At 47.9% G+C, this 141,205-nt stretch overlaps 4 protein-coding genes and 1 long non-coding RNA gene across 10 annotated transcripts in view; 2 read left to right on the top strand and 3 right to left on the bottom strand.

Moving 5' to 3' along the window:
* The window catches only part of PPP1R16B (protein phosphatase 1 regulatory subunit 16B), a 65,169-nt gene extending 23,625 nt beyond the window's left edge, over positions 1-41,544 (bottom strand). Inside the window, exons 1-3 of one of the 3 annotated variants that reach the window (XM_059862508.1) lie at positions 41,416-41,538; positions 32,719-32,841; positions 21,375-21,777 (exon numbers count right to left, since the gene is read on the bottom strand). In XM_059862508.1, coding sequence (XP_059718491.1) covers positions 21,375-21,621 — 247 coding nt within the window. In that variant the 5' untranslated portion in view covers positions 21,622-21,777; positions 32,719-32,841; positions 41,416-41,538. Of the gene's footprint in view, positions 1-21,374; positions 21,778-24,574; positions 24,747-32,718; positions 32,842-41,415 lie in introns of those variants that run through there. The other 2 variants (XM_059862509.1, XM_059862510.1) reach the window with 2 other exon arrangements.
* A 15,582-nt stretch (positions 41,545-57,126) lies between these two features.
* LOC132335877 (uncharacterized) lies at positions 57,127-59,758 on the bottom strand. Its single transcript, XR_009488759.1, has 2 exons — positions 57,975-59,758; positions 57,127-57,590 (listed from the first exon to the last, which is right to left on the bottom strand). It is a non-coding gene; the product is annotated as an uncharacterized LOC132335877 (long non-coding RNA).
* A 5,650-nt stretch (positions 59,759-65,408) lies between these two features.
* Positions 65,409-75,006, bottom strand: ACTR5 (actin related protein 5). Its single transcript, XM_059862545.1, has 9 exons — positions 74,613-75,006; positions 73,673-73,902; positions 72,631-72,800; positions 71,044-71,261; positions 70,547-70,729; positions 68,454-68,576; positions 67,787-67,926; positions 66,793-66,925; positions 65,409-66,331 (listed from the first exon to the last, which is right to left on the bottom strand). The coding sequence occupies exons 1-9, from the start codon at positions 74,994-74,996 to the stop codon at positions 66,086-66,088; spliced, it is 1,827 nt and encodes a 608-aa protein (XP_059718528.1). The 5' UTR covers positions 74,997-75,006; the 3' UTR covers positions 65,409-66,085.
* Positions 75,007-78,411: 3,405 nt separating this feature from the next.
* On the top strand, positions 78,412-81,967 carry ADIG (adipogenin). Its single transcript, XM_059862526.1, has 3 exons — positions 78,412-78,619; positions 79,902-80,191; positions 81,418-81,967. The coding sequence occupies exons 1-3, from the start codon at positions 78,493-78,495 to the stop codon at positions 81,664-81,666; spliced, it is 666 nt and encodes a 221-aa protein (XP_059718509.1). The 5' UTR covers positions 78,412-78,492; the 3' UTR covers positions 81,667-81,967.
* A 968-nt stretch (positions 81,968-82,935) lies between these two features.
* On the top strand, positions 82,936-121,370 carry ARHGAP40 (Rho GTPase activating protein 40). Of its 4 annotated transcripts, none has more exons than XM_059862515.1 (15): positions 82,936-83,086; positions 104,485-104,687; positions 109,589-109,809; positions 111,841-111,916; positions 112,664-112,815; positions 113,392-113,557; positions 113,883-113,974; positions 114,088-114,165; positions 114,396-114,555; positions 115,215-115,297; positions 116,044-116,250; positions 116,509-116,649; positions 117,512-117,672; positions 118,444-118,499; positions 118,848-121,370. In XM_059862515.1, the coding sequence occupies exons 2-15, from the start codon at positions 104,507-104,509 to the stop codon at positions 118,952-118,954; spliced, it is 1,881 nt and encodes a 626-aa protein (XP_059718498.1). In that variant the 5' UTR covers positions 82,936-83,086; positions 104,485-104,506; the 3' UTR covers positions 118,955-121,370. The 4 variants fall into 4 exon arrangements, with proteins under 4 accessions (XP_059718498.1, XP_059718496.1, XP_059718495.1 ...); XM_059862513.1 differs by lacking the exon at positions 82,936-83,086 and adding an exon at positions 94,938-95,348 and having other exon boundaries at positions 104,488-104,687; XM_059862512.1 differs by lacking the exon at positions 82,936-83,086 and adding an exon at positions 94,938-95,348 and having other exon boundaries at positions 112,667-112,815.
* Positions 121,371-141,205: the final 19,835 nt, after the last annotated feature.

The raw sequence follows: 141,205 nt of genomic DNA, 5'->3' as shown, positions 1-141,205 counted from the left end.
ACACCTCAGCCCAAGTTAGACCAAGGCTCTGGAGGCTCAGGGACCTTTCTTTGCCAAGGTGACAGTGACAGTCCATGGCACAGCTGTGACACTGCCCTGGAGCCCAGGTCCCAGCTCTGCCCCTTAAGCACAAGAAAACTCTACTCTCCCCCATCCTTTCTGCTGTTCAGAACTGGACAAAGCAGCTGAAACCTCAGTGCTAACAGCAATTTTTTATCCCTACTCTCACATGCCCAACTCCAAGTTTGCAATTTTTAAGGGCTGATCAAATCTCACTATTCCCCCAGAGTTTCCAACAACTTCTCTCTGAACCTTCATTTCAGCACCTGTCACACAGACAAATCACAGAGCCCACAATTTATTCCTTGTGTTAACAAAGCAGTGCACTCAGATTTGCTCTCCAGGTCAAACACCTCCAATCCCAAAGCAATCCCCAAAGTCCAGCGTCCCTTGGTTACCAACAAACTCTTCTCAGGGAAGTCAGCTTTATCTGTGAGCACCACCACCAGAGGCATTCAACACTGCAGGGAAACCAGCTCATACATGTGAGAGTGGAATCAAAAGTTAGCACCTGAGCTTGGCAGAAATGCAGATTTTCCACAGCTACAGTGGTGCTTGCAATAAATGAGGCAGAGACTGCAGAAAAGCCTTCAAATTTGGTCAAAACAAGCAGGCACACAGCCATGCAGCCTGGTCTATAACCTGCCTATGAGTGCTGTGCTCACCTTGTTTTACTAATTATCTCATCTGTTCCATCACACAAAGTTGAAAACTCACTCAAACAACTTCTGCCACAAGCTCCACATGATTTCTGCTTGCCACCACTTGGAGAAGGAGAAGATGAGCGTTCCCAGGCAGGGTGATGCAGCTCTGTGACTGCTGGAAGGTCCATGGGAGGCAGCTCCTGAGCTTGACAGGTCACTCAGACCTTAGAAAGGCACAAAAAAGCCCAAGTGGCTGTCCTCACCCACCCCTGCCCTGTCACAGACACCAAAGGGCAGCCTGATGTGAACTCAGGACAGCTTTTGCTGCCAGCTCTCCTCTGCTGAGCTTGCAGCACTTTGATGCAGAGAAGAAAGGAAGTGAGCACAGGGCTGGCAGCACTTTCCTTTTTCACCTCACTTTCAAAAGCCATCTCCATCAGCTTCCATCTTTCATCTGCACAATACAGCCTGAACTCAGCAAACCCCTTCAGATCAGTGATGGGCAGAGAGAGAAAAGCTCTCCCTTTCCTGGCAGCACAACAAAGATGCTCCCTCGAGCAAGGAGAGGTCTGGGGTCCAAACCTGCAGCAGCTCAGAGTGGAGCTCTGAGCTCAGGACTCTACCAGCCTTTGGGGCAGCCTGAGAGCCTTTCACTCAACATGAAGAGAAAAAGAAGTGAAAGTCTCCTCCAGAAAGTGCTTTGTCTTAGTGCTTCAGGCCAGGTCACTGATGTGAGATGAGCACTCCAGTCTCTATGCACACACTGATTTATTTATTCTTAATTCATTGCTTTGTGTTTACATGCTGAGCTTATTACAATTCTATGTATTATGCATTATCTGAATATATTGTTGTAATATATATTAATAAAGCACAGTTCAAACCACCAAATTAAAAAATACGTCATTCCTGCAGCTCCTACACAGGTTTAAAGCACCCCACTTACCAGAGCAGTATCTCTGAACACTGAAGCCACAGCTCCTTGATGCTGGGAACAAGGAGATACAGGCAACAGCAGGGAGCAGAGAGAGCACAATATACCCCCCTTAGAATCTTAGAATTGCTAAGGTTGGAAAAGACTTTCAAGATCATCAAGTCCAACCACCTGTTGACTTCTCTGCCTTCATCCCTGTGAGAGGACTCTTATCCTGGGATAAAAGACAAGTCTCCAGTCAGAACTGCAAGTGAAATGTCTCCCCCAGCCTCTGCAGTGAGAGGCAGCTCAGAGGAGTTCTAGTTTTCCTTTCTGCACCAGTGGAGAACAGCTTCAGTTTGTCAAAGTATATCACATTTCCCAATAAAATGGCAGTTTGCAAAATAATTAACAGCCATTAAAATTCCCCATTAAGTTTTGCCACTAGCAACAGCAGGACCATTCTCCTCCCAGCAGCAGTGAAAACCCTGCTTATTTCTGTAGTAAACCCAGTGCTGTTAATGAGCCATTTTATCCCATCCTGTTTGTTTCTGAAAGCTCCCTCACCAGCAGATCCCTCTTATCAGGGAGTTTTTCATTACATATTTAACACTACAAGATCCTGAGTGCCATGGACCACCTTTGAGCTGTCACAGAGCAGGAATGGTGACATCCATCTTCTGGGCATGAATGGCAGACTGCTCTGAGCTCACTGCTCCCCTTACACCGAGGAGTAAAGGGGGAGTAAAGGAGCCTCCTTACTCTCTCCTGCCATGCTGCTTGAGGAGAACAGACTACATGATCAAATTAACTAAAATAACCCCAGTTTTGAACATGAAAGCAAGAGGAAATCCGGGCTCCAGCTTTGCACCATCCCCCATCAATTCTGCAGTTTAATATTTTGACTTGAACATTTACAGGAACAACAAAATGCTTTAGTAGCTCAACCCACCTGGGTAAGTTCATTAAAGTAATTAATGCTGAAGTGGCTGCTTACAGCTCTGCTGACAGCACTAATTACAGGCTGCAGAGGTGGATCCCAGTGACAGCAAAGGAGCTGGCATGGGGATGGGCAGATGTGCAGCCCTGTGCCATCCCAGGGCTGGACCCAGCACTCCCTGGATCCTCCTGCTCCTAACCCCAAAATTCAGCATCCCCAGCACTGAGTGTAACTGAGCAACTCCTGCAGCTTCTGCTGTTTCTCTGCAGGCCAACACCCAGCAGAAGAGACCTGGAGCATCCTCCTAAACAAAACACCTTTTTGAGAGCAAGCCCTTCATGAACAGGAGTAGGGCTGGCTAGCCAAGGGGACAGGGCCCTTACAGAGGAGAGCAATCCAAGCAATCCAAGTGTTCTGCTTCCTGGAGACATCACAGACCATTCAATCTCCTGTGAAATGAAGTGGGAGGGTTTACTCTCCCTCACTAAACCAGGGGTAGAACACTCCTCACACAAGAAGCCCTGTCCTGAAGGCATGGGCAGAGACCCCCACCTGCTCAGTGTGACTCGTGCCACGAGCACCTGTGTCTGTTTTGGGAGATGCAGGAGATCTGATCCTCATTGCTGGATCTGTGACCAAGCACAAGATCCCTCCCCAGCTGTTTTTGCTTCACCTTTGTCTGGAAAAAACCCAGGCTTAGAGAAAATGATTATTTTTCCAGTCAGTTGTTTGTAAGAAATGCTTTTGATACATTTCCCACATTTCACGGGCTGAGGCAATCCCACTCCAAGCCTCCATCAGCACCCAATTAGTGCTACAACAGAGGAATCCTGTTTCCCTCTGTTCATCTGATCACACAGAATCATTCCCAGGGAAAGGAGCCCACCCCACCAGGAGCATCCAGCGAGGCTGGATCTCACAAGCAGCTGCAGCCAGTACAGTTGTATAATGGAAACCTGACCCACAAACCCTGAACCAAATTCTGCTTGTCCCCCTTTGAGAAGTGAGCACGTGAAGGCTGCACACATCTTCTGCCCTGGCTGCTGCCACCTCCCAGAGCTGTGATCCCAGCTTGGCTCCACATCCCAGCAGGACTGCTGCCTCTCCTCCATCCAGCACAGCTGGCAGGAAGAGGACTGTCAGAGTTCAGGCCATCCCTCTGGCTGTCCTGGGTTGCCAGGACCCCTGCCAGGGGGCTCAGAGACCCTGGCACAGAGCCCAGGACACTTGTGACTTTGATTATGGCCCATGGAGCAAGTTACCAACCTTATAGGAAGATCTGCAAGCAGTGAAAGTCTAAGCAGAATAATCAGTTTGTCATGGGGTGAAAAATAGATTTTTGGGGTTTTTAGAATGGGGGTTCAGGGGGCAAGATGGAGGAATCTGGGCATGTCCAGCCTTCCTCCTTCTTCTTCTTGGCCTCCATCTTCTGGGTGATGTTGGCATTCTGGACTGGTTTAGAGTAGAAGCTCACTGTCTAACACAGGTGATGGGGACTGGGAAGTTATGGTAAATAATGTACACGTAGTTTTTAGTATAAAAAGATAACACTGCCCTGGGGGCAGGCAGAGTGCCTCTGTCTGACCTGCTGAACGGACCTCGGCAGGCCAGAGAAAGAATTTTATAGATAAGAAACAATAAACAACCTTGAGAACGAGAACTGAAGACCTCTGACTCCTCCTTTGACAGCCAGGCTGGGAAAAGAGACTTTCCAACACATCTGGGGGTCACTGTGAGCAGCAGAAGCCCTAAGAGAGGGCCACCAGCAAAAAGTGAGTTAAAAATAAGCCCTGGTTGCATAAATTGCATCATCTGTGCCTCCTACAACTCAGGGATGGACGTGGTTTGGTGGCCAAGCTCTCCACCCACCACCACCCACCCCGGGCTGAAGGACACACAAAGGAGCAGCTGGTGCTGCCTCTGCCACCAAGCAGGGCAGCAGCAAGGGACATTCCCCAGCACACACCCCCTCCTGGAGCTCACAGCCTGCTCTGGGACAGAACTGCTGAGTGGTGATCAAGGTGACAACCAGGTGACACAGAGAGGTTTTGGGACAGACAGCATTAACCTCTTAGCTGCTGGAGCCTTGCTCACCAGTGCAAGCCCAGCTCCTCAGGAGGGCTCCTTCTCTTCACAGCCCCAATAACCAGATTGGTTTGGGGTGTTTTGTGCCTGTGATACACAGCAGCACCAAAGGCATTAAGAAGAAGAATATATTGCACCAGACAGTCTAAGAAATAACTCACCCATAAAAGCAGAGATGAAAGCTCAGCACATGCAGGCAAATCCCAGCAGCTGGGAACTGCAGAGTCACCCTGGGAAGGGGACAAGAGGCAAGGCAAAGCCATCTCCTCCTCCACCCCAGCACCAGCCAGGACAGCCCAGGTGGGAATATGGACACACCTGAGCCCCAGAGCAGCTCTGCAAGGTGCACAAACCTTGCCTTGGGTTTCTGTTCTGCAGTAAAATTCCAAAAAGCATTAGAAGGAGGCTCTTCAAAGGACTGTGGAAGGAGCAGGAGCTCTCATAAGGAGGTCCTTACACTGTCAGCAGTTTTGAGATGCTTTGCAACCATCTGACCCCTCCTTCCCCATGCAGCATATTTAACATTTAAATCAAGGAGTTTCTTCAGAGAGTGGACTGGATTTGAATGACAAGGCTTCCCAGCTGGAAATCCTTTCTTTTCCCACAGTCTTGCTGAAAATAAGGAGAAATGTGCACATTGCCAGCAGTGATGGACAGGGGCCAGGCTGTGCTGACCCACTGACCAGTCCTGCTTGGCCACACTCCTGGGCCAGTCCCACGTGCCCATGGACACAGGGCACAGCACCTCCCCTCACAGGGGACACTGCCCCCTCACAAGAGGAACAGCTGGATAAAAGCTGCCCTCTTGGACTCATCCCAAGAGAAAAACCAGCCCAGTCTGCAGTCAGGAAGGGGCTACATGAGCCAGTGGGGAAGATGCTGCTTCACCCCCTCCTGCCTTTCCCAGTAGCAGTTTGAGTGTGCCCCAGACACCAGGAGCACAGAGAGAGAGGTTTTAGCCATCACATGTAAGCCCACTGGATAACAACTCTCTAAACACCTGATTTACTTAAGGACTGTAGCAGCAGCCTCCCAAAACTGGGTGATTCCAGAAGTACTCAGGGCTTTGCTGCTGCTCCCATTTGCAGCCAAGCCCCAGAGCAAGGCAGGAACGCTGAGATTTCCCCCAGCTGCTCTTATCTTGTCTCACAGGATTGGAAAGTGGGGCCTATTGAGAGCACACAAACAAGCCATGGCATTCACTGAACTCGGCTGTAAATCACTGCAGGGACAGGCTCTTCATGCAGGAGTGACAAGGAAGATGTGTCTGCAATGGTTTTATGGCACATCAGCACAGAAAATGGTTTTGTGTCCCTAAAATGTCACAAATTTTAATCCTGAGCTAATTTTTCCCTCTCTTCTATGCTGCATCATACATCACCACCATCAAGAGAGCAGAACTCTCAAAAATCAGATTTCCTGAAGCTAGAGTACAAGAAAATTATGTTTTCTACAGCAAATCAGTTCAACAGAGGCTCAATAAAACATGATTGATAATTAGTGTTTTCTTTTTGGCAGCTAGTAGCAACTGTCTTCTCCTTAAGCCTAGTGCACTTGCCAATTTAAAACTAATCTGTCCAAAAATGAAACAAAACATCTGCCAAAAAAAATCCCAGTGAATACTGGTTAAGATTTACGAAGTTCCACAGCAGAGTGTCACCTGCTACAGCATCAGACAACTCATCAGTAATTAGGGTAGAGCTGAGACAGCCTTGTGGAAAGAGCCATCAGGCAAATGGAAAATGGATGGGAATAGCTAAATCAGTTTAGATTTCCTTAACAGAGGTAGATCAAAAGAAAACTAACCCGATTAGGAGGGAGAGAGACACTGATCCAGATTCATGGAGCAAAGCAGAACAGCTATAAAGTGATATTTATGCCTGTTTTTCTTTCTAGGGCTGCACAAAGCATCAGCATGTACCAGTAGATCTGGCCCAGATTTATGGGCTAAGGGTAGACCCTGTTAAACCAGGACAGCTTCTCTTCTCCAGTTTACTTTCCCAGTTAAGCAACTGTCCAAAAAAAGGAAAAAAAAATTAAAATAGGCCATAAAAAAAAAAGCCATCCAAATTCAATTAAATGGAGTGGGTGACAGTGACAGTCAGTGCCTGCTGGCAGTGCCATTCTCCCTGCTCAGGGCACCTTGTCCTGCTTGCAGCAGGGCAGGGAGGATTGCCAGAGCCCAGCTTTGGGCACAGCCCATGTCAGACAGCCCAGCCCTGGTGCCAGCACTGCCTGTGGCCAGGCAAAGGTCCCTGAGGATGACAGGGTGGCTCCGTGGCCCCTGACACCAGGCAGGGCACCTCAGTGCTGCTGGTGGGATGCTGCAGCAGTGGATATTGCAGAATAGAACACACACAATCCCCCAGGAGCACTGTGCTGCCTTCCCAAGAAAGGCTGACACAGACCCTGCTCCCTGCACCAGCCACCTCCTCCTGCAGCAAACCTGTGCTGCACAGAGCTGCCACCACTGCTGGTCAGGGCTCATCTCAGCTGAAGGCAGCTGCTCAGTGACTTTGGGCTCCTCATTAGCCACCCTCAGCAGCCTGAGCCATCCCAGCACAGCCACAGCCTCCCCCTCAGCCCTTGCAGCAAGAGCCACCCTCTGCCAGGGTAAAAAGCTCCATGGAGCCACTCCTGCTGTCCCCACACCCCACGGGAAGGACTCACTGCCCAGAGATAAGGACAGCACAAAAGCTCCCTGCCACCAGCAGGCTCAGAGAAGGCCACCCTGGCAGTGTCCCCACATGCTCTTGGCAGCCCTGCTGCTTTCCAGAGCTGTGAGAGTCCCAGGGGATGTGTGAGCACAGGTACACAGCATTTTTCCAAAGCAAGTACACTGCCAAGCCTGGGACACTTTGGCTCAGGTTAAACATCCGTGCCCCCCAGGCAGTGTTTTACAGCATTGCTCTACACCACATATGTGCCCAACCTAAAGAGGGTTTTGTGGCTGAGGAGGCTGTGCCAGAGCCAGGGCAGGCTGCAGCACTCCCCCTGCTCTGACATGACACCTCCAGCTCCTCCATAAGCACTTCCCCAGCAAACCCTCTCACAGCTCAGTGCCTCATCCTGCTGGCTTCCACCCCAGCTGAGCAGAATTCAGACACCCCAACAAGAGCAATGGGATGCCCAAAATAAAAGAGCCCAAAGTCCTCTCATATTTTAGTGAGAGATTGAGGTATTTGCTGGGTCCCCAGGATGAAGGAGTTGAGAATCTGACTCCATGTTCTTAGAAGGCTATTATATTATTTTATTATACTATATTATATAAAAGAATGCTAGTTTTTATACTAAAAACTATACTAAAGAAAGAGAAGGACACAGACAGAAGGCTACAAAGAATGATAATGAAAACTCGTGACTGACTCCTCAGAGCCTGACACAGCTGGCTGTGATTGGTCATTAAGTAAAAACAATTCACATGAAACCAATCAAACAATGACCAGTTGGTAAACAATCTCCAGCCACATTCCAAAGCAGCAAAACACAGGAGAAGCAATCAGATAATTACTGTTTTCATTTCTCTCTCAGGCTTCTCAGCTTCCCAGGAGAAGAAATCCTGGAGAAAGGATTTTTCAGAAAACATGACAGAGACAAGAGATAAACAGGGCTGAGACCCTGCACGAGTCCCCCCTGCCTCCACACTCCTGCATGTGTGATGTCACCTGGCACCTCCCAAGGAGCTGATACTGACTGGATGTCTGTAGGATCTAACCTAAAAGCTGTTGTGGGACAGGACAGAAACACTTTGCCCACTGCAGTGCCAGCAAACACCCTTCTTGTGCCCTCCAGTCCCAGGATCTCAGGTGACCAAGCTGCTCTTGTCACGTCCCAGTCACAGCCAGGGCTGGGCTCCTCACCCCACAGCTCAGCCTGCTGGGTTTGCAGAGCCTCTCTGGCTGTGGCACCTCGGGGTGCTGCATGCAGAGCTCCCAGAGGGAACAGCAGAGACAGGACAGCTGGCAAACCAGGCCACAGCCAGGAGCAGCATGGGACAAGGAGCAGCTTTAAACAGATTTGAGCAGCTCAGTGGGCAGGTAAACAGGATCCCCACTTCTTTCCTGTTCCACAGCTGGAAAACCCACAGGCCCTTCCTGCAGGAAGGGAAGGAGGAGGGTGGGGAGCCCACAGCACTGGGGTCAGCTTCCAAAACTGGGAACTGGCTGTCCCAGGGAACCACTCCTGCCCATGGCACACACAGGATGTTTCCAGTGCTGCTGGGAACTCCTGGCTCTGATCAGGGTGATCCCTGAGGACTCAAAATGCCATGTCAGTATATTTTACTACCACAGGGCAGTGATTAATGGGGTGGTCTGTACAGCAGCATCCAGCAGGAAGGAGCTGAGTGGACTCTGGGTCCTATGGAGCTTTAGGCTGCTTGCACCAGCCCTGTTCCAGCCTGGCTGGCAGCTGATGGTGCCCATGGCAGAGTCACCTGCACACAGCTTCTGTCCTGTCCTGGGTTACACCTGCACCTCTCTGGACACATCCACGTTTTGAGTAGGTGGGGAAGACTGTGGCACCTTCAGAGCATTTCCATGTGGAGCAGCAAGGGTTGGAGGTGAGGAGCTGCCACTTGCATGGCTCTGGTTGCAGTGATGAGGGCTGAGACACCATGGCTTGGTGTATTCATGGTCTTTTTAATTATCTGATCTGGAGGATTCCCTGTGTCAACTGACCCAACCAAACTGATTGCAAAAAAGGCAGAATACCCAAATATCTTCAGAGGTCTGTGCCAAAATGCTCAGGGATCCCCAGGAGGTCCCCAGTCAGTGGTAGCTGAAGGTGCTCCCATGAGAGCACCCAGGACAGCTGGGTGAGCAAGGTGTTTGTGGGAGCTTAGAACCACAGGAGAATGACACGAGGTGACCACACCTCTGGCTCAGCACCATTGCCCTGCTCTGGGCACAGCCCCTTCCACCTCCACCTGCAATCCAGGCTGTCAATCCCACCCCAGAGGAGAAAAATCAGCCAACAAATATTGCCCTTGAGCTACAAGACAAGTCTCTGGATGTAAGCAAAGCAAGAAATATTTCCAGTTCCCTTGTTCCCCACAGGGTAACTGACAGATCAGTGCTGCAAACATTCCCATTGCTGAACACATGGCAAATCCTACAGCACTGATTGAGACAGTGCAATGATGAGCCAAGCCTTGAATTAGTGCTACAGGTCCAGTGCTGACCTGTACTCAGATGAACCTTTCCTGCCTCTGAAGAGTGGTGGAAAATTGCCACAAATGAGAATAATTTGGGTCAGGGGACAGAGCAGCAGCTTTTTCATAGCTATTTCACAACTGCATGATTGAAGTTATGGGAAATAAATTTCCTATGAAAGCACAGGGAATCCTGCTTAGGTGCCTTTTCAGATGAAATTTTAAAACCCATTTGCCCTTCTAATAAAAGCAAAATGGACTTCCAGCAGCTGTCCATGACCCACTGCCACCTCCCAAACCAGAGCTGCTGTGGTTTTGGCACAGCATGCAGCAGCAGGTTGCAAGCTGGCTGGTTGCAGCCTAGACTGGAACTTCCTATCACACTCAAGCCTTGCATCAGCTTCAGGAGGAAAGAAACCCCTGTGCTAACAACCCTGACAGGCAGGAGGATGTCACTGCAGATCCATGGGGACTGTCCTCCTTCACTGGAGCTCTGGCTCTTTCTAACTCCTGCTATTTCAGGCTGTTACACCAACATTTTAATTAAAACAAGAGGCCCATTTAAGCTTCCGTGGAGCCCTGCTCTAGCCTTGCTAATTAATGACAAACTGACAGATCTGAGATGATCAAATAAACCAGGTCTGAAAAGTTTGAGGGGCACAGGATGAGTCTGAGCTCTAAGTAGGCTGAAGCCTGCTCTCTGTGGGAGCACTGTGTGCTGTCCAGCCCCAGGTTCCTGAGGGAGGTCCTGCTCTCTGTGGAGCTGATGGGATCTCCAGAGGGTGAATCACAGCACCCCAGGGCAGACCTCACCACACAAGATTCAGGCAGACAGGGGAAGTTCTCTCCAGGTCCCTAACCCAAATGTTAGGGCTGTTCTTCACTGCAGGCTCCCTGCTCCTCTCCAGCCCCAAGAGGCTGAGCTGGGATGGATTTCCAGCTGAATTCCTTCTCCCAAGTGACTGGGCAAACCACAAACACCCTGCAGCAATGAAACCTTGGTGCTCTGTTTCTGTGCAAGGACTTTACTTTTCATTCCACATTATTGAATAGGGTAAAATTTTGCTGTCATTGATAAGGATGGGTTTGACACAGAGAATCCTTCAGATCAGGTACTATAAAAGACCACAAATACACCAAGCCATGGTGTCTCAGCCCTCATCACTGCAACCAGAGCCATGCAAGTGGCAGCTCCTCACCTCCAACCCTTGCTGCTCCACATGGAAATGCTTTGAAGGTGCCACAAAGGACAGGACAGAAGCTGAGTGCAGGTAACTCTGCCATGGACACCATCAGCTGCCATAGGCTGGAACAGGGCTGGTGCAAGCGAGGAGAAGGTGTGACAGAGCCTTAGAGGTTAATTCCTGCTCTAGTCTCCCCTTTTTTTAGAGCTGAACTCTATAGCAGTAGCCCTTAGGACAAAAAACAAGAGAGTGTTGTTTTGTTTGGTGGGTGGGTTGCTTGGGGTTTTATTATGGAGGAGGATTGTGGTTAACATTTATTTTTACTAATGGGATTTCTCTTGTCAGCCCAGGTAAGGGCAAACCAAGATAAATGAGACTTTGGAGGTTTCCCACTGCATTCAGAGCTTGATGCTCTCACACTCAAGGCAGGGACCTTTATGCTCTTTGAAAGCAAAGCCCAGCACAGCAGCCCAAATCACCAGGGAAATGTGAATTAAGGCCTGGCTTGAAAACCTTGGTCAAACTGAGAAATGCTGTGAACTGTTATAAAAAGGTATTCAGAGCAGGAGAACCACCCCAGAGTAACTAGAGCCCATTTCCCACAGGAGTGGCACTTGCAGCCAGCCTACCTCACACTGTCCAGGGAATCCAGAGGCCAAATGCAGCCACAAGCAGCTGCAAATTGCAGGGACCTCAGTGGAAACTGCATCCACGGGCTCAGAGCTGCACATGGGCTCTTGTTCCCCGAATTAAAAGGGAGTGCAAGGTGCTTGATTGCATCTTGGCTCTTGATTACAAATGCACCAGCAGCCAGAATTAAACAGTTTGCTTCCTGGCCTATTTAGCATCCTTTAGTGCTGGGGTAGAGGGTGGGCAAGGCTTAGGGGATGTTTTTATATACCAGCATCTGATTTTTTTAATTCTTTTTTTTTTCTTTTTGCTCAAGACACTCTCAGCAAATGGTAGCATTTCCCAAAGATCTGGCCAAGCTCCAGAGGAAAAAACAAGCAGTGGAAGTGTCTGTAGAAGCATCTCTGCACTAGGCTATAAGGCTCTGCCTGAACCAGCTGCCATAGCAACTGCTATTGAGGAAAGAATTAGAGCATTCTTCATGGAAGTAGGAAAACTCCCAGTCAATAAGTGTAAGGATGAGATGCAAAGAAAAAAAGAAAAAACAAACAAACAAACAAACAAAAAACCAAAAAAAACCCCACAAAACAAAAAAAAAAAAGAAAACAAGAAAAAGAGGATAAATATAAGCAAGTAGGAAAAATATGCACAACTGAATGAGAAGCAGGGCTCCTTGCACAGGTAGATGTGCTCTGGTGTTGTGGAGATGCCTATAAATACACTAAGATACCTAACTCCACCCTCATTAGCAAGCATTTTAGATACAGTTGATCCTGCCTTGGGGCAGGAGGTGGATTACATGACCTCCTGAGGCCCTCTCAACCTCTATTTTCCATGATTCTAGGAGGGAGAAATCTACACCAGCTGAGCTGAGCTGGCCTCGCTCCAGAAAGGCAGGAATTTAAATCTGGAAAAAAAATAGATTTAATCCACTTTTCAAGTTCTCCTTGACCAGGAGAAAGGGGCAGAAAACAGAGCTTGCAACCACAGCTAAGAGGCAAAGAAATGCATTTTCAGCTGTACCAGGGGTACAGCAGCAACATCAGGTTTCACCCTGCAGGAAGGATTCACCCCCAAAAGTATTCATTTCCCCACCAAGACTCATTTGCAAAGAACAATCAGATAGGTGGCTGCAGACCTGTGGTTTTGGTTGTGGACTGCTGTACAAAATGCACTTGAAAAGAGAATGATGCTGCAAAAAGCCAGCGAGCTCAGAGGAGCAATCAGGCTCATGTCCCACATCCCTTGGCTTAGACCCCACAGCACAGCCCCAGAGCAGGACAGAGCCTTGGCTCTCAGAGCTCACAGCCAAGCACAGAAAGCACAAAATTCCCCTCTGGGTTCTGCTACTTACTACACAGAAGACACCAGAGTCCCCAGTGGAGCTGCTGTTTATGCTCTCTGATCCCTCACTACTGGAGTGGGACAAAATATCAGAATAAGTCATGTGAGACTCCATTTTCTTCATGTGGAAAAGCCTATTCTTTAGTCACACAACTCATTTTATACTCTTTTTACAGAACTCATGTGCAACTGTAATTGGTTAATAGTTTTCTTGCCAATTACCCTATTGGTTAGTAAAAGGTATTTTACTTGTCCATCAAATCTCTCTGTTCTTAAATTGTTTACATATTTCCTTCACTGATTTTAGTGGGACAGATTTAATGTTTATGTAGGTGCTAGCTGTTTTTATGTAGGTGCTAGCTGTTTTTCACCCAGGAATAGATTGCTATGTTAACAAACTGTTCACACCAAGATTGTTTTCACATGGGGACTTGAAAAGTACTGGCTGCACTTAAAAGAAATGACAGGCCAGCCATCAATCTAACAGAGCAGGCCTGATCTTATGAAGCCTTTCTTTGATAATTTTTCTACCTGACTGCAACAACAAAACACACCATGAATTGGAGCACAGGAAACAACACTCACCTGGAAGGCAGCCAGGCAGCAAGAAACACTCTGCCTGCAAGAAAAGCCCCCATGTGCCATCTCCTGGGGCAAGGACCTGGCTGGGCTGTAGTGCCAGCCCTTCCAGCTGTTATCCCAGTGAGCAGGAGCCAGATGTGCTGCTCCCAGTGCTCCATCCCATTGGTCTCCCTCGTGCACATGGCAGGCAGTAGTCCTCTCAGGAGGAAACACAAGGACAGCCAAGCTGGGGAGTTACAGGCTAGCAAGAGCCACTTGTTGGGGAGGATGAAACAGGAAAGCCTTATAGATATGATTGCCTGGCAAAAGATTTTGAGAATATGGAAATATGAGCGAGATTGAAATGAAAGCAGCTTTGAGATCCCTCAATTACTGAACACCTGGAAAACAATGGCATGGCCAGCTGAAGGCAATCCCCTTTTGATCAAACAACACCCTCTGCTTTCAGGCAGGTCCCAGGCTCAGAGCAGACCCTGCTGGCTTGGCAGAAGGGCCCAAAGAAGAGTTTTTAGGGTTTAAAATGTAACACAGTGCGGTGATGCAATGATTCTTACAGGCTGTATGTAAATGCTGTAGGATTTGTATCTTGTATTAGATTGGTTGGTGAGAATTAGAATATTCAGCCCAGGAGAAGATTTATGGCATTGTAACAGGAACCTTGCTCTCTTACGCTCTTATCCTCTTTTACTCTTCCTCGCTCTCTCATTTTCTCTTCTCTTGCTTCTCTCTCTTTCCCACTTTGTTCACCCTTCCCTCTTTGGGGCTGCTCTGAGCTGTGGCTGGCAGCTCCCAGCAGGTCCCTGCCCCCAGGCCCTTTGCAATAAACCCCGAGTTCCTGACCTGCCTTCAGAGATCTCTCGTGTCCGTCTGTTCCAACCCTCCTACCCCCGACACTCCTGCAGCCACTGACAGATCAGCAAGTGGTGGCAGACTTGGAAGTCCTGGCTTGGACATTTGGCAGCCCTGCAGACCCCAGGAAACCAGCAGGCATGCAGGGCTGCCTCCACGTCACAGGAAGCAGAGCAGCCTGGACAGGGAAGGGTTAAAGGGCACTGATTTAGCTCCTGTAGGCAGGGACACCTCCAGGCACCTGGCTGAATGAAGGTCCCATTGACAATCTGCCTTGGGCTCACTAAAGTCTGACATTCCTGTCCTGAGCTCTCCTGTGGTATTTTCGGGGTCTCCCGTGGCAGGAAGGAAATGATTGAATCTGACTCCATGTTCTCAGAAGGCTGATTTATTATTTTATGATCTATATTACATTAAAGAATGCTATACTAAACTATGCTAAAGAATAGAGAAAGGATACTTACAGAAGGCTACAAAGAATGATAATGAAAACTTGTGACTCTCTCTAGAGTCAGACACAGCCTGACCCTGATTGGTCATTAAGTGAAAACAATTCACATGAAACCAATCAAACAATCTCCTGTTGGATAAAGAATCTCCAAACACATTCCAAAGCAGCAAAACACAGGAGAAGCAAATCAGATAAATATTGTTTTCCTTTTTCTCTGAGGCTTCTCAGCTTCCCAGGAGAGGAATCCTGGGCCAGGGGATTTTTCAGAAAAAGTGAATGTGACACTCTCCCTGCCGTGGTTTGGCCGGGCAGGGCTGGAGAGCAGATGGTGACCTGACATATCCTACCTGCTGCACCTTGCAGCACCACCTGAGCAGGTCCAGCCTCTCCTCCCTGTTATTTTAGGCTATGAAACAGAAAGATGTGGATATTGGATTTTTTAAGGTAAAAAAGAGGGAAGTTCAATTTTGGCTTTAATATTTATAGATTTTTAAAAGTGACAGTGGATTGGAGGGCGACAGTGTCACCTCTCCATTGACACTGGACAAACTAACAGTCTATTAAATTTTATTTAAAAATGCAAAACAATAAGTTATTTACATAAAGTGTATGAGAAAGTTTGTTACAAAAAATATAAACATCAAAAGACTTAAAAAAACCTTCAAAAATCAAAACAACACCTTCCTATTGCCCAGATCTCCTCGGGAGGCACAACACTCCTCACACATGGCCACATCAACACCACCACCAACATCAAAAACCAAGGAAATGTCCAGTTTGTATTTAGGGGCACATGCAACCAAGGAGACTCCGAGTTTCTCCTCCAAAACACACTTCAGCCAAATGCTGGAAGATGATTAAGTAGTTTAAGCTACCTCTTGTAAGAAACAAAATCTGAACAGCAATTGGCCAATCCCTGTTTGATTAAAAACACCTTAAACCCAAACAGAATTCTTACAGCAGCTTGAATCCAATGTTTCTTCATTACCCTGTAATCCTATTACAAAATACACCAGAAATATTTTCAGTGGTATCAGAAATGGTGGGAGGCAGCACACCTGTAAAAGCCAGAAAATGAAATGATGTGGAAATGACCAACTTTTGAGAAATAAAAGAAGTATTTCTGATCAAACTTTTTGTTTGATTGTCAAATGAATTGGTGAAGTTGAATCCAGATTTGGGGAGGGAGGGCCTCATCCCAGGAAAACCTTAGGTGGACTTTCAGTGTTAATTTGGAGACAGGAAAGTTGGCATTTGGAGCTCTTATAATTTCCCCACTTGATTGAATTTCAGAGAGTAGGGAGAAAAAAATTTAAAAATATTTACTTGTTATGACAACAGAGAAAGTTGCTGATTCAATATTGCTCATGCTCCCAGATGCCTCTAGTTAGCTGCCATATGCAAATCACCCCACATTGGCATCACATCCAAATTGCATGAAAAAGCCAAGTTCAAATGTGGCCAAATACGTGAATCTGCTTTTGGAAGACATACCAACCCCCATTAACAAAATTAACAAAATTCATCATTGCCAAGGGCTCCCACATGCAGCTTCCTAAAGAGGACAGCTCTCATTTCCACACCCAGTGAGTTTAAAATTCAAGAAATGCCTTTGTTATTAAAAAGAAACTTTTCATTTCTGACTCAAACCACTCCCAAATGCCCAGATAGACACTCAGACTGATGGTGATAAGAGATCTTTTCTTTTTAGAGCCCTTCAAAGGACACAAAACCCAGGGGGAAAACCTTCTCAGACAGATAAATGCACTTACTCACAGACCTGGCCACGGGAACCCCACGAAAAAAAGCTTCAGGAGATTAATAATGTGGGTGGAAAATTAAGGCACCTCATAAAGGGTTTGAAGTAACAAGGGAACAGATCACATCAGCTTGGAAAGGTTAAAGAAAGCAATTTATAGACACTAATTAGGGCCTCTTTTAAAAGTGCCTTTGCAAATGACAAGGTTGGGTTTATTCCAGAGGTGCAAAGGGAGCGTGGTCGGGGATGCTCCCAGAAGGTGCACAAACCATGCTGGGCACCATGGCACAGGAACAGGAGATTTGGGATGGCACAGAGGGAAGCAGGGGGATGTGTTGATAGGAATAAGTTGTTTCTCCCCAGGGAAATCTTCCCCACACAGTGAGCTCCAAGCTAATGCTCTTTGCTCTGTCGCTGTTCTGCCGAATGCCAAGTCCAAGGTCACCAAAGCTGAGTTTTCCTTCACTTTCAGGCTCACCAGCCAGAGGATCTGCACAGTTAAACTCCTGCAGAAGTGCTGCTTTATGCAACACTGGCTCTGATAAGGTTTTGCTTGCAGGATGAAGTGCCAGGAGGTGGGAGCTGCAGGACTCTGCAGCGATGTCAGGGCCAGCGGGTGCCCGTGGGAGGCAGCTCTCACCCAAGAGCAGGAGAAACCAGGGCACCTCTGGTGCTGCTGGAAGGTGAATCAATCCTTGGGTTGACGACTCCTTGAAGGAGCCCAGCTCACCCTCAAGCCAACGCCAACACCTGCAGTTTGTGTCATTCAAGCAGGAGCTCCCACCACAAACAGCTCAGGTGTGCACAGGGAGCTCCAGACAGCAAATGCCACATGTTTGTACAAGCAGCCACTTTACCCACCTCTGGGATCTGGTTTTTTTTCAGTTTACAGAACAGCAGCTCATCTCCCCATGCTCTGGGGCTACTTTTAGAAAAGCTCAGTGATGCAGAAAGACCTGGACATGACAGCCCCGGCTGCTTTTGGGGCCGAGGTGCTGCCCTGGGAATGGCAGGACCAGCCTCCTCTCCGTGGTTTCAGTCCATCACCTCACACAACAGCCTCAAAGGGCCACAGCCCTCAGCAATTTCTCCTCTTCTCAAATCCTTTGCCATCACTAGAGTAGCTCATAAAGCATTCCTTTGTTGCATTATAAAGCAACTCTGCAGCCATCGGAGCAGCCCAGAGGCTGCACCCAGCACCACAGCCCCTGGAAGCTCTGTGTGGGCTGGGGGTCCTCCCTCTGCACCGTCCCTTTGAAACCAGCAGGGACTGAGCCCAGAGCTGGGTGAGGACTGCAGCATGTTTCCCAGTCAAATGGAGATGGTGTGGGCTGCCCCTCCCCAGCACTGCCATTCGCAGGTCTGGTCTGGCAGCTGGGAGTGCTCTGGGCTCCCACCTCAGACTCACCCAGCAGCTGTCTGGAGCTACCCCAGCTCACCAAACTGAAGGTCCAGGCAGTCCCCTGCAGCCCAGGGGCACTGGTGGCCTCAGTCTGGGGTCCCTCACTGCCTGTCACCTTGCTGTCCCCAGCCTGGCTGCCTGCTCACATCTGTCACCAGCGTGTTTGCAGTGTGCTCCCGGCCCCTCTTCTGCCAGCAGACATCCAAGGGAGCTTTTAATAGCAGCTTGTTTGTAACCCTGGGATGTTTTGACAGATCTGTTGCAGAAGATGAGAGGAACAGGCAGACAGGAGCCACCAGCCCTTCACAGCTCCTGCCCACGCTGATGGGCTGCAGGAGCCCCTGCCTTCAGCCCTGCTTGGCCACCACACTGAGACCATGGAGCCACAGAACACGTGAGGCTGGAAAAGCCCTCCAGGATCAGAGCCCAGCCACTCTCCCAGCACTGCCAAGGCCACCACTAAGCCACGGCCCCAGGTGCCACAGGGATGCATCTCTGGAATCCCTCCAGGGATGGCTGCTCAACCACTGCACTGGGCAGCCTGTGCCAGGGCTGGACAACCCTTTGGGTGAAGAAATCTTTCCTAATTACCAATCTAAACCTACCCTGGGGTGCAACTTGAGGGCATTTCCTCTTGCCTTTCACACGTCATCTGGCACACAGCAGCTCTCTCAACTACACCAGGGCAAGAGGCAGGCAAAGGGCAGTGAAAGCAGCATGTCCAGGAGCCCTGAAGAGCAGGGCTGGGTTCTGCACCCCCAGCTCCATCCTACAGCACTCAACCACCACCTCAGGAGGTGTCATACACACCACAGCCTCAGACACCATGTGGACAAAGAGCCAACCCCGCACCCAACCCCAGTTCCTCCTCCCTGATTCCATTGCACAGCACCCACCACCATCCCCTGTGCCACTTTGGGGCTGGGAATGACAAAAATGAGCAGAGAAGTCACAAGGGATGGAAAAGGCACAGCCACCCAGAGGTGCCACGTGCCAGCTGCGCCCCCAGCTCCAACCCTCCTCACTCTGACTTATCAACTCCTTCATCATTTCTATTTCACCTCCCCCTCCACATCCCACATGGAAACAAAAGATGATTCATATATCAAAATAATCACCTGGGACCTCCAAAAGCCCACAGGTTTCCACACTTTCTTGATAAAGAATTTTGCCAGTTTGGCACCTGGGTTTGACTCTGTCCCCTCTTTCCTTTATATGGTCCCACACCACAGAGGGGGCAGAGCTGGCACAGGACCTGCCCACACACTACTTTTAGGACTTACATTAATTGAGAACAAAACAAGATCATGTGGAAACTTGAGGCATCTGAAAAATGCAGCTACTTGGGAAGCACCTGTGCCCTGGGAGTACTGTCCCTTGTCCTCTCATAGGTGAGAAAATTGATTTTCTGTCAGCAGGGAAGGGGCTGTGCAACATTTGGGTTTTATCACCAGCATCACATTGGAAAGAGCAGCTGCTGGTTCAAGCCCACAACCTGGGCTTGCCCCAGGAAGAGGTGAACAGGATTATGGTGCCAAAAGAGACCTGCAGTGATGGATTTTCCCTCACAGGAGGAAAAGAGTGAAGCTGGGAGCTGGAAGATCAAGTCTGCAGCTTCAGCAGTGAAGAATCCATGTCCACATGTGCTGCAAGAGCACTTGCACAGGACCCTGCCACCAGAACATTGGTGTCACAGCCTGAACACTGGCCAGCCCTGCCTGCTCGTGACCCTCAGGGAACACAGCCACCCTTCAGCAGGGCCCGGACCTCAAACACCTCCATCATTCCTGCCTCCCTCACAAAATGACAGAGCATCTGTAGGACAGACAGTGAGGAGCTTTCCTCCTTCCAAAGGGCCCAGATCCCAAACCAGAGAGAGCTGAAAGCAAACCTGCAGGGCTGGGCCTCTTGCAGACCCATCACACCCAGGCACTGTGCTGAGCAGAGGCACCAGCACCAAAAGGAAGAAGACAGAACTCTCATCATCTGTCCCAGGGCTGTGACCCGTCCCTGGCAGCTGAACAGCTGGCTGTGAAACCCAAACCACAACCTGCCAATACCTGCCAGCACAGGCAGAGGTGATCCAAGTCCCAAACCTGTCCCTCAGGCACTGCCAGCAGCCACAGCTGGCTTCACTGTTGGAGCCCTCCTAGAAGAACACAGCAGCTCAGAGTGAGAAACACAACACGGGGCCACTGAGGCAGAGGGCTATGAAACCTCTAAAGCAAGGAAGGGACAAATAAAAGCCAGCATTTCCAGGGCATTATCTCAGGTCTGCTGTCCCAGGGAGGTCACAAATGAACCAGAGCCACGGCAGGGCTTGGCAAATGCAGTGACAATGCCCAGGCAGGGTCACCACTGTCCATGCTCTGTTTCCAAGCAGGAGCAAAACACACAAGGACAAGTTACAGGGTAGGAAAGGCTTGCTCAGAAACAGGGACGTGGCTTTGGGGAGATTCTTCACCAGACAAGACGAGGTCCTTGCCTTCCACCCACGGACCAGGTAAGGATACACTGCCTCTTGTAGAGGGTGCTGGAAACTAGAGCAGCATTTTCTGGCAGAGATGCTCAGCTGGCCAGCTTTCCTAAGCACCCTCCTCTGCCACGCCAAGGGATCAGGGAGAGCACACCGATTTTGCTGCCTTGCAGAGCACCAACCCCAAAGGCTGCTCCAGCTCTCCTGCAAGAGATATTTTCACTCCTCTGCAGAGAAGCACTCTCTGGCTCCCCAGAGCTCACAGGCTTTCCCCCGTGCTGTGCTGAGGCTAATGGTTATTGACTTTTAGACATATTTTTTCCTCCTCCCTTCAGATTTTGTAGCAGAAGCACTTTCATCCACTTTGAAATGGTGCAATTAAACCAATTTGGGAACGATTTGCAGGTCTGTTCTTCAGGAAGAACCAAGCAAAGCTGTGCTTCCCAGCATTTTGGGAAAAAATTCATCCACTCAGGTAGCTCTGAATGCATGCCCTCGAGCAAGGAAAGTGAAGATATTCACACTGACACGTAAATCCCTGTGACAGACTCCTCTAAAACCACAGAGAGGCACACCCAGAAGGCAAGGAAGTGTTTCACACCTCCTGTAAGTAGGAAGTGTGAGAAGGAAAGAGATGAAAACTGCCTTCCTTCACCCAAACCTCAGTCACAACTCCTGCCCCATCCTGGCACTCCCACACCCACTCCTGATGCCATCCAAGGTAACGCTGGGACCTGGGGCACCTCGGGGCTGTGTCAGGGATGGCAATGCTTTAGAGCCCAACACCACACCAAGGGCAGGCCAGGGATGGCAGCACAGATGCCTCTGCACACCACAGATGCCTTCCCACCACATGGAGCTGACGGGCAGCCAGACAGAAGCTGCCAGGCACCAGTGCCATACCTTCCTCCACGTCATTCCTCAGGGAAGCCTCCAGCAGAGCAACGCTGGCCTCGAAAGACACTTTCTTTCTGTTCACAGCATTTCTCTTCTTTTCATGCTTCCTCTTCTTGTGCTGCATCTCCTTCTCATACTGGGCCCACTTCTTCAGCTGCTGAGCCCTGCGTTTCTGGGCTGCCCGCAGCCTCTCCAGCGTGGGCACCTTGTCCAGCAGCTGCAGCTCGGTCAGCAGGTCCACGTGGGCATCCATGGCTCCTGCCCAGACAGGGGAGGGGAAGGATGGCCCAGGGGCAAGGGATGGCCCAGCACAGCTCCTCTGGATGGCAGCCCCCTGCTGCTATTCCAGCATCCTGAGGCCGAGCTGGGGAGGGCCCATGGCAGAGTCGGGTGGGAAGGTGGTGGGAGCCTGAAAGGAGGAGAAAAGCAGGAGAGATCAGGTGTCATAGAGCAGTGAGTTCAGCCTGCTGGAAAACACAACAGGAAACACCTACCACCTCAAAAGGCAGCTGACTTAACTGTGCTTTAATTGCTCTGATTGCTTTAATTGTTCTTACCAGCCTTGGTGATTTCCCCCTGCTCAGCTGGCCAGCTTTCCTAAGCACCCTCCTCTGCCACACCAAGGGATCAGGGAGAGCACACCAATTTTGCAACCTAGCAGAGCACCAACCCCAAAGGCTGCTCCAGCTCTCCTGCAAGAGATATTTTTACTCCAAACATCCCAGCAAACCCCCCTTGATTAAGCAGAAGTTCCACTGTGCATTCATGTCTATTGCTCACATTAAGTGAAAATAAAGTCTTACTGAGCAAAGACCTTCCACATGTTGGATACCATTTGTCAGAGAGCTTGGGAGCAGTTTGAGTACTGAGACTCCCATCCATCCTTCCCTGGGCTGGTCCTCTGTAACAGACACATTTTATGAAAAATCCTTTTGCTAGGATTTTTTCTCCTGAGAAGCTGAGAGGCCTCAGAAATGAAATGTAAACAATAATTATCTGCTGCTGTGGAATGCAACAGGTGCATCTTTGATTGGTCTCATGTGGATTGTTTTTAATTAGTGGCCAATCACAGTCCACCTGTCTCAGACTCTCTGGTCAGTCATAAGATTTTATTATCATTCCTTCTTTTTCCTTGCTAGCCTTCTGACAAAATCCTTTCTTCTATTCTTTTAGTATAGTTTTAATATATCATTAATATAATTAATATAATATAAATCATAAAATAATAAATCAGCCTTCTGAAACATGGAAACAGGATTCTCATCTCTTCCCTCGTCCTGGGACCCCTGAGAACACCACCACATTTGGTGACCCTGAGTGAAGACAAATTCCACATTTGATGGCCCCCAGAGGAACACAACCACAGTCCTCCTCCCCACCCCTGTTCCAGGTGTCCCCACCCCACAGTCCTGCCCCAATGCACACCAGCAGCCACCTCCCTGGGGCATTTCAGTCTGAGCAGCCAGGCACAGGTCAGAGGGGACCAGGCTGCAGTGCCCTGGGCAGTCACAGACACCAGACAGGGCCATTCCAGCACAACAAGCCAGAAGCCAGAGGCTGGACATACCTGGGGCCACCTGTCAGGTGCCACGAGGCCAAGCAGGTTTGCCCAGACAAACTCCAGCCACCAGGAGCATCATCTGTGCTGCTCTGCCCAATCCATCCAGCCCCAGCTGAGGGCAGATGGATAGACCTGGCCCTTAATAACCCTTAAACAACCTCAGCTCTTAAAAACACAGGGGTTGTCTTCATTTCTCTCTTCCCTCAGGTTTTCTCCTCACCACACACTAAATCACTCTGGTTTTGCTGTCCACAAGCAATGAGAGCAGTGAAGTTCACAGCTCCTGACCCTTGGTGTGACCACAAGAGGAACCTCTGAGCAGGGCTACCCACAGTGACCAACCAGTCACCTGCTGCACAGGAGGAGGAAACACAGGCCAGATCTCAGGAGATGTCCATTTGAAATAAAGCTGAAATCACACGCAAATTGAATTTATCCTTTCCAATCAAACCTGTGCAAAGCACAATGAATGGCTCATGCAAAATCCAGGTAAGCAGCAAATAATCAGGAATGAGATGAGAGCTTGTGTGGTCCAGCCAGCTCAGAGGGGACAAAGGAAAAAGAAAAATCAAGTTTTGATGGAAAGGGCAACTGAGAAACTGAAGTACTGGCATCTGAGAAAGCCTTAATGAGACAGATGAAGCTCAACCCTGCTGCTGCAAAAGAGAGGAAGCAACAGCCTTGTAAGCACTGGATGCAGAGATTCTACAGGAAAGGGAACAGAGGAGAGGCAGCTGCACCCAGCTGAGAGCCACGGTGAGGGCACCCAACCTCACCCAGCTGAGAGCCATGGTGAGGGCACCAAACCTCACCCAGCTGAGAGCCATGGTGGGGACACCAAACCTCACCCAGCTGAGAGCCACGGTGAGGGCACCAAACCTCACCCAGCTGCCATGGTGAGGACACCCAACCTCACCCAGCTGCCATGGTGAGGGCACCCAACCTCACCCAGCTGAGAGCCACGGTGAGGGCACCAAACCTCACCCAGCTGAGAGCCACGGTGAGGGCACCAAACCTCACCCAGCTGAGAGCCATGGTGGGGGGGCACCAAACCTCACCCAGCTGAGAGCCATGGTGGGGGGGCACCAAACCTCACCCAGCTGAGAGCCACGGTGGGGGCACCCAACCTCACCCAGCTGAGAGCCACGGTGGGGGGGCACCAAACCTCACCCAGCTGAGAGCCACGGTGAGGACACCCACCTCACCAAGCTGAGAGCCACGGTGAGGACACCAAACCTCACCCAGCTGAGAGCCACGGTGAGGACACCCACCTCACCAAGCTGAGAGCCATGGTGAGGGCACCAAACCTCACCCAGCTGAGAGCCACGGTGGGGGCACCAAACCTCACCCAGCTGAGAGCCATGATGAGGACACCCAACCTCACCCAGCTGCCACGGTGAGGGCACCCAACCTCACCCAGCTGAGAGCCATGGTGAGGGCACCCAACCTCACCCATGCAGGGGAGGCAGGAAAAGCCCCAGCTCATCCCTACCAGAGGGTGAAGCAGCCCTCAGAGGAGACTCTGAGGGGCTGCAGGGCAGTGTCCACAGCACACAGCACATCCAGCACATCCCAAGGAATCCTGGCTGAGGCATCCACACCTACTAAACACTGCTCCAGACCTTCCACAGGGCTTTGACCTTACCTATAAATATCTGGGCAGACTGAGAGCGAGACAGGCCATTTCCTCCAACAGATAATTGGTCTGGGAACTGAAAACAAACAAACTCAGCCAGAGCACACAGGCAGGTCCAGGCAGCTGCTTTATCCAGCAAATGGCCAAGGACAGCTTCAGCAGCACCTGCAAACCTTATTCTGAAGGCTTCAGGATAGACCTGAACAGGAAAAAAAAAAATCCTGCTTAATCCCACAAGAATTTAAGAATGCAAAAAATTGCTTCAGTTCCACACAGGAACAAACCCAAATTCTTGCAATGTTTTTCATAAGGGAGCTACTAACTCAGAATTCAAACTCAATTCACTTGCTTGAGATGGAAAATACCACCTTGTGGCTTTAGCACAGCACTGGAAAGCAAGGGAAGGGTGGCACGGCTCCTCCACAGCACTCACAGCTCCCCCTGACCCCTGCCCACAGGCTGGGGCTCACCACAGTCCCCAGAAACCCCCCTGAAAATGCATGAATGCACTTCCCAAGAAGCTTCTCTTCTGGGACAGACATTTCCCCACGCAGGCACTCAGCTGGAAAGCTCTTCAGCACCTCTGGTGAACTCAGCTCCTGCCCCTGGCAAGCATTCCTGGGCAGTATCTTTGCTGGCAATCTCAGCCTCTGCTGCAGCAGCACAGCCTGCAGATCTGAAGGCCCAGTTACAATACCTCGAAGGAGGGGAGATAAGGGCAGGAAATGCCTCCCAGAATACTGCACAGGCACTCCCACCTCGCTCCTTTTCCAGGCCACTTCTGCCATTGTTTGCTCAAAGATGAACAAATATTTTCCAAAACATACCTGGAGTAGAAACGAGGACCTCATTCTGCAGGATTGTTAAAGCAGGAAACTTTATTTCAGCATTTCACAAGACAGGCTGGAAGTTTTCTTGTGGGTTTAGGACTGCACCTTGGAAAGTGCAATTTATGAGTAAAGGACAAGTGTGGCTGGGCCTGTCCATGTTTCAGCTTTCCTGCATGCACCTCATCCTCTCACAACAGAAGAAATGGGAGATTCAGGTGGTCTGCCAAGGGGAGTGGAATGGAGAGGGGAGAGCCACAGACATCAAGACATGTCCCCAGTCCAACCAGAAAACAAACCTCTAAAGGAGCTAAAATGCCACCCTGAGAGCTCTTCCTGAAATGGACACAGCTCAATTTCTCCCAGACATAATTCCCTATCACTCTCACAGACCCCAGAGCCCCAAAAAATACTTTGTCCCCATAGCTGCCTGCTTTCCAGTGCCCTGGTTCCTTCCCTGTCCCTAAAGAAATGGCACATTGACTTGTGGCACAACCAGGTCAGGCTAACTATAGCACAGGTTGAGGCCCCAGCATTTGTTTACCTGCAGAGTGACACAGAAGTGCCTGTGTGGGTGTCTGTGGCTTGCAAGGCATCACACTTTGGTTGCTGTTTTATTTAAAGAAGCAGAGGGGGCAGGAGGAAAAGCACCATCCTGGCGTGGGACCGAGCTGAGCAGTTTCCATGAGCTCAGCAGAAGTGGTGCCACCAGGCTGAGCACATCCTGCCCCCCACACACACACAGCCCCTGGCCCTGCAGGGACAAGGGGGGCGATGGCAGGGGCCAAAGGGAAGGCAAGGCACTGGTGCCATCCCCCTCCTCCTGGTACTGCAGCAGGGAAAGTCTCACTCTGACCAAGACTGGCTCCTGAGAAGGGCACACAAGTGTTGGCCAACACCATCGTGGGGTATTTTGGTACATTTGCATTTCCTGTGTGTTTTGTATCACCTGCCTCAGCCCAAAAGAACTCTCAAGGCAAGGTTACTCCCTGCCAATGCAAGGGGAGGCAGCAGTTCTGTGAAGTGGGAGCTCACTGAGGCAGGGCTTGAAGATTGTGCCACCAACCCTGTCTGGAGGCGTCTCTCACACACAAACTCCTTCCCATTTCACTCCTTGAGGCTGGCACCAGCATCCCCCAAAGGTACTCACTTCCTCCACCAGCACACACTCAGAGCTGCCCCCTGACCTTCCTCCTAAGCATTCAACCAGCAGAGAGTTTGCCCTAACACTGCTGAGGCTGGAGCTGGGTCTGGTGAAGCAGCCACGTTGCTGAGTGAGGCTGGAGAGGCTCCTCATCTCCCCATCTGGTGGTGAAGCTGGAGCTGAGACCTGCAAATCCTCTGTCACATCTTCCCAAGGCAGCAGTTAGAGCACAGCATGACACTGATGCAGAACACAAACACTCACAGAAGCCCTTCACTTAAGTGTCATCAACTGATTTCAGTCTTATTCCACTTAAAAAAAAAAACAACAAAAAAACACCCACAAACCATGGAAGAGCAACCCTTGAATGGTACACTTTGAAGTGAAAGACTGGAGATTTTTTAAGGTTTTCAAGCAAAGGGAAAGCAGAAAACTTCAGAAGTGGCTGCTCTGGGCCTAAGGAGATTGTTTCCAGCCCCTGGACTGCTGGTGGGTGAGACACCTGCAGGGCTGGGCCTGGATGATCAGGTGAGGTGTCTGCAGCACAAAGCCAAGCCAGTGGCTCCAGCAGACAGAAATAGCCCTCTCCTCCCCACACCAAGCTAATCTCTCCACTGGGATTGGAAACCAAGCACCAAAGCCTACAGCAGGGACCTGAGTGCACGAGCAGCCAGCAGAGGAGGTGGTGCCTGATTTATTTATTTCATCAACATCAACACCTGCACCATGGCAAGGTGAGCAGTTGCCAAATTCACCTTTTCTGCTCCCTGTGAGGGCCAAGGCCCATCTGTGTGTTCCTGTCCCATGAAATGCAAGGTGACCAGCCCACTGCAGCCCCTCTGCTGAGCCCCTCCTCTGGCAGCAGGCACCAGGGAAGAATCCAGGCTTTTCCTTTGGCACTGTCCCTGCTGAGGGACACAGGCCAGCCAAAGCTGTGTGTTCTGCACGGGTGCCCCTGCTGCTGGCCAGGATCTTCCCAGGGTCTGGAGGAAGCAGCAGAGCAGCTCTTCACCCCTTGGTCCCCAATGAGGCACGAGAAAATGTCAAACACAGCCAGCCAGAAAGGCACAGAGAGAAGGAGGAGACAGCCCCAGGGGCAGGCAGGAGCAGCAGGGAAAGGCAGGCACAGGAGCTCAGCCATCCCCAGGGAGCACAAGCTGGGGCTCAGGGGATGAGCACACATCAGGAGCTCAGGTCCTTTCCCTCCTTCCCACAGCCCAGCAGTGCCCCCTCCCACCCTTCCCAGGGGAACATCTCCAGGTCATCTCCTAAGCCATGTCCCACAGGGCAGGGACCCACAGCAGCTCTGCCCAGGCACTCCCCACCCCACCAGGCACACCTGAGCTGCTCTCACCTGCTGCACCTCCAGAAGATGGGAAACAAACCCCTCTCCTGCCCTGCTGAGGGGAACAGGAGCCCTGTGCTGGACAGGAGCTCCTGGGGTTTGTGTGGTTTATTTGTTTAATTAGTAAAGAGTGCATCAAATCAAGAGGGTCCTCCATGCTTAGACCACCATAGCCTAAAACTGTATTTTTTAAATAAAACTGCCTCTGTCACTTCCTGCTTTTAGGAAAACATTTCATTAGAGCACCATCAATAAGGACACTGCCCTGAGCCCCACCTGGCACAGCCTCACACACCCACACCTGGGCACTGGCCAGTGGGTCTTCACACACAGACACAGAGGGGTGACACCAACAGTGACCACATGGCAAACTGGGAAGGGTTTCAAATCACAGGAGCAATTCCTCCATGGAATCACAGCCCCAAAACACTCATTTTCACCTGCATTGCCACAGGACACAGTCCCATTTCCTACAGAGCCATGTTTCCTGCCTCCTGAAGGGTTTCCTTTTTTCCTGAAGCCCAAATGTTTATTTCTCCAGTATCACCCTGCCAGGCAGGTTGTACCATGTCCCTTGTCTGGGTCTCTGTGCATGGAGTGTGACACAGGTGGGCACTGACACCATCTCCTCTGGCCATCAGGGCTGGTGGCAAGGCTGAAACCTGCCCACAGCCCAAGGCAGCACCTCCAACAACAGCTGGACACACCTCAGCCAACCTCAGCACCTCTAACAACAGCTGGACACACACCTCAGCCAACCTCAGCACCTCTAACAACAGCTGGACACACCTCAGCCAACCCCAGCACCTCCAACAACAGCTGGACACCCCTCAGCCAACCTCAGCACCTCTAACAACAGCTGGACACACACCTCAGCCAACCTCAGCACCTCTAACAACAGCTGGACACACCCCTCAGCCAACCTCAGCACCTCTAACAACAGCTGGACACACCCCTCAGCCAACCTCAGCACCTCTAACAACAGCTGGACACACACCTCAGCCAACCTCAGCACCTCTAACAACAGCTGGACACACACCTCAGCCAACCTCAGCACCTCTAACAACAGCTGGACACACCTCAGCCAACCTCAGCACCTCTAACAACAGCTGGACACACACCTCAGCCAACCTCAGCACCTCCAACAACAGCTGGACACACACCTCAGCCAACCTCAGCACCTCTAACAACAGCTGGACACACACCTCAGCCAACCTCAGCACCTCTAACAACAGCTGGACACACACCTCAGCCAACCTCAGCACCTCTAACAACAGCTGGACACACCTCAGCCAACCTCAGCACCTCTAACAACAGCTGGACACACCTCAGCCAACCTCAGCACCTCTAACAACAGCTGGACACACACCTCAGCCAACCTCAGCACCTCTAACAACAGCTGGACACACACCTCAGCCAACCTCAGCACCTCTAACAACAGCTGGACACACACCTCAGCCAACCTCAGCACCTCTAACAACAGCTGGACACACCCCTCAGCCAACCTCAGCACCTCTAACAACAGCTGGACACACCTCAGCCAACCTCAGCACCTCTAACAACAGCTGGACACACCCCTCAGCCAACCTCAGCACCTCTAACAACAGCTGGACACACACCTCAGCCAACCTCAGCACCTCTAACAACAGCTGGACACACCCCTCAGCCAACCTCAGCACCTCTAACAACAGCTGGACACACCTCAGCCAACCTCAGCACCTCTAACAACAGCTGGACACACCTCAGCTAACCTCAGCACCTCTAACAACAGCTGGACACAGCCAACCTCAGCACCTCTAACAACAGCTGGACACACACCTCAGCCAACCTCAGCACCTCTAACAACAGCTGGACACACCTCAGCCAGCACCTCCCAATCATCTGCACCAAACCCTTCTCCAGAGCTTCCACAGGCGAGCAGATGAGCACAGATCAAAGTCACTGGCATCTCTCTGGGCAGCAAGCTCGCTGCCAGAGCCACATCACCACCTCAGGATTGTTATTTCTTGTCCTGTGCTCCTGCCACAGGGTGCTGGTGGAACCTCCTGGTCCCTCAGGGCTACTCTGAGAGCTCTGGCTATTGCTTCTGGTGGCAAATTCTTGCACACTGTGTGATTCTCTGTGAGCTCCACAGCACCCACAGGTTAACCCCATGGAGGAGTGAAAATTATGAAAATTGTTGCTGCCTGATTTAATTTCACTGGTATCTTAGAAGTAAACAGCTCCTCTCCTCACTCAGGGCTTCAGCTACACTTTAAGCAGCAGACACTCAGCACTACCAGAAGAATTGTTCCTCCTGAGGGAATGAGAGGGAAAGTGGCAGGAAGCATCACTTTTTAAAAATATATAAATATATATGTATTTCAGCCAGGACCCCTTAGGGAACACAACTCCTACACCTGCCCTGGAGTGTTGGTGGGGAAGAGCAGGTACAGAAATATTCTGGGTGAGAGATCTCATCAGAAATTGGGAGAGATTCTTGGCTTTCCCACAGGTTTCTTGTATGCAAAGTAAGTAACTTAATCTGTGCCCCAGTTACCTTCTTAAAGGGAAGATACTGTTTTACCATCTGCAGCAAAGGAACTTCCATTGCTGCCTGCTGCCAAGGTGCATCATTGTAAAATATTTTTCTAGCTTGATGGAAAGCTCAAAATTTCAAGCTAAATTCTGCTCCAGAGAATTAAAAAGATTTTAGTTTGGCTGCTTTATCTCTAATTCCAGAAAATCTCTCGTCTTCAATGAGTTCCTTCCCAGCAGAGGGAATAAAATACCAGCAGGAAGAAAAAAAGTGAAGAAGAAAGTCAAAAAAATCTCTTTGGAGCCAACACTGGTAATAGAAAATTTTAAGTGACTCTTTCTTTTCTCCTCCCAACTGTTCCACTCCTGACAATACTGGCAGTTGTTTGAGGAAAGCCCCTCAGTATTTTCACTATATACTTCCTGTAAACACCCAACACAGCACAACATACATTCTTTTTCCTATCAATATTTCAACGTGGGCTTCCTTAAAGAAAAAAAAAAAAGTTTAGAAACCCTTCTGTGCCAAGCAGTGTCCCCCAGATGAGTGTGCAGTGAGGAGTGACCCAAACCTGGTGGTGGTGCCCAGACACAGGGCTGGGGAGCTCAGCAGACACAGGGGCAGGGCTTTGAGCACAGCTCACACCCAGGATTTAGGGCCACACCAGAGCATTAAAGCTAAACCAGCTCAGAGCTCCCTTCTCTCCACGTGGCTCCTGTGCAGAGCAGCTCCTGGAGCCCAGCACAAGGCAGCAGCACCTGGAGGTGTTTAAAACCTTCCTCCAAAAGCACCTTTCTGTTTCTGCTCCAACACAGCCCTTCAGAGCTGCCACCTGTGACAGATGAGCAATGCCACGGCTGACTCTCACAATTAAAGGGCAAATATTATGTCCATGTTAAGGGAAGCTCTACAGATTTATAGTTATGTTTCACCCCCCTCCCCTGCCTTGTCATCAGGGGGTAGCCTGGGACCTTTGGAGGGTTGGCTTATTATGGCAACAGCTGACCTCCAGTCAAGGTGTAGGAGATGTCCACCACTGGACAGCCAAGAAGGAGTCAATGGACAGAACTTTGGGAGGGACTAAAGGGTTAAAAGGTGGAACATCAATTTTTTGGATGAGCACATGGTGGGAAAAGTCCTTTGCTCCCAGTGCTGTAATATTTTCTCTATTCAGTCTTCTGTTGTATTTTTGATAAGGTTTTAATAAACATTTGAAATTTTTTGAAAGTGGGTACCATTTCTCACACACCTTTCTGCATTAGGCTGCCCTTGCCTGGAGATATTTTCAAGTCTAGAACTTCCATGTGGATGGTTTTCCCACTCACTAATAGCTGGGGGGTTCTTCTCCCCTCTCTATTTTTGTTCCCTGTCATCTTCCTCACCAGCCAAGCTCCAATCTCACTGGCTCTTCCTCCACATCCATGGGCAGAATGGGATTTTCCAGCCCCAGATTGAGGTGTAGCTCTAGTCCAGGCACTGGGAACAACTTGAAGGATGCACTGGAGCTGTAAAAACTGCTCAGCCCCCTTGTACTTCCCAGGGGGGACACCTGGGGTTCCCATCTGCTTTCAGGTCTATCAGTGAATCAGCAAAAACAGACACCCTGGGCTCCTGGCTATGAAATTCCACAAGGAGGAGGGAGGGGGGCATTTCTGCCAGCTTGAACTTGAAAATCTCAACAGCGACTTCGACTCGAGTTAAAATCAGAAAGTTCAGGGCTCAGTTTCAAACTACAGCAGAACAAGGCACCCCCCTTTTGCCCAGTGCACAGAAACCCCACTCAACAGCACTCACTAATTGTCCTGACTGCTTTTCTCCCGGAGCTGAGGGCTCAGCACACGGAGCCAGAGCAGAGCTCTCCCCTCTGACCCTGCCCCAGACAGCTCCAGGGAAGATGATGCTTGAAGACAAGGAAATTTTATTCCTTCAAGAATCCAGCACACACCACTCCCCTCTCCCCTTTGCTCCCCTTAGCAGAAAAGTGTCTGCTAACAAAATTTATCTGCAGCATCAGAGGAGCAGCAGGATCCCTGCCCTTAGGCAAAGAAAGAAGGATCAGAATGGGATTTCTGTGCAAACATGAAGCGAATCCCAACTTCCCTCGCACCAGAGCAGCCCCATCCTCTGAGCCAGGCAGTTAAATATTGAAGGAAAGGCATGCAGCAGCTCTGATTATGTGGAACAAAAATTAATTGAGGGCATAAGTCTCCGATTGGGCTCTCAATTTATTTTTTTCACAGCACATTATATGGGAGTGGGGATTGCAATGCAGACACCTGCAGGGAAAGCAGCCCGACCCATCTGTGACAGGGATATTACCTCTTTTTATTTGTTTTTCTGGTTAGAGCTTCCATTTTTTATCAACCCTGCCACAGACAGATGTGTGGAGGCTTCCAAAACTGCATCCCTCTTCCTGACATTTTCAGCTACACATTGAGAGATCTGTAATTTGGAAAACAACAATTTTCCCTCAAAACAGGCTTGAAAATAAGACATGGGGAAAATTTAAAATAAAAAAGAAAAAGCAAACCCCGAGCTAATTTCCAACAGAATCTCAAAAACACCACTGGAAGAGCCCACACCCTTCCCTCAAGATATAAATTACAACCCTATTCACACCCCCACCCCACTCTTTTTAACAGAAATCCTTCCATTGTTTAAAGCCATTTGCACATATTTTGGCCCACGGAAAAAAAAATAATAATCCCAGGAACAGCCCTATTCTGGCACAGAACAAGCCAGATAAGTGCCTGGATTTTCTTCCATTTGCAGCTCCTCAGGCCGTGCCAGGGGGATGTGCCAGCAGCAGGACTCTTGCAGGGTCCCAGCTATGGACAGGGATGTGCCTTTCCCTGGGAATTCCCACTCCAGGCACCCCCCGTGCAGATGTGCACCCCCAGGGCTGTGCCTTCTTACAGGGAGTTCCCATCCAGTGCGACTGCATTCCACAATTTTTATTGATTCTCTGGGGGTGTCTGCCACCAAAAGCAAGTCCTGCCTCGCTGGTCCCTTTCCAAGGAAAGGTGTGATTCTGTCAGCTCTAGGGCACCACGGTGACAAAGCCAGTGATTGGCAGAATTTTAAAGCGTTTGCTACACACCTGACAGGAGGAATATTGATTTTGTGGGAGATTTATGAGAGGATTCTCTTCCCAACCATCTATCCATTCCAACCAGCGGTTGCATTTAATTACCACTAACAAAATGCTTTCAGCTCTAAAGCTTATGGACATTATTGAGTGTATCTATAACAATTCCAATAATTCTCCAAAGGCCTTAACAAAATAACATAAAGACACCCTCTGACCCATCCTGCATCCATCAGGGAGCCCGTACAGCTGCTCAGGAAAGTGTTACCCTCCTGCCTCTGCTGAGCAGGGACCAGCAGGGTGCCCAAAGGGTCTGCTGGGAGAGTAAAGAGGTGAGAAAAAAGTTGGGAAAAATTAATTATCCATGTGACAGTGTGGGATGCTTTGTTCCAGACAGCTCAAACATCTGGATTTGTTGTCTAGGGCTTAGCCCTTATACCTTGGTGAACTCCATGATGACTTCTTGACCCGCTAAACCACGCAAGTGTCACCAAAAAAATTCATCTTCCAGTTCCCCCAGATTCTGCAGGTCAAGGTTAGGCCCCAGCATGCAAGAAGGGGTTCCTGAGGCTGCTGATGCAACACTTACAGACCAGGTCAGACCCCTGCAGCACCCTATAGCTGCTGTAGGGAACTAGGGCCAGCCCGCTCACAGCAGCACCCACAGTCAGCACTCCTGGACCAGGGCAACCCAGGCTGTTTTCCCTGGAAGCCTGCAGGAATATTACAAGAGCATCTTCTAGAAAGTGGAACCACAATACCTGAAGAGGACAAAGGCTCCTTAAGATGCAGATGAGCAGAAAGCTGCACGGGAAAAGCAGCACCGCCTCTCACTTCCACCTCTGCCCGCCCGCTCCAGAGGAACTCGCCTTATCTCACATGCAAGCCAGGAGATGGAAACGAACTGTTTTGCTAGCAGAATGCTAACAAATCGTTAGCACAGCTCTCTGCGGTGCCAACATCGCCAGTTTCAGTCTGAAATCAGACTCTGGGAGCAGCTTGCCACTGCCTTGCTTGCAAGGCAGATTTTCTGTTTCTGAAGGACCTTATTTTTATCAAGCCACACATCACCATACGTGCCCTACTTTCTGTGCTTTCTGCATCTCCTCTTGGCCACAGTCGGGGTGGTTGTTGGCTTGACTTGCTGCTCTGACAACACAATTGCTCTGACATCTAGTTTAATCAAATATTTACCACGTACTTGTTTAAAGTAGGATTTCTGATACTTGAGATTAACTTGACTTGCGAGCATGGAACCAGAATTGCTGGTGCAGCTCTCCTCCTCACCAGTCCAGTTCTTACTTTGCTTCTGCCATTTCTGGGATTACCAGCACAAGGGCTCTGCTGCCACAGGCCAAGGAGGACCAAGGAAAACCTTGGAAAACCTCATCCACTGATGAGCCCAACATTCAGCCATTCTTCTCTGCTGTCCCAATGTGCAAACAGTCAGAGACTCTTCCCAAAGATATCAAGATTTAAGGCCTCAGCTGGGAAGAATGGCTGCTCTTAGGGAAGACTTTCTGGAGGGGCAGAGGTGCCAGCCTTGCCACTTGGTAGGTACCTCACTTGAATGTTTGTTCTGAGAAGAAATGTTCTTTGGATGGCAGAAAAACCAGTGCAGAAGTCAAATTCAGGTAACAGGGGCACCTTAAAGCCTGAAATCTGATCAGACCCAGCAGATGGTGGGGATGACCCTTCTGCATCCCACTGACAGCCCTACAGACCTACTCCCACCCACTGCTTGGGGGGGCTAAGCAAAGCCCACCCAGTACAAAACCCACTTAACTTCACAGACCAGATGAATTCTTGCTTGAGACCTCACTAGTAAAAAGCCAAATCCTACACAAATCCCTAAATCTCAGCTTAGCCCCACCAAGGAGAGAAAATGAAGCTCTTACTGGACACCTCCCAGCCAGCAGAGGGTTCTCCTCCTTCCTTCCTTGGTCTTTCTCCTTGGAGGGGTATTTGACCTTTGAGCTGCTGTGCCAGTCATCAAGCAGAATCTGTGCCCATTGAATGCTGCCAAACTCCAAAACCACCACATGGAGCACCTTAGAGCAAGGTCTGACACTTGGGGTTTTCCCATGTGGATCATTAAGGATGCCATAACATCATATGGAACAGCTGGGATAAAATTAAGGCAACTGGTCCTGATGAATGAAGCTGTGCACCTCCATCCTTCCCTCCTGGGCTCTCCTCTCTCCCAGAAACACCCAACCTGCAACTCCTGACCCTCTCAGCTCACGGGCAGAGCAGCAAGACATGGCAGACCCTCACCCACAAAGCAGGGACAAGAGCAAACTCACAAGGAAGGTCTCCTGGCAGCTCAGGGCGAGAGAAAAGGAGGGGGGAGTTGCTGCCAGCTTGTTTGTGTGCACTTAGGGTGGCATTCCCAACCCTGTAATTGTTGCATAATGAATTTAGCAATGGAGTTCAAGAGCAATGAATCATTCAGGCCAAGAAAGCATGAGTCAGCCCCCAAAGAATCAGGAGATGTTAAAATTACATACATTTAACTTGAGCTTGACAAATCCAGAGGATCAATGTCCCAGCACAAGTCAAACCATCACGCCAACACCCCCACTGCTCCTCCTGATGGATACAAGACCACAGAAGCACCAGAGCAAAACCTTTGGCCACTGCAAATAATTTACACCTGCCACCCCTGGCCAGCCCAAATTATCAGCCCCAGCTCGGAAAAACCACCTGATGCTGCCTCTCAGCTGCTGCCAACACTGACTCACTGAGAAAGGTGGCCAGCCTGAGAAAAGCTCTTTGCACAATCCTGACGGAGACTGAGCACTGGGGATGCTCATTTCACTGAGTGTCACCTGCTCAGGAGCTGGGTGGGGACAGGGGAGGGCAGCAGAGGGGGCTGTGGGAGCTGGCAGTCAGTCAGGCTGCTGGAGCAAAGCACAGAGCTGGGGTGGGAAAGGAGCACAGCTCTCTGCGGGGGATCGAGAATGAAACAGGGCAGATTCATGACAGAGAAGGATGCCTGAATTAAGGAGTGTGTGTGGATGCAGGGAGACCTCAGGAAAAAGAAGGTGTTTTCCTGGCTCTGGTGGGGATCCTGCTTAAGCCATGCCCTGTATTTTGCATTTACAGGGCCTGCAATGATGGAAGGAAAGTTATCTTGAAGGGAGATAGGGCGTGAATTCAAAGCAGAACAACTATTCTGGGTTAACTCCCCAGGTGGCTTCTTATTCTAGAGTGGCAGTACCTTTTTCTAGTTTAATTCACTGTAAAAATAGATTAGGCCAATGGTTCTCATCTGCAAGGCCATGGTAGCTGGCCTGCTGCTTTTAGAGCATCCTTAATTGGAGCCTGGCTATGGGGACACGGGGGGCTCTGGGATGCAGATGTGGTACTCTCCATTTGGGAACATCACATGAACTTAAACCAGGAGAAAAACAACCACCTGCAGGAGTGTCTGCACAGCCACAGGGCTGTCCCTCAGCAGGTGCACGGGACACACAAGGCAGGGGACAGAGCCTGCAGTGCTCTCTGCCCACCATAACCAAACAGCACTACAGCAGACCCACAGCCAGCCTTTTACACAAACCCCAAGGCCTCCTTGTAATGCCATTTTTGTTTGAGGTTCCTTTGACTTTACCATTTATCAAGCTTCCATTTAGCCCCATTAATCACAGCCTATCAAGCTCTTTCAAATGCAAACACAGAAATGCACCCAGCAACTGCACTTCTCCCGTTTATCCTTCTCCTGCTGGAATTATGGAAGGCTACAAACCAGGAATGCCAACCCACCTGTCTCATGCTTTTCAACCACTTCCCATGGGATGAAATCAGCTGACTGTTCTGGAAAAAAACAGACTGATCTCTTTCCCTGCCAGCTAGCAACATTCAAGGAGAGCAAACAATGTGTTGTGCAGGAGAAAGAGCATCCACCCCTGTGAAAGTCAAGGGGAGAGGCAGATGGGCGGTTGCAGCAGCTCAGCACCTGCATCAGCACATGGATGCTGCCTCTGGAAGCAGGGACAGCCAAGCCACCTTTGTCACAGGCTGTGCATTTCCTAGCTGGGCCTCTAGAGCCAGAGATCTCCCAGCTCACTTAATCCCCGTCAAACGATACACCATTTTTTTTTGCTTTGTTTGGGTATTAAGGCTTAGCCTTCCTCAAGCTATTCATTCTTTTTCCTCAGTGCCTACGTGGCTGTTAACCCCAGTGCTGACATGCTTCTGAGAGCTGCAAGGAAAAGCTCTGCCAGGAAGAGCCACATCACTCTGCAGGTGTCATTTGCCCCGGACAGCAGTGCTGAGTCCTGACTCAGCCCCGTGTCAGAGCCTCACTGACAAACCCCTGCCCACTGCCGTGAGACCCGGCGTGTTGCATTCATTCCTCTCACCTCCCCAAGTCTGACAGCTTTTCTGCTGCTGTTTGCTCAAGGCAAGCCCAGCAAACTATCCTGATTTCATCCCTGGGAACTATCCTGATTTCAGGGGTGAGGTGCAGGTGATTCCCTCCCACCATCACCTGCCCCTGGTGCTGCTGCTGTGGCCAAGCACCCCGTGCTCCACACTGAGCCTGACCTGACCTAGGAGTGGGTTTTGCCTTAATCAGAGCTGGACTCAGCTTGCTGTGGTACCACCCTGCACCTCCACCCAGCCAGCAAAGCACCCGGGCTCCACTGTCCTTTCAGGAGCATCACCTTCAGAGAAAACCTTTAAAAATATACTATCTCTCTATATATAACAAAAAAACCCACGCTGGATGGTAAAATGTGACAGTCCACAATTGTGCAAGCCCTAAGAAAGGCCCTGGCAAGCAGCAGAGCTGGTGTGGGGCAGCAGCAGAGCGGGGCTGTGGAGGTGGATGTGCAGGGGAGCGCTCGGGAAGGAGACAAGGAGAGACAAGCAGATTAATAGAAGACGACAGATTTCTAGTAAGATTGTGATAAGCCTCTTGAAACTTCCCTAAAGGATGAGCCAGCTGGCAAGCCCATCCTAGGAGGTGGTGTAAGTCGACTAACAGCCTTGCAAAAGCCACCAGCTGACCCCTTTCACACATCCCAGCTCACTCCTGCAGCTGCTTAAGCAAGGAAAGCTGAGCAGGCCACACCTGGATGCTTCTAGCCTGGCACTCCCCTGCAGTTCCAGCTCTCCTTGCAGAGAAGCCACTGGCCCTGAGCTGTTCAGAACAAGCAGCGAGGTTGGACTGAGCACAGCATGGCACAATGCCCTGCTCTGCTCTCCCCAGCTGGCACCCAGCACTGCCCACAAAGGGTTAACCCGACCCGTGTCCCCAGCATGGGGCCACGAAGCTGCCAGGTATCTTTGGGGAGTGGCACATGGCTCCTGGAAAGGGCTTTGCCAGAGCAGGGATGGGAATGGCAAGGTGAGGAGCAGGGCCCCTGCATTATGCTTTGCATTCCTTCCTAAATTCAGCTCTGCTGGGATCCCCCCAGAGCCAAGTCCCAAAAACACCACACCCCAGTGAGCACCCTCGGAGGAGGAAGAGGAGAGGGCTATCCACAGGGGAAGGCAAGCTTGAAGAGTTAAGATTTTTATCCTTCAGAGGACAATAGCTTCAAAACCTGCTGGAGGTGGAGTGGACACCACACCCAGCATGGCCAAAAGAAGGAGCTCACTGTGTCCCCTTGCCAGGGCCACAAAAAAACCCTGTCACTGCTTGAAACTGGAGCTTTCACCTGGAGCATCCTCCTCAGGATAATGAACAGCAGCAGCCAGTTTATTTGGTATCAGGCAAGTTTTTCTTCTTAGGCCAATTAGCTGCTGATATAATTTGCCCACCGAGGTCACTGAATCATCATTTAGCAGTTTCAAAGGAGATGAGATGAACTGCAGGCCAATTTCCCCCCTCCAGCTCAATGAGTGATTCAAAATGCAGTTAATGATAGTGGCTCATAAGTATCTGGCAGAGGATTTGAAAGACCAATTTATTGCCCAAAAAGAGGTTGATCTCTTTCAGCCAAAGCAGCTCAGCTGGTGAAGATGTAGGATCTGATTTTGCCACCTTCCTTGACATTTGTTAAATACTCAAGAGCTGCTAAACTCAAGTCAGACACAAGTAAAAGGAAAAAGGAGAAGAAGACCCAAAATCAGGGTAAGGAAGGTCACAGTTAAAACCCACTTCGTCACCAGCAGGCAAGAGACCTTCTAAAGGATGGGGGAAAGAACCAAGTAATAACCAACAAGACTTGCAGCACAAATCCTGCATTTTTGTGAGTTTATATAAGATAAAAATGAGACACCCCCTCATCCACAAAAGCTTCATTATTTGTCAACCTCAGGCTTCGTAACCAGTAAACACTGGTTGATGTTTTTCTTCTTGCTGGATGAAATGTGCCTAGAGGCAACAGGCATTTTATAAATTATTAAACCAAGGGAAAATAAGGTTCCAACAAAGTGACTGCAGAAGCGATGCAGAAGCACCGAGGAGCTGGTACAATTGGTACCAGCACATTTACACAGAGTCATTTTTCCTGCAACAACTGACTCAACAACAAGACATTGTTAGAAATGCACATCCTGGACACGTGGTCTTGATGGCAAAAAGAAGATGTGATATCTCAGCATTTCATCACATCCATCACACATATCTGGAGTTCAACACTTTATACCTTATTTTTCTTATTAAACAGTCACTTATGTTTTTCAGTCAGAGGGAAAATTAGCTTTTTTTTTTTTTTAATTCCAACCTCATGCGAGATCTCAGGACATAAAGCAAAACCCATTAAAATACTGTAATAAGAGTATTGTAATATCATCCACAGTTTTTTATCCAACCCATAGCATTAGGAAGGAAAGGAAGGAAAAAACATGAATGAAAAAAGTATTCTTCACTATCAGGGTTTAATACATTACATCTTTCACAACAAACACAATCCACCTCCAGACTAAGTTCTGTTCCAGCCAGAAAAAATCCTTCTGCTTTCTGCCATAACAGCACTTGGCCCTTCCATCTGTGAAAAACCACTTAACAGTAATGGCAGGGCTCAGGACAGCAGGTCAGGGGAGGCTGGGTCAAGGTGACAGCGAGGGCAGCCCAGGCAGCCGCTGCTCCCGAGGTTCCCTGAGGGTTTGCCAGGGAACAGGAGGGCTCAGAGATGGTTTTGGGTTTGTTTGGGGCTTTTTTTTTTCAGGTTTTGAACCCTCTCCTTTCTCTGACAATTTGTGAAAAGCCACTTTTCCAGCTATTACTCTACTGCAGCTTGAAGCATCTTCCTCCTCCTCCTCGAGTGGTTTTCACCGTGCAGAACAGATCTTTTCACGATAAGCAAGTAGAGACATAAACCAGAATTTGGTGGCTTGTCAGTCAACCAAAAGCATCTCTACCACCACTGCCACCTCAGGCCCTGGAGCTGGAGAAGGGACTGAAGTTCACACTGAAGTTCCCCGGGTCTGCCAGAGCCTGAAGGGGACTGTCCCCAAAAACCCTTCACCTCACCTGAAATTAGCACTCGCGACCCCGATGCCAATTTCAGCGATTACAGTTGTTTGTATTTATGCTACCTCGAGTAAATTTCTTCCGCACCCCTTTCGTGCCAGAAGGGATCGGAATTCCACACGCACCGAGCAAAACCCACCCACGAACAGCCCGGAACATCCCCATCCTCAGCGCACGGCGACCCGCGCTGCAAACACCGCTTCAACCCGAGCCACAAGAGCTCCGCGGAGCCGGAGCCGCCCGGAGAGGAGGAAGGAGCCGCGTCCCCGTCCATGTGCCAGGGAAGGGGCCGGGCTGAGCCGTGCCGGGCTCCCGGGCAGGGCACAGCCCGCTCCGGGCTGGAGTTACCCAAACTCCGCCGTGGCTGCGGCGGGGACCGCGCCCGCCCGCGGCTCGGCAGCACCGCGGCACCCCCGCAGCATCCCCGGCCGGACCGAGCCGGGCCGGGCCAGCCCCAACCCCGCCGCTCCCCCCCGCACGGCCCCGGCCCCGCACTCACCGCGGAGCTGCGCGCAGCGGGCCCGGCCCCGCAGCACGGCGGGCGGAGGGAAGCGGAGGGAAGCGGAGGGAGAGAGGCAGCGGCGCCGCGCAGAGCCGGTCCCCGCCCGCCTCCGGCCCCCGTTGCGGCCGCAGCTCCGCCCCGAGGAGGGGCCGGAGCCGGAGGCGGGCGGGGAGCGGTGCCCGCCCCGCAGGTGAAGGCGCGGAGCATCCCCGGGGATGCTGCGGGAGCGGCCGCTGCGGGCTCCGGGGAGCGAGGGCTCGCCTGCATGGGGCGGGCGGGGCTGTTTCTGTCGCCGGGAGGGGTAATTAGGGTAAATAAATATTTTTTTAAAAAACCTCTCTGAATTTCGGTGGAAGGTCGCACCCCTGCGTGCCTGCCCAGCTGCCTACGGATAAGATTTACCCGACTTTTGGCTTAGCACAAGGATGCTGCTGCCCCCACTGAGGCCGGAAGGTGGATATGTGGTTTAGAAACCGTTTTGCCAGGGGTTTTGGCGTAAATGTCTGAGTCTGGCAGCAGGTTCCTATTTGCCACAGAGTGACTTAGGATGGGGTCCCAGAGAATTTTTTAGGAGGAGCCAAAATCCCCCCCAATGCAGTGTAACATCTCTTTAAACACAGTAACTGATTCCAAAACCAAATGCCATTCCTGAAGTGTGCCTTATGCCAATTTCATAGGCAGATAAGGGCCATTGCCAGGAGTCAAACCAGTCACTGGAGCTGGGAGAGAAGCCAAGAAGCCTCCTGGGCCAGGGAGTGGCACTGGGGAGCCCACACGCACCCACTGGGAGCAGAGCAGATTCCTCATGCTGCTGTCAGATATTGTGTCTGGGATCAGTTGCCTTTTCCAGGGTGAAATGGGTTTCAGAAGGTTTGGAGGATTAATCACCATGGACTCTATTTCTCCTCGGGAAAGAGTCTCCTCCCAGGCTGAGCAGATCCATGGGGAGCAGCTCTGACACCGAGCTGTGAGGTTTCACTGAAACCCTTCTCACCCAAGAGAGGCCTTTAAGTTCAAAATGTGAGTCACTCCCTGACACAGGACAAGGTGTAGGAAAGTGTTCACAGATAACAAACCTGAATCTTTGCAGCTGTACAGGAGTGTGAGACACCATCCACAGGGTGAAGGTCTGGCTAAGATGGGAGCTTACTCTGACATGTGATTGAGAGCTCTGTCCAGAATTCACTTGTTACTACTGCAACATGGCAGAACCCCAGTTTAGGAATCAGCAAGGGACCAGCAGAGACATGGCTTAACAGTGAAACTTGTCTTACTGCTGCCTCTGTAGGTGCAAAAATCTGAAAACAAAGCTGATGAGAAGAAAGTGCATCTGTGTTCCCCTCCTCACTGGATCCACAGAGATATAGGGGCAGGATGGATGGAATGGGAAAAGCTCTGGCCACGTTAGAGGTTAATTACAGCTCTGGGACTAGACTTGGATCAGCAGGCAGGACCTTGGCAGCCCAGGGCTGCACAGGGTGGAGGCGGCTCTCCAAAGCCCGAGTCTGGCAGCAGGAGCCTTAGCCCAGGGCACTGGAGAGCTCAGCAACTTTGCATCAGTCTCTGAAGTCCATAATTCAGTTGTCTGTTTATTGAAATTGTGTTGTAAGCACAGCTGCTTTCTGAGGCACGTATGGAAATGAAGGGGAGTCTCATAAATACCCTGGCTCTGTGCCAGACCGGTGAGTCAGCGTAAAGAGCTGAAATGCAGCTTAACAGCTACATGATAAAAATCCCCTAAAATAGCCTCAAAATTGCTCTCACAGCTCCCCCCCCGCCCCTTTTCTGTTCAAATTTGGGTATCAGCATTGTTATTGGGAAGATAAGGACAGCTACAGCCACAGCAGGGTCTTGCAGTGCCCAGGGCCTGGGACTGGAGACCTTCAGGGCAGAGGGAGGGCTGAGCTCATCTGAGAGCCCGCAGGCATCTGCATCACCCTCGTTTCTCCTGGCAAATCAAAGCCTTTGCTTCAGCTGCCAATGCAAAGATTTGGAGCTAGAAGAGAAATGCAATGTTTGTTTACTAATATAGTCAAAATTCACGGCATCAAGTTTTCCTTCTTTTTTCCCCCAGTACAAATAAAATTTTGCAGAGACCTCAGTTAAGAAAAAAAAAATTTTCAAAGGTGAACTTGCACAAAAAGCACCAATAAAGCATCCAGCAGTTTCAAAGACTCAGTTCCTTGATTCTTCTTCCTCATCCAGCATTCAATCCAATTTCACAGGTAGCTTTGGTCGCCCAAACTCCTTTTTTCAGGGAGCTCACTATTTGCTGCAAAGATTTCACCCAGGCCTAAGAAGGGGATTTTTCTCTTGTGCTTTTATGGTACATAAGTTGCTCAGTGGTCAGAGGAGCCTCCTGGATTAAACAAACAGGTGGAAAGCTGCAGAGGCTGAAGGACACTGAGCAGTCCCTGTGGCTTGGATGCACAGAAGGAGCTGCCATGGGCCGTGCTGGGAGTTTCAAGTGGAGAAGTGAGGTGACAGCAGAACTCCTGCCCTGCTCTGCAGGCATGCAGGACACGTCTGGCTGTGGTCTCTGCTCCAGGGTGCAGTGCTGCTGTCAGCCTGTCAGACACACAGCTGGGCACAGCTGGGCTGCAGCCCCACACAGGGCTGATGGTGCTGCCATGTTTTCCTCTCCCCTCTTCAATTTGTGCTTCCAATCTCTGCAGTTTGAGTGCCCTGGCAAAGTTCTCCTTTCGTGGTGTTTCAAGGTCTCCTGGTGTGTTTGTTTGACTCCAGCTCAGAGCTGCTGTCTGATGGAGAGCGAGCAGCCCATGTCCTCACTTCAACCTGCTGCCAAGGAGCAAGAGCCTCTGCAGAGCAGAGGAACGTGTCCTCTCCCTGCCTGCACATCCAAACACCCCTGGGAATGCCCATGGGCACTCTGGCAGCACAGGGAGGGCTGGGCAGGAGGAACAAGGCATGAGACAACAAATGAAGGCAGAAATTGGCCATGGCTGCTCTGAGCACCAGGGCTCACCCAGGGCAGGAGGTGAAGCCAAGGGAGGCACAGAGAGCGCTGGGAGTGTGCTGGGAAGGAAGGTGGGTAAAACAGAGATGGGGAAACAGAAGGAAATGGGCAAACTTGCAGATGAGGGCGAGTTTTAAACAGAGATAGTGGGAGGAAATCAGTGGTGCAGCACAAGGGGAACTGCGGGGTGGTGGGAGGGGAGGAGAGATCCAGCTGTGGGGTGTGGGCTCTCCAGAAGGCAACAACAGCAAGGGACAAGAAAAGGAAATGATGTTCAGGCCAGACAGTGGCCAGTGGTGAAACAATATCATAGAGAAAGATTCATGTGTAAGAACACTGACACTGATTATTCTCTGTTAAAGAAACAAACAAACAATGGATTCAAGGGCTTGAAAAGTGCTGATGTCATGGGAAAGCTCTCAAATGTCTTACACATGGAATAACCAGAGTCTGACTTAAAAAGGAAAATGAGATGAAAGAAATCAGTAAGAGAAGAGAGGACACAGGAGGGCACCAAGGGAAAGGGGAAAGCAGCAGCAGAATTGAGGGACTAAAAGAGACAGAGGAGTAGATCTGGGATATTCAAGTTGATTTCAGTAGAAGGTCAGGAGAGGATATCAGAGATTAGCTGAAGAATAAACCAGGATGCAAAAACAAGGTGCATTCATCTGGTACAGCTGAATTAAAAAGTGCTGTAGCAAGAAAAGTCAAAAGTAACTGATATTTCATGCTTCAGCTCAGTAAAAACCTTGCAAAGGTTGGTGGGAGGGGCTGTGACCTTGAGGACATCACCTGCACCAGGGAAGTCCACACCAAACTGGGCAGTGAACTGGCACCAGGAATTCCCAACACACCAACAAGCTCTCCAAGTGTATCCTCAGCACTGCAGGAAAATTAAGAAGTGGGATGGTGCCAGTGGCAGTTTGTACCTTGTAAATAGACCAAAAGAAGAAAAAGGATTAATGGATCAATCCCCAATACTTGTACAACACACCCTGATCACAGCCTGCCACTCACTTCTCCTCCTCTGCAGGCACAAAGGCCAACTCCTGCAGGCAGAACATTCAGTGCCAGCCCCAGCACCCACCAGGGCAGTGAAAGCTGCACTGGCACACCAGGACTTTGCCAGCATGGTCACCTGCAGACAGAAGAGCCAGGAGCAGGTCTGGAGAGGAAAACCTCTCGAAACCCACAGAGAGCCAGGACCAGGCTGACCTATGAAGGATTTCAAGCCTTGGCAGGAAGGAAATGTTACAGGCTGATGGGCAAAGATCCACAGCCTGCAAGGTCACAAGTCCAAATCCCTGTGGATAGGAGCTGTCTGCTCACCCAGGGAGAAGCTGTGTCCCAGCTGCTCCTCCTCATCCTCAGGCTGAAGGAATGGGCACTGCCTGCCCCACCTTGCCAGGATGCCTGCAGCCAGAGCAGTCCCCTGGTGTCAGGTGAGCACATCTGTGAGGTCACCTGAGTGCCTGGCACGGAATATTCTGGGGTTTGCTTTGAGGGGATTTGCTCTGGAGGTGGTTCCTCCTCCCACTGTGCACAGGAGCTGCAGTGACAAGCAGGAATTGCACTGCAGCACAGCACAGCCCTGCAGCAGCCCTGGTTTGATCTCACCACTAACCCCTACTCCTTCTCCAGTGCCTCCAATCCCTGCTGGGGCCTCCCTCCTGCTGCAGCATGTGGGTGAATGCCATCTCCAGAACTTTCTGGGAAGACCACCCAGAGAGCTCCCAGCATTTCCCTCTGCCCTCAGCTTGGGAGGTGAAAACCTTTTATACTGCTCTAGCTTGTTTCCTTCCTCTCACCCTCATGTGGCACTTTAATACCTGTTACTTACCTTCTTCACTGCATTTGGGGAGATTAATCACAAAGATCATCTCAAGGTGCAAACTTTGCACCTGGCTGGAGACTTTGAAGGCCAGCAGTGAGCTGGGTTATGTTTATTACAGACTAAAACATGAAAGCACAACACTGCTGGTGCTGCACAGGCTCACTGCACTGCCACATTGGCAGTGGACTCATATCAGGGACTTTATGGGTTACAGCTGCTCATGGGGAGGGCAACCTCAAAATCCAGCCTCCAAAAAGAGGGAATCAGAACGAGACCCTCTGGCTACCTGAAATCAGGCCATGCTGGACAGCTCTGGTGTCAGTGATGAAGGCTTTTAGGAAGAAAATATCTCCTCAGGCACAGCAGGATGCTTCTAAAGTATCTCAGCACTGGGCTACTGAAAGATGCTTTAGCATTTAGATGAGACAATGCTATTTTATTTGCAACTCTCCTTCCTGATAACATCCTTGAATTTCTCAGTTTCTGGCCTTGAGGAAATCACCCAGCCCATAATTCACTGTGGAACAGGGTGGGCCTTCACCTGTGGCTCACAAAGCTGATGGAAATTTGGAAAATAATTGCCATGCTGCTGTTCTCCAGCCTGGGAACTGCGCCCAGAGAAAGCAGAGACTGACACAGAAACCCAGAGCAGAGCTGTGCTACCAGGTTTGGTACCCCTGCAAAATGGGGTCTGCACCATCCCCAAACACCTGCAGCACCTCTCATTTCTCTGAATTCTGGTTTCTTTAATCTGTTAGAAAAGTCTGAGAATAAAGCCCTTGACCACAGGAACACAACAGTGTTAAGTGTAATGGCAAATACAAAGAGCAACACTGGTTTTGAAAGCAAATGTCACTTTTGCAGAGGGCTGTGGTTGAGAGGGAAAGTCAGGGCACTAGCAGAGGAAAACCATGACATTTTCTACACAACTCTCACACACTGGTCCCATTAAAGGCCCTTCCACCTTCTATTAGGCAGCCATTGATTGGAATTAATTAAAATATCTCCTGTGCACTGGACTTGAAACTCATCAGTGCTTTGTCATTATCTGTGAGCTTTCTCCCCAGTTAAAGCAAATATTGTCCAATAATCTGGTTTGCAGCAAGTGTATAGAACATTTAGCCACAAAATACCCTGTGGCATTCAGGTATTTGACAAGCTGGAGGGTTTAAGGGTGTGCCTGGCATTTCTGTTTAGATATACAACTGTGCAATGTATTTTTTAATCCAAGCTCACATAGAAACTTGGCCTCAGAACCCTCTGGAACAGAAAAACTGCAAACACATTTCTGGAGTCATAATCTCAGGCCCTTGGCTTGTTCTGGCACTTAACCCTTGAGATGAACCAGCCATGCTGTCCTTGCAGCCTGCTCAGTCACCTGCTTCTGCTGGCTGAGGAGCTTCATCTTCCAGTCTCCAGGTGGGTTTATTCTCAGGAATGTGCAAACCCAGGGCACTGGGAATATTTCTCTGTCTGCTCTGGGGTGCCCTGACCCCCAGGGCAGCACTGACTCTGACCCTCATCCATGGAGAAAGTTTCCCAGACTTCCAGATAGACTGGAATCCACAGAAGTGTGAAATAGATTATAGAGAGCAGTGCAGGTGTGTCACTGGGTGAGAAATTGAGGGTTTGGGGTTTTTAGTGTGTTGTGGATGGAAGCAAGATGGAGGGCACAGGGTGTCATCCTGGGCTTCTTCTTCCTGCTTCTTCTTCCTCCTTCTCCCTGGGTTTGGGTGGCATTTTGTAACTGGGCAGAAAAGTCCCCATTGCAGCTCTGTGGGATCAGTTATTGGGTTAAAAGGGAAAATTATTGTATTTGCTGGAGAATGTCCTAACAAAGGCAGGAATGATGAATCTGACTCCATGTTCTCAGATGGCTAATTTATTATTTTATAACACTATATTGTATTTAAAAATACTATAGTAAAGAATACAGAAGTGATACTTACTGAGTGCTAAAAAGATAACAATGAAAACTGGTGACTCTCTCCAGAGCCCTGACACAGCTTGGCCCTGACTGGCCAAAGAGTGAAAACAACTCCCAGCAGAATGCAATGGAACAATCACCTGTGGGTGAACAATCTCCAAACACATTCCACATGTGAGTACAGCACAGGAGAAGCAAATGAGATAAGAATTGTTTTCCTTTTCTCTGAGGCTCCTCAGCTTCCCAGGAGGAAAATCCTGGGTGAAGGGATTTTTCCAGAGAATGTGAATGCCACAGAAAATAATCCAGGTGTCCTTTCTTAATTAGATACTTTAGTCTTAAAACATTTGCAACAAAAGATTGTTGGCCATTTTGTGCCTTGCTAATGAAAAGCTGCCAAACTCATGGACTGTTTCACTGATAAGAAGTAATAAACACTTAATTCCAAACATGAACCACCATCTCAAGCATCTTCAGTCCAGACCCAGAGAAACCAATACAGGAGCTCCTCTCTGACCACTCCCATGGCTCTGGTGCCTCACCCAGGTCCTGCTCCTCTCCCAGGGGTGAGCACAGCCTTTGTCCCCTGGAGCAGCACCCAGAGCTGCTGTGAAGGCTGGCAGTGCCACCCCTGACTCTGAGCCAGCTTCAGAGGGGCCTGAGTTCAGCCGGGCTTGACCACCTGGGAGGGGAAGGAGCACAAGGAGACTGTGAGTGCTGGAGCTGCTGCTGCCAGCCCGGGCAGAGCTGCCCCAGGGAAATGATCCTGACAGGCCATGCATCTTTAATGGTGCTCTCTGCACAGAACACATTTGATAGCTGAAGGCACAAAAGCCTCAGCAGGAGTGTCAGGAGCCTTTGTCCATCTTTCAGAGCCAGATCCAGTTTCTACAGTTGATGAAAGTCCCCCTGTTAGTTTTAGCAGGGCCTGAGGAAGGAAAGCTGCAGCTTGGGCTTACAGCTGTGAGAGTCAGGGGCTGGTTTATGGGGATTTAAACCCAGATATTCCATGCTCAGCCCTTTCTCCTCTGTAAGAGGGATGGCTTTACTGGTCAGCTGCCCTGACAGAGATGATGCTGTGCAAACACAAGACTGCAGCAGCAGCATTCAAACAACCTGGGTTATGTTCTCAGAGTTCCCCTGTCACTCATGCCCACTGTTTCCAAAAAGGAACATAATGCCTTTGCTCTTTAAATCCACAAATTCACGTTTAAATAATCAGCATTTTAAGAACAGTGAGAATGAGAACAAAGCACCACCAAAAGACACATCAGGAGACAGCAGGAACTCAGCCCTTTATCAAGAGTTCCCTGACATTCAGAATAGAGAGCCAAGGTTAAGGTATCCAGCCCCAGCTGAATATTCAGTATTACACAACACACAGCACTAAAAGCAACATCAGGATTCTTTTTCTCCCCCTGAGGCCACTGAGACCTGGTTGGATGTTGTACCAAGACACCCTAACAGAGCAGAACACAGAGCAAACCCCATTCCCTGGCCATGGGAACACAGAGGTCACTCCTGCCCCAAACTCGGGTTTTATTTTGCAAACCCCCAGATTTCCCCACTTTTATTGAGCTTTTAGCAAAGCAGATGAATGGGTTTTTTCCTTTCCCAGTGCATCTAGCAATTCATTTGCAATCTATTGCAGGTCAGGATGTTCCTAATTGCTTTCACATGTATTCCAGTTAACCAGCCCTGGTCATGTTACACTGCAAATGAAAAACCCTTTTTTCATTGAAATCCTAACGAGTAGGAAAAAATCAATATGACAACTGTAGCAGGAAAAGTGATGATGACAACATACACTGTCCTCCTAAAATGGGGGGGGGGGGGGGGGGGGGGGGGAAATTGATTCTAATCAATATTAATTGGAAGTTTCCTGCTCTGATACTCTGAGTGCTTGTTAAAAGTCTGGTTCACAGTTGTACCAGCTGGTCTGATCGTGGGCATTACTGTCCCACAGAGTTTGGCTGATATTTTTTGACACAAAGATGAACTTCCAGAAAAAATAAATACTAAGAAAAAAAGGAACAGAGAGCAAGATGATTGTTTCACAAATGAGTTCTCCTCGCATACTTCTCCATTTTATAAGACATAAAGCTGTTAATTTCTAATTCCCCTTAGAAGATTTGGTGCCTGACCAGGCAGAGTGCAGAGGGCTTTATTTCAAGTTCTTATCTATGCCCAACATCCCCTCTTCAACTGCTGCTGCTTGTTTAGCAATAGCCACGTTTAACCATGCACTTATTCAGCTGTTCTAAAGGTGACAGCACGGATAAAAACTCACAGCACTGGGGGTGAAGTTACCAAAAGGAGCCTTGGCCACTTCCATTACATAAACAGCACTTATTTCAGTCTGAAAGCATTCCAGGTGTTGGCTCAGTAGCCAGGACAAGCACAGAGCTACCACACTGCTCAAGCTCCCAGGAAAACACAGGTTTTGGCATTGAAAAATGTAAGAGGACCCCGTGTGAAGTTATTCCAAAGCACACAAGACACTGCTAAGTGTTGATAACTGCTTAGCATTAATTAATGTTTTTTTTAAATTCCACCCACAGGTGAGGGAATAAAGCCCTGACGTTTGACATGAGAACTTTTGAAGGCTCAGCAGAGTTAATGCTGTAATGACTCAGTGCTGGTTAGCAGCAGAACTTAAACTGGTGGCACTGAAGAGACCCCAAAGGGACAGGGCCAGCTCACAGCAGCACCTGGCTGTCCCAGTGCTCTGCAAGCCTAACCCCACTCATTTCCTAAAGGTTTTTGAGGAGGATTATTCTGGAGGAGAAGGAAAGGAGGGAGGATTTGTGATGGTTAATCTGAGTATTTCTTAAGGAGCTACAGTATTTTTATACTCATCAGAGAAATCCAGTTCTGCAGATTGGAGTGTGGGGAGAATTAGGGATGGCTGTTCCCATGGCTGGAGATGGACAGGCTGCTCCTTGAGGAGAAGTTTTGGCACCCAGGGAGATAGACAAGCTGCTCCTTGCTTTGAGGAGATGCTTTGGCACTTGTGCTAAGTCATTCCTGAGGAAAAGTGCTTCAAGTGGGAGACTTCTGCTCTGCCTTGTGCCAACTGCAGCCAGCTCTGTCAGCTGGGATGGAGCCCTCTCCAAACAGCCACCAAAGCCCTCAGGTGTGGGATTAAACTACCCCTCCCTTCCTCAGAAACCCCTGCTCAGCACTTTGGGACACTAAATAACATATAACACAGAATGCTGTGGCTAAGCTTCTTTGGTAAGGTCATAAATTTTCTTGGTAATAATGTTTTAGAGGCATATGGGGGGTGAGGCATCAGTGAAGTCACCAGAAACACAGATTTATATCTATTCAATCTACTAAAGCTGCAGTGAGTATTCACAGTAAAATTATTTTCTTGGCTGTGCCTTAAATCACATTCTTAACAAATAATTTTAATACCTGGACTACAGCAGCATGGTGTTAAAATATCACTGCCTTCTATCAAGGAGATATTCCTATCCCTGACCATGAAACAGTGGGGGAAAAATCATCTAAATCTGAAATACAGTAGGAAAAAGAAAGGTTTCCAAAAGCAGTGAATGCTGGTTTAAGTCTGCTCCCAAATATCAACAGAAGCTTTGTCTTGTTATCAGGCTGGACACTTACAAATCACCTCATAATGCCTGAAATACAAATTCTGCTGAGCAAGGGACAAAATCTTGCCTTTTCCCCTGGGTGGTAGGCTGTAAGTCCTCACTCTGGGGTGTATAAATAGAAACAAATAAAACACAACCATGAAGTGTAACTGAAGTTTCAGGTCTGACTTATTTTTAAAAAAGTGAGTTTGCAGCTGTCATGGACACAGAGATGCTGAGGCTCACTTTGGAGGCCAGGAGTTTGGAGGCACACCTGGCTTGGCAGCACTGTCCCCCAGTCCATGGAAAAGCCCTGGGAGCTGCTGGCAGACCCAGCTGCAGGTGGGAGATGTTGCAGGGAGCACAGGGACTGCAGCCTGGAGGTGCCCCTCTCCCAGTTCACACGTGTGGGAGGGATAGAGAAAAACCCTCTCCTGCTTCCTTTCACTGATTCCTGCAGGCAGCTCATTGCATTTCTTAAGACAAGAATTAACAGAGTTAAGGGGTTGCTATAAATTCCTTGTTTCTGGAGAGCTGATGCTCTCACTGCCTCTGCCCAGCGCAGGCACACAGCAGCTTTGGAAGGGAAAAGTCCATGTGGTTTCCTTGGGCTCTCACCTGGCCTGGGGGACCCCATTTAGAGATCACCAAGGACTCTGAATGACCTCTGGACAGGCATGAGCCCTTCCCCTGCCCAGAGGGGCTGCAGGAACAGCCAGAAATGCCAGAGGAGGCACACTGGAGATGTGTACCTGGCTGGCCCCAGGCTTGCCCGGGTCACAACCTCATTTGTCCTCTGACCACCTCACCCAGTGCTTCTGGACACCTGAATTTGCTGGGACTTTAAAAAGAACCCAGAGCACACCTGTTCAGGTTGCCAGGGCTCCAGCACACAGCAGGGTGAGCCCCCAGCAGCAGGAACCTCTCAGAAGTCAGCCAACAATTGAGGGAATCACCATTTCCCCTCAGAGTCCTTCCACAGTGTGCCAAGGCAGCCCTGAAGAGGAGTGCCACCAAAACCACCTGGGATCAGACACTGCCACAGAGATCACAGGCAGAAGAGTAACTCACATAGCTAATTTGTGTCCTCCACAACATCCCCCTTCACAGAGGTGACAGTCCCAGCCCCTCAGCAGTGGCCCAGCCCTGCCAGGCTGCAGCTCAGCGAGTCCCCACAAACCTGGCAGGAGCCCCAGGTGCTGCTGGCACACCTGGCTGAGCTTGCTCAGCCTGAATCCTTCACTTCAGCCCAGCCTGAGCACACCCACAGCTGCAGACAGCCCCTGCCTGCTGGCACTGGGCTGTGAGACACAGACACTGCTGCCAAGGGTGTGGCAATGGATTTTGCTTTCCTGCAGGTCCACTGGGCTGCTGTCCCCACTGTGACAATTGGCTTTTTCCCTTCCTTCTTCCTGCCCTAATCAGCCCCGTGCCCAGCCTGGCCTTGCACAGGTATGGCACAAATGGGGAGGGGTCTGGGAAAGAGAGAGTCCCCAGGGGCAGGAGAAGCAAAGCATAATCCATGCTACAGATTCTTTTCAGCCAGCAGAGAGATGGAGAAACAGTCCTGATGCTGGTGATCCCTGGAGAGATGCTTCTCTGAGCAGCTGCAGCAGGAAACACTCTCTGAGCCATCACTAAGCCTTCTCTTAATTCAAGAGTAAGGAGAACATTATCTTAGATAGATCTACAGCTTTCTTCCCTGGCTGCTGGGGGAAACCTGGCCTCTTCTCCCTCGAGTAAGCCTCCTTTCAGCAAAGCCAAAGGGACCTGTGACCACTGCAGGGTTTCTGCAAGGAGCTCTGCTCACCAGGAGACAGGGGCCAGAGCCAGCTGTCCTGCAGAAACACCATTCCAACCCCAGCCTCAGCACACAGCCATCCCACCCAGCTTAAGCCAAGCAGGGAGCTGAGCCAGGGGTCCAGCAGGAGTTACAGGACTCCTTGGGAACACCTGAGGTGGGATGTACTGGGGTTACTCCACTACAGAAGGAAAAGCAACAAATCACAGACCTGTTTGCCTCCCCTCTAGCAGCAGCCATCAGTGCAGACCAACAGACCCAAAATTTCTGAAATCACAGAGCTGAGAATCAAACCCCTGTAAGACAAAGCTGATTCCCAGCTGGACAACCTCCACACTCATTATTCCATCCCTCTGAGCTCATCTCCTGCCTACCCACACCTCCTCCACGGGCTGAGCCCACCACCAGGCACTCAAATGCACCCACCAGCACAGCACAGGCACAGCTGGGCAGGATCCCTTTTCTTCTGCAAGGATTAGAAATGCTCCAACCAAATGTGCCATGTAATTATTGCAGTAATGTATGAAGCAGAGTGGAGGTGGTGAGTAGTTCATGGTGCCTTATTTAGTGGCAGATGATTAGTTAAGTTACAGGGTTGGGGATTTATTTTTTTCTTTCTTTATTAATCTTCCACTCTTCCGTGAAAAATTCAATTTGCCTTAAGGCAGTGTTGAGAGCTGATACTGACCTAATCCCTGAGCAGCTGGACCTGACCTGCTGCAAATTCCCACCTCTATCACAAAACCACATTCCTCTCCCTGACAATACAATGGCCCCTGGATCCTTTTACCTTCAGACCCTGCTTAAAATGTGTGCTTCAAAGCACATTATATAATTGTGAATCAAGAGTCAGGTCTGAGCCAGCAGGTGAAAATGTATTTGTCTTGTTCTGCCAGCCTGAAAAAGCAGCATTAAATATTTTCTTCAGTTCTTTCTTTGAAGGCTTCCAGGTTCTCCTTCTATTCCCTTCCCTGTTAGGATCTTAATCTTTCTGCTCAGCAGACATTAATTCTCTTCTGTCCTGCTAGTGTTAAAATTGGCATCTCTGTTGATCACTCTTGCTCCCTTCCCTGTGCACCTAATTGACCATTTTTACTGCTAATGTCACCAGGAATCTGGGAGGGATACTTAATGTCAGAGCTCTCCTGGGGAACAGCTCAGGGAGGAACTACAGGCAGAAATATGCATTTATTTCTTCTTCCAGCCCTGCAGTAACAGAGAGCTTGACATACACTCTCCTCCCTCTGCATTCAGAAGTTTAAGCAAATAATTTGAAGGTTGTATTCTCGAGCACAAGGGTGTTCCAACACCCTGCCAGTGACACCCAGCTGTATCCCTGAAACACAAGGCTAATAGTGGCCTTGGCCACGTGGGTGTCAGCATGCAGCCATGTGGAAGGAAAAAGCACAAATGTATTTACATCACATGAAATGTGGGCTGGTGGCTCAGAGGTGAGCAGGGAGGTGTGAGCAGAGCTGTGGCACCTTGTACCAGGGTGTGCAGAGAGCATCATCCAGCTGCATCATTCTGCTCCTGCTCAAGCCATTAGTGCTGCATTTCCACCAGGAGAAGATAAATGCTCCCAGGCTCCAGGAGCTGATGGCAGAATGTGCTGTAAAGGGATGAGGTGTCAGTGCTGGCATTGTGACCCCTGTGGGATGCACCAGGGACAGCCAGCAGTGCTGCTGCAGGAGCTGCTTCACTCACAGCAGGGCAGGCATGCAGCCAGCAGACCCTGGAGAGAGAGAGCAAAGTATAAAAGCACATCAGGGCACCTTCCCAGAACATCCCCACACCTGGACACTGAGTGCAGGAACTTAGAGCTGAATGAAAATCACCCAGTCGTGGCATGGGCTGGGTTGGAAGGGACCTCAGGGACCACCCAGAGACACCTTCCACTGCCCCAGAATGCTCCAAGCCCTGTCCAACCTGGCCAGGGATCCAGGGGCAGCCACAGCTTCTCTGGGCACCCTGTGCCAGGGCCTCCCCACCCTCACAGGGAGGAATTTATTCCCCATATTTAATCCAAATCGACCCTCTTCCAGTATAAAATGTCTCTGTGGGCACAGGCTCACAGGTTTATAAACCTTTATGAGCCTCTCTGGAAAGAGTCACTGGAGGGCTGGGCATGACAGCAGGGTCACTGCTGCTTCTCTACACATGTTCTGCTTCCCAAAATGGCCAGGGAATGCAGTTTTGACAAATATTGGAGAGAGCAGTGGAAAACAGCATATCTTGTGGAGCTCTGACAACCAAAGGCTTTTCTGTTTCCATGGAACAGTGCTGAGAGGAAAAGGGACAACTCTGGAAAATCCCACTGCTCCACCTGCACCTGGGGGTATTATTTGGTCTGGGATGGAGTTAATTTTCTTCCCAGTAGCTGCTATGGGTCTGTTTTGGGCTCCCAGGGCTTTTCCATGGACTGGGGGACAGTGCTGCCAAGCCAGGTGTGCCTCCAAAGTCCTGGCCTCCAAAGTGAGCCTCAGCATCTCTGTGTCCATGACAGCTGCAAACTGACTTTGTTTAAAATAAGTCAGACCTGAAACTTCAGTTACTCTCCATGTCTTGTGGAGCTCTGACAACCAAACCACTGTTTCCATGGAACAGTGCTGAGAGGAAAAGGACAGCTCTGGAAAATCCCACTGCTCCACCTGCACCTGGGTGTATTGTTTGGGCTGGGACAGAAGTAATTTTCTTCCCAGTAGCTGCTGTGGGCCTGTTTTGGGTTTGTGCTGGACACAGTGCTGATAACACTGGGGTGTTTCAGTCCTGCTGAGCAGGGCTTGCACTGTGCCAAGGACTGTTCTATTCCAGCAGCCAGGAGCCCGGGGTGCTGCAGGTGTGGGGGGGACACAGGTGGGACAGCTGACCCCAGCTGGCCCCAGGGACACAGAGCCCATGGGGCCTCCTGCTCAGCACTCAGAGCTGGGGGGAGGAGAGGGAAAGGGGAACATTTGGAGTGTTTGTCTTCCCCAGCCACTCGTGGTGGAGCTCTGCTCTGCTGAGGAGGGCTGAACACCTGCTGCCTGTGGGGTGGGGAATGAATTCCTTGTTTGGTTTTGCTTGCATGAGTGACTTTTGCTTCCCATATTACACTGCCTTTATCTTGATCCACGAGTTTTCTCACTTTTCTCTCACCCCTCACACTGGGGCAGTGAGCAAATGGCTCCGTGGGGCTGAGATCAAACCACAGCACCAGGGAGGGAGGATGCTGTGGGCATGAAATGGGACTCTCTCTCCACATCTCAAGCAGGACATTCTGCATTTTCTATCCTGCACCCATCCTATCTAATGCCTTAAACTTCTCTTTCCAATAGCTAAATTATTTTTAAAACCTTGTCTTTTGAGGAAACTCTCTTTTCTCTGGAGAAATTATTCCATCGTTCTGTTCAGTAAGGCAGAAATTAAACATGATCATATTAATTATGGTTCCTCATTTAACATAAAGCTGTAATCAAATGGCTTTTATGTCTAAACAGTTGTGGCAGTGGTACTAAAAAACTGTGCCATTAAAGGCTTGCACTTAACTTCAAAATATTTGAATTATACATCTCAGAAGAAACTGAAGCCACATTGAAAGAGGTACAATGTTTTTATTTTCAAGCAGAAATATGAAGGTGCAAAACACTTTAAAAAGAAACATATTTTTGCTTTAATTTCCAGGAAGATCTGAAATAATATATATAGTTATAATAATATAGAATACCAGGGGGCTTGTGTTTAGATTTAAGCCACAGTGCCTTCTTCTGAAAGGAAGGAGCAGCCTGGTTTGGCATCTTCTGACAAAGCCCATGAAATAAAAATATGTCAAGGACATGAAGTCTGCAAAGCAGGAGAACTGGAATTTGTCACTTCTGGCAGGGCTGGACTCACTGGGCTCCTACCAGCCTGGTGGGGACTGCTGGTGTCTGTGGCTCCAAAGTCAGCCTCAGATTTGAAGACTGATTTCCTGAGCCAGAAAACCCAGGAGCATTTCTGTCTGCATTTCAGGAAAACACTTCCTTCAATTCAGGAGCTGGAGCTGCTCAAACAGCTGCCTACAAGGAAGAAAAATAGGAAATGGTCAGTGAGGCTGCTCAGAACGAGTCATGGAGGGTTCCTTCTATGGGAAACACCAAATTGCTCTTTTGGGTCCAAAATCACAACAGTGGTGTTTGGAGGGGTGATTTTTGTGTTGTTTTCTTAATATCTACTTTACCAGAGCAGGGACATTCCCATGTGAACCAGCTCCACTTCCCCCGTGGCTCTGTAGCTCAGTCCGGGCTGCCAGCCCCTGCAGAGGGGTGTTGGAGAGCACTTGAAAGTTAAAGTTCTCCTCAAACAGTGACCATCTACTTAACCCCTTCCCATAAAGCCCAGAGCTTGAGATAAAACCCCTCTCTCAGCCCTGCTTCCCAGAGTGTAAGGGTGCACTTGGATACCTGGTAAAATCAATTGTTGGTGGCTGCTGGCTCCTGTGACTGAAGTGACACTGATTGTAAAACTCCCATCCACAGCTCCTAAATTCATCATTAAATGCACATTTCCAAGGTCTCTGTAAGACACAGAGCACAAACAGTGCTTGTACTTATTTCAAATCCCAGCATGTAAAATTGCAGAGTGGGTTGAAGGTGATATAATGTTATAAAGTGCATTTTGAGTTGGGTAAACACACTCAAGGGGGTTATGGTTCCTGGGAATTGTCATCTCTGCTGCCTGGGGAGGCTGTTGTGTGGTGAAAAACAGTATTAACTACGATTCCTAGCATGTATCCAAGAGACTGGGCTCAGGGGGAGTTCAGATATGAGTTATTCCCTCCATTTTTGCATCATTATAAAAGCTGTTTTCACCCAGTACCCAGACAAATGGATCTGGGCAGCAAGGGGCAGAAGGAGCCTCCTGTGAACAGGAGCTGTGGTAAAAGGCACTGATGTGGCAGTGTTACAGCACAGGGGCAAGCCAAGCCCTGGGGAGCTGGGGAATCATCCCCGGCAGCCCGGACTCAGTGCAGCCCCTGGGGGAGGGGGCCTGAGCAGAGCTCTCCAGGATCACATGCTGGGTATCCCCACCTGTCCCTGGCATGAACCTGAAGCATGAACCCAGTGCAAAAAGCTCTGTATCCTCCTAGTTCTTCTCTCCCGAGAAAAACCCCACAAATTCCCCGAAGTGCCCAATCGCATCTTCTCCCCCTGCCGGCGCTGCAGCACCAGCAGCTGCTCTCAGCCACCTTTGCTGCTGGCCAGGGACATTGCTGTGGCACAGGAGGGCAAGGCTGGGCACAAATCACCGGGGGGAAATCGATTTGTAAAGAATTCTTAAAACCCGAGAGAAAGTCTACACAATTTTGCTACATTGTGTAGCAAATGCTAATAGGCTAAAAAACATTTAAAAGGTATTCTGAGCAAGAAATAGGTTTACTTCTGATAGAATAAAGTTTTACATCTCTTATGTCTTACCTTTCATCGAGACTGATAATAGAAAAAAATATTCTATTTTGACTGATAATAGAATAAATATTTTATTCTATTTTCTCTGAAAAACTAAGAGTAATCCAACCCAGCAGGCTGGGGACAGCCCACAATGGACAATGTGCAGTGCCAGGACAGTGGGACAGCAGCCCCTGGCCTGGGCTGGATGAGCCCGGCTCAGCTCTTCCCATTCCCAGGCCAGGGGACACTCCCGGGGCTGAATATCAAAGGCCTCCTGCGAGCCACGTCAGGCAAAAAGCATAAATAAACCCTGCAGAGGAGTCACAGCAGTTCCCACAACAAGAAGTTAGCAGCGGTTAACAAAGGATAAAAGCAAATAACCGAGCCCCCAGTTCCTTCCATCGGCACCACCCTGGAGCAGGAGGGTGTCCATCGCTGCTGGAATCAAAGCCTTCCTCTCCATTGTTCCCAAGGCGGCCAGGACAGCCCGTGGCCGTCTGCCACAGCAGAGCTGGATGAAAGGAGCCCGGAGCTCCTCCTGCTGCTGTCTGTGCTCCTCTGGCAGGGCAGGAGCAGAGCCGGGCTCGCTGTGTCCCCTCCCAGCCCTGCACTGCTGGGCACAGCCTGGGGCTGCAGGCTCGGCAGCATCCCCAGCCTGTGGCATTCACGTCTTCTGAAAAATCCCTTCACCCAGGATTTTCCTCCCGGGAAGCTGAGAAGCCTCAGAGAAAAGGAAAACAATTCTTATCCCATTTGCTTCTCCTGTGCTGTGCTCACATGTGGAATGTGTTTGGAGATTGTTCACCCACAGGTGATTGTTCCATTGCATTCTGCTGGGAGTTGTTTTCACTCTTTGGCCAGTCAGGGCCAAGCTGTGTCAGGGCTCTGGAGAGAGTCACCAGTTTTCATTGTTATCTTTTTAGCATTCAGTAAGTATCCCTTCTGTATTCTTTAGTATAGTTTAGTATTCTTTAATATAATATAGTATCATGAAATAATAAATTAGCCTTCTGAGAACATGGAGTCAGATTCATCATTCCTGCCTTCCTGGGGGCACCCAGCAAATACAATACCAGCCCAGCACTCCAACATGATGCTCAGTCCCACGTGGTGTTGCTGCTCCAAACTCATCATCCATGCTGAGCTCTGTAATTTGGATGCTTTCACCTGTCCTGTCAACATGTGTGATAGGACAGGGCTGTGGGAAGGATCCCACTCCAGGATCACTGTGCTCCCGTGTCCCTGGCTGCCTAGCAGTGACCAGCTGGGATGATTTCCCATCCCTGTCCTGTTTTACACACACATCACAGTGCTCCTATTCCTGTACTTCCCCCCAGACATCTCCTGCAGCTCATTTCCAGGACCAGGCTGGAGGAACCTTTGATCCAACAAATCAGTATGTTTATTAAGGGAAGTTAATGACTAAATCTGGATGAAACTATTTTGACTTAACCTCCTTTATGGTGTCTATATGGAGAGTTTGGCCACATTGGAGGCTGAGTTCTGCTGGTCTCCCCATCCACTTTCTGCTTCCTCCACTGGGAACTTGCTCCATCACAGGGTCTCCATCAATGACAATACTTGTAAAAACCAAGCAGAAAGTAGTTATTGAATAGGGAGGCAAAAACTCTGCTCACCATTACCAGTAAAGCAAGGTTTGCTGTCATGGACTATCTTTCAGGGAGGCTTGTATCCTAAATGGGGCTTTTCATGAGAAATCCACTTAGTATTCCTCTAAAATTCCAGGAGGGTGAAATCCCCCACTCCTTCATCTCATTAAGGATGAAAGAATGCCAGGTATGTGGCAGGAATCTGGGGTGAGAGGAGGAGTGGGGTATATTTTAACCAAGTTTTAGAATGGGAAAAATAAACTGAGCTAAGGATGAGGATATGAAATATATTTCCCAAAGCTCAGAAGCAATGTCAGCCAGGAGAAATGTGTTAATGCACAAGGAACACAAAACTGTGTTTAAAGGTTACATGTCATAGTGGATGTGCTCAGGAAAGCACTTTGGGACCCTCTCAAGGCATTTTGCCTTTGGAGCACTGAGATTTTATCAGTTGATGGCTTCTAGTTCAGGTGGATTTATCTAAGTGTAGCAGACAAAATGCTGAAAGGCAGCAGGTGCTCAAGGTGAGGGGGTGACAGAGACTTCTGTGTACCACAGGGGACTTCTGGGCATTCTAACAGGGACTGAGTTATTTCTAAAATGTTGACTTATTTCTAAAATGTTGTGGGGAAGCCTTGTGAAGCTCTCAAAGCAGAGCAGGAAGATCAGACCAACAGGACTGTTCCTCATCTGGGGCTGCTGTTCAGGTGCAGAACAAGTGTCAGTGAGGCAGGACAGTTTTACCCATTAGTATTCTCCTCTGAAGAGGATGAAAACACTTGGAAGAACAAAACCTCCACATCAAAATGTTTAGTGGAAAGATAAGACTACCCAAAAAGTGTTTGCACAGACTGGAACTTGCTGCCAAGCAAGCTCAGACAAGGCAGTGAGTGCCCAGCCTCCCAGGCTTGTACAGGACATTTTTTGCACTTGGCATAAGGAGCCATTTAGGAGCAGGGAGTGTGCTCCAGGGAGAGCTGCAGAAACAGAGGGAAATCAGTCTCTGCTGCAGCCAACAGCCTCCCAACCCTCCTGGGCATCAGGGCACTCAGGAAAGTGTCACCTCAGCCCTTTGGGGGCAGGTTGCCATCATCCCTCAAAGCTTCTCCCACCCAGAGGTCCACCATGCATCCTTGCCCTTCTTCTAAATAAGGAAGGAACACAGTGCCCCATGGTCTCCATGCTATCCAATACTCTATCACCCACTATATTCCCAAAAAGCTCAAACAAGGGGAGCTTTCCAAAGGTCTCTCTCCTCTGGAATTCACTTGACACAGGTTTGAACAAAGCCACACTTTTTCCTTGCATGTTCTGATGCTCATTGGTCCAGCCAGACCTGCCACAAGCTTCCCTGGGGATGAGCTTCCTCCTGATGTAACAGCCTGACTACTGGAATTGCAGGAACTTGGATGCCTTCACAGAACATCACTGACAACACAAAAATGCTTTCCCCATCAGCACTGCATATTCACGTCCTGTCAGATGAAGGGAGAAGCTGTTTCATACTTCTCCTTGGTTCTGAAATAATTTAAAAGCTAAAAAAAACCCACTGTCCTGACTAAACCCAGGAATTTTAAGAGTACAAAAGTTTCCCAGCCAGACCATAAATCGAGTTTGTTTGATGTTCTGATAATGGGGAACAGCAATTGCTTAAAAATAAAAGTATACCTGCACAGGTATATGGTGAGAATTGCCATACCTGGGATTTCTGCAGGCTTCAGGAAAGGAGTGGTTTGAAGATTTTTCCACTTGGCACACCATGCAGTGGGCACAGATGGACCAAGTCTCCATGGTTTTACTTGACCTCCCTCCTTCCCCAGAGGAGCTGTGAAATCTGTGAAAGCCTCAGCCAGCACCACTCTCAGGTTGGCTCTGCTGAGACAGAACTGAGGGCAGAGCAACAGCTGTGAATGGTCACAAGCAAACATTGCTATGAGCTGGATCCATGAAAATGGTTCTTTCATCATGAACTCTGCTGCTTTAGGAAATGGGAACCGGGTGCACTGCTCAAAAAGAGAAAGAAAAGACCCCTAAGGGTGTAAAAAAAGCAATATAACTTAAAAATAAACAACCAAGAAATCCCTTGAAACTGTGACACCTTGCTAACATGAGGGCTGAGATCGTGTGAACAAGGAGGGGGAAAAGGTGTTTGTCAACTACACACAGGAAGCTGAGTGCCTGAAAAGGAATGAAAGGAGCTGAAAACCTCTTGGCAAACCATGCTCAGGGTCTGAGCCATTGAAACCCGAGTTCTGTTGCAGCTGATGCTCAGGGAACAGCTCTCTCCCTGCACAGAGCAGTGGGAGTGAGCAATGGGGATCAGCACAGCTGCCTGTGCCTGGCGTTCCCAGCCATCTCTGGAAATCCCACCATATGACTTTGGGGATAATGTTAAATCCATTACAGCATTCTCCTCTCCCCTGCTCATCCCACACAAGCTTCAAAACTTGTGGTTTATGACTGACTGCCAGAGGATCACTGTGGGCTGTCTCTGGAGGGATAATCCTAAATTTTAAGTGACACTTCACGGGCATCTTCTCTTTCTTCCAAGATGCTGTCTTACACAGCACATTAAGTATTCCAGAGATTAATAACTGGAGCAGAGAGTTCTAATCTTGGTGTCCTAGCAGAGATTTAGCAAAGAACATGTTTGAAGTTGCTGTGGCACAGGAAGCATAAGAAGCCTTGAAGCCCCAAACCGAGGCTCGTCGGCAGCTCCAAAGGAAATCTGGGACATGGGACACGTGATGGATGTTCAGTCTCCAGGGCTGCTCACTGACGTGGTGTTTCCACCCAGAGCAGATCTTAAGGACCCTGTGAAAGGTGGGACCCAGTTTGAGCTCTCTTTTAAATAGACCAAACTCAGCACTGCTGTGAAATTGTACTTTCGTATTCTTTGACCTGAATTAGGGCATAACTGAATTGTATAATCAGGTTACAGGTCGCTTTGAATTTAATTTACCAGGGTCCAAATGGGAACCACTTGACCATCTCAGACCTGGCAATTGCCCTAGGTCAGCTTGGGGGACACTGCCAGGATGAGCACAGCATTGATTCTGAGGCTGCTGGCACAGCAGCTCACTCAACAGCAGCTCTGCCATCACTTGCCAAAGGCTCTCACGGCAGCACTTTGAGATTCCTGTCCACAGAGGATTATTTTTCCTCCTACTGCTCCTCACCCAACCAAAAGTCCATTAAAAAGAGGCCTAGCAGATGTCTTTTGGCTTGTTCCCCCCTCAGGGGGGCATAAATCAATGACAGGAGACACCCAAGCCTCTTCTGGGTTTGGAGAGCCCTGTGCCACTCACATGGAAAACAACCAAATTCTCATGCACGTGGGGATGAGAAAACCTTGCCACAAGTGTCCCAGTGGTGAAGCTCCACAAGGACTCCAACACTACTGTTTGAAATGACACCAGTGTGTCCTCCTGCCCTCAGCACCACACACTCCTTCCATTTCTCTCCTGCCAGCACCAATGCTCAGGTAGCACCACAGCAAATCATTACCTGGGAACTGAACTGAAATGACTAAAATTCATCCCATTCTGCAAGATTCATGATTTTCATGGTACTGCTCCAAGCACCTGAATGGCCACCAGCACACTCAGAGCAGCCTGTGACAGTGATCACCTGGTCCAAGTTCATCAGTTACTCTGGCTACTGTGGCACAAAGTAACAAATTAACAGCTAACATTCAGGATACTATAAAATTCTGCTTCCTTAAAGTTGTTTAAGCAGCTGCTCTGGCACCTCTTTGAGAATTAGACAGCTCTGCTTTGAATTAATGCAAGAGAAGTAGCTGGGACGATCTGGCCATAGATTTAGAAGCCACATAATCATGCATTACAGATGCCCTTTCAGGCCCTCATTCTGGAACTGTTTTATGCTCAACACACTTATCTATTTAGCAGGCAACACCAAGTATCAGAACTATTTCCATACCTTTGGTAGTCCCTCTGCCTGAAGTAAAGCTAAAGATGGGTCAGAGAAGGGTCAAATAGCAATGGGACAGCACTGACTCCAGGTCACAGAGATCAGAAAAGACACCTTCATGTGTAACTTGGCTGGTTTCAGCACAGCATGTTTTTCCACATTCTTTACCACCCACAGAATTCCCTTCATTGTCCTAAAAACTGCCTCCAGGCAGCCAGGGATAGGATAATCCAAACTTGAGGTCACCTGGAGGTAGCCAGCTCCCTTCTCCTGCCCTGCCCAACAGCCTGTGAGGAGCAGGCAGGGGCCACCAAGATCAGCATCCCACCTGGGACTGGACAATGCTGGGTGCCATAGGAACTGTGTGAAAGCAGCTCTGCAACAACCCTTCCCTCACAGGCTCTCTGAAAAACACTCAATGCACAGGTGAGACCTCAATATTTGCCCATAAATTTCTCTTTTATAAAATCAGTATATTACTCTCAGTAATACTTCTGACTCCAAAATTCTTATCCTGCGGTAACCAACTTCAGCGCAAGCAAGTTCCTCATGTTCTTTGCTTTGAATCTGCCAGGTGACAGCTTACCTTGATGCTCTGCAGCCCCTGGGGACACCAAACATCACTTCTACACCTTCTTTGTATCAGTTACAGTCTGGATATTTTCCCCATTACCTTGTCTTTTCCAGCTTTTGCCAAAGTGATGGAGTCTCCTTAGATTTGGGTTCAGCATTCAGGATGGATTATTCTTTTGGGAAAGCAACAAGTTGTTCAGTGGGACAGCTGAATTCACAGGCAAATTGTACAGCAGGACAGGGGCCTGCAAACCTGTGTTTTTAAACAAGGTACAACCAATCAAACCCATCCTCACAGCCCTAAAGAAGTGAAATCACTGAAACACATAAGTTAGTGGTAAAGCAAAAAGCTTTGCTTTATTGCTACAACAACTTGTGATCAAATAGTCCCATCAGAGAGCTGCCCTGCTCAGCCTGCAGAACCACTCCAGGGCAGCAGAAGGCTTGCCAGTGCCTCTGGACTGTGCTTTATGGAGGGTTGTGTCTGCAGGTGCCCAGCTCTCCAGTTTCAGCCACAACATGGCTATCTCTGCCATCGATGGAGACAAGAAGTACCCACTGGTTATTCGGTGCTGGTTTAGCAGGAAGGAGATGGAACACGAGGCCTCAGGAGGCAGGGCTGAGCTCAGCCCCCCTGGTGTCCTGCAGCACGACCTGCCCGACATGTCCCGACAGACGATTGTGACACGGGCAAGGGGGACACCTGCTGGGCTGCCTGCCTTGCTACAGCCCAGCTGCAACAAAAACCATATAAAACCAGGACATTTCATTACATCTGAAAAAGCTGTAAAACACACACTCTCCAAAACCCCTGAGCCTTACTATGACAGTCTCTAAGAGGGAGTTTTCCTCTCCACGAGCTGCTGTGTGTGAGCAGCACTGAACTGTGCCAGCGTGTCCCATCCTCCTGAGCCAAGGACTGGGATGGGAGCTCAGCAGGCAGCGAGGCTCCGCCCTGCTGCACAGCAGGAACCCTTCCCTGCAGCGCTGAGGGTGCCAAGGACAGGGCTATGCCTGCTCACTGGGGTTCCCTGTGCCCGAGGCTCTGCTGGGAGCCTCTGCTGCCCGCGGGGCCTGCTTGGGAAGGCGGATGGGAACATAGACGTTGGAGGCACAGTGTTCCTTGAGGTATTCCCCCCCTTTCTCCTCATAGTCCTTCCTGCTGATCCAGCCTTCCTCACGGCTCATGTGCTCCACTGCCCAGTCCCTAGCCCCGTACCAGGCATCAAGGACAGGGCTGGAAGCAAGGCTAACCTGGATGGAAGGAAAACAGAACAACGATGTCAATTCAGCACAGGGGAGGGAAGCCCTTTTTACCCTGGTTACAATGGTATATGACACTCACAACTGAATTTCAGAAATTTGAGCTGATCTCTGTCTCTCAGAAAGAATAATGTTAGGTTCAACTGTGTTTTCACCTTCTTATCAATTCCTAAGCAATCAATTTGCAAATTTCCAGCCAAACATGCTTTTGTGTGCATGGTCCTTTAGTAGAAGCAGACTTTCCTTTTCCCTACTCACTATGCTGTCTTCACAAAGAGCAACTGAATCTTTGCTAACCTGCATCTTCTCAGGTCAAAGAGCTGCTTGCTGAGTCTTGCTTTAAAACCCTCTCCATGCCCATACTCTAAGTACTCTTACTCTGCACCTCACCCAATTCCATCTGAACACAGCAGAACAGGCTGTTCACAAAAACACCATGGCAACACACACACCTGAAAGGATGACTGGAATGGTCTCATTTCCAGCAGTTCCTTCTGGATTCTGGCTTTCAGTCCAGGGTACATTGTATTTCCACCAGTGAGGAAAACATTCTGGACAAGGATAGCCTGTTGTTCCTTGGAATACCTGTGAAGAGAAAGAACAGCTTCAGCTTTTCTCAAGGACATCTGTCCTATGAACTGGAACAGCTGTGGGGAATACTGCTACCTTGTCCTAGGATTCACTTGGAGAAACTTCATTTTCCTAACACCAAAAACCTTCTTTGTTTTCTGGAAATTAAGGGGGGGCAGAAAAAGTCCTGAAAGCACTCAGCTCCCTATAAATCAACAACTGGATTTCTTTCTAGTGCTGGAATTCCTACCTTTCAGAAAATGTGATCTCTTATGTTCATACAGTTCAGGGGTGACATTTCATCAATGCTAATTTGTCTGGAAATGTCCAGCAGGTGTGCCTGTATCTTAACTTTAAAATGTTACCCCTGATTTTGTTTTCCCAAAACCAGAGACTGCCAGCTCACTGTTGCAAGTGTTTGCTGTTTCCCTCAATAACGAGTTGGACCAGGGATCTCTAAAGTGGGGTCTGTGCAAAACAATCCAGTGAGGTGCAGGCAGATAAATTGATAAATACATTTAAATAGTGCTTATTTCACCTTTATCTATTTCTTTTTTAATTTCTATTTTTGTATATGTTTTAAAATATTCATAATAGTTTAGCAGTAACTGTAATTTACAAATCTACGTATATTGGAGGTGTGTGCTCAAAAATTTATTATTGATGGGGTTATAGATCAAAAAACTTTGTAGACTCACTGACTTAAGCAGAGTTACATGTGGCTTTGAGGAAGACATGTCTAACCTGCAATTCTTGACTCCCCAAAAAATAACTATTCAACATATTTTCTCAAATTATTGCTAAACCCCCAGCATTTCAAAAGCTGCTATCAAATGAAGAATAGCTTGTTTGAAGTGAATAGTTCTGTAAACTCACCTCTCAAGGACATATTGCATGGTTTCTGCTATCCCAGCCTGGTCCTCTCCTATCAGGGAGGGCTGGAAGACAATCTCTGGAGCCCTGATTCTTTCAGTGCCAAGGAAAAGCTGGTGGTACTCTGCCAGGTTAAACACGGGCTTTAAAAACATTGAGAAGTTGGGGGGAATTATGTTAAAGAACAATAATAGCCTACAATAAGCAATGTTTCCAAACAATTCTGTACAAAAACCTAAATGGTAATGCTCCCACAGAGAAGTAGCAGTATGCTAAAGGTTCCAAAAGGTCAGGGAAGCTGGACTTTTCCTATAATTTATTCTGCTTGGAGCTACTTAATTCTAAGGCTCAACCTCACAAGTTGAAAGCTGTGTCCACTGGGATATCAGGCTATGGATCACAGACAAAAACACTTGAGCAGAACTTCTCTCCCTTAATAACACAGCACTGCTACACCAGGCACTGCCTGCAGAGTGAGCCAAGAGGGAATTCTCATTCTAAACCACCAGCTAAGATTGCCAGGATTTGTCTCTTCATGTCCTGTTCAGGTAGTTTAGGCATCCCTTCCAAGAGCAGGCAAACAATGTTTGCATGAGGAGAAATGTCAGCAGACTGGCTGGACAAGTGGGATGCAAACCCCTGGCACAAGGTGTAAGTACAGAAACCAAACCTGCACTGCAGCAACTGGCTTCTCAACTTCAGGCTGCTCCTCAGCAAATAAAGGCTCAAACTCATTAATACTTTCCACATCCTCCAGGGACTGCTCACTGCCCGGTGGATCCAAGTCAGGAGTCTGGAAACAGAGCAAGTTATGGAAGCTTGGTGTGATTTCAATTCTGGTGACACAGCTGGAAAACTCAGTCTCCTCAAATCTCAACTCTTAACTCTTTAACATGCCTGAAAACAAATATGCCCAGGAAACAGAAATACAGACATTCACACAAAGCACAAAAATCAAACACTGCCCAATGCCAGCTCAGAAATGCAGGCCTCAATCACCAGGCTGACTGCCAGGATCCCAGGCAGCCATGTCCTAAGCATAACAGCATATTAAAACTTGGTCAAATAGTTTTTTATACTGGTTAAGACCTGGTACCCTTCCAACACCTCTAACTGCTCCATAATTACCATTAAATTCCCTATTTTGCTTGTGTGGGACTGGAAAACAAATATTTGCTAGCTACAAAGTCACCACACAATTTCTGAGAGTTTCAACTGTCTACTATTTGCTCACAGGATGCACCAAATCCCTTTTTATTTCACACAGACATGAAGCTCTGTCCTAATGAAAAGCATCACTCAAAATCCTACAAGACTCCTGTTGTGAGGTAGGAACATGTTTTCAATTTTCTTCATTTTTTTTGGTGTTACAATGTTACCTCTGGGATTTGTTACTAAATATTTGGTTTTGCTATTTTAAACTTGAAACATTTGTTGCAATGCCACAATGAGCCAAAATGACATCCTTCAAACATTCCTCAATATCTACTTTATATCTACTTAATAAAGTCAATTAATCAGACTGAGGTTTAGAAGTGTTTATTGTTCCAGCAAAAAATGTAGTTTCATGAAGTCCTGTTAAATGCATTTCTTTTTTATCTTATAATAAAAAGAAAAAAGACAAAACCAGAAAGATACAGAGACTCAGCAGAACATCTGGTCTTCCAAAGGGATTTTGTGATAATTCTAAGTGCTCCCTCAAGGCACAGACCAAATGACAAAGCTTGTGGATTCATTCTGAGGTCTGAGATTGCACCCAACAAAGAGCAGGGGTGTGGGAGATGCTGGAATTTAGGCACAGTCACTGAGAAAAATGACAGGTAACTGCTAATCTTTCAATTCTCTTTTTTCTAGAATACCTTCTTTTGACAGAAGGCAGAAAGATTCTTCACCACAATGATAAGCCCATCATCTCCCTGAATTTTGCTGAAGCACAATAATTCTGATTCTTGCACTGATAATCATAGAATCATGGAATGGTTTGGGTTGGAAGGGACCTCAAAAGCTCATCCAGTTCCACTCCCTGCCATGGGCAGGGACACCTTCCACTAGACCAGGCTGCTCCAAGCTGGCCTTGAACACTTCCAGGAATGGGCTAACCACGGCTTATCTGGGCAACCTAAATAAGGATCTCCTCTCTATGCTTCAATTTTCTCTTTTTCTCTACCTTTTCCCTGAACAGAAGCTGATAAAGCTAAAAAGGCTCTGTCTTGAGTGACTTGGAAGGCAATTAAAAGCACATGCACAAGCAGCCTTAGAGCACCCCTTGGCAGCAGCTGCTGTGTGCTGGGCCTGTGTTAGTCTGGCAAAGCAGACAAGGAGCTCCTCATCTTCAAGACAACTGCAATAACCAAGTGTAGCAAATAATCTTTCATTAAGGAACCAAAACAGAACATGCTGCTTAAATCCACCAAAAATACACAGCTACAATGAAGGCGGGGTTGGTTGTTTACCATTTAAGTTCTCTGCACCTGAAGAGGAAGAACAAAAAGGAAAACAAATACTTTTTTAAACAAAAAGATGGATGGGTTGTATCTTTATCTCCTCTGTATGTTTAATAGAAGACTACTGAAGATTAAGGATGGTTGCCTCAGGACATTCTCTCTGAAAAGAGAGAAACAGTTGCCAACTCAATAATGACTTGCAACGTGTTAAAGAAAAAGCTTAGTTCATCAGTGGAAGTCAGAAGGGACACATTTTCAAGCACAGAAGTTTAATTCATTCAGAGATAAAATGAGGATTATCTTGGTGAAAACATCCTACCTCTGGCTTGCTGTCCACAACATCTACTTCAATATTGACTTCTGACTGCAGGATTTTCTGCTTTGTCTGTTCAACAGACAGACTCAACTTGTTGATGTAAGACTGAAGTTCTTCTGCAGAGTCCATGTTCAGCTCCACCAAAGCTTTGTGGAACTGATCCATCTGACCATCTTCTAAAAGTTCCTGTGGACACATCAGAGTTAGCTGTGATGAACAAGTCAGCAGTGATGAACAGTCACTCTGCTTGCATGACTAGAGACTATGATGTGCACACTTTGACAGCATTTGAAGTATTTCCCAGAAGTGCTGTTCAGAAACTGAAAACATCCCCTACATCAATAATCTCTATTAACTCACAACTAACCTTGGCAAGCTCCTATCAGGGAACACCCACGACAGTCACAGCTTCTTCACCATGATGTGTAACCTTGTGATAGAGCTCTGAGGGCAGCCTGCCCTCCTCCCAAGCCACCACACTGCAACTCTGCCTGCATTACCTGCACATATAGCAACCTGTCCAGCCTCTCCTGGTCCAGCTGCAGCTTTTCCTCCCGACGCCGCGCGTTGAGCTCCTGCAGCCGCCGCAGCTGCTGCTGCCTCTTCTCCTGCTTCTCCTCAGATGCCACAGTGCTGCCCAGCAGCTTGTTGGAGAAAGGCAGCTGCATCTTGTGCACATTGTTCTCGTAGTACTCTGGGCATCGCCACTTCTGCAGCTCTGGGCATTTGGAAAGCAAAGCAACTCTTTGTTCTGGCAGCACAGAACAACGATTCACGTGTTATGCGCACCTTGTGTGAAGGATGAAAGGTGAGGAAAGAAGGAAAAAAAAGTGCAAGCACAGAATTCTGTCAGCTCTTGGCAACTGTTCCCAAGCTTGGCTGTCCCCTCTGAGTGCTGCCTCCAGGTCACACACCCAGTGCAGGCAGCTCTGAGTGCTCTGACCTCCAGGAAACAACAAGTACTACAAAGTGCAAGTGCACACTGAAGCCTCTCTGCCCAAGGGGAGAGAGAGCACTCACACATTTCTAAGGAAGGCTCATTCACAAGTGACAAATGTAAAAAAACCACTTTTCTTCAAGCCCTACTTCAGATGACATTTGCCATGGAAATTTAAAAACTTATTTAATTCACACAAAGTCATGAGAAATGTCCTGTGCAACTTTGGAAACCTTAAAGCAGATAGGAAACACAGAAATCCTAACCCCCTAAAATGTTTTGTTGACATATAAAGGAAACGAGCTCATTTTAAATCCTTTTCTGCTAAAACCATCACAATTTTTACTCACAGAGAAATTTGAACCAATACAGATTTCTAATTTCTAGTAGTAGTTAAATTTGATTTCTGGCTTAATTTTAAATATTAAACTGCTGGTACATGTAAGGCCGGTTACCACAAAGAAAGCCAAACAGAAGTAGAATATTTTGGTAAGAATTCCAGCTGAGTTCAAAACAAGAGGTAGAGAGAGAGGACAAACTAAAAACATTGAGAACAAGTGGGGAATTATGTTAAAGAACAACAACATGGGTGGGTGAACAACAACAACAAGTGAGAAAGTTTCCCAGACTTCAAGATAGACTAGAATCCACAAAAGTGTGGAATAGATTATAGAGAGTAGTGTGGGTGTATCACTTGGTGAGAAATTGAGGGGTTTGGGATTTTTAACATGTTGTGGATGGAAGCAAGATGGAGGGCACAGGGTGTCATCCTGGGTTTCTCCTTCATGCTTCTTCTTCCTCCTTCTCCATGGGTTTGGGTGGCATTTTGTAATTGGGCAGAAAAGTCTGCATTGTGGGCTCTTTGGGACGACTTATTGGGTTAAAAGGGGAAATAATCCAGGGGTCAGTTCTTAATGGGATAGTTTAGTCTTAAAAGACCTTGGAACAAGAGACTGTTGGCCATTTTGTGCCTTTTAATGAAAAGCTGCCCAACTCCCAGCAGTGAGACTGTTTCACTGATAAGAAACAATAAACACCTGAGTGTGAAGGCACTGCTGTCTCAAGCGTCTTCAGTCCAGACCCAGAGAAACTGAGGACGGGTATCCCCACAAGTGAGCACCAGCAGGTGGTGAATGAGAGCTGCTTTTACCTTCTATGTAGTCCTGGGCAATGTAGCTGTGCTCGTGCAGGATCTCCTCCATGCGGCTCAGCGTGATGGCTGCGAAGTGCCCGGGGTACTTGAGCTGCAGCAGGCGCTGCAGGTACACGGCAGCCTGGCATCCCCCCAGGTTAATGCGCTTGCAGTTCTTGGCATCCAGCCTCAAAATGCAAACAGACACAGCTCACACTCAGGGAATTCACAGCAAATCAAACAGAGCTCCTGCATTCCCCCAAATTATTTGATTTCTGTTGATGCATATTCACAGATAAATACTTCAACGTTCGGTTACCAGAGAATCGAACATGGCTGCTTTTCTCAGGCAACAGCAAAATCACTGCTATGTTCACTATTTGAACTATTTACAACTGATGGTTCACTATTTTATTGTGAAAGGCTCTGTTCTGCTTTTTAAAAAAAAGCCCAAATATTGAACAATTTTAGCTACAGCAAGGAGATGTTCTGTTCTAACAAGAGAAGTGATGGGTAGTGGCGCTAAAAGTAGTTTCTAACCTTTGTAACACTTAGTGGTTGGAAAAGTGTAAACCTTGAAAATTTATTATCAGATATAATAAAGCCATCTCTTGCAGTAAGGATTAAAAAAGAGGGGAAAAAAAAGGCAAAAAGAGAAAAAAAATGCAGAAAGAGAAAGTAGAGCAAAGTAGCAGAATAACCAAAATGATAAAAGCCTCCAGCACTGTAGAAGTCTCACACACAGAGCACTTCCCTTTGTCCCAAAGCTGCTTTAAGACCTAAATTATGTTTGTTAATCCCCAGTCTTACTTGGGGCACATATCCCCTTCTCCCTTTGAAAGGACACATCAAGGCACAATTAACAACTAAAACACAACATTTACAAGAGCTGCATTGCTTCCTCAAGTCAAAATTCAACACAACTTAGCAAAATCTGCAGACCTGGTTTTAACTCATCAGTCTAAATTACAAGAGCTAGTAGTGCAGGGCTGGAGGAAGAGGTATTTGCATCACTTGAAAAGCCAGTGGCTGCACCAGACTTAAGACACTCAGAACTCACCTGCCTTCTAAGACTGGCAAAATGTGTGTGCACTGGTACCCTGAGGATATCACCAAACCACTGCAGGGCCAGCTCTGCCTCCTGTTGTGATAAAAACTGTACAGGCTGTCCACGCCATAGGACACCTTTGGCACTTGGTAGCATTCAAAGAGGAGCTCAGACATCATTTGCCTCGAGTACAGAGGGTTGCAAACTGCTTCTGTCAGAACAATTGGGTGATCCACACAGCCCTGGGAGAGACAAGGGGAAAGAACAGTAATAAAGGTATGAAGGGAAAAGCCAGGGTTAGTTATCTCTGCTTCTTCCTTTGAAGCATCAGCAAAAACTCCTCCAAAATGGGCATGAGAAAGCACTTTATGTGCAGGGTATTAATCATGAAAGTTAAATCATATCTGGTCTTTAAAGGGGCAAAAAAAGGTTAATGTCCATTCAATCAAAGAATAAACTCATGATGGTGGAGGAGAATGGACTTTTAAAGGCATATATAAATTATTTAAAATTTAAGTAACCAAAATCTATGCAACGAGGTGAGTGAAAATTCAGTGGAAGTTTAGTTCCACTCTGAGTAAAGCTTTCAAACTGGTGTTGTCATGCAGGCAGAGGGCTCCATGGTCCGAGAAGCAACTCTCAACTCAGCTGGGTAGGCAGGTGGTCAGTAAACACCACTAATAACAGCATTACCCAGCAGTAAGTTTAGGGGAATACGTTTAGATCAGATATTAAGCAAAGATTTTCCCTGTGAGGCACTGGCACAGGTTGCCCAGGGAAGCTATGACTGCTCAATCCCTGGAAGTGCCCAAGGCCAGGCTGCACGGAAATCTGAGCAATCTGGGCCAGGGGAAGCTGTCCATGCCCATGGCAAGGGGTGGAGCGCGGTCCCTTCCAACTCAAACCACCCCGGGATCCACAGGCGGCTCTGCCCGGCCCAGCCTGGCCGTACCTGCGAGGAGACGCCGAGGCGCTGGAAGACGTGGTCGAGGAGCAGCTCCTGCAGCTCCAGCTGGACGGGCACGTTGCGGTCGAAGGGCGAGCGCAGCAGCCAGCGCAGAGGCTCGGGGCTGCCCAGGTCGTTCCCCACCTGGGTCTCTGCGCCGGCCCCGCCGCGGGCCCCGCGGCTCCGCGCCGCCAGCGAGCGGAACCGCAGCAGCGGCTCGGCGGGCACGGCGGGGTCGGGGCAGGCCCATCCCGCCCGCGTCTGGAAGGAGCCGTTGTCGATGACCAGCGGCACCGGCTGCGGGCTCCGCACGGCCGCGCTCGGCTCCAGCACCGGGTCCGGGGCCCAGCGCGCGTCCCGGAACGCGAACACCCGCGTGGGCGCCGCCATGGCGGGCGCGCCTCCCGCCCGCGTCCGGCCGGCAACGCGGGCCCGCTCCGGGGTTCCGGGGCACCGCTGCTGTGAGGCGCGGGGCCTTGAAATAATCGAGATAATCTTAAATGGGTGTGCTCCGTAATGTGAGAGCTTTGTGTGCTTCCAAGGAGAGGAGACCTAACCGCTGGGACAGGGAGCAGCCAGCACAGCACAGAATCATGGAATGGACCTTAAAGGAGCTCATCCCACCCCTGCCATGGCAGAGACACCTTCCGCTGTCCCAGGCTGCTCCAAGCTCTGCCCAGCCTGGCCTTGGGCACTGCCAGGGATCCAGGGGCAGCCACAGCCTCTCTGGGCACCCTGTGCCAGGGCCTCACAGTAAAAAAATTTCTTCCTAATACTGAACTTAAATTTCCCTTCTTTCAACTTGTACCATTCCCTCTTGGGCTGTCCCTGCAGGAAGAGTCACTGGCCAGCTTCCCTGTAGCTCCTTCACCCTCTGGAAAAGTGCCATGAGGTCTGCACACACCCTCTCCTGTCCAGGCTGGACAGCCCCAGCTCTCTGGCCCTTCTCGAGATGCTCCAGAGCCCTCAGAGCATCATGGCCCCCCCAGGACTTGCTCCAGCAGCTCCATGTCCCTCTGCTGCTGGAGACACCCCAGCTGTGCCCAGTGGGTGAGCTGGGGTCTCACCAGAGCAGAGCAGAGGGGACAATCGTCTGCTCTGACCTGCTGGCATCCCTTACAGCATCATTTGGCTTGGAAAATGCTTCTGAGATCATCGAGTCCAGCCTATGACTTAGGACAACTATGTCAACAGACCAGAGCCTCATCCAGCCTGTCACAGACATATTTTCTGAAAAATCCTTTCACTAGGATCTTTTCTCCTGAGAAGCTGGGGAGCTTCAGCTTCTCCATGTTTTGCTGCTTTGGAATGTGATTTGGAGAAGTGTTTACCCAGCATGTGAATTGTTTTTACTTGATGACCAATGACAGCCAGCTGTGTCAAGGCTGTGAGCAGTCATAAGATCTTATTATTCATTCCTTTCCTTTCTAGCTTTCTGATGTCTCCTTTCTCTTCCTTTAGTATAGTTTTAGGATATAATTTTCTTTTAATATAATATATATATAAAATAATAAATCAGCCTTCTGAAACACAAAGTCAAGATTCTCATCTCTTCCCTCATCCTGAGGACCCTCAAACACCACCACACCAGCCCTGGATATTGTCCTTCCTGGGCTGAGGGGCCCAGAACTGGGCACAGGAGCCAAGGTGACCCTCTCCAGTGCCAGCACAGGGCAGGAATCCCTTTCCTGGTCCTGCTGGCCACAGTGTTCCTGACACAGGCCAGGGTGCCATGGACTTTGTTGGACCCTTGGGCACAGCTGGCTGATGTTCAGCCACTGTCCACCAGCACCCCCAGGGTGGAACCTGCCAAGATTTTCTTAAACTGGGACGTTCTTTGATGTAAGACCTTTGTGTGCTTTCAAGCCTAATGAGCAAGAAAGGAGACCTGATCAGTGGAACAGGCAGCAGGATCATCCCTTAGTCAAGGGCATCCTGAAGCTAATGAGTTTTAAGGATGTAGCAAATGAAAATGTTGATGTATGTCTATCTATGTATTGCTAACTTGACAAAATACTCAAGGTCCATGTGTGCTAGTGCTGAACATGTTCATTATAGTGCTAAAATAGACCCTTCCCCTGAGAATGCACAGAAATTGCTGGGCTGATGTAACTTGCATGGAACTTACTAAGCAGTCCTAACTTCCGAGAGGGGCTGTGCTTGGAAATTCACTAACTCTGAGTTTCTGTGTATGAATAATGGCAGGGGAAGTCCTTGGGGGTGTGCTGGATTTCTGGAGTACCGCTGAGCACCCAGGCTGGGGCAGCTCTGAAATGAACAAAGTCCCTCTCCAGTGTGTCGTTATTGGCTTCTTGCACACCAGGTAACAAATCCAATTTTGTGGGTACCACCATCAGCCTGGGGCTGGGCTGTACCCCTGCTCCCCTTCACACAGGGCACCCCTGCCCTTTAAACTTGGGCTGGGAGGCCTCCCCAGTGGCTGTGGCTTGTGTGGAGGTGAAACCCCACAGCCCTGGGCCCTGCCACTTGCCCAGGAGGTCACTGACACAGCCCAGGCATCTGCCACTCCTGTGCCACCAGCTAGGGAATGGGGAGGGCCTTTCCCCTTATTTCACCCCCCATTCCCTGGGGAGAAGGGGTTCCAGGGTGGGATCCATCCTGCCATGGCAACAAGGGTGTCCCAGGCTGGCTCAGCTCAGTGAGAGCCAGCGTGGTCTCCAAGGGCTGCCCGTGATGTGACTGAGACACAACTCATCATTAAAATGAAACAGATCACAGCTTCAGCTGCTTTCCATCCCTCTCAGCACTGTAGACAAGCTATCAACAGCCTGATTTCCAGAGGTGCCCCCAACCTGCCACCCCCACTGTGTGAAATGGGGACTCAAATATTGAGCATCCTTGAAGCTCAGGGCTTTAATGGCTTTTCTCACTTGTTTACCCAATGCACAGAGCCGAGCTAATAGCTTTCTTTTATCATGCAAAGGTGTTATTAATGTGAATTAATAAGAATTTGCAGAGTTCATTTAGATCTTGGGATTAAAAAGGCTCATTTCAAGGGGCTGTTACTACATAAAAACAAACACACGCTCTGAGCAAGAGCATTAAATGCAGGCAATCATTTATACGGTGCATTTACATCACTGCTCTCTTCTCCTGAGAGCTACACAAACAATCTAGTCAAACAACCCTCTGTGAGGTAAGCAATAGATTATGGCTTTATTTTATTGAAGGAGAAACCGACAGCATGATGAATATCAAGTTGTCAAGTCCATATCTGGTTCCTTCTTTGATCACTGCTGAATTCCTTTACTCCTAAGCAATGCTTTTATGGACACACATCCTATAAAATGTGCTGGTTGCCTTTCTTGGAGGGAAGGGAGACAGAAGGGCAATTAAAATATAAAGGTTTATTTCCCTAAAGGATTAACTAATAGATGAGGATATACAGAGTAGGCTAAAAATAGAGTCTATATGGGACATATTTGTGCTCTACATTGAATAAGAGCCCAGGAGAAGAATCTTGTAGCTGCTCATCCTCTACACCTCTCTGGAGGGTTGGATCTGTTTTATTCTCAAGAGCAGCCCTGGCTACTCAGTCTCAAAGTGGCCAAAGCCCTTGGTTACCTCCCCTGTATCCAATGACAAGTTTTTATAACTACAGTTTTAACATAAGCCTGGAAAGCTTCCTAACCTGTATTTATCCTCTAAATAGCAGCTGAAGAAAACATCTGACTTGATTGGCCTTTCTCAGTTGTTCTTATCCCCTATTAATCCCTGCTGCTCCCTCCCCAGCACGGGGCTGTCCCCTTTGCTGATTTACCACTCCTTTCCTGTGACCACCGGCACTGCCATGAGAGTGATTAAGAGGTGCTTGGAAAGGGGAGCACTCGGGCTGTTCTAAACTTAGAGTAACCTGAAGCAAGCCATGAGGTATCCCCTGGTTCCTCTGGTGAACGAGCTGACCTTTCCTCTGCTTTTCTTCTGGTTCTGCTTGCCCTTTGTCATGCTGCTGATCATCGCCATTATCTGGCTACAGCTGCTGCTTAATGAAGGTAAGTTGGGCAGTTGATCAGGGAAAATGCTGCTGCATGGAGTTAACTTCCTCTTTAAAGCACTCTGCTGGCTATTTTTAGACCATGCCACTTGTCACAGGAGGCAGCTAAAGGTTTGTTAGTACTGCTGGTAGCATATAGAGAAAACAAACAATTTATTGTGCTTTTCTGCTAGAAATGCTTATAAGACAACCAAATTGCTACTTACCCTTCTTACACTCTCTCTTTTTCTCAGGGGTAATTTGATTTAAGAAGGACAAAGGACTAGTAATTTTTACAGGTTTCTATTTCAAAAATCTCCCTGAAAGCAAGCCTAATCCTCTAAATCTGCACACTTTAAATTCTGGCCTCACAGTTCTCTTGCACCTCTCCTTTTTGGAAAGGCATGGAGGGTTTTACTGGGGGAGCTGGTAGGGAATTATTTTATGCTGAGGCTGATAGAAAGTTTTGAAGGGAGCAAGACATACATTTTCATTTATTTATGTATTTTTCCAGTTTGTTTTTCCAATCCATCCCGAATTTTTTCTTTTAATGTGTCAGCAACCAATAAGAGGCTTTGGTTTAGACTAATAGTAAGCTTGTTGTTGCACTTGTGAGGATAAAGCCTTGCTACTCTGCTCTAAGGCTGGAGAAAAAAAAATCTAATCCCAGCTGAGGAAGTTCAAAATCAGTGACAAAATATCTATTTTACAGAGCTGTGCCACATCCTTACACTGCAGTTGAGCGCTCAGTGTTTTGTCTGGACAGAGTAATTCTCTTGATGCTTTGAAGGAGATTTTTCAGGTTATTCTTGCTACATTTACATTCACTATTTCTGGCCTGTAGTAACTGCTCTTAGCACCAACTGTTTCCACAAATGCTCTAAATTACATTTTAACCAGTAAGACTAGACACATCACTAAATTTTTACATACCAGCATATTTACAGAATAAGAACATTAAAGCTTTTCTCAGTTATAAAAATAAAAGTACTCTTTTTAATAGCTTCCCTACTAATTCAGTCATATCCACTTCCTCTATGCTTGTTTGCAACAAGCACAATTAAAAAGGTAATGCTTCAGCTTCTCCTTTAATAAAATCGTTGATTAAGAGATAATTAGTTAAAATTAAACACTTGTAAAGGCCTTTTATTGTCTAGTTTGGTTTGAAAATCCTTTATTTCAGCTGGAAAAAGTTCAGAGGAATATTGTCTAGCTCCTAGATGGAATGTGCAAGTCTTGCAGCCATGGGAATAAAAGTGACCTACAGGTGTTTTACATGTTCTTTTCAAACCTACTTCTAGCACAGATGCCCAGCACAGAAAAGATTGAGAAAGAATCTCCTGATGAGCCTGAATCTGACTCTGAAGGTGAAATAACAGAGGAAGAAAACCAGAGTGATGCATCCAGTACAGAGATGCAAGAGGAGTCACAATCCAGTGGAGCTGTGGGAAGACTGAGGCCCAAGCCTGCTTATCTGAGCTCAAATCCTAAAAGCCAAAGTCTTCTGGCTGTGACCCCAAACAGCTGGTCCCAGAGGCAGAAGATAAGATATTCCCGTGCTGAAAAGAGCACTTTCTATAACATCCTGATGGTGAGTAGTGGGACCAGGCTGCCTCCTTGCACATCTACTGCTTTTGTGCCTCAGCTCTGACTTTTCACCTCTGCCTGACTCAGAGGCCTCTTGGGCAAGACAAAGCTCTAAGATTTCAACCAGGTTTCTGCCTGGTTAATAACTAACAGGAGGTTTTATTTTCTGCCTTCCCTATTTGTGGTGACTCCTGTTGCAGATGAGGTAAAGGCAACACAAAAATGTGCAGAATGACTATCATGAATGTGTGTGTGTGTGTGTGTATATTTAAAGGTACATATGCATATTTTAAAAGTCCTTGAGAAGTGCATTTAAAATGGCAAAATTTGCTACTTATTCCTTCAAGATAAGAAGTTTAACTCAACCGTGTGTAAAAACTCTCCTGGTATTTATGGCTGGTACTATGTACTTTAAAAAGTTGCTTCAGATTTCTTACAGTGGAGCATGTGACTGAAAAAAAGATGTATTTCACTTGCTCAATAAGAACTGAGGCCAGAAGTCTCTTTGCAAACACAGCAGCCCTAATCCTTTTAGGCTTTACACAAATCCCAAAAGATAAATTTCAAGCAGTGGAAGAGCTTCATGTCTTGTGTGCCTTCTCTTTCCCTGTGCCTTGACTGTCTGTTCCTTTGCAGAAGGGGCTCACAAGGGAAAGCTGCTCTGTGCCTCCACTGTCACTATTCCCAGTCCTGTCTGCTCAGTTACATTGCTGGGAGTTTTGAATTGCAGCAACTGAGGTACTCACTCATATTTCCTCCCACCAGTTCTGCTGGAGTGCACACCTTGCTTAGGCTGGACTAGCCAAGCCCTGGGATGATCTTAACCTGCTGCAGTTATTTGGCTAACACACCCCAAAGCTGAGCTTTAGCATGGTATCAGCAACACCTCAGCTGAAAGCATTTTAAAGACCATTAACACCACCAAGGTGGTAACAATTCAGGGTGGTAACAATTCATTTAACATTCATTAATTTCCTAGTTTTTCAAAAGCTAACAATGAGCTTGGTCTTGTTTAGGGTAGCATTTGGTTCTCCTAGAATTCCTCAGATGTACAGCTGTTGACTTGAACACAGCAGCTTGAACTTGCATTTTGTAGGACATGACATTTTTTTGTTGTGTTGGGTGGGTGAGGGAAGAGAACAAGCACTGGTGGTTGCAAAATCCTGCTGAAAGTGGAACCTCTTCCAAAGACATTGCAGTGACAATTCTGTTCTTCCTTTTCTTCCCCAGCTGCTGTGCTCCTTGCTTTCTTCTCTCACCTGGAATTTTGTCTGCCTGTTGCTCCAGACCTTTAACATCCTGAGGACTCTGCTGCTGCCATCCTATCTGGTTACCTACGTGGCTCAGCTGTCCACTTTTCTGGGTGAAACAGCTGGGAAAATCCTGGGCTCCCTGAGTCTGGAGAGCAGAGGACTGCTGCTTTCAGTCCTGGGGAGGAAACTGCAGCTAAGCCAAGCTCAGAGAACCACCTCAGGGTGAAAACAAAGCAGGGAGACCCATGGCAATCCAGGCCAGCATTGGTGACAGCCACTGCAGCATGGCAGAGCGAGGGGAATTCTCTGAAAAAGAAACCCACTCCAGACTAAGCACCTACTCAGCTCACCACAGCTGCTTTCAGAGTGTTGAAAACACTCTGCCTAAATGTGAAATGGATGACAGCTGCCAACTCCTTGAGGGATAAGCTCCTTTTTTTACAAGGACCGAGCATTCCACCAGCATCAGGAATAATTTCTGCTCACCAACACTAATCTTTGATTCCAAATAAATGAGATCAAGGCAATCTCTCTCTGTAGTAGTTCTTACTGGATTTTAAATGCAATACAGCCATAGGATTATTATACTTATAGTCCAATTAACACTTTTCTCTTCTGCATCTTGTCACGTCTCAAAGTAGGAAACGGCTTTTTCAACACTCAGGTCTAAGAAATGAGGCAGACCTACCTCCAATTAACAAGAAATAATTAAGCCCTCAGCAGATTCAGAGCATGCATGTCCCTGATTTCCGTTCAGGCTTTGTTTTTCAGCACAGCTGGCAGGCTGATGTAAGGTAGATTACAGCCTAGAGAGGCACTCACAACAGCTCCATTTAACCAGTTATTGGAACCACAAGGAGGGCGAGGAGCCTGAGATGAGCCATCGTTTTGTAGCCTAAGGCTTTATCGGGGTGCTGGGTTTTGAAGAGAACAGCTGTGCGCTCTTCTGTTGATGCACACGTCCAACACACTCTTTTGTTTTCAAGAGGATCTGAATTACAAAGTAATTTAATGAGCGCGCTGCCGTTGGTGGGAATCATTGTTTCTGCTGCCCGTGTGCGGTGCCTGTCTCTCCAGAGCCTTACACGGGCACACTGTGCAACATCAGCCCGCAAAAACGATGGAACCTGCCCTGCTTGTGTTTGCTTTTCCCACCCCATCCCCTGAGCCCCGCGTGGCTAAATATTTGTCCACGCTCTTAAATAAAACTTGTTTGCCCGCATCTTTATTTTCGCGGCTCCTTTCTTTAGAAAGGAAAACACGAAAAAAAAAAGAAAAGCTGTTTGCCCAGGACACCCCCCTCTCCTGGGAGGGAACTTCGGGTTCTTCTCCAGCGGGGATCCCCCGTTTCTTTCCCCGCCTGCCAGAGGCGAGCGGGAGGGTTGGATGCTCCGGGCAGATGCGGAGGGAGCGGGCGGGGAGCGGGGCGGGACGGGGGCGGAGGGAAGAAGGGTCTCCTCTCCTGCTCTCGCCTCCGCCGAGCTCCGCGCCCAGCCCTGGGCGGCTCCGGCCAGCTGAGATGCGGGTCGGGAGAACCCCCCGCTCTCCGTTCCTCCTCCTCCTCTTCCTCCTCTCCGGCCGTACTCTGCAGCGCTGACCGCTCCAGGTGGGCACTGATCGCTCCAGGGAGGCGCTAACCCATCCAGGTGAGCGCTGATAGCTCCAAGTGGGCACTGGCCCTTCCAGGTGGGCACTGGCCCTTCCAGGTGGGCACTGACCCCTCCAGGTGGGCACTGGCCGCCCCAGGTGGGTGCTGACCGCCCCGGGGAGGCACTGATCGCTCCAGGTAGGTTGATGCTCGGCGCTGCTCGGGGGCTCCAGCCGTGCCCTGCAGCCCCGGGGGTCTGGATGCCGTGGTTGTGCACTCCTGGATTGTGGCTTTTCCCGCAGAATTTGGCTTCTGCCCCGGTGGGGAATGGGGTTATTGTCTCGGCTGCACTGACATCTTAAAGCTGTCTCCCCTGAGCCAGAGAGAAGGACGTTTGCTGGTCGTGTCAAGGTTTTTCTCTTCACCTTTTCCACGATGTGCACTTAAAACGTGTTAACTGCAAGAAAGGCTTCATCTGGCTGTTGCATTGTTGGGGATGCCTCTAATATTGCAGCTGAAGCCCTGGGGATGACACCTCCTGTCTCTATGGGATTCACTTGTTTAGGCTACTCGAGTCTTTTACACTGTGCTAACCTCTGCTCAAAACGAAGCCCTGTTATCTTGAGGTAGTCCCCAGAATGCCACAGTTAAACTTAAAAATGTTATGCTGGGACCATCACTGCAAAGAAGTAAATGAACTGAGGTGGGTAAATAAACAACCTAAAGGTCTAGGAGAATATTGCTTCTTGTGCTACATGGTGATGTTCTAAAGCCTGGTGCTACCAGAGTGTATGCTTTGTGTAGTTTTTAGTCTGTGTAAATACACTCAGAATAGCTTTAGCTTGGCTGGGCTGGCTGTCCCTGGCAGTGTCACTGTAATAGCAGGGAGGTTGGTGCCAGCTTGCAAAAACCTGCTGAGAAAGTTACTTTGAGGACTCCTAGTTCCTGCACAGTTCCCCAGTACCACAGCTATGCTGATGGCACTAGTGGTTTAAACCTGGTTTTCCTGTCTTTGAGCTATGAAAAATAATGCACAAATAAATATTTGGCTGCTAGGAATAGGACTTTTGTGTGTGAATTTAGCTAAAAGTAATATAGAAAGGGCATTTTGGTTCTGCTGTGGGTCAATGCCTCTTGTAAGAGGTTGGTGGTGTGTGAGAATAGACACAGACCTACAGATGAGGAGTCTCAGTTTGAGCCCTGTAGACTTTTTACTGTGATCCACATTTCTTAAAATATTTCCTTTTCCTGAATCTGGCTGTAATGCCTGCCCCTGTGCCTGTCCTTGCTGGGCATTTGGAGCTCCCAGCATGAATGCAGCATGACCTTGCAGCTGCCTTTCAGTTTGCAAGTGCTTCAATAGCATCCATGAGTTTGTGCTTTAATTTCCTTTTGCTGTTGTGTGCAAAAGCTGCTTCCTGGGCATCAGCAAGAGAGTTTGCAGCCTTGGATGTTGTAGTGGAGCTCCTGCCAGTGTGGTTGTTTACACTGACCACAAATAGTTTTGGATTTAATTCACCTGAGGGTCTCTTGTTCCCCTGGTGCATCATTTCTCATTTCCTCTGTCCCAGAGCTCTTCCATGCTGCAGCAAGCAGGTATTTTTCTCACCTTTAAAGATAGCAAAACCTGGATTGAACACTTAGGAGCCCAGCCTTAGTGAGAGTTGTCATTTGGTAGTTCCTTTTGGCTGAATTGAAGCCCCCTGGGAGGTGGAGGATGCATTTCTGTGTGCCAAACTGTACTGTACATTTTTTGTGACCTTTTGCACATCGCTTAATCTCTCTTTTTTCCCACCCCCCTTCTTGTTTGTAAAGCCTTTACTTTGCAGGGGTGGGGTCTGTTAAACATTAAGACTCTGCTGTTGGGAAGCATTGTATGTATAAAAACACAGATAACAATTTCTTTCTCCTCTGGGCTCAAAACTCTGGAAGATGTTGGTAAAAAGACCCAAACCCTAATCTAGTGTAAACTGAAGTGACCTAATGTGTTTTGGTGGATTTAAGTGATAAGCATATCTCAAATCACTATGTCAAAGCATTTTTAAGGTCCTGCAGCATGTGAGGATCCCTAACTTGTCAGCAGGATCTCTCTGAGTAACAGCTGGGTGAGCTGTGGCTGTTTACATCCTTCTCCTGCAGGAGTCATGGGATGATTTAACTTGGTTGACATCTGTTTCCAGTAAAGAGGAATTTGAGTTCTTGGGTCCAAGCTGTATGAAGAAAAATAACACTGAATGTTTGGCTCAAGATCCCAAGAGGGCGCAGCAGCAACAGCAGCCGAGCTCTTGGGTTAATCAAAATACTTTTTTGAAGTCATTTTTTTAGCTATGGAAAGCAAAAAACCATAGCTGTTGTTTCCCACTTCACAGCATCCTTGATTAGTTGGATGGAGAGTTGTGTTACTTGTCAAAACTTTATAAACTGCAATGGGTGAGTGTCCAGCTTGCCTTAAGGAAAATTTCACACACTGGAGTGCTGAAATGGGAGCCCAAAGAGGTGCTGGCACCTCAGTTCTTTACAAGACCTAGCTGGCCAAAGCTCTCAGAACCCTGCTCTGGCTGTGTTTGACCCTGCTTTAAGCAGGAGGTTGGCTGAGGTGGTGACCTGAGGAGCCCCTCACTCTTGTGATGGTGCAGCCTGCTCCAGGAGCAGTGCCCTTCCCTGTCTGCACAGCCAAGGAGCCCCCACCCCTTCACTGTGTGACTGGCACTGGGGTCTTCTCTTTTGGGTGAGGAGGTCACTAGGGCATACATGCAATACACTCTTAGCTTTTTCTATCCTTTAAAAGTTAGAAACTACCCTACCTAACCAACAATATCATGCATTTTAACTTCACATCCTTTTAGGCTCCCAGTTCAGCAAAATATTTTCTTGATTGGGGATGTTATGGCCCATATGCTTCTATTCCAAGCAGCTTAAATGCTTTCAGTTGGAGACATAAAAATATCTTAGTTGTGACATGATGTTTGAGCCTTCCTGCTGTGGATGCAAAATCCATATGGCAACGAGGCTTAATTGAAACCTGCTGGAGTTACTTTTCTCCTGCAACATATTATATGAAATATTCTTTATGCAGCTGGCTTGAAAGGACTAGCCTTAATTAGATATTTCTAATCAATTAGTGCTTTTGGAAATTCTGTTCCTTTCCAAGACTCATGATTTTGATCTGTGTAAAGCACTTAAGTTTTATAAACTACACATGAAGTCCAGCCTGTGTGATTTATTCATTATTTATTCCACAGACTTTAGGTGTAAGTCATCCACTGCAGAATTATTGATTGGGTGGGTAAGTCCTTCCAGGTGTGTTGTGTAGTGGAAAGCTTGTCTGAAATCAGAACTTGTTGCTTGAAGAGTTGGGTCTCTAAATTGGTTTGAGCTTCAGATGTTTGCAATATTTCTGGTATTTGTTGCTGTTTGGTCAGACCGTTGGGTCAGTTTGCAGGGGAGTTTGTTTTGTGACTGCAATTAAGATCGGAGAAAGAAATACAAAAGCTGATGTAGCTTAAAGCATACTCCCCAAAGCAAATTACTCCAAGAGTCTGGAATGTGTTGGTGGGAGGCTTCAGTTTTAGTGAGATGTTGCTCCGTGCATGCAGGAGTCCTTCCCTTCCTAAATAATTGTTTCCATCTGCATGGCTTATTCCATCAGCCCCCAGGGCTGCCAGTGCCTGCACTGCTGAGCTATTAAAATCTGTCTCTTGTAAGAATGAGGATCTTTCTCACTAAATATTCTGTGCCAGCTGTGTGCAAAGGGAACTTTGCTCCCATCATACAGAAAAATAATAGGGCATCCCCCACCAGGGACCTTTTAGAACAAACAATATTCTGGTATTTCTTTCTCATACTTTCAAATTTTAGAGGGAAAAGTTTCAGGACCCTTGAATCTTCCTGCCTAATGTCTGGTGAGCCCATTATGAATTCACTAGTTCTCTGAAAGTTTAGTTCTTATGTAATATGGAATTTCGGCCATCTGTGATAACTTCAATTGAAATGATGGCTTCTGATCTGTGAGATGTCCTCGTGGACATGCACATTCTCATCACGTGGTGAAGTGACAATAGCCTGCTTGGCCACTGCACACTGGTGGGTCAGCAGTGGCAAACTGGGCAGCCTGGGCATGGATGAAGCACTGACAGGAGGCTGCTGGCCAAGAGTTATTTTATATTCCTCAGTTATCTCTGCTTGGGTCACCTAGGGAAGCATGAGAGATGTATCACTGTAACTGAGAAGCATTGGAAAGGCATAGATCTGGAGTACTCTTCACTCCCTTGCCTCTGCACTTTTCTCTTTGGAGGCTCTCATTTCTGAATTAGATTTCAAGTGGTGAACACTGAAATCGAGGTGGAATTTCTTGTGTGTAAACCCTTGAGTGAACATGAGCCTGGAACTCTTGTGAAGCCCATAGCAGGTGGCCAATATATAATGGAACTGGAAGGATATCCTCTTTAGGCAACAAATAAATACAGCTTTGCTGATGAAAGTTGTTTTTCTCAGTCAAGGTAAAGCTGGGACAATGTTCCTGTTTGAAAGCAGCGGGGCTGACACAGTGGAAGGAAATCCCTGTGTGTCCCCCAGCGGAAGGTGAGGCATGCAGGGCAGTGTATACATCCCTGCAGCTGATCTCCCAGCTCCTTGTTTGGGGCAAACATTCCTCAGCCCTGGCCTCCCTCCAGCCTGTGCACAAGCAGGGTAAAAGGAGATAAAGGTAACAGCTGTATTTAGCTGCAGTGTTTGCTTTGAGTAACGGGAGAGGAAGGATCTCTCCTGGGAGCAGCCGTATCCCTCATCCAAGGGGTTTGGAGTTCATTCACTCCGTGCTTCCTACGCTGCCTTGGCTGGAGCACTGCAGGCACGAGGCTGCAGGATGTTTGCAGGCCAGGAAGGGTTTGGAGCAAGCATAGAGCTGCCAGCTCCCCTGGGAGAATCCAAGGCTTGGTGAAATATCAGCACTCTCCCTGGAAAAAGCTCTTCTGGAGAACGGCTTTTAGCAAGGCTCATTCTAGCTGTAATAATGTGCTAGATGGAAGGAAACTTAACTGGGGAGTGGAATTGGTAAATAAAATCAAGGAATTGCTGCTTTAAGGCATTCCTATGAATTCTGCTCATGTGGTCTGTGCAGTTTTGTAAAGGATTAGCATCACCTCATTTTTAACAAAGCAGATGGCAAAGGAAAAACAGTCTGTAAAGGTGAAGAAGCTGCTAGCTGGAGGTCTATGAATATCATTTAACCCCATAAAAGTTCTTTTTCTGACACTGGCTCTAAGGCATCATGGCTCATTTGGATCTCTCAGAGTTCCAGGAGGATGTACACTGTGAAGCCAGCTTTATTACGTGAGCTCATCAGGTAAAAAATTCAAACAAGGGCTCAGTCCCCTCTCTCTGGGATGGTAGCTTGTTAATTCTCTAATTAATTGGTTAATTGACAAAGTCCCTAACTCCCATGCTTATGAGGAATCCAGTTTCCCATCTGATGGTGAGGATGCTCCTCCCTCCTCCTCCTCCAGCATGGTACAAGTATCTCAGCAGGCAGCCTGGGAGCCTCAGCAGTGCTGATTGAAAGCATTTTGGATAAGGTGATGTATTTACAGCTTCCACCATGGAAGCTCGATTTCTACCATTCCTATGGGTTCTTCCAGTTCTTTCTGAAGAGTTTGTCATATCAGAAACTGCCCAAGAGCTGCAAGAGCAGCAGTTCTCATTGTCTCCTCTCCTTTGTCTCTGCCAATTGTGTAGCTCTTGTTTTTGCCCAGTGTCTGCTTCCAGCACAGATCAGGCTGAGCTGTATCAGCATTTTTGGGGCCAAAACATGAGTAGGACTCAGGTCAGCAACCACAGCCAGGTGATGCCTGTGTCACAAAATGGCCATTGTACAAAAGTTTTGTTGCTTAGACCAGGGTTAAAATGTGTGTTTCTGAATGTTAGCTGGGTTAAAGTGTTTATTCATCAAAATTCGTAGAGCTGTGAGGTAAAACACAATTGGTTTAGTTCCTTTCTTGTGTGTTTTTAAGTTTATTTTTATGAAATCTTCATAGTTTTCAATTCACCTGTGAGTCCAGGTTGAATTTCTGCTTCTTTCACTTGTTGGTTTTGACTGTGGCTTTTCAATGGCTGATCTGTGTAAAATCTTCTTTTGGCCTTGGCACTGAGCCCTGCTCAGTCTGACCTTGCACACCAGGTGTAAACTGAGCAATAAAAATCCATCTTGCATCACTTGACACTGATGCCTGAGACTTCGTGTCCCATCTCCTCTGTGGCCCTCCAGTTGGGGCAGAGGGTTTTACACAGCAAACAGCACGTGGGGATTTAGAGACACTGCTCTAATCCCTGACTGACCTTTGAGATGATCTTACACCACCAGCCTCAGCTGCCCTCAGCTCTTCCTGTAAATCCTGCAGCACCAAGCTGTTTGGGACTGTCTGTAGCAAGCTCCTCCATCCCCTCACTGGCCAAACCTAGATCATGTCTGACATCTTCCAGTCCTGGTTATCATAAAGACTCGCGTAATTAAACTTCGTCATTAAAATTTTGGAAAAACAAGCCCTCTTCTAATGAGTTAACAGGCTCTTGACTACAAATAGCTCTGTGAGAGCTGGGAGCTGAATTGTGCAATCAGGTCCAACATCTCAACCAGTTTTGTTCCAGCTGTTGCATCGTTTAGAGATGAAACCAGTACAGACAAGCTCTGAGTGGTGACTTCAGAGCCAGGCGCCAGCAGAGCAAAAATAGTGGATGCTGACTTTTTTTTTTCACATCTGAGCCTTTAAACAGCAGTCCAGCTCTTTTCTCAAGGACAAATGAGGAGAATGCCCATAAATATAAATTACAGACCACTTGTAGTTTCTCTCCACACAGAGAACTTTGGATTCTTCCTGACAGACCTGTCACAGCTGAAGAGATGACAAAGTGGAACAGAAGCCTGTTAGGATAAGTGATGGCACTGTGGAGTACAACAAAACTGTTTCTTATGAGTGGAATAATTGGCACTTACAATTGCCTGGCTGCTAAATAAGAGCTTCTGCTACTTGACTGTGTTAAATCTTTTGATTTTGGAAATAACTGATGGAGCAATCAGGATCTGGGAAAATGCAGCTTCCCTGGAGAAGGGGTGTTCTTCTGTTCCCCTGCTCAGAGCCTGGTGGATCTACCTACAAATGGGCACAGTGGCATTTCATTCCCAAATAAACTCCCTATAACAATGTCTGTGGGGACCCATTTGGCAATTATCTTTCTCTGAATCTTAGAGGATCTAGGCGAGTGGATTTAGGTTTTAATGTAATCATTCAACAAGATAATCTTCAGTAAGGGGGGGAGGGAGGGGGATGTCCAGCCTAATTTCTGAAGTAGTTTCAGCTAGTCTGACCCAATATAAAATTTTATGAGGCCATTATAAAAGCCATAATATGTTAAAATCTGTCGAAACAAACAAGCAAGAAAGAAAACCTCCTAAATGAAACGTTGCTTTGAAAACTGTATTTGCACTTAGTCCATGCTCAGGTGTTTCACTTTTAATCTTAACAAATAGCTTAGTTGTGGAATTATGACCGGGTCACTCCTCCTTTTCTCCTCCCCTTATCTTACCATCCTTGCTAAAACCCCAGCTTATCAGTAGCTATTGTTGAGCTGTCTCATAACCTTGGTAGCTGCACTGATTGTGGGGCTGTGCCACGGGCATGACTTCTCCCAGGAGTGGATGTTTGGCATTCTTTGGGCAGCAGCTCCTGCGGGATGCCACAAACTGACTCATGGTGAGCTCAGCCCAGAGAGCCCATCCCCTGCTGTGATTATGCTGCAGGAAATAAACAAGATGACAGCCTAATCGATCACATCTTTGGCCTGAGAACTGGGGCACCCCAGTAAGAAAGTCCATTTCTGCCACTCTTTCTGTTTGTTGCTCTATTGCCCATCCCTTTCCCAGAAGGGAACAGAAAATCCAAGGTGCAAAAATCAAAATGAAGTTTGTGAAATCAGCCGGGGCATGAGCTTGGGAGCTGGAGTTTTTGCATATTCTTCTTCTGTGAAAATGAAGGATGTTCAAAGTACTCTGTGGAGGTGGTGCTGGGGATGAGCTGTGCAGAGTGGAGTCAGAGAATCCCTGTGTGTGCTGAGCTGGCACGAGGTGCTGGTCCCTCACTGCAGTGGAGAGGGGACTGGCTGCTGCTCCCTGGTCCCACCTGCCTCTCCTCCAGAGTGATGTGTGGCCCTGTGTCACCTGGCTGCAGGGATAATAGGTCCCTGTGCTTGGAGGAAGTGAACAAGCAGCTTGCTGGTCATTACTCTGGTGCCTGTGACTGCTTTCTGCCTTCAGTGTCCACCAAGAGAGAGATTTTTTTGAGAGGCACAGCCCCCTGTAGGTACCAGGGAGGTAAACGAGGTCATCCTCTGAAACCCACTAAGGCTTCTAATTTTACACAGCCTTTGGTGCCCAGGAGGCAGAGGCATATTCAATTTACAGTAATAAGTAAGTCTTGGTTATTCATCAGAATAAATGGTTTTGAGTGTTAAGAATAGCTCCTGTCTTAGGGCTTCCTTCTATTGTTACAGCTCTTCCTTGAGCAGTGGAAATGTTTTGGGTGATTTAAATTACATTTACAGTAGTAATTAGGTGTAAGCAACTTTACAGTTGTCTTATCTGAATATACATCTGTGTCTAAAGAGAGTATGACTGTTTTTTCCCCCCTACCCCACCTCCTTCATTCTCCCAAGGCAGGACATTTTCAAACAGGGTGGGCATCTGGAGATACTGATATTTATTGAGATTGATTATTGATCCTCCAGCTCCCTGGGCATCCTCCCAGCAGGAGGACAGGTTGGCTCTTGTCTCACGCAGTAAAGTCATGAGTGGGAACACTTTGTAGGGCCTGAGTGTTGCTGGGGCTGTCTCTTGGCAGCTCTTTTCCTGTGAGGTGCTGGTTTTCTCTCCCAGCTCAGGCAGAGCAGAACCAGATGTGTGGCAGGCCCAGCTGCTGGGAGCTGCTGCCTTACCCAGACCTGACTGCAGCTCACTCTGTGCCCCAGGCCACAGCCTGGCTGCTGCTCCCTGCCAGACTGGGAGCAAGCTGGGGCTTGGATAATCTCACTGATTTAGTGACTCCAGAAACTGGAATAATCTCCTAATCTCCCTGAATCTGTGTGATGGATAGGTAGCACCACTTGAGGATTTCTTTCTGTGGTGGATTGAGTGGGGATAAATGATTTTCAGGTTTTCCTAATGCTATGTACCCTCAAAATAAACCTGAGAATAAAAGAATTGAAGAAGTAGTTTTCCCACTCCACATTGCAGTGTGTCACTTGCATTCATTTTTCAGGGTAACAAACTGATTTTGGGGTGCTTGAAAAATGTAAAGCTGCCATGTGATCTTGCAATGCAGCCCCTGGATGTTTTATTCCAGCTGACCTGAAGGCTCTGATGCCCAGCTCTGCCAACCACCTCTCCCAAACTGCAGAGAGTTCCTCCAGTCTTTAGGTCTCCTGCAATTCCTGACTATCCAAAAGCATGTTGGATGTTTTTCCACCTCCTTTTGATCCTGAAAAAGTCAGGCCAAGTCATGTCAGCTTGGCAGGATGTGTGGGTACCTTCAGAAATAACTTGTGCACTAAAGTGGTGACGGTTACGGTGCTGGGTCTGTTCCCGTGATTCATTTGAGCTAATTGGCTGCTGAGAGCATCATGTGTCTCTTTGTCTCCATATTTGAGTAAGATTCAGCTCCTGTGATCCAGATAATCTTATCCTAGTGAGCTTGTCTCATCTCTAATGATGCCAGGAAGACTGTCCTGGAGCATGAAACATGCTGGAGAGCTCAAAACCAGAGCTGGAATATTTATCCTGATTCACTCTGAAAAAGCAGACTCAGCTGGCCTCTGTTCCTCCACCTTTTTTCTCACAAGCACAATCTAGGAGATAAACTTACTGATTACTCCTCTCAAATGCCATGAATAACTGGAGGCCAGACAGGAGTGGAGATGTGAAAGGCTGCAGTGCAGCTGTTATTATCCACAGAGATCAGAAACTTTCAGCAGTGCTGTGTACTCTTTGTGTGAGTAATCAAAGCTGAATGTACTCTTAAAGAATTTTGTCTTCATCTGGATGCTTTAAATTTGCTCAGTTGTGCAACAGCCCTGGCTGAGTTATTACTGCTGCATGAGAAACCTGAGGATGAAACTGCCTGGTGTGAGTGTCTGGCAGGCTCTGTCTGTAAATTGGCCCATTAAAAAGGATGATCAGCTGGCTGCTGGAGTTATTAAAAGACATTTAATGACAAGGGACACCACTGAAGGACAAAAGAAATAAAGTTATGGGCTGTGGTGCCCCTCTATTTGCAGTGCTGGCAGGTTAGAGGTGATTTTATGTCTAGGAGAAGGAATGGCCTGAAACCCAACCCTTTGTTTCAGGGCAAGGTGTGCTGGGTGGGGAGTGGTTTGGAAGGGCTGAGTGTTCCCTGGGAGAACAAAATGCTTTTTGTATAAACAGAAAGCAAAGAGCAGCCACATTTTCTCTTGCAGGTGTTTTTGTTGTCATCCCTCCTTGCTCTCCCCTCCCATGTCCTGACCAGTGTGTGTGGTCACACATGATGGTGACACTTCTGCAGCAACTGCAGTCTGTGTAGCTGCAAAAAAGGATGAAAAATCTTTAATTTTCTTTCTGTGTGTCCTTACAATTTTCATTCATGGGTGAATTTTTATGATAGATAGTAGGAAGGAATTCTTCCCCAGGAGGGTGGGCAGGCCCTGGCACAGGGTGCCCAGAGCAGCTGTGGCTGCCCCTGGATCCCTGGCAGTGCCCAAGGCCAGGCTGGACATGGCTTGGAGCAGCCTGGGATGGTGGAAGGTGTCCCTGGCATGGCAGGGGTGGCACTGGGTAGTCCTGAAGGTCCCTTCCAAACCATTCTGTGCTACCTGCCTGTGTGTGATTCTGTGCTGCTGTAAAACCTGTGGTCTCTGGGTTTTGGTTAGAAGTGAACTTCACGAGCTGGCACTTTCTGTGCTTGATCTTTGGGGCTGGTGTAGGAGGAGCTATGTGGATAAACCTGAGTTTTGAATTAAGGGTGGAGAAACAAATTTTACAGGAATTGTGGGTAAGGAGGAAAAGAGAGGACATTCCCATGAATACTTTTGCATAGTTAGTGTGGGGAGGTGTAAATGTCCCAGACCCACACCTTCCCAGTGCCAGCCCCAGGTCTGAAGCTGGGGAGTGAGCAGTGCTCCTTCAGCAGTGGGGTGAGCTCCAGGAATGGTTGGGAAAATAGCCGTGTTGGTAGGAACAAAACCAAGATGGGCTCTTTTATGATGAGGGATTGTCTCTGGAAGAGCTGCTGCTGCCCTTTAAGCTGTTGGAGGCAAAGCAGGCTGAGCTGTAGACCCAGCTTTACTGGGAATATGGCAAACACAGTGTGGGATTGCTGCTTGTGCTGGATGAGCTTTGTGTGCCTTCACTAAAAAACTTTAATAAGTTACTCATCCCTTTAACTTCTGGATTCTGAATAAAAAATGCTAGAACAAAGGAGTTACTGAAACACCATAGAGAGAATAACAAGGAAAGAACAAAACCTGTCAGGAACGGCTACAGGGCATCCGATTGCTTTAACCCTTTGCTCACTTGTGCATTGCTTGTTGATGAGATTTTTAAAGAATAATCAGGATCTTGCAAAATATTCTCTGTGGGTGTTACGAGTTTACACTGCTCTTTCAACACCAGAGTCTTACATCCAGCTGGGCTTTACTCACTGCTCAACTATGGCAAGAAACGCTGAACTGCTTCTTTAATAGGCACTCGGGTTTTTTCCCCCTGCCCTCCCCACGTCCCCGGGCAGATATTTTGTTCTTTTCTCGATGTTCTCTTCAAGTACCACGCCAAGGAGTGATTAGGCTGCTTGACTCCTCCTCCCCAGGCTGCCTTTGGGAGTTCCTTTTTCGCGTGGGCTGAGGCTCACGTTCATGTTTAGCAAGCCCGGGCTGCAGCCCAGCCTCGGGAAGAGCTCGCTGCTATTTGCTCTCGCTGCTGCCTGTGGGCTGTCCCCCGTGTCCCGGCGTGGGTGGCTCCGCCTCGGGCAGCGCTGCTTGAGGGCTCGGCTGGATTTGCTGTCACTCCTGCCGGGCTGGGGGGACACAGGCAGGGAGCAGAGGATGCTCCATTGTCACCGCGCGGGGGACGAGGAGCAGCTCAGCGTGCGCTCAGCGCGGATGGACTGACCGCCACCCTCCTCCCGGCTGGACATGGACAAGCGCGGCACCTGTGGCTCCAGGATGGCCAGGGGTGGCACGGCCAGGCCCCGGGGGGTGCTGGCACCTGTCCGGGCAGCCAGCTGTGCCCAGCTGCTCAGCAGGTACGGAGCGTTCCCTGGCACACCGGCTGGTCCCGGCTGCGCCGCTCCATAAAGCGGGCGCGGGGCCGAGGCAGCACCTGGGATGGGGGAGGTGGGAGAAAGGTGACTTTATAGAGGTGAACAGGCTATTGTGTGCTCTTAAAATAGTGCTTTGAGTGCCCTGGTCCTGAAATGAAACCCATGGAAATTCCCTTTTTTCCCTCCTCATACCAAGCCTACGAAAATCCCCGTTCTTTTCTCTGTGCTCACCCTGGGCTGAGTGCAGCGAGCTGGGGAAGTGGGACCTGAGGAGCTGAACTGCTTCCCTGTGACCCGTGTCCCCTGCCTTGGGGTCTGCCAGCTCTTCAGGGGTTTGTGGATGTGGGAACTGCTGATTTATCATGCAGTTGGTGGAGGATAGAACTGAAATATGAACTGCTTTGCTTGACAAACACTGTTCTGCTTGTGTGCTTCCTGGATAATATATGAGTTAAGAATTCATCTAAGGTGTATTTGCATCAGTTGAGAAGTTTGCATTGAGTTTTAGAATGTTTCTTTGCTGTAGTGGTCAGAATCTGTTGATTTTGGGTGAATGTGCTGACAGTGATTTTACTTCTAATCACAGCTCACATTTTCATGTGTCTGAGTTCTCATTTTTTCCAGTACAATTTGATGTCACTGTGCATTCAAAGCAAGACAGAAACTCTTTAGAAGACCCCAGGCAAATTTTGAGCTGTGAAAAAAAAATTAATAATAATTGTAGGGGGACTTAATAATTCATAATAATTGTAGGGGGACACAGAAATTATATGGTAAATTACTTTAAAATTACCCACGTGGAAAAGAACGAGATTAAAACCTTCAGTGTTGCAGGCTTTCTTTGATAAAAATCAAAATATTTGTTAACAACTTCAGGCTTTTGCCAAACGAGTTAGTTGAGTTCCAGTGTCTGTGCTGGTGCCAGAACACCTCTGTGGTCAGCTCTGAGGAGGTGCTACAGCAGGAACCTCAAACTTGCTCACCAGCTTTGCCCAAAACATTGAACTCCAGCCAAGTGGCACTTCCCACCTGCTCACTCAGGACTCAGCACAGGTGAGGTGTCTGTGTGTTTATGTGTAGCTAAGCTTCTTGCCCAGGATTGACCTAAAACTTACCTGTCCAATAGGGCAAGGATATGCCAGCCTGCTTCTAATTAGTTGACCGTAATCAGGGCTTATTTTGGTCAGCAACTCTGACTTGCTCGTTGAGTTCCCAGTCAGATTCCTGCTGGCTTGCAAGGGGCTGGTGGTGCTGTCATGGCCCCAAAACAACCCTGAGCAAAAGCCACTGCTGAGCCAGGTCTGCCTCTCTCCTCCTCTTCCTCTCGGTGTTGTAAAGCTCGTGGGACCTGGGGCAGCTCATGGGCAGAGCTGGTGGCCCTGGGCTGGCTGGTGACACTCCAGTAACAGAATTGGTTATAAATCCCAGCCAAGGGCTTTTCATGGCAGGGTAACAGCCAAGCACTTTGTGTTATGTGTAATAACTCTGCCCTGAGAAATCCATGAGAGGAGTTGATGACTCCTCCCTGTCTTCCTGCATCCCTGAAGCTCTCGTGAGTGAAGCATAGCTGGATTCCAGCACACCTCTCCACCCCTCCTTCCCCTGTGCTGGTCAGCACGTCACTCTTGTGACTTCTCCAGCATCCCTGGGCTGTTCTCATGCAGCTGAGCAACAACTTCCAGTTACTCATTCTGTGCTCTAATGCACCTACAGCTGGTAGAATGGGCGAGAAGAAGAAATAAGGATGAGTTCTATCACCCTGATTTGCTCCAAGTTCAGCATTTGAGAAGCTGTAGGACAAGTGTTTAGAATGTGTGGACCTGCTGCAGTAAAAGGCAAGGGCATTAATGAATGAATCCACTATGGAAAGGCTGTGAATTTATTTCCTGTGTGATCAAAAAGCTTTTCCTCTGGAAGCCAAGTGGTCCCTCAGCTGAGTGTCTGAGGTGTGCACAGGCTGAGCACCTCACTGAGGTGCCAGCAGTGATGGCAGTGGAGTGAAGGTGCCTCAGCTGGTGTAACGGGAGCGTGTTTTGAGGATGTGTGCAGTGACTGGGAGGTGTTGACTCATTGGCCTCAGCAGAATCCCTGGCAGTGTGTGCTCGGGGCTGTGACAGCAAAGGCACCAAGGGCAGTGGTTCCCTGCCAAAGGGCAGTGATTCCCTGCCTGCTGCTTTCCTCGTGCCACTCCTGTGCACAGGCTCAGCCTGGGGCAGCTTCTGTATGGGAGACAGGAGTGGGTGAGGACAAGCTGTGGGAGCTATGGGGCTGTGGGTTTTGTAGCCCCATGCCAGCAGGGCTGAGGGGTTTGGGATCCTGGTGCCATACTGATAGGTGGAATTGGAAAGGCAGAGCAGGTCCTTGTGGACAAGGATATGGACAAAGCTGCTGGCGTGTGTAAATGGACATGGATTCAGTGGGAATGAAAACAGGGCTAGGAATGCCACCTTTTAATTAATGACTGACATCTAATCGTCCTGATTGTAGATCAGCATCATCAATTCACAATCCCATTAAAGATCCCAGTACTACTAAAAGACTTGTTTTGGCCAGGTGCCCCTTTCTCCCAGCAGGATTTCCCTTTGGATGAAAGCCCTTTCCTGTTTGGCTTACCCTGCTAATGTGGGGAAAGTGAACAACAGGCTCGTCCACTGTGACCTTACAGTCAAACACAAAGCTGTGCACAGGGAGGATGGGTTGTGTCTTCTGAGGCCAAAACAAGCCCTAGTGTGGTGGGACAGACACCTAGCTAATGGTCTAAGTTAAACATGGCTTTGAATATTTTTAATTTGGCTGTATCTGCATGGGGTTATCAGTCCTGTTCTTGTTCTGCTCTGAGTTTCAGTCAGAGATGCCTCTAGGCAGATCTGTAATTAAAGGCATCTTTCCCTACTCCTTAGCTTGTTTATTTAGCCACTTACTAGATGGAGTAGAGACAAATAATCAATTTCAGAAGAAGGCCTGAGACTAGAAAGTAGAGATGGAGTTTCTTTGCCCTTTAAATACTTTGACAGAGACACTTATTGTCAGGAAAGTTACAACCTGTGCTTTAGTTGAGATCCAGAGCTGTGCTGGAGGCAACAGAATCATAGAATGGTTTGGGTTGGAAGGGACCTTAAAGATCATAAAGTTCCAAACTGATCCATGGGAAGGGATGCCCATGATTGGGTCAGGTTGCTCCAAACACTTCCAGGCATGGGACATCCACAGCCTCTCTGTGCCAGTGCTCCATCACCCTCTGGAGTTTGCCCAGCACAGAAAACACTGGAGGTGCCAGTCTGAAGCAGTGGGATACACACAAGCCTCAGGATTCCCATCTTCCACTCCACACAGCCCTGGGCAATAGATTGCTGTTGGCTTTTTCTGCTGTCTCTGGGAATGCCAGGGCAGGAGGTGAGGCTGTGCTTTCTCACTGCTGCACTGGGGCAAAGCTGCAGCTTTGGGAACTGCTGCAGACACAGAGCAGGATCTGGCATGTCCTCTTTATCACTTGCAGAACAGGCTTCTTCAAAACAACCCCAGCTGACGCTGCTCCCTGAGCTGCTTGCATCATGGCAGATCTTGATGAGCTGATTGCTGTGTTACTGAAAACAAGCTGTAATCTTATTAGCAAATTGTGGCACTGCCATCTTAGCTATTCTCCCTGGTGCTGTAGAGACAGACCTTCAACTGTGCCATCCCACATGTGCAAAGTCCTTGATAAAAAATGCCTTAATGGGGACATAAGTGGGGGTTGGCAGCAGTGCTGGATAAAACAGCCTGGGCTAAAGGCTCTGTGACTTCTCACAGGGATACTCTGGGTGAAACTACTAAATATGTGAGCAAATCTCTGGTCAGAGACATGCAGAGGTACATCAGCAGTGGCAGACTACTGCTAAAATTGCTTTAATTCTGGCTCTAGCTGCTTTGGTTGAGTTAAGCCAGGGAAAGGAGAGCATGGTAAGAGTCTGTTGGCTAAGTTACTGTTCATTGCCACTGCAGTAATTTGATAATTAGCCTCTCTTTGCTTTTATGGCCTGGGCTGAGGCATCTGAACCAGCTATGTGCTTTCCATTTTCTCCCAAGAGTAAGCCTTAGGAGGTCTTTTCTGCATATTGGGGAGAAGGGAGGAGTTGGTAGTGGTGTTCATGTACAAAATTTGGGGTATTTTGAGGGTAACTAAGCCAGGCATTAAACATTTGCAATAGGGCTTTCTTCTGGTTTAGACCTTTAGTAGAAAAGTTGTGGAATGTTTGATCATGAGGAATCTCCTGCATAAAATTGCTCTCTGTGGTAGGAATAGAGTTTTGTGTAGCTCTGTGTGTTTCAATGAAATAGTGATTGTGCGTATTTCTTGTAAGGTTTTGATAATGAGTAGACTGACTTCTTCCATACAGTAACCTGTTTTTATATTTGCATTGATAATTTTGATAGACTGAGGTTTAAACCCCTGATAAGAAAAAAAACTATAGCTACATCTATGGAAAAAAAAAGTCTATATGTGAGTTACAGCTTCAGGATTTTCTCAGTTTTTCAAATACTCCTGTCTGTTATTCCTGCGTGCCTTTATCCCTCTACATGATTTTAAACAAGAAAACTTGAGTATGTTATGAACTGTGATGTGCTGATCTTTAGGTGACTTTTTTTCTCTTCAGAATTAACTGCACATTTCATCATTTAGGTTTAAACTGCTTGCTCAGAGTAATCTGGAAGCCATGTGAGGAGAGCCTGCATGGACTTTTTGGTTGTTTCTTTCAATTTTTTGGTTTTGTACTCACAAGTTGTTTTGACCTTGAAGTAAATTGAAAGCAGGTAGGATGTGCATGGTCTGACATGAATACAATTTTGTTCTCTGACTAAGGGTCTTTATCTGTCAAAATACTGCAGCCAGTTTATAAACTAATCTCTCTTTTTTTCCCTGCAAGATGCTTGTGTTTCATGCTCATGGTCTGGGTTGTTGTGAATGATGCTGTGACTTGGTGTGCTGCTCCAAAGCTGCTCTTGAGGCTCATTCAGACTTTCTGTCTGTTTCTTTGTTCCATGTGTGCCTTTGTCCTTGCTCCAGATCTTTGGAAATGTCTTTAAAGACTGGGTGCTGCTTGTGTGGCAGGACTGCCTTGTCTGCCTGAATTCTTCTGTTCTTGTTGCCTTTTTCTCATCTTAGTTTTCTCTAAGTAGAAGCTGAAAGGAATTCCATTTTCTTGGCTTGCACTTGCTGCCTCCTGGTCTGTTTGAAATGCTTGAGAAGGAACCTTTTTATTTATTCATCTGCTAGAGAGTTATTTCAATGAGGGAGGGATGTTGAGCAAGCAGAAAAGAAGCCCAAACAGCTCCAGGTCCTTTGAGAAACTCTCCCATGGGAGTGATTCAAGCCTGGAGTGAACATAGCAACAGTGTTTACTGTATTTTGGTATTCAAGAGGGTGAAGAACTACATGAGCGTTTGCAACATATTTGCAGTGTGTTGACAGTATCTAGGAACAGATCAAAAACTCCTCTGGGGCTGCGTTTTGCAGCCCAGGGTCAGTGAGCCCCAGCACTGAGCCAGGCAGGCAGGGCTTCCAGGGATCCTCGTGGAGGGCACATGGAGAGGGAACAAAACAAACTGCAAGGTCTGTGCCAGCCTAACTTCTCACAGCTGTGCTATTAATGCTGGGAAGTCAGGCTTAGGCTGAAGGTGCCAGGCAAATCTCGAGCCTTGTTAAAACTGGCTGTGCTCTTAACAAGAGGAGAAGGTTGGATTAAGATGCTCAGTCTTTCCACAGAGCCCTTCCTGTATGGCTGTCCTTAGCAAGATCTTTCTCCAGTCTCCTTTTTGTTGGGTTAATTTTTAAAGCTTCATAATCTGATGCTTTTTGCTAGGTTGACAGTGCAATGGAGTGAACTTGATTATTCCACCTCCTCTCTGCCCAGTTGCACTGAGCCATTAACATTTTAAGCCAACAATCTCTGCTTTCAATCTCAGCTCTTGCTGGGCTGGCACGTCACAGGCTGCCCTCCAGTTGACTCGGGTATGCAATGAGGAAGAACAATCTTTTGGGTGCACTGAATCTAAAATTAGCCTTCCACCTGGGCAGCTGGATCTGCAAAGCACTGTGCACTGAGTTCAAGGGAAAAAAAAAAATGGAATTTAGACCAGAAAATAAAACCTTTTCTAAATGTGAAGGTCTGATTTTTGTTTTCCTGCAAGACAGGAGCAACAGCTCTAGTTTAACACTAGTAGAGCTGGGCTTTAGGTCCTGCTGCCCCTCTGTAGAGCTGCTGTGTGATATCAGCATCCTGCAATTTTCTAAAACCAGGTCTAGTGAGTCAGTAAATGGGCCAGCTGGGGGGGGAAAGGATGGCTTTTGTTTGACACACAAGTGGCTCAGCTGTGGCTTTCCTAGAGTAGGTTTATTGTGTGACTGGTGGGCTTCTGGTGCAAGCAGTGCAAGAACATCTGTATTTCCAGCTGTGGAAGGAAGCCAGGTAACTGTGGATGGTGAGAAGCAGAGTCAGGGTGGGATGGGGTGCAGCAGTTCCCTGTTTGGCAAAGCTCTGTCCTTGCACCAGAACTCTGTGATATGGACTGAAGGCAGACCAAAACCTGCTGCTGGCAAGGGCATAGCCTGAAATCTGGGCTGTGAGGGTTTTATTGTGACCCTTCTCAGGTGTGCTCCAGGGATATGGCCTAGTGCCTTACAGAAATAATGCTCCCCTTGAAGTAACATCTCCTGGAATGAAACTGACATTCAGAGCCCGGTGTCTGGGTAAGTCATGCAGAAGATCTAAGTCAAGAGCCACCCTCTGGAAAGAGCAGAAGATTTTATTTATGTTGGCTTAAAATGGTGTTGTTTTTTCCAGGCAGGCATGGGGAAGGAATTGTCACAGCTGTGGGTGACACAGGCTTGTCCCAGAGCACATCTGCTGGGTGCAAGCTGCTGGTCAGGTCTGGAGCAGGTTCTGCTGGAGCTGCAAACCTCAACTCTGTTCTGGTGTTGATCCCTGGAGATTTCTGGGGCATTTTGAGCCAGCTCCAAACCAAGCTGAAGACAAAGGAAAGGTGCATTTCAGAGCTGCTTTAATCTGTATAACCTAGATCCCGTGGGAATATAGGGCTGTAATTTAAGGCAAGAAGAGTTGTTTAGTGCCTGCTGCAAGCCTGCAGTGGAGCAATTAGAAGAGCTTGTAAGATGGTTCCTGAGTGTTGTGCACTGAGAGATTTCTTCAGTGCAAGTTTGTCTACCAGTGTTCCTCATATGGCCAAAACTATCTCCCTCAAAATAATCTGAATTCCTCCTTCCACTTAGTTTCATGTTTCAAGTGATGAGTTCTGCTGACTGGTTCATAATAGAATCCTAGCAAGGTGTTGAAGAGCCTTTTTTGATGCTAGCAAGGTGTTTTTGTTTAAATCTTATGAGATGATTGTCAGCAAATGTGAGAAAATGGAGAGGAGTACTAAAGATGAAGAGTTAAGCTGAGGGGTGCAGTCTGACTTTTTAACTCTTAATGGGTAAAGGTAGAAGTAAAAAGTTGAAAAGAGAAAAAATAAATTGAGTTAGTAGCTGCAATGGAACTGAGAGAGTTGGACACAAACTGTGCAGGTAAAAAATAAGACTTAGATAGACTATTTAAGTGCTCCACCAGGCTATAAATTGGTATCTTGAGTGGTATTTGGGTATCCAGAAATAGGAAAGCAGATTGCCTCTGTTCTTGCCTGCTGGGTGGCAGAATACCTCAAGTCAGTCTTTCACTTTTGTCTTCCTGTCAAACAAACAAGCAAACCCCTTTAATTCTTGTTCTAAACACTGTGGCTGTCTCCAGATGTTCCTGGAGTGCTGCTTTTGCTGTGGTTCTGACCTCCAGAAGAGAGGGGCTGCCTGTGTGTGTTAGAGTGAGATGTGAGTGTGATGTGCATGCACGTGTGTAAACACAAGTGCAGAGTGGCCCACAGTGTTTGTCTCTTAGTTATTAGATCTTCCATTTAGCTTTTTAAAATTCAAAATCCTCCTCAACTGAAGCAAGTTAGTGCCAGAACTGCTAATAATGGCTTTCTGGAATGAAAGGGGCTAAAACTTTCCAGATATTTTGCCATCTGTAACTTTTGGCTCCCAGAGCTAGGAGCCAAAAGTTACAGATGGCAAAATGCTAAATAGCATTTTGTGGGTGTTTTGTTGTCATGGTTTTCAAGGTGTAAGACTTAGACTTGATTTTTTTTTTTTTAATATTTTAATGAAACTATAAAGGAATTTTGGCCTGTGTTTGGTAGGGGTGGCTGTTCATGAGTGTTTCTTGAGCCACCCACAGTTAGTGTTCCACCTCTTTAATTTTTGTACTCATCAGTGGAAGCATTGAGGTGTTCTCATAACTATGTTCCACTTACCCCATTTTTTGGTAAGTCTTTGAAAAATAGCAGGGTTTAAATAGCTTGGAACCCTTTGAAGACAATTATAGCTCATTTTAGGAGAGGCACTGTTTTATGAAGTGATGAGGAGCTCACAGTACCGGGGCTGAAAGCTGAATGAGGCCAGTCTGGGACTTCAGCTGTACATGAATGAATCAGCAGGGTGGTAAGAAAATTCCATATGCTAGGGTTTCCCAGGACACCTCGTGTTGTTTCACAGCAGAAAAATCTGGTCTAGGCAGGAAAAGGGGGCCTCAGCCCTGTGAGTTGTTTGTTGTGTGAGCTGAAGTGCAGGGGATGGAGCTGTGCTGGGTTTGGCAAAGGGAGCACAAACCTGCTGGGTTTGGGCTGCTGTGCTGGGAGCTGCCAGGCTCCTCTCTGTGCCAGGTCCTGGAGCACACATGCACTGAGCTTGGAACATCCTGGGTGGCTGTGAATGCAGAGGGTGGCTGTGCAAACTTGCAGGGAGGTCTTGGAGTGAGTGTGGGGCGGTAGGTGCTGTGTTGGAGGTCACAGGAGGGACAGCACTGAAAAGACTCTGTTGGTCTGTGTCCTCTCACATGTTTGGACAGCAGTTTTCCCCATTCTCTGGGGGATTTAGTCCCAGCCTTGTCTGTATTGCTAAACACTAAGCAAAGGAAGTTCAGCACTCACCTCTGTTTGGCTTTGCTGCAGTCATCAATCACTGGAGGCTGGACACGAATGCCGTGTGCAATACGTGGAGCCTAATCTCTCTCCTTATCTCTTCCTCTCTCAGCAGCAGACATTGCCCTTGGAAAATGAACCAGCTTCCTCCAAAGAGTGCTGTGGCATCCCCGGTGCCAGAGAGCACGAATTCCAGGGGAGAGGCTTTGGACAACTTGTCAATGGACAGTTTTTGGCTGGAAGTGGAGAACATTAAACAGAGCACTGAAGCTGAGCAGGAGGAATGCAGCCTTGCAGATGTCAAAACACAGGAGGGTAGGTTGCCAAAAATGTTGGGAGTGAGGAGAGGAATGTGAACATCTGAAACAGAAGATTTGCTTATGCACCTGAACAACTCAGAAGCATGCTGGAGTCTGGTTAGAATATTATCAGTCAATCAGGGATAGAGATATTATTTTAATTGGGTGGTGGATAATGCCCTGCAGAAGGGAAGGGTTGGCCTGGCCTGGTTTCGGCTGCTGGAGCAAAGCTGACTCCAAAGGTCAGCCCCAGGAGCATGTTCAAGGCTCCAGGTTTTTCAGGCAGCCCCACCAAGGGTGGGGGCTCTCAGTGGCTCTTCAGGTGGTGTATGGTAAACACTCTGTGAGAGCTGGGGCTGTTTGTGTGCATGGTTCTGAGATTCATCATAGTGGCTTTGTGGGAGCTGCTTCTGTGGAGGGCAGACAGTTCCCTCTCTAATTCCCTGTTCAAGAAACCACAATAAACATCCAGAAAGCCTTGAGTCCATCCACACAAGGTTTTTCCTGCATATCCTTTTTTTCTTTCTTTGGAAGAAATATATATGGGTTGTTTCTAATGCACTTTCTGGAGCACTGATGTTATCCAGTGCTTTGGAATAATTGGAACCTGAGCCAGTTATTCCAAAACTTTTGGGATATGTTTTCCTTCTGTAGAATCACAGAATGGTTTGGGTTGGAAGGGGACCTTAAAGCTCATCCAGTGCCACCCCCTGCCGTGGCAGGGACACTTTCCACCATCCCAGGCTGCTCCAAGCCCCATCCAACCTGGCCTTGGACACTGCCAGGGATCCAGGGGCAGCCACAGCTGCTCTGGGCACCCTGTGCCAGGCCCTCAGCACCCTCCCAGGGAAGGATTTCTTGCTAGTATCCAACACAATGCTCCCCTCTTTCAGTGAGAACCCATTACTCCTTGTCCTGTCACTGCAGTTCCTGATGAGCAGTCCCATGGGAAGTACAACACCCTGGGGTGCTGGAGGGCTGAAAAGTGCTTATAAACACCCAGAGGTCCCAGAGGTGGGGATCACACCTTTCTGGGTCCATTTGGAAGAAATTGAGATGGTTGGCATCCCTCTGAACACAGGTTTGCAGCCTGCACAGCTGCTGTGCTGCCTGGTATTGAGGATGATCTGTGTCCTGGGGAAATGTTTGTGTGACAGTCCCAGTGTGCTGCTGGCCTTGGGAAGGGCCAGTTGCTCTCATGGGGACATAGAGAGGCACTGGAGAGCAGGGTGGCAATATCATTGTCCCTGTCTGCCATCGTTGGCAGGGCATGGTAAACATGAAGGTCTGCTGTGATGCCCCTCTTTATAAAGGAAACAAGTTTGATTTTTAGAAGTGGAAGAGATGCAAAGGGGTTCAGAAAATGAGTGCTCCAGGAAGGAGACTGGAAAAGAGACCATCCCATGAGATGAAAGACTGTCTGGGATATCCTAAAGACTGATATGCTGGAGGCAATTTGATTACTGTGTACAAGCAGGGATATGAGGAAAAGTCTTTTAATGCTGTAGATTAATCTAGCAGGCAGGAGCTGAGTGCTTAATTTGCCATTGAAACCAGACAGGCTTGAAATGATGCTCCAAGTAGCAAAGCCTTCCCAGCAGCCTGGGGAAGGAGGTGGGGCAGGCTGGGGCTCCTGATGCCTTCTCTGAAGGAGCTTAGGCAAATAAACACTGTGCTGGGAGTGGGGAAGCTTTGGATGGTGTGCAGGGTGCAGGGTTTGGCTTTGACATCTCTGCAGCTCCTGCTTAGAGCACAGAGGCTGTGGGGCTCCTCAGAGCCAGAGGCACCATCACTTTTTGCATAGATCTGGGGAACTGAGAGTTGGGCAGCTCTGTCTGCAGACAGCGTGGCTCAGCCTGGGAGATGGCTGGTGATAACCAGGGCAAGGGACAGGGGAGGCTGTGGAGATAAGGCTCTGCAAACATGCTGACCCAGCTGGGAACACTCCTGTGCAAGCCCTGGGTGAGGAGAAGTGTCCTGGGGAGCTGCTGGTGGCACTGGGGGGCCAGTGTGTAACTGCAGGTCTGGGGCAGCTGAAAGGTGCTGAGAGTACTCGTGGCCTTGCTAACAGCTGGTGAGAGCAGGAAGCAGCTTTTGCTGAAATGCAGCTTTGGGCTGTCCTTGCTGTCACTGTCTGCCCAGCTCTGTCCAGGGCCTGACAGCACAGCCAGCTGAGGACACAGGCACTAAAACACCTGTCTGTGACCTTACAGCATGCAACTGTGGCTGAGAACTGTCTGCAAAGGGGCATTCTTCACCTCCAATTAATGTTTAGTCTGAAAATGTAGGATGCTCTCGCTGTCCTTTAAATATTTGGAAAGTGACTACTTTATTATGAATGCTATTTTTGGCTAGGTTATGTTTCAAGAAAATTTGTGGAACTGGTGTTTTTCAGTTTCGCAAAATCATTCCTAATCTTGCCCTCCTGAAATGCTGCTTGCCTGGAACTCACAAGGCAAATCTTAGCAGCTCCCCAGGCTTAAACCTGCAGCTCATCTTCTGTGGATCTCTCTGCTCTGAACTGTTTCTCTCCAATTTTTCCCTTTTCCCCAGAAATAACCCATTTTGCTGGTTTCCCTTTGTGTTACTGGCAAACATAACTGGGCCAGAATAGTAACTAGAGGAATTACAATCTGCTGCTTTGGCACCAGATGGGGCAGCAGGCTCACACGGATGTCCGATGGAGGGGCTGCCGTGTGGGATTGTGTGCAAGATCAGTTTCCTGTTATGACTGGAATTGGCTATTTTCAATATTTGCAAGCAATACACTTCACTTCCTCTAGTTCCCAAAGGCAAAATAAACCAGAGGCTTTTTGTGTGTTGTTCTGCTGTGAAACCATGGATGCAGAGCAAGAAGGTGTTTGGTGAGGGGCTGTGAGAGGGACCACGACTGGCTGTGCCCAGGGGATGTTGATACCTGCTAACTTCTGTAATCCAGACATGGGAAAAGACCAAAACTTAGGGCCATGGAGGAAAAACAGACAATTTGCTAGAAGATTCATTTAGGGAAATACTTGACTTCAAGTTCAGCTCTATTTATTGTGGTGTGATGATGAAAAAAAATCTGTTTCATTATGACACCAGAAATCCCAAAGACCACACTCCGAAGACTGAGTTTTAACTGTGTCACAATATGTGTTTGCAAACTGCATCAACGTGAGGTTTCTCCAGAAAAAATGAAATTATTTAATCTCTCAAGGAGAGCTTCATGGCTGCTTTTTATTGATGTAGCAATAATAAAACTTGGCCTGAGGTGCTGTGGTAACTGAAGAGGCAGAAGTTTACACAGGACAGGAAGAGTGGGGATGAGCTGCTCTGTGCCAGTCAGTTCAGTTGTGATATTTCTTTTTCCCAGTATGAACTTTGGTAGGGCTGTACTGGAGCTGCCTGCAGTGAATGAATGTGGTAGATGGAATTGAAAAGATAAAGGCTTTGTGGTGTTTGCTGTGTTAAAGTTGAAGTCACCTGCTAAATTGTTTCTTTCATCTTTGAATTTCAAGTAGCTGCCTTGCTCAGGGCACTTTCTCACTTGCACTTCCTTATGAGTGTATCCCATAAGAAAAAAAAAGTCTTCTGTGTTTGAAGTGCAGCTTTATATGTATTGAATAATGAAGTGGAATTGAGCTTGTTTGAGTAATGCTGCTGTACTGTCTCCAGGCTTCTCACACTTCCTTCTGGAGTTGGAATAGTCTTTTCATTTTAGTGGTATTTTGAATAGGCCCAGGCATAAAATGAATGCACAGAGTAAAAATAACGTTTTTGCTTTAGCTGAGTGCATGGATACCAATCCACTTAAAAAAATTAGAGAGTAGGGATGATGGACACAAATAGTTCAGCAAGAATATTAAGTAAAATTCATTTGAACCTACCAGATCAGGATCTGCATATAGTTTAAAAAGAAATTGTTGATACCTAGGAATGCATATAGATTAAAAACAAAAAAAGTAAAAGCAACCAAGGTGTTGGGAAAAGTACAAAAGCCAAATATGCAGTGCTGTGTGCTGTGGCTTCTCACAGACCTTTTGTCCCTTCTTGAAGCTCTTGAAAGATCAGGTGGGATCCAGGGAAGCCCTGCCATTCCTCCTGGGGTGGCTGTGTGCTGCTGCCAGAGCTCCCCTTTGCACAGGCACTCCATGGAAAGGCAGATTTATCAAGTCCACCTGACTTTACTCCCTTATCCTGCCACAATCCTTACCTAAATACCAGCCAGAGTCACACTGGTGCCCAGCTTCTCTGGGAGCTGTGCTCCTGGGAGTATCACTGCCTCCACACTTCTTCTCCTTTTTCCTCACCTGGAATGAGCAAGAAGAGCTGTGTGAGCAGCTGCACCTGCCCAAAGAGCTGTGTGAACTCTGGTGTCACCCCATACCCAGCTGGGCACTTAGGATTAGGGCTGAGATTTTAAGGACAGCCTTCAGCACTCAGCTGTGGCTCCCTCCCACAGTGTCCCATTGGGAACAATGGGACAATCCCAGCCAGGGAACAGCCCAGGCTCCTGCTCTCTGCCTCTGAAGCACTGCAAGCACCCAGACCCAGAAAGAGGAGGTGTTCAACATGGATGTTGCCTACTCAGAGCAAGCAGCTGTCCTGCTCAAGGGATCCTTCCTGTCTGAACCCAGGAAGTTAAAGGATGGAAATGCCCTAACAGTAAGCACTGGAGGGATTTTTCTTGGTAGAATTTCTTAGTCTTGGCTTGCCAAGTTGGTACCAGGCAATGGGTCTGTGTTTGGTGGTATTTTGGGGTGTGTTGTGCTGTTATCTTGGCAACATTGGGCAAGGATAGACATTGTGTAGAGGAGGATACAAAAGAAACAACACTTTTATCTGAAACTCCCTGTTTTGACACACATCCTTGTTGTTTCCTCTGAAAAGAGGAGAGTAACTGACCGCTGCTCCCTCCTCACTGTGCCCTGGCAGAGGGAGAAGCCGAGGCCGAGTGGCTGCAGGACGCGGGGCTGGCCGAGCTGCTCGGGGAGCCGGCGGGGGACAAGGACAACCTGGTGCTGCTGTCCACGCTGACCAGGACGCAGGCGGCGGCCGTGCAGCGCCGGCTGGACACCTACTCGCGCTCGCGCCGCAGGAGGAACAAGCAGCCCGTGCGCGACGTGCGCGACATCTTCGCCGCGGGCGGCTCCCAGGTGCGCTGCTGTTGTCATCCTATCACAGGGGTTCCGTACTGCTGTCTCCTTATCACAAATGTTCCACACCTCCTTGGTGTTTCTCGTGGGCAGCTCCTCAGAGCACTGACTCTCTCTTCTTCACAAAGCAGCCAACTGACTCCAGTTCCCTTCTCACCCAGCCACCCCACTCTTTTATAGCACTCTTCTTCTCATTGCTTACAGCTGGGGCCTGTTAAAGTCAGACCTGTTCCTAATCTTTGCTAATTGGCCCAGCTGCAACTCCTTAGGGGTGAGATTACTTTCTACACTATCTTTATTTCCTTATATTCTATCCCCCTACATGTTGGCATCTCCTAAAAGGTCTCCTTTGTTGGGAAGGATGAAAGTTTGACAAGAAAGTCTCACAGATATGTGTGCTAAGCAGAAAGATTTTTGAATGTAGATTATGAAGAAGGAATAGAGATGGGAGCAAGTTTTGATATAGAAGAAAAGAACTGCTGAGCCAGCTTTACTGGATAACCAAGGAGGCAAAGGGTGTGTTAGTTAGAAGGGTTTTATGGCTTAGAGCAAAGGATAAACCCACCTCAAACAAGAAGATGTTTTTACCAAGCAGGAAGATAGCACAGGCAAACAAGCCTGCCAATGTTGCAAGTAGAAAAAAGGTCTCAGAATTTTCCACTGCAAGAAAACTGAAAAACAACTTCTAGCTTAAACTGTAATGTACTGACTTTTAGTGATTGGAGAATAGTAACATGAATATGGTAATTACAGTAGTTATGATAGGCTAGAGATAATAGCTAAGGTTTAGATTGGTTCTGCTGTATGAAGATGCTCAGCAAAGAAAAGTATATAATACATTGTAACCTAAACCAAAGGGTCTCCAGGCCTGCCTGCAGCTGGAGCTGACAGCTGTAGGCACAGCTCTGTCACTCACAGCCTTGGACTGCTGTAACACCTTGGATGTAATAAACTGCATTTTGGAGAGCCCCTGGAGTCCTGCAACCCTCATTTCAGCTCTTACACTTCTTGACTCTTCAAGTCAAGCAAGTGGGGCTTGACTTGGCTTCCTGGGTCCAGGGCTCTTATGGCAAATCAAAGGCGACTCCCATGTTGGTGAGGGAGAGAGAATGATGCACCTGACTCCATGGATATCAGAAGGCTAATTAATTACTTTATTATACTATAATATTCTATACATCTAAAACTGACTCTGCCAAGCACTCAACCCTGCACACAACCCTCATAGTGCCCAGAATCTGTGACTGTCACCCAATAGTCCCAACACACACACACCTGGCCCTGACAGGCCAAGGAAACAAGCACCATCACTTTGGGTAAATAATCTCCATGGTGCATTCTACTTTTGCATAAACACAAGCACAGCAAGTGATAAGAATTGTGTTTTCCCTTTCTCTGAGGTTCAGAGAATGTGAATCCCAGAAATATTCTTGGGAGGTATTGTGCCTTGCTTTTCTCTGAGAAGAGAAATGTGGCTACAGGCTCCTGGTATGTCTTGGCTTCCTTTCAGTTCAGGAGATTGAGACTGGAGAAATGCTGGTTGCAGGGTTGAGGAGTTACTGGAAGACCTGCAGATGCACAGCCTTCCCAGGCTGGAGTAACATTGCTGCTGTATAGTGCCTCGTGGAGCACTGGCATCGTTTGGAGCCCTCTTGTGTTGTCTTTGATCCAGTGCCGTGTTAAATCACCCTTAAACAAAACAAGAGCACTTCCCAAATTCAGTTCTGATAAGCTGACCTTGTAGAGGTGGAAATCCTGGAGAAAGACTAATGCTGCCTTTTTGGGGGGGTGGGTTGGTTGGCTTATTTAGATTTTTTTTTTTAACTTGATAAAGAATTCATAACCACCAGCTTTTCCTAGTGAAAGACTAACACTGCCTGGTTTTGGGGGGGAGGGTTAGTTGGTTTATTTAGATTTTTTTAATCTTTTTTTAAACTTGATAAAAAATTTGTAACCACCAGCTTTTCAGCTGTTTTCCTGCAGTCCTGCTCTTTTGGTTGTGGCTAAAACAACCTCTTTCTTATTTTTCAGGACACAGCAGCAGAGAAAGAAGAGTCCAGCCCAGATCCACTGTGGCACAATCTACGGACTTCAAACACCCAGAGAAGTAAGGAGGAAGTTTTAAAATACAGAGTAGGATCTGAAGTAGGGCTGGAACTGGAAGGAAAACCACACACATATTTAAGTATATGCAGTATCTGAGACTTGTTTGTGTTGGGGTGTGGGTTTCTTTATGTGATTATTCACACCTGTGGATTAATAAGCTTGTCCAGGCCCCAGCTTTGTTAGAATTGTCACCCAGGCTGATCATTGTAAGTTCTTGATAAAGCAACTGAAAGATGAAATAAAATCAGTCTAGTAAAGTCAGTGAAATGTTATAAATGCCATGAGCAGTTGTGTAAAGAGGGGTTAGCCACAGGTGTGTCCTTTAAGGCTGTGGTTTTGCCTTACCAATGACCTGGTAATTTTAGCCATGATGTTGTGACTTCACACTGATCATAGAATCATTAAACTTGGAAAATATCTCCAGAATCACAAGTCCAACCACTAACTCAGCACCAGTGTGTTCACCACTAAACTGTGTCCTCAGGTGCCACATCTGCACAATTTTTGAACCCTTCCAGGGATGGTGACTCCACCACTTCCCTTGGCAGCCTGTTCCCATGTTCCAATGCTTGACCACCCTTTCGGGGAAGACTCTTACCCTGCTGACCACTCTCTGCTGTGGGGACACTCTTTCCATGTGTTACTGCAGGATTTTTAAAAACAACAGCCCCAAACCTATCTCAAACTGCATTTTTAGCACATTTGCTTTCCTGGCTTGCAGAAATTCAAGACAATTTCTCCTCTGCAGCAGAAACCCAGGATTATTCCTGCACAGTTCGAAACCCTGGGAAGGAGGAGGTGTTCAACATGGATGTTGCCTACTCAGAGCAAGCAGCTGTCCTGCTCAAGGGATCCTTCCTGTCTGAACCCAGGAAGTTAAAGGATGGAAATGCCTTAACAGTAAGCACTGGAGGGATTTTTCTTGGTAGAATTTCTTAGTCTTGGCTTGCCAAGGTGGTACCAGGCAATGGGTCTGTGTTTGGTGGTATTTTGGGGTGTGTTGTGCTGTTATCTTGGCAACATTGGGCAAGGATAGACATTGTGTAGAGGAGGATCCAAAAGAAACAACACTTTTATCTGAAACTCCCTGTTTTGACACACATCCTTGTTGTTTCCTCTGAAAAGAGGAGAGTAACTAACTGCACTTTCTTACTCATAATTCTAAAGTTTTCTCCTCTCTGCAAATGAACTGAGCTGCTTCCAAAGTTCAAGTAGATTGGAGTGGATATTAGGTTGCCTTTAACTTAGAAAACCTGGCATATCTAGAGTGATTAAAGAGCAATATTGAAAAGGGAAAATATTTATTCAGCTGGTGGTTGAGTAGGAGTAGTTTTGGGCATATGTCTGGTCTTGAACACAGCAGGAAGAACAGATGCCTGGTTATGACGAAAAAAAATAAGCCTACAGCAAAAGTTGTTCACTTGTGGGATTAATAGAGACAACTTGAGCTGAACCTCTTGTATGTGTTTCCCTTAGAGATTTAAGATCCCAAAGGGCAGACTAGGAGTGACCAGGATTGGAGATCTGTCAGCTCAGGACATGAAGAAGATCCCCACACTGGCCCTCATTGAACTTACAGCTCTCTGTGATATCCTGGGCTTTGAGCTGAAGAGAAACAAAGCAGCAAAACTGAAAACAACAGGTTAGTTGTACTCTTTTTGGTGCCTTTCTCTTTTTTTCCCACTAGTCTTCTCATACACTAATCAGTTGTGTTTTGAATGTTAGAACAGAGGGTCTTTGATAAGAGGCCTTGTGACAGGTGTGTTTTCTTTGGATTTCTCCTGGAAATCAGCGGATCATGGCATCAAGACCTAGTACCACATTTATGTCTGGCTGCAATTGTCCTGTTTAACTCTTTCTGCAGTATCAGTGTTTACAAAAGTACCATCTTAGTCTGCAGTGGGGGATTTATCCCTTACACCTCTATTATAGCTGATACAGACTTGGAAATGTTGTTTCTGTTGTAGAGAAAAGACTCTTTGGAGTTCCACTCAACACCCTGTTGGAAAATGACCAAAAGCTGCTGCCCAACACCAAGGTCCCTCTGCTACTGCAGGCAGTAAGTTCTGTGCTGGTTTCATTCACCCCTCTGGTCCTCAGAGTCAGGAGTCTGTGATAAGGCAGGCTGACTCCTCATCCTCTGTGCCTAAGAGCTGTTTCCCCCTCTAACAGCTGCTGTCCTGCCTGGAGAAGAGAGGACTTGAAACAGAGGGCATCCTGAGAGTTTCTGGGTCCCAGACCAGAATTAAGGTATGAGCCCTTTAGCATTGTTTAGAAGTGTTGGGGGTGATCAGGAAGCATTTGCTGAAGCAAATGTTTGACCTGAATTTTCCCAGTACAAACAGAAACACCCATTGCTGGGAAATACTGAGGCTCTCTGCACCATTTCACCTCGATGTCTCCCCCTCCCAGTGCTCAGCTATAAAATTTCTCTCACATTTACTCATTAAAGCACGTGATAAATTCCATCTTTCTGATAGAGCCTGGAGCAGAAGTTGGAGAGAGACTTCTACAGTGGCCTGTTCCGCTGGGATGATGTCCACCAGAACGACGTGTCGGGGCTGCTCAAGAGATTCATCCGCGAGCTGCCGGCCCCGCTGCTGACAGCAGAGTACCTGCCTGCCTTTGCTGCTGTCCAGAGTGAGTGCCTGCCCTGTTGGTCTGTGCAGAGCTCCCCTGTCAGGTGTGTTGGGAGCCTGTGGTGATGGGAGCACAGCACAGCTGCAGTCGCTGGTGCTCGGTTGAATGCGCCTCTCTGCAGCAGCGCCGTCCTGGGGGCTTCAGTTCTGTGTCACTGGAGGCTGCAAGGTTGCTGCATTTGTCAGGACAAATTGATCAGTAATGACACACAGACTGAGCTGTGGGAGATGCCCAGGGCACACAGCTTGCAGGTAATGTTCACTAGTGGGATTAATAGAGATAACTTGAGCTGAACCTCTTGTGTGTGTTTCCCTTAGAGATTTAAGATCCTGAAGGGCAGACTAGGAGTTTGGGTGTGTTAATCTTGAGTACACAAGTTCTTTGTTCAAAAAATGGGGAATTGTGGGTTCTTTTGCTGCCCTTCAAGGGCATCAGGGTTCCTGGTTGATTGTGTACTCCAAAGGAAGTGAGTCAGTCTTCAAAAACATGGGTAGTTCTCTTCTTAAGGGCAGTATGAGTTTGAGTTACTTCTGTGAAACAAGATCTCAAATTCTAGGTGACCAACCATTCAATAAGTAATTGTCTCATTCCTTGGAGGATTCCTGTGCTCAAAAAAGGGTCAGGAACCTGAATCCTCTGTCCTGTTGTTACTCTCCTAGACATTCCAGACCTGAAGCAAAGATTGCAAGCTCTAAATCTCCTGATCCTGATTCTGCCAGAGTCCAACAGAAACACTCTGAAGGTAACTGCTTGCTTTTGGTTTAGCTGGTAAAGCATAGAAAAACAGAATTGTTTAGATTGAAAAAAAAAAAAACCAAAAACTTCTTAAAATCACTGAGTCCAACCATTCCCCCAGCACTTCAAGGTAACCACTAAGTCATACCCCCAGCTACATGGCTTTTAAATAGTCACCACCTCTACCTTTCTGTGCTTTATAAGAGCTGTGGTGGTTGTTGCTGCCTTTTTTCTTTTCCTCCTCAGTAGTTCAGCTCCCAGATATTAAAGGTAAGACTGACTTAGCACCTGCACACTTCATTTAGAGCACTGGAATATATAATCCAGTCAAAGATGATCTGTCATGGCTCTGGTGCAGGTGTGAGGTGAAAGGGATAATCCAAAAGGATTTGTTTTTCCACATCTGGGAATGGCTTTGAGGGGACACTGAAGGAAAGGGGGGATTCATCTTTGGATTCAGAAAATTTTACAGCTAGAATTTGCAAATTAATTCCTGCCAAGGAGTAAAAACTCATCTGTTTCCCACACAGACTGTTTTTCCTGATTCATAAATGCTGGATAAACCTCTCTTGGTGTGGTTATTAGTTGCTATCCTAGTATTAGAAATTGGTCACTCCACTTCCTGACCAGAGAAATGGGAATTGCTGATCCATACCAAGAAAAATTCTAATAAATGATCTCTCCAACAATTACCATGTTGTTTTTTGAGCATTACTAGTAATGGATGGCTTACATCTCTTTCCCTCTTCTCAGGCCCTTCTTGAGTTTCTCAGCAAGGTGGTTGCCAGGGAAAAAAACAACAAAATGAACCTCTGGAACGTTTCCACAGTCATGGCCCCAAACCTCTTCATGCACAAGGGGCTGCCAAACAAGATCCCAGAGGGGAAGGAGAAGCAGCTGGCGGAGGGGGCGGCTGACGTGGTGCGGATGATGATCCACTACCAGGACCTGCTCTGGACTGTGAGTTCCACAGGAATTAGGTGGTCTGGGGCAGCAGTGCCTTGATCTTGTTAGAATTGGGACAGGGAAGGGGTAGCCTTGGAAATTTCAGGGGAATTACACAGCTGTGAGCAAAACCTCTGGCTGAATTCCAAGGCTGCCTAAAGGTACACAGATCTTCTTGTCTATTTAAGGAGCTAAAGTGATGATCAGGTTCCTAAATGACACCCTTATCTCTGCTTGATTTAATTCCTGTTTTCACCCTTCTCCCCTGCCCAGGTCTCCTCTTTCCTGGTGGCTCAGGTGAGAAAGCTGAACGAGAGCAACAGCAAAAGGTACCAGTTCTGTGACAAGAGGATCAAAAATCTGCTGCGGAAGATTCACGCTGATAAAGACAAGGTGGAAAAGAACCAGGGAGAGGTGAGCTGGGCTTGGGGCAAAACCCAAACCCCTGTGTGGCAGGGTCAAATGTTTAACTGAGAACTCAGAAAGATGAAAGGGGTGATACCCTTGAGAAGAGCAAGAGAGACAAAAAAAAGCAGAATAATGAGGAACAGTTTCCCAAATGCTTTTGGCCAGGTTGTGGCAAAAACTGATCTCAACAGCAAGAGCACTAAATACATTTCAGGCTACAAAACACTTGGTTAAAAGTAGAGAAGAGATCAGGAGCAGAAATTCTGTTTTTCCCCATGTTAAGAGCAGAATTCTTATGTGTCCCATGTGTTGGAGCAGATATGTCTGCTGTGATAAAGGCAGACTTATTTTCATTCTTAAAAGCATAAATTCATGCAATTGCCTAATTTTCTTTTTGTTCCATAACATCTGTTAAAATGGCACATCACTTGGTGCTTCCTTTCTTTGGAAAGGACCTTTCTGAAATTCAGAGGCCTGCAACCTAGATCTCAAAATTCCTTTCCAAGTAATTTAAATGAATTTCAGAGGAGTCATTCACACTTGTGCAAAGCAGTTTGTCAGAATTTCTTCTGACTAATCCTATTTTCATCCCAGCTTGTGTCAGTGCTGTGTTTGAGCAGCAGAGAGCAGCAGCACACGCTGATGGAGGGCACAGGGCTCCTCTCGTGGCCACAACACCAAACATTGATGATTTATTCACAATGCTCTCCTTACTTCCATAAGCTTTCAACCTGTACTGTAAGAAACAAGCCTAAATTATCTGAACGGGTTTAATTCTTCACACTCTACAATCTATTTTGAAAATCAATGTCTTGACTGATAAGAGTCCTTCTTTAAGCACTTTTTTCTTTTTGCCTGCCTTGTTCAGCCTTCCAAGGTTGTGAAAGTCCACGCATCCCTCCTCCTGAAGGACTCTCTGGAAGTGCACTTGAACAATGCAACCAGGGTTGCTGATGTCCTGAGGCAATTTCAGAAGAACCTGTGCCAGAATGGCTGGAATATTGTTAACACTGTCAACCTCCTCAAGTGGTAAATGGCTCTTTCTCTGCTTAAAAAAGAAAAAAAAAATAACTGAGTGGTCTAGCTGCTGTTTTCTGTCTTGAGGTAGAGGTGAGGTGGAAGCACAGCGAGTTGTGGGAGTTCTCTGTTCTAAAGCTTAGGAAATGGAGCTGGATGGGGAAGGCAATTTTTATTCTGAGTGATTCCACCCAGTCAGGAGGTCAGTGGTGCCCTCTGGGCTGCTGGACACCAAGTGAGCTCCAGAATCCTTGCTGAAGGAAAGGGAAAAGGCAGCAACATTGACCCTGACAACTAAAACCCCCTCCAGCTCTCCAGCAGAAAAGCATCACCCATATCACTGCCTGGAGTAGTAATTCCACTGTGCTTATGTTAATGTAGGGATTTCCTAAAATAAACTCTGCAGTTCCCTCCTGTGCTCCTGTGGTGAATTGCTGAACTAACCCAAAAAAGGAGCAGAGGAGCTCCTGCCCCTCTGTCCCAGCTCCTGCAGGCTGGGTGATGTGGCTGTGCCTCTCCTGTGTCCCAGGAGGTGTCCAGGCAAGGAGGGTGAGGGGACGTTGGCTGGATATGGGTCAGCTCACCAACAGCTTGCCTTGTTTTCTTTTTTTTTCCAATTTTGAGTGTCCTGCTCTGTGCAGGAGGATCAGCAAAGTCTCTGCACCATGGCCTCTGACCATTGCTGGCCTCTGAACCACAAACAATCCTTTTGAAGGAGTATTGCTAAACTGCCCAACCTGTCTTTGCAGAGATTTAACCTTCAGTGTGATTTTCTTTCTGCAGCAACAACTCCACAGAGTGCTCAAACTTGCTCCTGTATGAAGTGGGAGGCAATATTGGTAAGTACAAATGGTACCTGAAAATAAGGACTCTGATATCCAGTTTTATGCTTAGCTTCTTTTAGGAGGTAGTTTAAAAACTTCTCTGGGCAACTGTGCTATGGCCTCACCACCCCAAGACTGAAGAATATCTTCCAAATATCTAATGTACATCTTCCCTCTTTCCCCTCAAAGCCACTGCCTCAGATTTGTGGAAATGCTTCTGAAAGGCTGTAATATGGAAATAATTGTGAGCAAATCCTAGCTCTTAGGTGGGGGCAAAAGCAAACAAAACACAAATCTAGTTAGCTAAAGGACTAAGGATTTTTTTTAAATGTGGTTTTTTTTCTGAATGTCTTGTTGTAACAGGTGAACATTGCCTGGACCCAGACACTTACCTCTTGGACTTGTACCACATCAACCCCCATGCTGAGTGGATAATAAAGCAAAACCCATCTTGTCCTCGGATGTTCTAAGGAAAACACGAGCAAAACAAAGCACTTGGCTGCAGTTTTTGGAAGGTGTGGAAATACAGACTTTCCTGTTGTAGTGTCAGAGCAGGCACTGCTTGTTTCTTGGAAGGGGGAAAAGCACCTTTATTAACTGCTTCCATGGCAGCTGGCAGTGAGAGCACAGGGGCCTGAAACAAACAGCAATTACCATTGTGTAGCAGAGTTTGCAGGGGGAATGGCTGCTCCTAAACAAAAAATGCCCCAAAACAAACCCTGAAGGCAAAGCTGCAGTGGTTGTGCAGCAAAGGTGGAACAGAAGAAGAAAAAGATTATCTTGAATATGGTGGAAGGCATTTGTGTATCCTGGATTTACTCTTTCTTTTGGAGGAGAGACAGTCAAATGCTGCAGTGGTACAAGGACATCCCTTGGGTGAGCTCCATGGTTGCCTGTGGTATGTCACCAGAGGAGTTTATGATCCTGGGCTTCACCATGAAGCCCCTGTTCTGTTCTTTGAAGAATAAAAATGATGTTTCCAAAAAGGCCAGCTGGGATGTGACACCAACACATCATGTATTTCATGACTGCAGTGAAATATATACATGCAACACAAGGAAATAACTTTCCTTGAAAAAAGGCATGGAAAATTCAGCAGCCTTTCAGATGTGCAGTGGGGCAGGAAGGTGCCTGTCCCATGCTGGTGATGCACACCCAGACTGCCACTGATGAGGGTCAAACATGGATTTATTTGGATGGACAAGCTACATATCAGCAGACAACACAGGAAATCTGCTGAAGCTGATGTGAGGTTGGTAATCTGACCTGGCCACATGAACTGAACTTCTTTGTGGAAGATTCTGAGTGAATGTGTTTGTTCAAAATCAACAAACCTCCCCTGAGGTGTGAGGTGGCTGAGCTGAGCTGAGCCCTCACTGCTCTGGCTGCACATTTCCATTGCACTCAGCACAGCCTGGGCACTGTGGGCTGGACACTGAGGGCAGAGCAGAACACTCACACCTTGCTGCTGCATCCTCCTCCTCATCATCATCATCAACCTCAGCTCCAGGAGCACCATGCCTGTGAGGAGGGTGCAGAAGTGTTGCTTTCCTTCGTGGTGATGCTGAAATACCTCAAGTGAGGGACCCCTCAGTGCAGTGTGAGAGGTGAAACACCCAGGCTGTCTGGAAATGTGGACTCCTTTCTCTAAATACTGTTTGTAAACATGGTTGGGTATTTATTCATGTGGCAGAAGCAGGGCTGCCCTGCAAGTGTATACTCAAAGTATTCCATTTGCCAAATCCCAGCTGCACTAGTGACAATCTCCAGTATTATTTCTTTTGTTAGAGGAGTTTGCTTCCATTGCAATCTGAATTTTCCCTCTTCTCCTCTTTTTTTTGTCCCCAGGATGAAGTGTAGCTTTTTCCCTTATTCATTGTCTCAGACTCCTAGATCCTGTTCTTCTCTCTGTGATTATTCTGTCTGTGTGGTTGAATCCTCTTGGTGGTTAAGATCCTTGAGGAACAGGTGAGCCACAGTCCATATCCTTTCCAGCTTTTTGTGAATTCTGTGTGAGTGGTGCAGACATCTTAAAATTATTCATCTATTAGAGAGTCTGTCTGTTCTTTTTGGTTGAGATGATGCAGATGCATTGACTGGCTGGATCACCTCCACAGATGTCTTCCTAAGAACCTGTGGTAGAACCTCCCAACCCTCACCCAGGTGTCAACAATTCTTGAGATGCCTCTTTTATAGGGCTTAAATTGTGCCTGAAAGAGCCTGATTCTGAGTGAGTGATTTATGTCTCTGGAAAGATCAAGCTGCTTGAAACTGGGGCTTTAAAAACCAAAGGTACCTATTGAGCATCTCCTCTGGAATTCTTTGTGGCAGTGATGGAGTAGAGATGGCAAAGAGGAAATGCCAGAGGTGTGATACCCTGGGAAGTACCAAAGGTATCCCTGTGAGCTCAAAGTTCCTTTGCAAGCTGAATTGCACCCTGCAAGTCACACAATGCTGCATTTTTTTCCACCCTTCATATGCTGGTTTATTAAATATTCTGTCCATGTGTATTGAGGGGTCAAGACTGCATCACTGCTGCTGTGAACTACAAATAAGGGGGGTTTTTTGAACACCAAACAATGTGAATCAGTGCTGTGAAAAACAAGGTTAATGGGAGAGTCTCATGAGACAAATATCAGGTTTAAATATGAAAGGAAATGCAAAAAAAATTTTTAAAAAATAGAACAAAACAGCTCTTTCCAGATGATGGATATGCTTTTAAAATTTTTTTCCTATCTTTGTATCAAAAAGTGTAAATTTTTCAGTCAATGATGTGCAACACATGCCTGAAGGATGGCTTTTAATACCTTTTTTTTTAATGATTTTTTAAATTCTGTATTTAAATTTCATTTATTCAGTGGAACAATAAAAATACAGTAAAACCTCTTGGCTGCATTTTCATTAGTGCTTGAGAACAAGTTAAATGGCACCACATCTGTGAATGCAGCAGGATTTGCCTTGGGATGAAGAGGGATGAGTTTTGTGTTACAGCTTCAGGAGCAGCTCCTCTCTGGCTGATCCGGTGGCATTGCTGCAGGATGCTCCAGGAGGAGGAAGAGGAGGGTGGTGTTGGGTGTAAAAAGCCCAGGGAAAGGTGGATGGGAGCAGAAGGTGAGCACCAAGGACTTCTGAAAGAAGAGAAGCAGTGGTTCAAGATTTCAGCTTGAGGAAATGTGTCCATACCCTGTGAGAAATCCCCTTCCCACCCCTCAGCCCTGCTCAGCTGGACTTGGGTGCTGGACCAGCCAAGAGTGGCAGGAATCCAGCCTGGATCTTTGGTTAAATCACGACTAAAAGTGATCAGTAGTGATGAAATGTGACACAAATCCCTGGGAACTGTTGAAAAGCAGTGCAGCAGCCTGTCCAGCAGTGCTGCTGGAAAAGCAGGGCTTGCTCCCCTACCCAGACACTAAAAGAAAGGGGGAGGAGGATCCAAGCAGCTTCAAAAAGCTTCCACAGCAATTATCTGAGGAGAACACCAGCTTATCAAACTCACTCCACCCATTCATCTTCAGCAGTATCAAAGTGCTAATCGCTCCCATCCCCAAGGGCTTTTGTGATTGATCATTACACAGCTCTCCCCTGCTCAGAACAGAAGCCCAGGATTTATTCTGAATCCAACTGTATGTTGTGCTGAGATAAGGGACAGAGCATAAAAAGATCTTGCAAATGTTGGTTGAACGTAGCTGTGGATGAAGTGGAACTGAAATATCAAAATAATCATAATGATTTTTTAAAAAGTAGCTTGCCTTAAGTATTTGCAAAAATATAGAGACTTCACAGGAACAAGTGAAGCTTCAGCTCTTGGAGGGAAATGTCACAAGCAAACGCATTTCCTGGAACAAAGTAAGTGACAGCAAGAATTGTTGTAAATAAAATACAACTGCATTTGATTAAATCTGTTTCTTTACCCCACCATGCACTCCCCAGTGCTGAAAACAAGACAACTGACATCAGTGGTTTTGCATGCTGAGAGGATGGAACCCTAAAGTTCTCTCCAAATGCTGTTTGCACATGAGGGCTGCACATGTCCTCATCGTGGGGGGAAATAGAGGCTGAAGTTCAGTGTTTTAAGTACTGGGAAAGAAAATGTGCAGCTGCTCTGCCTTACCAGCTGGGAAAAGGCCTGAGCAGTCTCTAGTCCCTCCAATCTCAGGTTTGTATGGGTTTTTTGGCTGTTTGTGGTGGCAGGGCAGCTTTGTGCTGATTGTCCTTCCCCAGGACAGCGAGGAGTGGTGACCCCCCTGCCACAGTCCTTTCCCAGCACCTGGACCTGGCAGGATCCACTGAGCTCAGGGGGTTGAAGCCTTTCCTCCACACTAAGCTCTGCTCTCTAGCTCTGGCCAGGGGCTGACCCAAAGACTGGGAGTGGAGGAAGGTGTTCCTTTCTCCTTAGTCCTTGGAAGTGGTGATGCTTGCACCTCTGTGACCATCTGGGCCCTCTGCACTTTTCTAGCTGGTGAAGTTGCAGGAGTAATCACCAGGGGATAAAGCAGGAAAAGAGGAAGAAACCCAACAGAAATGCAGGGTGTGGGTCTACCTCTGTGGCTTGTGTGTCATTTTGTTTGTTTTTCAGGGTTTGGAAGAGACACAGAGCATGTGAGTTCTGCTGCCCTCTCCTCATTCATCTTATACCTTGCTCCTGGCAGGCTGTAGTAGAAACCTGCTTCAGAAATTCCCTGTCCTGTGCAGGATGAGGATGAAAGGTTGATTTTCCCCTTCTTTCAGCTTTTGCCAGCGTGTTCTTTCTGTGCTGAAAGGATGAGGTGAGCCCTCAGTGCTGAATATACTCCTTGTGTGCCCATCTGTGTGGATGGAAGCTCCAAGCTGAGCACAAACTGTTCACACCTTGTATTGAAATTTAATTTTTTAAGCCTTACCCAGAGTTTTAGAACTCCCAAGGAGTGTGGTTATCCATAACTCACTGGTGTCACCTCCCACCTCAGCTTTCTGCATGTGCCCAGTCAGTGCAGGAGGAAAGGGCCACCCCTACCTGCCCTGGTGACTCTGGTTCAGCCTTCTCTGGACACAAGCACAGCCACAAAGTGCAGTAATTGCCTTTTACTTACAACAAACTGGCAGAGCTGTCTGAGGCTTTCAAGAGACACAATTAAAGATTTTACTTTATTTTCTTCAAAAGGAGAAATAGACCTGGGGGTTCCCTAATAGTCCTCCTGATTCTGCATCACCCTCTCAGAGCGTGTTGTTGTGGGTTGCATTTATTATCAGCCACTCATTATCCCTAATTATTGAGCAGGGGGTAGGGCTCTCGGTAACAGGCAGAGTTGTGACTTGATGAACACTCAGCTGTCTCTATTTAAGATAAAATTACTGTAATTAACAAATCGATCAACCCTACTTTCGCTTTGCCTGCCTGGGACAGAACAAATGGGCTAAATGAGACCTATTTAGCACAAAAGTGGAGAAAGGGGTTTGCAGACCTCAGGATACACAGACTCAGAGCTCTTTTTGTCACACGCTGCTTTTAATGGTAATGTCACATAATTGTCTCTTGTTCGGCAATTTTGTCTCCAGTAAAAAGGCACCCACGCTGCACTTTGTTCAGCTCAGCCCAGCAAGGCAGAGCAGCCAGGTGGGTTGTTGGGTTAAAACCTCCCCCTCCAGCAGGGCTGCGTTGATTCCCTGGGTGCTGTGTTCACTTGTGACTCTTACCAGGTTGTTTGCAGGATTTATGTCTTTGAGAGTAAGATTGCTTCCTTCGGTCGTCATTAGTTGAGCAGATGTCACCATCCCCAACTCCCCAGCTGCTGCTCCTCCCGCTGCCTTGGTGTCTGAGGGTATCTGTGCTTTTAGCTCCAGGAATCCTCCCAGCCCACTGGTGTGGGAAACGCTCATCCCCAGCTCTTCTCCCAGAGCCATGTGCTGTCTGAGAAGCATTTGGTGACAGGGATTTGTCCCTCTTTATCAGTTTTTCTGGGTCTGGATTGAAGGCACTTGAGACAGCAGTTCATGTTCACACTCAGGTGTTTATTATTTCTCATCACTAAAACAGTCTCACTGCTGGGAGTTCTGCAGGTTTTCATTAGAAGGCACAAAATGGCCAACAATCTCTTGCTACAAGGTCTTTTAAGACTAAACTATCCAATTAGGAAATGACACCTGGATAATTTTCCCTTTTAACCCAATAACTGGTCCCTCAAAACCCACAATGTGGAGTTTTCTGTCCAATTACAAAACATCACCCAAACCCATGAAGAAGAAAGAAGAAGAAGGTGAAGAAGATCAACTTGCCTCTGCCCAAAAACCTCCATCTTGCTTCATATTTATTTCTACATTCTGAAACCCCAAACTCTAAGTTTTGCACCCTGTGATATTACACACTTGTAACCAACTCCACACCCGTAATCCCAGTGCTATCCATCAATTTTTAAACTCTTCTCCACAGCCTCAGGTCCAATGCAGTGCTCTCCTGTGAGTCTGTGCCTTTCAGCACAGAAAGTTTAAAATTCTCAGCATCCAGAATTCCAACACCTCTTGTGGTGTGTCTGTCACTCTAGTCAGCTGGCACTGCGTGTGCTGTCACCCATCCTCCCTGCCTGGCCACACCAGCATTGTGTCACATCCACACCTGTACTGAGGGTGAGCCCATTGAGGAGGGGAGATGCTGGAGGGCCAAGGAAATCTCTATTTCACTGGGTTCTGCCCTGCTGGGAGATGAGCTGGGAAGGAGTAGGTCTGCTACATCTGGAGAGGGTCTGGAGCAGCTGAGGGAGCTGGGGTTGTTCAGCCTGGAGAAAAGGAGGTTCAGGGGGGACCTTATCCCTCTTTACAACCACTGGATAGGATATAGCCAGGTGAGGGTTGGTCAGTTCTCCCAGGTAACAAGTGACAAACTAAGAGGAAATGGCCTCAAGTTGTGGCAGAGAAAATTAAAGGATAGGAAAAATAGAAAATTAGAGAATAGGAAAAAATTAAAGAATTTTGATTAGCGAATAGGAAAAATTTCTTTGCTGAAAGAAAGGAACAGGCTGTCCAGGAAAGGGGTGGAATCACCTGGCAGTGCTCATGAGATGTGTAGAGGTAGCACAACAAAATGGGTGTGTGTCAGCCTCGGGTCCCTCAGGAGGATGGAGCTGCTGCTCCTGCCAGCTGTGGCTGTTCTTGCTGTGCCAACTCACCTAGGTCTGCCTGCACGTGCTGTGTGGGACCATCACAGCCACATTTATTTCAACAGATTGTTAAAAATATAATCTGTGCTTCAATGGACGGAACCTGGAGAGTTGTTTTCATTCTGGCTCTCTTTCTATAGGGCAGAGGGAGTTCATCCTTGCTGTCCCCACACCTGCAGGCAGCAGTGAGGGGTGACAAGGGTATTAGGGCAGGTATGGATAAATGGGAGCTATTTATGGGCCTGACCTGTAGCACTGATGGCTCAGCACTTCAGAGGACCTGCTCACCACTGCCTGGTTCTGGGGCACGTTCTGCGGCTCTCCCCATTCCGGGGCTGCTCTGCTGTGCCCCAGGGCTGTCCATGGCTCCCCACCGGGCATCTCCATCCCGCTCCGGAGCAGCCCTGGCTGGGAGGGACAGCGAGTGGCTGCTGTGACTGTCACATAGGAGCAGGGAAAACCCGTGTTGAACCGTCAAAGGCAGAGCCAGGAGCATCTGAAAGCTTCATTAGCCGGGCTTTGTTCTGACGGCGCAGCCAGGCGGGGAGATAATGCCGGGAGTGTTATCAGCCATGTGCAGGAGGCGGTTGCGTAGCAACCCCGACTGGGGGACCGGGCCGCCAAAAGAAACACTCATTTTCTTCAATTTGGAGGCATTTCAAACAGGAGTTCACTGCGGATGGAGGATTCACTTAGGTTTAACATCTCTTAAAGGGATGGCAGCTGGTGTTGGCCTTGTTTTAGCGTCCTGTGGGTGCACACTCACAAGGGAAACGAACCTGAGAAAATCCAGGTTTTGTTTGGGCTTTCGTAGGCTGGTTGCCATCCCTTTGTCCTGCTGAGGCTTGAAATGGGATGAGGATGGGAAATTTCATTGCTTCTTTCAGGCCTGATGTAAAGGCATCCCCAGGGAGCCCTTATGGGTATCACATCGGTTACTGCAGGTGAGGAGGGTGATGGTGCTCCCTCTTCCCTCTGGGCCCTGTTCAGAGTAAAGTGCAGCAAGGGCAGGGTTCTGCTGCTGCATCTCCTGGCCAGGCTGCAGAACTGGTCAGACTTCAGAGAAACCACAAAGCTGCCATACCTGTGGGGCTGTTAAGGAGCACTGGATACAAGGAGAGGAAAGAGATTCATCAGTCTGCTTCTGTCTGCACCCTGAGATGTTGAGATTGAGGCAAACAGAAGCTGCCCAGGCCTGTTTTGAAGGGCAGCATGATTATATGGTGCAAGTGAGAAACCAATCCCAGCTCTGAGTGGGATTGCCAAGTGTGCAGGCAGGGCAGGGCATCCTGTGCTTTCCCTGTCCTGCTGCAGCTCTGGCTGTTTCACACAGAAGGGGCTCAAAGAGCTTTTTTAAGCTTCAGCTTTGGTGTGTGTTGTGCAGTAAGAGCAGTAGGGTCGAGTCAGTCTGCCCTGGAAGAGAAACTGGGATGCCCAGACATCACGAGGGTGTCCCTAATGGGTTTGTCTAGATTTTGGTAGAGGGATTCACATGTTCCATGTGCCATCTCTCTGGATGATGTACCTGGCACTCCAAAAACCTGTGTGGATTTGCACCCCCCTTGTCCACTCCTGTCTGGTGCCTAGAACAGACAGGGCATGCCTGAGTGCTCCCAGCTGGGAAGATTAATAGGGAATTAACAACTACAAGGTATTCATGGTGCTTCTGTGGCCTCATACAGTAATGTGGAAATCCCTGATTTATTCTTTGCTCACCTGTTGCTGCTTGAATTGCCAGGGTGAGCAGGTACCAGCAGGAGGGTGCTGGCACTGTGATCTGTGGTGGAGGAGAGATTAAATGAACATCCTCTGTGTGGCCTCACCTGCTGAGAATGTGGAGGCATTTTCTGTCACTGATCAGCTTGTGCATCGAGTGACAGCAAGCCCAAAGAATATCATTTGTACATGGAAAACTCCTTTCTTTGCTCTGTCCTCTGACTTCAGCCTTTCAGTATTGAACAACAACACATCTTCCCTTCTTATTAACCATTCTGTTTGAAGACTGATTCAGATTAACTTGGGCTCTCATTGTGTTAAACACTTAAGGGGTAAAAAAAGCCACAGGAGCTGAGAATGTTTATGAAAAGCAATTTCCTCAATGCCAGGCAGTTTAATAACTCCATGGCCATGGCATTCAGGCTCTCATTTATTTTAGACTGTGTTTCCAAACTGTGACGGGTCAATAATAAAGAAGGCAGGGTGACAGATTTTGTGTGGAAGGGAGCTAAGAGGAAAAAAGCACATTCAGACAGGAGCACAGAGAATAGCGTGGCTCTTGGGTCTGACAACTTAAAGGCTCATTTGAAAAATAAATTCTTCTTATAATCAATATGTCCTTACCAAACTGTTGAGAGCAAGCGAAATTTTGGAGCTATATATGACAAAAGGGAGAAAATTCTGATCCTCTCTCATCCAAACTGTTTCCTTGTAACAATAAAATTATTCTTCTACCTACTGGTCTGGATTTTGCCTTTAATCAATCCCTGGTGGAAGGAGACACATAGCCCCAGGCAGGCTTTTGCACCTGAGACCTCCAATCTACTCAAGCAATAAATACAAACATCACAGAGTGCTTCAAGTGACTTGTTAAAATATTGGAAATCAGTACCTTGTAGGAAACAAAGTGAGCTAATAGTATTTGTTGAAAACACCTTTTACAAACCACGTGGGACACCGAGCAGGTCAAGTGGAATGTGTAGCAACATTCACCTATCTCTGCTTCCCTCTGTGGATATTCAGGCAGAGGTTTTGGTGGGTTTAGGTTTTATTATCTCCCCTTGAAGCCTGGAACATGCAGAAGAACTGAGCTGAATGCTCTGTGCTGTGTCCTGCTCTGCTTGTGTGAACTTTGGGCTCAGGAAGGGCTTTTCTTCTGCATATCCCATGTGCAGGGCAGCAGGATCAAAATGTAAATTAGCCTCAAAAAGCTGGAATGCACAGACTGATTTTAGTATACAGGGATTGGAAAATTGAATTCTCTTGGTCACATACCCTTTCAGATTACTCCTGGTACAAAGATACCCCCTTCCCTATGTGAAGCATGAAGTGCTGGGGATTTTTCCTGAATTACCCAAATATTGAACTTGATTAAACTCAACAGATGTATCTGTTGGATAATTTCTGTGAGTAATTGGGCAGGGAGGTTCTCTCTGCCATTCCCACCCAGCTGGAAGTTGGGCTGTGGCTGGCCAGGGAGCTGAGCTGCTTCTGCATTTGTTTTGGTTAAACAGAACATTTATAAATCAGGAGCTCAGTCTGAGTGTTTATTTAAAAGTCCTAACATTTTCCTTAATGTTCCTGAGTGCTCACTCATTAGAAGCTCACACTGTGAGTCCTTAGGAATTCATGAGATGTTTTCTGTATCTGGGTACTTTAAATAAATCTCACAAGTGCAGGCTGCAGGGCCTGGGTAGATGAACTGTTCTGAACAGGCTTTCCACACCAACCTTCTCCTTCTCCAGCTTGGCAGGAGGAGCTGCACCAATTCTTCTGCCTGTTGATGGACTTCCCTGTGGAATTTCATATTTGAAACAGAGGCTTCCATGGTGGTCAGGATGACACTGGGGCTGCAGGTGATGCTTTCCCCAGAGGTGAATAATGGTGTGAGCTGGGTGGGTTGAGCCTGGCTGGGTGCCAGATGTTCCCTCAAGCTGCTCCATCACTCTCCTCCTCCCTCCTGGACACAAGACAGAAGATACAGCAAAAGGCTTGTGGGTTGAGATCAGGGCAGGGAGAGATCTCTCACCTTTACCACTGCAGGCAAAACAGACTTGACTCAGGGAAATTAGTTCAATTTATTACCAACAAAATCAGAGTGGAGCAATGAAAAACACAAACAAATTCTAAAAATAGCTTCCCTCCACCCCCACTTTTTCCTGGTCTCAGCGTCACTCCTGGATTCCTTCCCTCCTCCCCACGGTGGTGCAGGGAATGGGGTTGTGGTCAGTTCATCACACACTGACCCTGCTGCTCCTTCCTTCTCGGGGGGCACTCCTCACAGTCCTCCCCTGCTCCATCAGGGGGTCCCTCCCATGGCAGACAGCTCTCCCTGAGCTTCTCCAGGACTGCCTTTTCCCTGGCCTTTCCAGCTCTCCATGCGCTGCTCCAGGGTGGGTGGGTCTCCCATGGGGTGCAGCCCTTCAGGGACAGGCTGCTCCAGCCTGAACCCCCTTGGCATCACAGGAGCTGCCCCAGCACAGGCTCCTCTCTCCATGGGGGCACAGGTCCTGCCAGGAGCTGCTGTGGCACTTCAGTGAGGCTGTGTGTGAGAGCAAGACCTGGATCTTCAGAGAAACAAACCCCAGCTCCTGAACATCCAAGGAAGGTCAGGTGTAAAAATATCTCCACCCCTGCCTGCTTCCTCCTCCTGCCCTGAAGCCCTTGATGTCTCTGACCCAGTGAGTCAGGTCTCTGGGCAAGAGGCTAGAACCTCCTGAAGGGAGGCTGCAGACAGGTGGGGGTTGGTCTCTTCCACCAGGCAGCACTGACAAAACCAGAGGACACAGTCTCAAGCTGTGTCAGGGAAGGTATAGGTTGGATATTAGGAAGAAATGTTTCACCAAAAGAATAATAAAGTACTGGAATGCTCTTGGCAGGGAGGTGGTGGAATCACCATCTCTGGATGTGTTTGAAACAGACTGGCCATGGCACTGGGTGCTACGGTCTGGTTGAGGTGTTAGGGCATAGGCTGGACAATAATCTCAGAGGTCTCTTCCAGCCTCATGATTCTGTGATTCTGTGATCCCTCCCATGAGAGTGCTGCAGCTGGCAGGGCAATGAGGCAGAAATGTGATGGACCCAGAGCTGCCATTCCCCCCTCTGCTCCTGCTCAGTGCCCACACACTGCCCTGGCCCTGGGAACACCTGCAGCAGGAGGCAGAGTGATGCACAGGCACACACTTCCCTCCTCTGCTGCCTCAAGGACTTGATTTTTTTAAAGCTTCCATAAGAAAAGTGCTTACACTGGCAAGGATTAAGTGGGAAGAATGTGTTATGCCTCATCCTCCTGCAGTCCTACCCTCGAGGATATCTCTGCTCTCAAAGCCATTTCTGAGTCATCTCTTGGTGGTTTGGCTGCAGGGCACTGCCCAGGGGCTGCCAGGGTGTCTCAGTGTGGGGAGCAGGGGTGCCTGCATTGCTGCATCAGCTGACCAGAGCCTGCATTGCTGCCTGCTGCTTGGCTGCTTTTGTTTTCCCTTGATTTAAAGCCATCCTGCAGCATCTGGGGATTCATTTTGCTCAGATGTGCTACTTACATTTGTAAAATTTGTAGAGAGTGAGAATTATCATCCTAATTCATGATAATATTTCCAGGCAAAGATTGTGGGTGCTTCTTTTTCTTGTCTGTTCATGTTTTGGCTCACAGAGGATTTGCTTTCTACCTGGGTCTGGAGGGATATGATTTCTTTGTTTGATTTTCCTTCCCAAATATCCTGTCAGCTGCATACTGAAGGAAAACTTCTGTCTGAAAAATAGAGTCATACCTTATTTTAGGCTTCCCTACCCTAATCTCTGGTCAGGTAGCTGGGATTGTATGGAGACAGGAGATAATCTGCCAGTCTCAACAGTCTTCAGCTCTGGTGGTGATGTCCCAGCTGTTTCCAATCTTCACCTTGCTGGAGAACCCATTTCCATGATGATAATCATTTGTCAGCTTTTAATCTCCCAGTGCAGATGTGACAAAATAGTTTCATAATCGGCTTGCGTGCATCAGGCTGCTCACTTCTATTTTGGGAGAGCAGGGCTGACTAATGTGCAGCTCTGGCTGATGGTGTGTGACACTGCTGTGCCAAAGGCTGTCACAGTGCTGCAAAAGCCTCCAGAAAGGGGCTAAGTGCAGGGATTTTTTAGCATCAGTTGGAAACACAAAGCAAAACCATCACACAAAGGCTGGAGAGAGCCCTGAACTGTGACTCGGGAGTCACTGTGGCTGTGCAGTCACCGGGGCAGAGCAGGGGAGGGACATCCCCCTGCTGTCCCTCTGCAGCCTGGCCCGCTGCAGCAGGACTGGAGGAAACTGGGCCAAAAGCAGGGGCTGGTGACCCACTGCTGCTCCAAAGGCTGCAGAGCAGGCAGCGGCTGCTCCCCTGTCACGAGGGATGCCAGCAACCCCCGACATCCCCAGGGAGAATGCTATGAGTCACCTGAGGGGTGAGAAAGTGGAGGGATAAGGGGGGAACAGTTTGAGCATTGTGTTATCTGAAGTGTGCTTTGCTTGTGGGAAGGGGATAAAGCACCAAAATCGAGTGGAGCTGCATTGAGTGTGGGGGAACATTGGATTACATGGCTGAATATTCCATCCTCACCTGCACACGTGGCCCTTGGACTGTGTGTGCTTATCTGATTTGGTCTCCTTAAAGCTGAGGGAAAGGACAGTCAAACATCCCAACTAAGAGTCTAGACAGTCAACTGCTCCTAAATAACCAACTGTGTTTAATTTAAAAAAATAATTAAAATTTCAATAAGTCTCAGTGTATTGGCAACTTAATATGAAGATGAAACGTGGCTGGAATATAATCAATATCTTGATCAATCAAGGAATTTAGTTTTGGGAAGTAGCAGTATGGAGGGAAAATGGCAAAAGTCCTCCTTGTCTTGAGAGCATATTTGGTTAAATCAGAAAGTTGATAGAAAGAAAATGCATTTTCCAGTTGTGCCCCATGAACCCACTAACAAGCTTGTGAAATGTGTGCATGGAAGGTCCTGGCAATGTTGTTTTCCTAATAGTAATAATACTTAAATATAAATAAAGATGGGAACTATTCCAAAGCAGAGTCCAGGCATAAATCCCACCATTTATCATCTGTGCTCTTCTGGAAACAAGAAGTGACTGGCATACTTGCTTAATTCAAACTAAATAGCCTATAAAACAAGTTCCCTAAGGCCAATAATAATAATAATAATAATAATATCAGGAGAAATGAATATAAGGATGATTGAATACAGGATATGCTGAGGAGTGAATATGGGGTATAGATACATATCATGGACAGGCTGCTCTTTATGGTGTGCTGGGAATTCCAATCCATCATCTGACCAGAGGATATAATGCAGATAGAATCAAAAAAGATGCCTCTGTCTGCAGCAGTGCATGGATGTTATAAAGCAGCAAATGCAAATAATTAATCAAAAGCAGCGAGCAGGCCAATGTAGAATATCATCAAGCAATAATTCAAATCACAGCTGTGATTATGAGAAATAACCTTAAATCTGCTATTTAATTAATATTAAGCTCCTGACACCCTCTAGGATAGGGCACACAAGCCTTCTCAGGCTAATGTGATAATAGCCAGAGTAAATATTGTGCTCCTTAGAAATTTCAGGAAGGGTATTAACCATGGGAGGCTCTCAGGTCTGTGTGTACAAACCATGTTCTCTGCACCCAAACCCTGCCAGGTTTCCTGGGACCAAGCATCCTTGTGGGAGACCCCAGCTCAGGCTGGCTCAGCACTCCCATCACCTTTGGGGTCCCTCCTTTGGTGTTGCTGTGGATCCTGATCCTTTTTGCCTGCCAGTAAAAGAGAGATCCCCTGTGAGACCTTGCTGAGCAAGGCTGGCTGCAGCAGCTCCTGCTGCCTCAGTGTGGGGTGAGGGTGCCCAAATGTAGCCCCTAGCTTCAGAAGAGACCCCAGAATGGTTTGGGTTGGAAAGGACCCTAAGATCTCACCTCCACCCAGGCCCTGCCATGGGCAGGGACACCTTCCCCTGGAGCAGGTTGCTCCAAGCCCTGAGGATGATCTGACACCCTCAGCAGCCCAAGGCATGTGCACAGAGGTGTCCTGCACTTGCTCCCAGAGCCTGGGTGTTAGACACAAGAGGATCCACAGCACGAAGCCTTTCCCAGTCAGTTGCAGATAGAAATATCTTTGTAGGAAGATTGTAGGTTTGCTTCATTAATGGAGTGACTGACTCCCGTGCCTGGGAATTGAGCAGCTTCCTTCACCTTCCCCAGCTTTGTGAGAGAGTGTGTGTGTGTGGTAAATGACCTTTGGAATGAAAATATTAACAGAAAAGGAAAACATGATTGTAATTTATGAAATGTTAGCCCAGCTGCCTCTGGGGGGGAACAGACCTTTCAGCCCTGATACATTGCTGGGTGCCTGCATTGACACAGGTGCATTTAAAGAGTCAATTAGGGGGAAGCTGTGTATTTACACAGCCTGGATTCATTTCAGATTTTGGCAACTTTCTTTTTAAACATTTGAGACTACTGATGCTGCTCAAAGAGGTTGCTTGTTGAGAAAGGGCTGGAGGAGTTTCCAGAGCAAGGAGATGAAGCCCAAACCTCTGGTAACAAAACACCTGGGTGGTCACTGCACCCTGAGAGAGCAGCAGATTGAACTGCCCCTGCCTGCACTGGGGCAACTCTTGATGGTGGGATTTGGGCTCTTGAATGTTGGCAAATGGCTGCAAATACCTGTCAAACTTCCAGGGGTGTTTTCTGCAGGAGAACAACTGAAGTGGGTGCTCTCTTGGCAGTCGTTTGTGCAATTCTATTTCCTGGGTAAAAACCCTGAGTTTCTGTCTTCATTACTGGCCAGGGGCTTCCACACAGGGCTATTAAAAACCTTAAAAGACTCTCTTTGAGGCAGATCAATGCAAAATGAAATGGAGGAAAATTGCTTATTGCTGAGGAAAATACAGCACTGTGAATAACAAGGAAGAAAATGCAGCTGAAGGCTCAAATTGAATCTCTATTATGCCTGTGATTAAAGATAATGTGGCTACGAAAGGGGACTACTGGAGGGTTTCTGTGCTAGGTTGGATGGCTAAAAACATGGTTAAAAACATGGTGATTGTGGCTGCTGGGCCCTCATTGGCCTGGGTTTGATATCTAAATTATAGGGCTATTACCCAGAAATGGGCTTGATGCTGTGTCTGAAAGGCAGAGCCCCTCCACAGCCCAGCTGGCTGGGGGCACCTGTCCTGCTTGGGGCTTGGAAACTCTGTCTTTCTATTTCCCTTGGCAACTCAGGGTTTGTAGCTCTTTGCATAACAGTTTTGGGGTTGTTTCAGAGGCTTAAGAAATTAAATAGGGATAGGTCCTTCCAGTCACCTACATCCCCATGTAAACCTCCGAGAGTTCATGAGGGACTGCTTTGCTTTAAAGCTGGGGATTTTTCTTGTTTATTTTAATGAAGTTGATGTCCATTATTGATGAGGGTGATGTATGGAGTGACAGCACAAGATTTGTGATGCTTTCCAGAATAAACTTGCATGTTTGTAAGTAGTTCATGCTGTAAGCAATGGCTGAAGATTTGTATTTGGCAAACTTAATTACATTTGAAATGAATTTGGGCTTGAACTTGGGAGATACTGCTTTCTGTTTAAAACAAAACTGTTCTCTAGGAGGAGAGGAAGATTTCAGTGACATGTTTGTATTTAGTAAGCTCAAGGCACTTTTCACAAACTTCAGAACCATTCAGCATCACAAGTTGTTTTCTCCAGGAAGTCTTTCCTGCTCTGCCTCCTCAGCCCCCACAAGCCTCAGTCTGGGAATTGCTATCAGCTGCCTGCAGTGTTCTGCTCCTGGCTTATCTGCTCCTGGCACAGAAAGGACACTGACAACTGCTAATCAACCTCGAGCACACAGATCTCCCTGAAACATCAGCAGCATCTACACTGCTCCCTCTTCTTTATTTCCTTCTCATCTTACTGGAGGGGGGAGCATCCTTTGCTGTCTGCAATCTCCTAAGCTTAAAAATTGGAGCACAGTTAATTATGCTTATTGAGCTGCTATTAATCTGCATTTAGCTGAACCTTAATTTGAAGAACAGAGCAATTTGAATTTGGAGTTTTATGTTACCCACCTAGTTTTTAGCACTAAGCCCAGGTCTCCCTCTGGCACTGGTAACAGCAGTGTCTGTCCTGGTGCTGGGTGCTGCAGCCCTGCTTCCAGCCCCTTCACTTTTGGGGACCTGCTGCAAATCTTCTTTCCTTGGAGCTCCAGCCTGGTTGGGGGCTGGTTGGTGTCACCTCTGGGTCCCTGTCTCTGATAGCTCCAAGTGGTTTTTTGGTGACCCACAGAACCCAGCCAGCACCACGGCCGGTGCCAAGGGGCTCGTGTGACAAACTGCTCCTCAGCAAAGGGCAAGAGGAAAGATGCTCTAGTGAGATCTGCATCCTCTGCAGGAGGACAGGCCAAGCTGGGATTTGGTCTGTCACCCACACAGGTGTCTTGGAGCTGACCAGTTCTCTGACCTTGGTGGTTTTTGGATTATTTCATAAAAAAAATCCACACGAGCAAAATTCATTTTTTCTTTCCCTATTCCTGTCACCACTCCTACTTCTCCTGCTGCTCTGGCTGTCATTGCCTGTGACATTAATATCCCAGTTGTCATCAGTGCACCAAAACATGGCAGGAACAGCAAGTGTTCCTGCAGCAGTGTGGAGGCAGGAGAGCACACAGGGTCCTGGGGACTGGAGGCATCTAAGGAGGGCTTGGCTGAAGAACTTAAATATGTGTTTGGTATTTCTGTGATTTTACTGAAAAATCACATAATGTGAGCAAGGCAAACCTCCAGCTCTAAGTTCTGTGCAATCTTTACTGTCCTTAAAGGAGCAAAAGGGATCTGGAGAGGAAGGTGCAGCTGTGGTTCCAGGCTCCAGTCACTGGTAGTGCAGCACTGCTCCAGCGTGGCTTGGGTGATGTTCAGCTCTGTGGTGAGGCCAAGGCAATGACTCCTGCCTTGTTCTGTGGCTCTTGTATGACAGCTTCATGTGCATTTCCCAACAGCCCTTTGTGGCTGGTGGAAAAGCCAGTGTGTGTCCATGGAGAGGTTCAGCCTGGCTGTGTCCTGTGTTTGGTTATTTAATGTGAGCAAGCAAGGTCAAAGATAAAATAACTCCCCTCCCCCCTTCACAATCCTTCTACTGTAATTTTTTAAGAGCCAGCCATGTGTGAGATCAGGCAAAGGTTAAATTGTCAGGCTCTCTTAGCAAAAGAGAGATTTGACTCCTAGCCTGAGGCAGGGTTCTCTACCCTGAGCTGTTACATTGCTAGTTAGATCCTGATTTTCATGGCCAAAACATATCAGCCCCACAGCCCCACTAGCCCTGCTGGCTCTGAGGGGTGCTGGCTTTAATCAGCCTCTGTAAACCTGGCCTAACACACCCTGGTAACCTGCTACCCACAGCTCACCCAACTGCAGGCTGGCATTGCACTGTTACTGGCTTGTGCCAGGAAGAAATGTTTTGTTCCTCTGCATCCAGCATCTGGTGAGTGGGGAGTGGGGATTATTAGATGTATTTTCAGATTTATGCTGCTACCGATGAGCAAGGCTTGTGTTTCTTGTGTTTGCACAGGGCACAGAGCTGACTCGTGGCATGGCTGTGGTGCTGGCTGATTGCTCTGCTTCATCAGGGAACTGAGAAAATTGAACTCCCATTGCACAAGTTCACCCTCATTGGAATTTATACAGATCCAACCTGGAGGTGTATTGCGCCTAGGGGCTGCTGAGGGGGAACCTGTAACTTGACAACAGCAGACTTTGCTGGTCCCAACAAGCCTTGATGTGACTTTTCTTACACAGAAAATGAAGTTGCAGTGCAGCAAAAGCTGCATTGCAGCTGCAGTGGGGGCCCATCCATCTGGACCATCTGGCAGAGCCAAGAGTGGCTGAGCCTGCAGGCTCAGGGTCCTGTGACACACTGAGGGCAGCCATGCATGAACAAAAGCACTGCTCATTTCATCAGCAGGAACAGCCCCGAAACACAAGGAGGATTTTGCAGTGACAGTCATGTCTGTGAAATCTTTTGTAGTTAATTCTTCCCAGTGAGGGAGACAGAGCTCACTTCTACCACTGGCTGGATTTCTCTTGACCCAGCATAGATGTTGCCATGCTCCATTTTCAGGTCCCTCATCTGATGATGAAGGGTTTCTTTAGCCCATCCTTCCAGATTTCCTGAATAAAGAGTAGAATCAAGCAGGAAAAATTGCAAAAAAGTCCAGCAATGTTGCATCATTGTATCCAACAGACATTGGGTGGTTTTCTTTCTGCCTGGTTCTTCTAGACATCCCTCTCCAACTAATATATTCATAAAATCAATATTTTGGTAGTCAGCTCCCAACTGCTGCTACAGAATAGCTCCAAACTTCTTCAAAACTCCAGCAGGCCCATTTTTATGAGCTTCATGAGTGGAAATGTGTTATGAGTGTTGCAGTGGAAATGTGGACAGTGGTAGAGCCACAGCAGGTCAGGGTGAGGTTTCAGCTGAGATTGAGATATTGGTAGGGACCTCACAGGTGATTTTCTGCACTCTGGGTGCCAAATTAAAATATCTGAAAGCCCAAAACAGTCAGAATTTAAAGCATTAAAGCTGTCAGTGTTTAAAGTGGATTTTGGAAGGAAGTGCAGCTGATCTACACTGGCTCAATGATAGGTGGGATGGCACTTTGAGCAAACCCTTCTAGTGGAAGCTGTCCTTGCCCATGTCAGGGGGGTTGGAGCTAGATGGTTTTTAAAGATCCTTCCCAACCCCAACCAGCCTGTGATTCTCTGACCTTTCTTTCCCTGACATGGGCTGTGTATTTCTCCAGTGTCCCTGTGACACGTGCCCCTGCAGACAAAAAACAATCTTTGCTTTCACGTTGGGACTCAGATAAACAAAGGCATCAGCAGCAGCCCCCAGAGAGGCTGGGCTGTAATTGAGGTTATTAGCTTTGCTATTTCTCAGAGCACAGAGCAGGCTGGCAAGAAGCCAAGCCTTCCCTGAGCAGCAGCAGCATCTCTGCTGCTCCTGCAGCCTCTGCATTGACACCTCCTGCTTCCTCCCCAGCCCCTGCTGCCTCTGCTCTCTCTTCCCCAGACTGCCAATCCCTGCTCACCAGGGAGCTTTTCAAATGGCAGCGTGTCTGGCTAAAAATAAAATGAAATTTTAATGACTGCAAAATATCCCCCTTTTCACCCAATTGCTCTCTGGAGGAAAAGGGAGGGCTGGGAAGTCAGGGAATGCCCAGGAGTTGGTGCAGGGGTTGTTGCCTCTCACCTTCTTTACTGGGGTGGTAGGGAGGAGTAAAGAAACAGAACAGATTTTTAATTAATAATTTTTAAAATGCATTTTATTACCTTGTGGTGTTGTGATGAAGAAAATTTTCTGGGACTCATTTGTTTGACTCAGAAGTAGCACACACAGGCTCATGGTTCTGTTCATAGAGCTGCAGTGTAACTGATACTGAACCCAGAATGTGTTCTGGGCTCTGACCAGCACCTCCAAATCTGCCCCAGCTTGGGCACTCTGTGGGAGCCAGAATGGCAGAAACTCCTGAGCACCAAGCCAGACCCTCATGGTGGAGACCCCCTGGCACCCTGGACCTTGTGGCTGGTTCTCAGAGACCCCAGTGCTGCAGAGTCTGCTCAGTCTGGGGTGAATCTGTCACTGTCCCCCTGTTGTTCCCACAGGACAAGACAGGGTTGTAACACTTGGTGTTTGTGCTCACTTACCCACATTGCTGAACTGCTGTGTGCCTTCCTCCACCTCCCTGAGACCAACACCTCCCTGCCCCTCTCCTGGCAGTGCTTGTAACCTATTTAAGAAATTATAGGAGACACTGGATTAACCTGTAAATCAATAGTAAAGCAACATATTTTACCAGGATGGGGCTGGGAGGGAAAACAGCCACGGGTGCTGTGATCCTCACAGGGGTTCCTGCAGGGAAAAGCAATCCCTGTGGCACTGCTGTAGCATTATGATGACCTTCCTCATGTGAAATCCTCCTCTGGGGATTTGCAAACCCCAGCACTCTCTGCTCAGAGTTGATAAAAACCTTTCCCTGCCTGTACATCCTTGCTCAGAGTGGTGCAGAAATCCTCAAAGCTGGAGCATCAGAGCTGCTGCAGTCCTGCAGCCAGGATGGGGCACCCCAGGAGCTGAATCAGTCCCACAGCACCTCACTGTGCTGGCTGCTGGGAAAGTCAGAGGGAATCCCAGGGGTTATCCAGCCTCCCTGGCTGCTCCTCTGCCAGGTACACGCTGGCAAAATCCCAAGGGTGCAGCTCAGCACAAGCAGCAGCTCTGTAGGGGACAGCAATCACATCACCCTGCTGGGATTCCCCTCTTTCCTCAACAAAATCCCCATCATCACAATCACTTTTTCATCCTGTGTTTGCTCAGTCAGAGAACATAAAGGCACTCGTTATTTTTATGTGCTCTGTGACTTTATAGATGAATCTGACATTTCTGACTGCCATAGTTTGATGAGGAAAACAAGGTATTGGCATCTAAAAATTACTGATGGGTGCTTTACAGATGTCTGGATACCCAAAAATAGCTGCAGAAAAAAGTGCTGCTTGTACATTTTAAGCACAAGAACAAGCAATGAAAGCATTCCCAGAACAGCTCGAGGGAATAGCAGAGTTTTCATTTAAGGCTGTATTGTTTAATTGGATAATCTGATTAAATATATAGGTTATGTGAGGACCTGATGCTATCCCCTTTAGGAACTGCTGCATATAGACAGAAATAAAATAACAACCAATTGCATGGGAGGGAGAGCTACAATAAATGCTATTTTTGATCCAATTGCCCTGGAGAAATTGGTGGCAGATGCATCACACTGCTATTTGGTTAAAAGGGCTGCTTTCTCCCTGATGAATCAGTTTATGAACTGTAGTGAATTGGCCTTTGCCAAAAGAATTGATTAAGTCAGGGGATATTTTGTTGGACTTTCCATGTTTCATTTATCCCGTGCTTGATTTACATATATATGCATAAAAATGCCCCATGGCTGTGCCTTGCCGTGGCCGTGCTGCATGAATGGGTGTCAGTGAGAGGGGCTGGAGCTGCCCTTAGATCCCTGTGGTTTTGGGTTTGGTAGAAGTCTCACCAGTCCTGGGAGTGAGCAAGATGAATCTATTTAACTCAGCTTTTCCTGTGTCTGAGCAGGGGCATTGCCATAGCCTGTGGCTGGCTGTTTATTATCATAACTTAATGGCTGGCTATAAATAGAAATGAAGGGAGGTGCAGACAGAGACTTGCTTTACTAACCTGTCTCTTGGGCCCTTGTCTGTGATCTTCCTTCTTTCTAGATTTTTCCCCCCCTTTTCCACGGCGATAAATAGCTAAAACGCAATTACAATGTTAATTTGTTGTGTTAATGTGCTACAGCAGGAAGCCAAAGGGAGCTGCTCTGGCAAACGGGAGAGCCAGTCAGCTCCCATTAACCACCCGGGCTGCTGGGGGACTCCTCTGCCCTGAAAACCGGGAGACACAATCAGCATCTTATCGAGGCTGACACCAAAGTGATGCAATCAGGCTCAAGTGTCCCACAAGGACCAGGCACTGAATAAAGATAAAGCCACTCAGCCTTTCCTTGCTTCACCCGGGTCATTGGGAAGGGAAGGATGTCATTAACCAAGCAATAAATCTCATTCCTGAGGCTTCCCGGCTTGGTTTTCTCCCCTGCAGCCCCTCCGTGATGGCAGGCAGGGGATGGCACCCAGGACCTCTTTGTCCCTGCATGGAGGGCTCTCCCCAGGCCCCTCTGCTTGCCCAGAGGGAATCCTGCTGGGGGCAGTTCAGGGGTCCCTGGGCTCCAGCACTCCTTCCCTCGAGTCCAACCCTTTTTTCTGCTTCTGCTGCTGGGTTATCAAG

This window comes from Haemorhous mexicanus, chromosome 18 (genome assembly GCF_027477595.1).
Source record: "Haemorhous mexicanus isolate bHaeMex1 chromosome 18, bHaeMex1.pri, whole genome shotgun sequence".
Classification (NCBI taxonomy): domain Eukaryota; kingdom Metazoa; phylum Chordata; class Aves; order Passeriformes; family Fringillidae; genus Haemorhous; species Haemorhous mexicanus.
Note: the sequence above shows the minus strand (reverse complement) of the source record. Positions and strands in the feature narration are given on the sequence as shown.

Excerpts from the sequence above, each read along its gene's own strand:
- ACTR5 (XM_059862545.1), bottom strand. The coding sequence starts at position 74,996 with ATGGCGGCGCCCACGCGGGTGTTCGCGTTCCGGGACGCGCGCTGGGCC. Across the intron at positions 71,262-72,630 it reads TGCCCAGGACTACATAGAAG|AGCTGCAGAAGTGGCGATGC; the intron begins GTAAAAGCAGCT and ends CCAAATGCCCAG. Across the intron at positions 66,332-66,792 it reads CATTCCAGTCATCCTTTCAG|GTTAGCCTTGCTTCCAGCCC; the intron begins GTGTGTGTGTTG and ends CCTTCCATCCAG.
- ADIG (XM_059862526.1), top strand. The coding sequence starts at position 78,493 with ATGAGGTATCCCCTGGTTCCTCTGGTGAACGAGCTGACCTTTCCTCTG. Across the intron at positions 78,620-79,901 it reads ACAGCTGCTGCTTAATGAAG|CACAGATGCCCAGCACAGAA; the intron begins GTAAGTTGGGCA and ends ACCTACTTCTAG. Across the intron at positions 80,192-81,417 it reads CTTTCTATAACATCCTGATG|CTGCTGTGCTCCTTGCTTTC; the intron begins GTGAGTAGTGGG and ends TTTCTTCCCCAG.
- ARHGAP40 (XM_059862511.1), top strand. The coding sequence starts at position 95,239 with ATGGACAAGCGCGGCACCTGTGGCTCCAGGATGGCCAGGGGTGGCACG. Across the intron at positions 109,810-111,840 it reads TCGCCGCGGGCGGCTCCCAG|GACACAGCAGCAGAGAAAGA; the intron begins GTGCGCTGCTGT and ends CTTATTTTTCAG. Across the intron at positions 113,975-114,087 it reads TCCCTCTGCTACTGCAGGCA|CTGCTGTCCTGCCTGGAGAA; the intron begins GTAAGTTCTGTG and ends CCCCTCTAACAG.